Source organism: Cervus canadensis, chromosome 10 (assembly GCF_019320065.1).
Source record: "Cervus canadensis isolate Bull #8, Minnesota chromosome 10, ASM1932006v1, whole genome shotgun sequence".
Classification (NCBI taxonomy): domain Eukaryota; kingdom Metazoa; phylum Chordata; class Mammalia; order Artiodactyla; family Cervidae; genus Cervus; species Cervus canadensis.
In genome coordinates, this window is record NC_057395.1 from 42860142 (window position 1) to 43004320 (window position 144179).

A 144179-nucleotide genomic window follows, 5' to 3' on the forward strand; every position below is an offset into this window, starting at 1 on the left:
GAAAAAAAGCTAGGAATATAAAAGTAAGACAATGTTAGCATAGAGGAAATGACACATTTATGACATTTTATGTGAAGCAAGATGTTCTAATACACCAATCCCCAAGCCCAAATCCACTGCAGCCACCAAGATCCATTATAGCTCTCTTTATTACTAAGCCTACTCTCTTTGGGCCTTCCCTGGTGGCCCACATGGTAAATAATACACCTACAATGCAAGAGATGCAGGTTTCATCCCTGGGTTGGGATGATCCCCTGGAAATGGCAACCCACTCTGGTATTCTTGCCTGGAAAATCCCATGGACAGAAGAGCCTGGCAACCTATAGCCCACGGGGTCGCAGAGTCTGACACGACTGAGCGTCTGAGCACCCACATCGACTCTCTTTGTTACTAATGAAATGGCCCTAGGCAACTGCTACCAAAGAATCACAGTTGCTTGAAAACTGAAACCTCTTGTCTATACCTCGCCTCTCCATAGTTTGTTAAGGTTACCAGCAGAGGAGGCGATTCCAACAGGCAGAAGCTGCTAATTGTTTGTCAAAATGCATTTGCTCCTTCCTTAGTCAAAGGTGCAGATAGGACTCCAGCCTCCCTTGAAGGTTCTGTGGCCACACAACTAAACTCTGTCCAATGGGTTGTGAGCAGAAAGAATGCTGCTGTTCTCTTGGAGAAGCAAGAGGGGAGCCCTTTTCCTCCTTCACACTGGCTGAGATGGACTCACGCAGCTACACTGCACCCAGAGGCAAAAGGCAGGCTTGGAGGATGGATCCTCTGAATTGTTGAGTTCAGGGGGAATAAGCTTTCATCTGGACCAGCCACAGTATTTGCGACCTCCTCACTGTAGTCCTTGGCCTGCACCTCCATCCACTAGTGCATGGAGGAGGCAGGAGAATTCCTTTCTCTGCTCTTCCTACACTGTAGGCACTTTGCCACTCTCCATCAACCCTCAGTGAGTCCAAAGCTTAAGAAAATAAAACACGTTTTTTTTGTATGGAAATATCTAGGATTTACTGTTTTGGAATGAAACACTGAAAAGAAGTGAGTGCAAGCAAGAAATAAATCCAGACAAGAGGAAAATGCTGACCCCAGTCCTGCCTTTGACTTGAGTCGTCCAGAAGTTTGAAGAAAGTACAGCCCCCACTGACAGAAGAATAAGGAGCCCAAACTCCCTGAGTTCCTGCATGAGGTTTTGTCCTTCCCAGAGAGCTTTCAGATGATTTATTCTTCTGATTAAATGGAGTCTAACCAGAAGACACTTTTTAATGCAAGCCTGTGTCATATGAACTGTTTTCATTCCTGCTCAGGCAGTTTTGTTTACAAACCCTCAATTCAAATTTCTATGCTATCGGACAGTATTAGTGTCTCTAAGTTTTCATTCTGATAGAATAAAGATGAGTTAGGGCTGAATTCATTGCTCATTAAAAAATGAACATTAAAAAAAAAAAAAAGATCCACTTATATCCTGCCTATGTTTGCCGGTATTGTTTTTTCTAAGGGAAGGAAGCCCAGCATGTCTAGACTAGGGTGAAGATGTCTTGCCCTTCACAGGAGATGGAGGAGGAGGAAAAATGCGCCTTTTCTAAGTGTGAAAGTTTTCCCTTTGTCATGAGCAGTTTCTTGGAGACAGAGGCAACAATCTGTACAAATTTGCCATTTTTCCTAACACCTGCTCTTCGGACAGCAAACAATTGCCCACATTTTTTAAAGTCCAGGTGGGAGGAAAACCAGGGAGTGACTCTGAGATCATCTATCACACTGCCCACATCCCCTCTGCATCTGGCAGCCCCTCACCCTCCTGTCCAGAGGGTCCCACTGTTTGCTGCTCCTTCCTGCCGATGATCTGATGGTGACTCAGGTGGGAGAAAGCATTGCCATCCATCTGATCAAGCACCATCTTTGTTGAATGAGAGAAGAAGTCGTTGGTTGGAGACCCCCAAAGGCCCTTTGGGCTGAATAAGTGAGAAGTTCCAAAATCTTGCCCAGAGTTTGACACCTGAGTAGAGAGCTCAGAAAGTCAATAAAGTGACCAAAGCCCCAACCTTCACAAATAGTTCCCAAAGCCCAGCTGAGAAGAAAGGGTAGGTGTGGTATTTGATGGTGATTCTCTTTGCCACAAAAGATCCTGCTTGTTTCAAGTTACACTGTTTGAAGTGTACTTTTCCTGTAGTTTTAATTTGCGTGTGAGTGCAAACCTCCCTCCAACAAGGACTCCTGTGACTTGCTCTGTGCCTGTAGCCTCTCCCTCCTCCATCCTCATTCCTAACCCAGGCTTCCTGGGATTATCTCCCAGGTCAGTTATTGCACGCATATCCTCCTCAAAGGCACACTTCTGGGGCAACCTGAACTAAGATCTCTCTCTCTCTCTCTCTCTCTCTCACACACACACACACACACACACACACACATTTTAACCAAAGTCAGGGCACAAGTCCATATAGTCAAAGCTGTAGTTTTTCCAGTAGTTATGTATGGATGCGACAACTGGACCATAAAGAAGGCTGAGCACTGAAGAATTAATGCTTTTGAACAGTGGTGTTGGAGAAGACTCTTAAAACTCTCTTGGACAGCAAAGAGATCAACCCAGTCAATCCTAAAGGAAATAAACTCTGAATATTCATTGGAAAGGCTGGTGCTGAAGCTGAAGCTCCAATACCTTGGCCACTTGGTATGAAGACCCAACTCACTGGAAAAGACCCTGATGCTGGGAAAGATTGAAGACAGGAGGAAAAGGGGACTACAGAGGATGAGATGGTTGGATGGCATCACTGATTCAATGGACTTGAGTTTGAGCAAACTCAGGGAGATGGTGAAGGACAGGGAAGCCTGGTATGCTGCAGGCCATGGGGTCACAAAAAGTTGGACATGACTTACCGCCTAAACAACAACTACAAGGGCGTAAGAGAAGATGTGTGAAAACATAATTTTCTTTAGTTTTCATGATAACTTAATTATTATTTACCCCCATTCCATTTGGAATCTAAAGGAAATTGGAGGGAACCCAGCCTCCTCGCCCATGCTCTCCCGTGCTTTGGGAGCTTCCAACACAGAGTCAGCAGTGGTGCCTCGGAGATGCTCAGTCGCACAGTCATCTCTACCACCTGTTGAAACTTCCTTCCTCCCTGGGTCCCCAGGGCTTCATCCTGGGGCGTTTTCAGATCCGCTGTCTCAGTGTACCATGTCAGTGCTGCTCTTAGGTTTCTGGGGTACAGTCTTCTGTTTCCAGACCACATCATGAGGAAGTTCACAGTGATAGGTATTTGGGGTTCCCTGAAGGTGAAAGTGTGAAGTGTGAGTCATTCAGTCTTGTCCTACTCTTTGCAACTCCAGGGACTGTAGCCTACTGGGTTCCTCTGTCCATGGGATTCTCCAGGCAAGAATACTGGAGTGGGTTGCATTTTCCTCCTACAGGGGATCTTCCTGACCCAGGGATTGAACCCTGGTCTCCTTCATTGCAGGTGGATTCTTTACCATCTGAGCCATCAGGGAAGCCCTCCCTGAAGGTGAGTGCATCAGAATTTAAGAATTGTGACTGTTGAACATATAATCCTGAGAGTTTGTTTCAAGGGTCACAAACTGTTTTTTTTTCCTCAGTGCATGTGATTTACCCCTCCGAAAAACTAAAATTAAGATGATTTCTTAACATTGATCAAACAATACCAACCCTGGTAGGGTTTTCTGTGCTTGTGTTGAACAGTTTGGGGAGCAGGCAAAACCATCAACTTGCTCCAGAAAATTTCTGCTCCTGTAACATAAGTACCTGAACCTACAAAACAGTTTACTAACTCTTACTCTTCAAGGCCCTCACTTTGCTGGGCCCAGGGATCCTAAACTGTTATGTCATCAACCTTCCAGACCCTAAAACCCTTTAGGAAACCTCTCCCCTACCTCATACTTACCCATTGTGTGGCCTTGCTGAAGCTCTCAAGGCAATGCTCTCTCTGTGGCCACCTAGAATAAACTTCACTTTGCTTAGATGACAGCTTGTTTCAGATGCTCTGCAGAAATCCATGATGAAAGAAGTGGGAGGTTATCACGTGGCAGCTACCAGAGACAGCTTCCTTTAGAAGTAGACTCATTTCAGCTCAGTTCAGTTCAGTTGTTCAGTCATGTCTGAATCTTTGTGACCCCATGGACTGCAGCACGCCAGGCTTCCCTGTCCATCACCAACTCCCACAGCTTGCTCAAACTCATGTCTATCGAGTCGGTGATGTCATCTTACCATCTCATACTCTGCCACCTCCTTCTCTTCTTGTCCTCAGTCTTCCCCAGCATTAGGGTCTTTTCCAGTGAGTTGGCTCTTCACATCAGGTGGCCAAAGTGTTGGAGTTTCAGCTTCAGCATCAGTCCTTCCAGTGAATATTCAGGACTGATTTCCTTTAGGACTGACTGGTTGGATCTCCTCGCAGTCCAAGGGACTCTCAAGAGTCTTTTCCAACTTCACAGTTCAAAAGCATCAATTCTTTGGCATTCAGCTTTCTTTATGGTCCAACTCTCACATCCATACGTGACTACTGGAAAAACCGTAGCTTTGACTAGACAGACTTTGTCAGCATAGTAAAGTTTCTGCTTTTTAATATGCTGTCTAGGTTTGTCATAGTTTTTCTTCCAAAGAGCAAGCATCTTTTAATTTCATGGCAGCAGTCACCATCTGCAGTGATTTTGGAGCCCAAGAAAATTAAGTCTCTCACTGTTTCCTTTGTTTCCCCATTTATTTGCCATGAAGTGATGGGACCAGATGCCATGACCTTAGTTTTTTGAATGTTGAGTTTTAAGCCAGCCTTTTTACTCTCCTCTTTCACTTTCATCAAAAGACTCTTTAGTTCCTCTTCAGTATACATACTACCCCCCCGCTCCAATTCTTAACTGTTTGTGGGCAGAAAAATCACATGACGTTTCCAGCCTTCAACGGTGGAGATCTGATCAGTGTGTCTGGAATGGGGCCCAGGAATCTGTTTGTATAACAGGCCAGGGAGTTCCAGGGGAGGAAGATGCTGGAAGATTAAGGACCACGTTTCTCGTCACATCGACCTTGTGTCCCAGCTCTGACCCTGGCTGGCTGTATGACTCAGGACCAGTAACATAACTGTGACGCTTCCTCTTCATGAGCAAAGTGGAGACCATAATGCTTGCTTCTCACATTATTTTGAGACTTCAATGAGCTTGTAATAGAGCAGCACTGGGGCATCCGTGCATTCATCCTGTGTGTTATCCATCATTCAGAGCACTGGGGCAAATTCTGAGACGGGCTGGGGCTACAAGGAGGAGAGAGAGCCCTGATGTCCCAGCAGATGCAGATAGCAAGTCCCATGGCTTTGGGAGGAGAATTAAAATCCTCTGGCCTTGAGGGTCAGCCCTGCATCTCAGGAAAGGTGTCCAGCATTGTGAAGTTACTGCTGAACCATCAACATTAGAAATTGGGCTGGGATCTTTTCCTTGACCAACACCTCACAGGTGCAGTCTTTGTTCAGATTCTTGAGCAGCAGCCCCTAAGCTAAGGGTGCTGGTGGGAGGGACTGAACAAGAATAGCTGGTATGGGGTCGGGGGGAGCAGACAGGGAAGGGAAGAATGCCCAGTAGGGTGTGCCTTCTGGTGAAGTCCCAGCCTCAGCCTGCAGCACCCCGGAGCTCTGCATTGTAAATTATACTTCAGAGGTTTTCGGCCAAGGTGGGTGGAGAGTCATCTCTCTATGTGTACCTTCAAGGACATTGCAGTGCTGGTAAAAAGGATCCAAGGGGCTCTGGCCAGGTGCCAGGACTGGCCATCCACTGTAGATGTCAGCCCAGTTCTCAGACACACCCAGGCCTTCTGCTCCATCACCAGCCTTGGGCTCTGACTTCCAGAGTGGACACATAGCTTAAAGCCTTTGAAATGGGGTCTATGATGGGGACCCTACCTCGTAGGCGCATGTAAACAATAAAAAACACTTGCAATGTAAAAATTGCTATGAATCATCAGTTTGTGATACTGTAACCATTTTTGAGTCAGTGCAATTCACCTGCCCAAGGGTGCACACGGCATGATCAAGGGAGCAACCCCACTCACCAGGGGGCTGCTGCGTGCCAGACCGCTTTCCAGTTGCATTACATTAGTTGACACATATAATCTTCAGACAAACTATGACCTAGTAGTATCATTAGTAGGTATCATATGATGCCTAGTAGTATCATAATGTCTCCTGCTGAGGGGACATTAACAATGATAATGAAAACTTGCCCAAGGTCATAAAACCAGTAAGTACAGAGTTGGAATTTGAACCCAAGTCTGTCTATTGAACTTGGTTAAGGTTACTACTTAATGTCTGGTTATTTATGGGACTCTGGGACCCCCAAGAAAGGCAATCTTTCCTCATTCACCCCATTGTCTTAACCTCTGGCAAAGAAATTAGATGTTTATATATATTTGCAGAAGGAAAAGAATAATTATCAAACACACTTTAAATAGTTTGGTCTAGAGTTTAACTTGTGCTAGAAGGAGCTCATGGACTTCCCTGGTAGCTTAGCTGGCAAAGAACCTGTCTGCAATGCAGGAGACCTGGGTTCAATTCCTGGGTTGGGAAGATCCCCTGAAGGAGGGCATGGCAATCCACTCTGGTATTATTGCCTGGAGAATCCCCATGAACGGAGGAGCCTGGTGGGCTACAGTCCATGGGGTCACGAAGAGTCAGACACGACTGAGTGGCTAAGCACAGCACAGCCCAGGAGGAGCCCAACAACAGAAACTGTGAAAATTCAGCCTTATTAGCTCAGGCAGTAAAAATGAACCGGGTGCCTATTACATGTCTGGTATCCTGCTAGGTACCAGGGGAACAATGGTGAAATCAGAAACTTTCTCTCCAGCCCAGATTAGGCTTGACAAACTGAGCCAGGCTGACCACTCCTAAGCCCACCCTCCACCCCCGCCTCCGTGTGGTATCCAGCCCGTGGTCTGCAGGGGTTCTCATGTTGCAGGATCACACTTCCTCTTCCAGCTGTTAACCATGCAAATCCATTCCTCTGTCCTTCCCCCTCCCTTCCCCTGCCCTGTAACAGGTAAAGGTCTTTAAGAGTTATGGCGAGAAGAAATTGAGCTGAGGGGATAAAGTTTCAGAACGAACTCTGAGTCACCAGATCAGGTTTCTAAATGTTGAAAATATTCTCCTACCACAGGGAATTAGTATCACTTCCTGCAACTCCTATGTAATTCTGCAACCCGTAACTCTTCACTATGTCTAGGGGAGAGGGTTTCTTTGTTTCCCTTTCTCTCCATCCGCATTTTCCAGTGTATCGGGAAAACCTTACATTGTTTTTTAAAAAATATTTTTACATTTTCTCAATATTTTTTATTGAAGGATAATTGACTTACAGCATTGTGTTAATTTCTTTTAAACAGCAAAATGATTCAGTTATACACACACACACATATATATATTCTTTTTATAATATATACTCTTTCATTATGGTTTATCATAGGATATTGACTATAGTTCCTTGTGCTATACAGTAGGACCTTGATGCTTATTCATCCTATATATAAAAGCTTGGGGACTTTCCTGGGGGTTCAGTGGTTGGGACTTCACCTTCCAGTGCAGAGGGTAAGGGTTTGACCCCTGGTCAGGGAGCTAGGGGGCTTCCCTGCTAGCTTAGCTGCAATGCAGGAGAACCCTGTTCAATTCCTGGGTCAGGAAGATCCCCTGGAGAAGGGATAGGCTTCCCACTCCAGTATTCTTGGGCTTCTCTGGTGACTCAGCTGGTAAAGAATCCGCCTGCAGTGCATGAGACCTTGGTTCCATCTCTGGGTTGGAAAGATCCCCTGGAGGACAGCATAGCAACTCACTCCAGTATTGTTGCCTAGAGAATCCCCATGGACAGAGGAGCCTGATGGGCTACAGTCCACAGGGTTGCAAAGAGTCAGAAACAACTAAGCCACTAAGTACAGCACAGCAGGAAGCTAGGGTCCCACATACCTCTCAGCCAAAACAACCAAAACATAAGACAAAACCAATAAGTAACAAACCTCAATAAAGACTTTAAAAATGGTCCACATCAAAAAAAAAAAAATCTTAAAAAAAAAAAAAAAAGCTTTCATCTGCTAACCCCAACCTCCCACTCCATCCCTCCCCTAACCTTGGTGTTGCTTTTTAATTAAAGAAGAAATTATGTACAAAATGTTCTCTTCCTTCTTCTTCTCAGGTTTGGTGAGTAATTGCAATGATGAGTAAGTCTCATGCAATGATGAGGATATAAAGGATATTCACCTTGCCTTTCCCACCTTCTGCTCCCACAGTGGGGGGCAGTGGCAAGCGAGGGATTGCAGGAGTCCCAGGAGCAGATAGCAGGTCTCTGCTGCTGAGTCTAGGGCAGAGGGAATCGACCCTCCAACTCCATCTCCCAAATGGAGGTATTTCTGTGAGTGAAAAGTGATATGTATATTCAACAGAATATTATTCAGCCATGAAAAGGAATAAAATTGAATCAGCTGTAGTGATGTGGATGAATCTAGAGCCTACCATACAGTGTGAAGTAAGTCAGAAAGAGAAAAATAAATATGGTATATGAACACAGATATATGGAATCTAGAAAAATGGTACTGATGAACCTATTTGTAGGACAGGAATAGAGACACAGATGTAGAGAACAGACTTGTGGATGTGGGTGGGAGAGAGGGGAGGGTAGGATGAACTGGGAAAGAAGCATTGACTTATATGCACTACCAAGTGTAAAATAGATAGCAAGGTGGAAGCTGCTATATAGCACAGGGGGCTCAGCTCGGTGCTCTGTGATGACTTAGAGGGGTGGGATGGAGGGTGGGAGGGTGGGAGGGAGGCTTATGAGGGAGGGGATTTATGCATACATGGAGCTGGTTCACTTTGTTTCACAGCAGAAACTATCACAACATTGTAAAGCAGTTATATCTAAATTTTTAAAGAAAGGGCACTGCTAGAATTACCTAGGAATAGCTAGAAGCTGGATTGTCTTAGGTAAACCTTTCTGTGGTATCACCATAGTCCTAGGGGACTATAGATATCTCCTTGCTGAAACATCTTAAATTATGGAAATTTGGGTCCTATCCTGTATCCCTCAAAAGCCTGACTCTACTGCCTGAACCATCACAAGCCACCAGCCTTCAGTTGCAAAAGACAAGTGAACTCTGCAGGGGACATATCCAATTCTGATTTAAATTTAATCTATGTGGTCAATTATTTGTATAATAGTGGAGGAAAATAAAGACTATTTCACCAAAGTCAACTCAGTAATTTTACAGCCTTTAAGACATTTGAAAATGCCTTGTGCAATTATGTGGCGCTTAATACTCAGATAATAGAACAATGAAAGATGTATGTTTGCATTTTGTAAAATTAAACTGTATGCAGTTATTTATCTTTTACCTTAATTGTTTGAGCTTGTTTCTAATGTAAACTGTTGTAATTTTAAATAAATATAATAGAAAAAACTTTCCTAGGTATCAAGAATCCAGAGTAAATTTACTTTGCAAATAGGCTTTGTAGGTATGTTTTATGCTGAGGATCTTAAACTGACACTTTCATTCAAAAATATTTTGAATTACTCAGTGTTTGCCTCTCTGAGGTCAGAGGGATTTCGAATAGACTCAATTTCACAATGGAGTCTGGGTGACTTCATCTTATTTCAAATTATGAGATGTGGGAAATATATAAAATCAATATGCCAGAAGGTGGGAAGTACATTTTGAGCTAACTTTTGTTAAGAATGTTGAACTTTGTTCTCTCGTTTTTATGTCCTTCCTTCATTCCTGGTTCCACTGTACTTACCTAATTTCTTCTTCCTTCTAGTTATACTTCTCCTCTACTCAAAATCTGTTAGCTTGATATATAATAAGACGTTTCAGATATTGGGGGGGGGGGATAAAGCAAGTAAGGGTATATGAATGTATTTCAGTTCAGTTCAGTTCAGTTGCTCAGTCATGTCCAACTCTTTGTGACTTCATGGACTGCAGCGTGCCAGGCTTCCCTGTCCATCACCAACTCCCGGAGCTTACTCAAACTCATGTCCATGGAGTCAGTGATGCCATCCAACCATCTCATCTTCTGTTGTCCCCTTCTCCTCTTGCCTTCAATCTTTCTCAACATCAGGGTCTTTTCTAATGAGTCAGTTCTTCACATCAGGTGGCCAAAGTACTGGAGCTTCAGCTTCAGCATCAGTCCTTCCAATGAATATTTAGGACTGATTTCCTTTAGGATTGACTTGTTGGATCTCCTTTCAGTCTAAGGGACTCTCAAGAGTATGCATGTATTTGCTAATATTTAAATCCTCAAGACAAGCCAAACTATTGTTAAATTCCAAAGGTGTGGGTTTTTCTGAAGTTATCCTCATACACTGCAGATACTTCCAGGGTGAATAAAATGCAAGGGGAAAGGAAAAATAATTCCTCCTGGATTTTAAGGCATTGTAGGATTGTGCTCCATCACATTCACGTTTGTTGGCTGGCTTAATTCTTATTTCATTCCTTCATGTTAATTGGGTCACTATGGCACAGGAATCCCTCTATTATTTTAATTATTCTCCTCTGTTTCTAAGCAATTCCTTGCCTACGACAGATCCAGACTTGCAAACCAGATGATATTAGAAATGAAGACTTTCTCTTCAAAGTTATACTTAAAGGGGGTACATGCAAACTGCACACAGATTTGGAGAAGGGTCTCCTTCCCATTGATCCCTGTATCCATGAAGGTTGGGGGACCCATCTGACCATCTTCTTTCTTGAAGTCTAATTGGAATCACCCAGGGAGCTTAGAAAAAACACATGTCTTGTCAAAACCCCAGAGATTCTGAGGGTCAGAATCACATGGGTCTGCGTAGAACCCAGGAAGCTACACTTTTCAAAAGCTTGCAGGCCCTGGACCATTGACAGTCTACAAGATTTGAGCCAATGCTGCTTGAATTCTCTACCAATCAGGGCTAACCTCAGTGTTATGCAGCTGAAACAGCTCCCCGTTCATCTGAAATCTGCCAGAGAATGATGTCCAGGTGGGGCTGTGACAAGCCCAGACCATCAGCATGGTGACCAACATTTGGCATTGTGTATTCTCAGTGTGGGCTTCCCTGGTAGCTCAGCTGGTAAAGAATCTGCCTACAATGAAGGAGACCCCTGTTTGATTCCTGGGTTGGGAAGATCTTCTGGAGAAGGGATAGGCTATCCAATCCAGTATTCTTGGGCTTTCCTGGTGGCTCACCCAGTAAAGAATCCACCTGCAATGCGGGAGACCTGGATTCCATCCCTGGATTGGGAAGATACCCTGGAGTATGACAACCCACTCTGGTATTGTTGCCTGGAGAATCCCCATGGCCAGAGGAGCCTGATGGGCTACAGTCCATGGTGTCGCAAAGAATCAGACACGACTGAGCGATTAAGCACAGCACAGAGACTTGGATCGGTTTAGAGAATTAACTCTGACCCACACCCTAGCAGAACTGACAACTAAAAGGTGAGCACCTCTGTAGCGTCCAAGGTTCCCAATGATGTCTTCTCATCCCACCAAGACAGAAAGAGGTAGTTGACCCTTGGAGGCAATGAAGGTTACAAAGAAACGATGGCATCTTGATCCCACACACAGCCAGAAGAGTTTTATGGGCACTGATGGAGAGGGGGAGGGGACACAAGTGGGTTGTGTGATACAAAACCAACGACTCTATTAACCGTGTGCAATTCAAGGAGTGTTTGGCTTTTGGGTCTGTGTGAAGGTGGGCAAGCCTCTTTCAACAGAGAAGAAATATGGCTTATAAAAATGGGTATAGGTATGGCATGTAAACTATGCTATCTATTTTGTAAGAAAGGGAGAAATAAAATTCTGCATTTTAATGTGCTTTTGTGTGTACTGAGGAAAGCACTTGGAAATTTACATAAGAAACAAAGAAAAAAGATCATCTAGTCAACGGTGCAGGGCAGGGTCTTGGCAGATGGGTGGACGAGGATGAGAGGGCGATGTCTTTCTTTATCTTTTGACATTTTCTGGGTTTTGAACCATGTGATTTTCTTGCTTATTGGAAAATTTAGAAAGTTTGAGGACCTACACATAATGCCAGCTTGTCTTATCCATTTATTGAGAAAACACCCAAAGAGGTTTCTGTGAATTCAGCAAAATGTTCATATCAACTGTATTGTATCAGTCACAGTAGTATTTATGGGTGTTTGAAGCAGAGGCATGAGCATTACCGCAAGATGGGTTATTTACCTGGGCTGTGGCTGATGCTTGGGGCATAGATGGATGCGGGGATGACTCCTTCACAGGCCACACCATGGGAAGCCCAGACATTCCTGGACCACTGTTTTCTCCATAAAGCTAAGCACTGAATAACTTTATATCTTACTGTCCCTGATGTTTATACCTTAGAACAGTTTTGAAAGAGCTACTGTGATGCTCAAAAAGAGCTCCAAACATTGGGCCCTGCTTTCTCCCCAGGGCATGGCAGCCAGGGGGCTGCCCTTTGCTGTACCACCCATGCTGGGAGAAGATGCTTGACATCCTTCACTTGTGTCGCTGTGTCCCCTGCTTTCTGCTGTACTGTTAATATTTCCACAGAAAGCACTTTGTGGTTAGCATTTGGGGGGCCTGTAGCCCCATCAGCAGCTCCTCAGGCCCCTGTAGAGCCACGACAGTCCCTCCTCCTCTGGCCTTACGAAGATCCGCCGCAGCAGCAGGTGAGCCAGACCTGAAGGCAGCCTGTCCCCATCTGGAATGTCACAGACACTGGAGAGGATGAAAGACTCTAAAAAGTCCTGCAGTAAAGTCATCTCTTGAGCTTTGCATAAACCAGCATCTCTCAAATTCACTGACCTACTAAACTCTTTTCTCAAAGCACACCTGTAAGTACTCTGAAAATTCTGTCCTGAATCTCTCCAGCCTTCTGGAGGGAAGCTGGGTCTCCCGATCTTACCTGACCCCTCAGATCTCAGGCTTTCTCTTTGATGAGAAGCGTATCTCCAACTCTGTAATTGTTCTCTCCCCATCTCCTTTCTGATTCATTTTACAGCACGTAGTTGATCATACTTGAGTGACATGGATGGAGACAAACTTTAAAGACAAAGCTTCCCCTGAAAAAAGTTAGGGGAAGAAATAAAAATCTCACTCCAGTTGTCTGTAATTTAAAGACATATGCACCCAAATGTTCAATAGCCAAGACATGGGAGCAACCTAAGTGTCCATCACCAGATGAATGGAAAAAGAAGATGTGGTGTATTTATACGATGGGATGCTACACAGCCATAAAAAAGAATGAAATATTACCATTTGCAGCAACTTGGATGGACTTGGAGATTGTCATATTAAGTGAAGTAAGTCAGACCTAGAAAGATAAATATCATATAATATTGCTTATATGTGGACTCTAAAAATTGATACTAGTGAACATAAGTTACAAAACAGAAATAGACTCACAAACATAAGAAACAAGCATATGGTTACCAAAGGGGAGAGAGGGAGAGATAAATTAGGAGTTTAGGATCAAAATATACATACTCCTATATACAAAATAAGTAACCAACCTACTGTTTAGCACAGGTAACTATACTCAGTATCTTGTAATAACCTATAATAGAAAAAAATTCTAAAAAAGAATATGCATATGTGTGTATATCTGAATCACTTTGCTGTACATCTGAAACTAACACATTGTGAATCAACTATATTTGATTAAAACTTTAAGAAAATAAAGCAAAAGTCTCCAAACAACTTTTTTTTTTCTCCTTGAAGAAAAAACTCAGGCTTTGTGAAGAGTCTATTTCAGGTTAATAGATATTTTCAAAGCAGACCACTTTGCTTTTGCCTCAAATCACTGCCATCCTAGACCTGTAAGAAGGGGATGCTATACGCCTTCCTTCCTTGGGCTAAACTGATGGGAGACATTCCAGTCGAGTGGCTTGCCTGGACCTCCGATCAGGCAGGCAGTGCTGTCCTTGTCGCTGCAGGAGGACGATGGTGAGAGCCCCAGATTGCCGTGTCCAGATGGCACCAGGGAGCCGGAGAGCCAGCAAGTCAGCATTGTAGACCATCTCCGCCAAGAAGGAGAGGCTTCCTCCACGTGAGCGTCTGCGGTGTGGCAATTCAGCCCTTAAATGACTGAAATTATTCACGGCCCCTGTTCCGGTCATACAAAATGCCCTCCATTCAGGGCACTGCGCTCTGCGGTGTACCACCTGGGGCGCCTGGGCACTTTGGAGATGCTATACTTAGCCTCACACCCCACATCCATTCAGCTCTGTTAACCAGGTCTCCAGGGTGTGGGTGGCCGCTCAAGGCAGCGTCTTTTCACATCTATTAATACCCCTTGGTCACCAAGTGGCATTTGTTTTCCATATATTTCCATGAAACAGGACAGCAGGGGCCAAGTTTTCTCTGGCTCATGAGAAGGGGCTCATTCTGCTGAGACCGTTTGTCAAAGTTAAAGTGAAAAGCCCAACGGGTTTCTCAGCCCTGCTGTCTTCGCATGAATTTTTGATGTGCCAGGAAATCACATTTTAAAGGCAGGAAGGTAGGTGAAGTGAGGATTTTAACTGGACCTCGTTTACGTGTGTGTGTGTTTCTCCATGTCTGTTTAATGGGTAGGTTTACATGGGAAGGAGAAAGATGCTATTAAATCTTCTAGGTGATTCTGATTTAAGCCTGATAAGCACTTCTTCTGGGAATAGACGTCACATTATCCCGCTCCCAACCTCCTGCTTGTAGAGACACTGCGTCCGGGGAGCACACAGACCTGCTCTGTCCCTTGCCAAGTGTACCATTTTGGGGCAATTTATTTTACCTTTCTATTTCACTCTCCTCATATGTCCAAGTGAGCCTGCTGGTGGACACTGAACTTCGCATTGCACATCTGAAAGCTGAATACTTGGCCCAGAGGAAGCTTGGCACACCTCTTCTCCCTCCTGGTTTTCTTTCTTCATCGCCACCTGTCCCCCACCCACCCCATACCCCACTCACCTCTTGCCTCCTACCCTCCCCTTCCCCTCCCTCCCCATTCATCCCCTCTGGGGCACTTCTCTGTAGCCTGTCCCATGAGAACTACATCCTAGGGAAGAGAGTTTCAGGGACAGTGGTCACCTGCCCCTCCCCTTATCTCTACTGGATAGCCTGCTATATCAGTAACAGCAGAATTCAATTCTGTCTTTTGAGTTAAAAATCCAAGTGCAGAAACCCTGCTCTGCAGGGTCTAAAAGGGGCTGCCCGGCTTGTCCCCTCTCCTGATGCCACTCGTGTGGCTTTGCCGTCCTCCTTTAGGTGGCACCCTTTGACTGCCGTGCAGCCGCACGAGGTCTCTTGTCTCCCTCTTCAATTAGTATTCATTGTGCAAAAATAAGAAAATTCCTTCATTATGCCGCTGCCCAGCGGCGAGCTGATAATTAAGACTGTGCCTCAGCATTTCCATTAAAAAACCCCATTTCTCACTCCAGGCTGTTGCTTAGCAATAAAAACTTGCTGGTGAGGTCTTAACCTTAGGACATTTTAAAATAAACATTGCATTTAGCTTTTTAGAGGGTCTATCTTCTTCCTAATTATATACGTCGAGCCTAGTCCAAGAATTTGTTTTTTTTCTTGTGACCAAAAAGGAATTGGGACTTTATCTAGGTTTCGGGTCATCGCAGCAAGGTAATCAATTTGCATGGAAATACAATGCAAGATGTCAAAGATATTTCAAGACCCAGTTGAAAGGAATGTAATCTTTTGAATTTTGAGATCTGTTTTCCCCGCACGTGTGTGCACTTTGTTTTTCTGTCAGTCATCTTTTTTTCTTTTTCTTTTCAATTCTCTCATTTTTCTTTTTGTGTGTGTGCGTGTGTCTTTTGTCAAATCTCCCACAATGAGGCAAAACTAACTTCAGAGACGGTCACTCAGAAGAACTTCATCCAAAGTGCATTCCTTGGGGAATTACCTAAATAATCAGTTCATTTCGTTACCCCACATTTTCAGGAGAAACTTGATCATGGAATGCATTCAGAGGCAGAGACTTCACCTTACCAAGGCTCCCAGCCCTCCAAGCCGGTCGCAGGTCTCTGGGACAGATACTTGATAGGTACATCCTTGTATTCCACAGTGGTCTGTGTTGTAAACAATCCATTCTTTTATCAAGCATAGTAGCAAATCTTGCATCCTGTAATGGCCTATTGGGGAAAAGAATCTAAAAAAGAGTGGATGTATGTATATGTATAACTGATTCACTTTGCTCTATGCCTGACACTAACACAAAATTGTAAAGCAACTATCCACCAATAAAAAATGTCAAAAATATATCTGGTCATAAAAATCTCTGATCAGAGTGGGGTTTCTAGTCTGTTATACAATACCTGTATATTTTCACACTCTGCCTCTGTGTGAACCACCCAAAACAACATCCCAAACCAATGCTGGCTTTCTATCATCTGTACAGAAGCTCCTTCCTTTAAAATCAAGACGATGGACTGTTACTTAAATATTTTCTATTTAACTCTGGGGGAGAACACCATTACAGTTGGCTTTTGTGAATTAACATAACATAGTGAAATCAGAGGATTTAATCACCGACCAGATTTCTCTGCTCTGTATGTGCTCTGGATGATCAGAATAAGACGTCCCAGGCATACATGTGAACTGATTTGCAAACAGTGATGCATAGATGGTCATCACCAGCCTCCCCAGTGTTGCGACTTGTGTTAAAAGGCAATACTTTACTTCATTGAAGAGACTGAGATTTAGGTGAGAACACAAGCCGGTCATAGTTATAAGAAGATGTGTTTTAGAATTTGTGCCTCGGAAGAGCCTTGATGGGTTCAGAGAGGTCATGCATCCCAAAGTTGGAACAAGACCGGAAGAAATTGTGCGGGGTCCTGGGGCTTGTCTCAAGGCGTTGGGACCGAGATGCCCTGGTGGAAGGGACAGAGCTGATGCATCTCACCTGTCACAATGGGCTGTCCCTGAGTTTCACCTGTTACATTTTCACATCTTGGCAAAGAACACATTTGGATGTGCTTTTTTTTAAAATGTTTTTAGTCTCAAAGTATGGCCTGGATTTGAATGGCAGATGACTCATAGAGAAAGCTGTGGGTGGTGTGGGGGTGTGGAGAGCACCCCATGAATGTCAGGAGGACCCCACATCCTACAAGGGAAGCCAAAGGGTTAGAGACCCTCAGTTGAGCAAGGACATTGTCTGTGACTCCACGGCATTTATTTGAGGGAAGGGCTAGGATCTTACACACTCTGCTGCAATCTTAGAACATACCATTGCCCACAAGACCCCCAATCCCAGACTCTCAGTTTTTCATGATAAGCAGATGCTGGGCTCTCTCAGAGACTTCAGCTCCCAGAGAGAATAAATGATTTGAACGTGAACATTCTGGTAGCATTGATCCTGCTGCCCGCCAGAGCTCAGTGATGGCCCTGCCCATCTGGGCACCTTCCTCTGGATGCAGGAATGAGCAGAGCCAGGGGTGGAAGGAGGGGGTGAAGGACAAGAAAGGCTTGCACACGCCTTGTCATCGCTGCCACTCCCTGTAATTGTGATGCCGCTAAAATGGGTGCAAAGGTGAGTCACAGAAGGAGAGGGGAATTACTTTTGTGTAACTGATACAGATGTGGAAAAACACCGCCTTTCTCCCTCTGGTGTTGGCTGCAGACCACAAGCTTCATTTTCCAATGCTGAAAAAAAAAATAAAAAAGCTAGAATTTGAAATGGTAATTTAATTGAAAGTCAAGATGGGTGACTAGGAAGGTTCATCTGAGTTAAGACTCACCCACAGGGAGTTGGCAATAGAAAGATAGAACAAGAGCAGTGTTGTGACGAAAGCTGTCCAGAGGAAGCGAGGGTCCCTTGGGTACATACAGGCAGCCCTCCGAGATACTGAGGGTTTGGTTCCAGAACACCACAATAAAGCAAGAATCAACATAAAACAAGTCTCACCAACTTTCTGGTTTCCCAGTGCATGTAGAACTTATGTTTACATTCTAATATAGTCTAGCAAGTGTGAAATAGCATTATGTTTGAAAAATCACTGTACCTACCTTAATTTTAAAATGCTCTTTTGCTAAAAAGTGCTAACAATCATCTGAGCCTTCGACAAGCTGCAGCCTTTTTGCAATAGTAACGTCAAAGCTCACTGATCACAGATCACCATCACAAAACTAATAACAATGAAAATGTTTGCAGTCTTGCAATAATTACCACAATGTGTCATAGAGACAGTCCAATTCAGTCCAGTCCCTCAGTTGTGTCCCATTCTTTTCGACTCCATGGACTGCAGTACGTCAGGCTGCATCCATCACCAACTCCCGGAGCTTACTCAAACTCATGCCCATCAAGTTGGTTATGCCATCCAACCATCTCATCCTCTGTTGCCCCCTTCTCCTCCTGCCTTCAATCTTTCCCAGCATCAGGGTCTTTTCCAGTGAGTCAGTTCTTCACATCAGGTGGCCAAAGTTTTAGAGTTTCAGCTTCAGCATCAGTCCTTCCATTGAATATTCAGGACTGATTTCTTTTAGGATTGACTTGTTGGATCTCCTTGCAGTCCAAGGGACTTTCAAGAGCCTTCTCCAACTCTATAGTTCAAAAACATAAATTCTTCAGTGCTCAGCTTTCTTTATGGTCCAACTCTCATATTCATACATGACTACTGGTAAAACCATAGCTTTGACTAGATGGACATTTGTTGGCAAAGTAATGTCTCTGCTTTTTAATATGTTGTCTAGGTTGGTCATAGCTTTTCTTCCAAAGAGCAAGCGTCTTTTAATTTCATGGCTGCAGTCACCATCTTCATCTTGGGCTTCATTGTGGAGTCCAAGAAAATAAAGTTTGTCACCATTTCCATTGTTTCCTAATCTATTTGCCATGAAGCGATGGGACCGAACGCCATGATCTTCATTTTTTGAATGTTGAATTTTAAGCCAGATTTTTCCACTCTCCTCTTTCACTTTCTTCAAGAGACTCTTCAGTTCCTCTTCACTTTCTGCCATAAGGGTGTTGTCATCTCTATATCTGAGGTTACTGATATTTCTCCCAGCAGTCTTGATTCCAGCTTGTGCTTCATCCAGCTCAGCATTTTGCATGATGTACTCTGCATGTAAGTTAAATCACAGAGACAGGAAGTGAGCAAATGGGAGTTGGGAAAATGCCAATAGACTTGATTGTACAGGGTTGTCTCAAACCTTTAATTTGTGAATACACAATCTCTGTGAAGGACATTAAAGTGAAATACAGTAAAATGTGATATGACTATGAAAAAGACATTGGGTCCAGGTTGTTTCACTGCAGTGAATGGCTCGGAGGAGCAGCCTCACTGATGGATCAGTTAGAGAAGTCCAGAGAGAGAGAGAGAGAGAGAGAGAGAGAGAGAAACAGAGAGAGAGAGAGAGAGAGAGAGAGAAACAACTGTATCTCTAAGAAGAAGGTTGGGGCAAACTCTTATTCAATGAAGTGAGTGGGAGCAGAAACTAGGAAACTAACTGACATTTCAAAGTTTATGTATCTGTGGGAGGGGTTCTTTTCACTTGGAAACGTTAATGTGAAAAAGTGGAACTGCTGTTGAAAATTGTATCATGGTGATTTCATAACAAAACAATGTCTATAACTGAATTTACCTATACCCTTAAATTGAGTAAAGATGAAAAAAATGAATTGTGTTCAACTTCACAGTACAGGATGGATACCAAACTGTGGTAACAAAAAGCATGTAGTTCTCTAAGCCAAAAATGGATCTGCTCCCCTTCTCTGCAAGACAAACTCCTATTCATCCTTTAAGACCCAACTCTACATGTCCCACTCCCTTTGGGCAAGCTTAGTCAATTCTTCCCTCATATTGAACCGCTCTTTCACGGTCTTTTGTTCATATCCTTTCTTGTGAATTTACTACCATGGGACACTTACTAGATTAGAAAGCTGATCTTCCTGCCAGACTGAGGTCTTCTGGATCAGATTTTATTCATCTTTATATCCTCAGTTCCAGGCCCAAGTGCTGGCTAACAGATGGATGTGTATAGGCTCGGATGCTGGCAAGGTCTTGCTCTCTGGTTGGTCCTTTACACTTGAGTGGGTATGAAGAAATCACCAGTGGCCAAAAGCCAGAAAGTTTGCACTGTGGTTGCCACAGACACTTCTGGCCTGTGTCCACACAGTAACCTAGTTTGAACATAATGCCCAGAAACCAACCTGTGTCCCAGCATGAATGCCTAAAATGCCTTAGAGCCGAGGGGTGGGGGGGGATCAGCCTGGTTGCGGTTTTCATTCCATCATTAGCCCCAGGGGGCACGCTGACCCTGCTGCTCTTGGAGGAAGATGACTGCTCATTTATGGGAAGTGCTCGGTGGCTGAAGATGCGGTCAGTCGGCAGTGAGTGGTTCAGATGCCTGGCATCCGTTTCCTAGGAAACCACACGTCAAGTACCTGCTGAATCATGAGCTTCCGTTGGATAACAACAAGCTTTTCTCTGACAAGACGTAGGAGGGCTGATCTGGAACAGGTACCTGGCACACACCTGAGCTGCCTGATCTGAGACCGAAAGAAGGAAAGGGGAAAATGTGTGGCTTGACTTGCCCCCGAGGATGGCCTTTCATGGGTGTGGCTTCCAAGGGAAGAATGTGTTCTCAGGGCAGAAAGAACCATCAGACCTTTCACTTCATTCATTTTTCATGGGTGTTCTCCCACTCTTTTTATATTCTTTCTTGTTACCATATGAGATCAACTCCCCTTTAGTTCCTGCTGCTCAGACACCACTGGCCTTCTTATGAGTGGACAGCAAAGGGAACACCACCTCTTCTAAATGAGGGGCTGCTTTCTAACCCTCTACCTTCAAAGAATAAGCTAAATGGTAATGGAAGACAAAGAATAAATCATGAACTAGTTTCATTAAAACTCTAGGAAAATGTTCAACATTGCAGAGAAAATGGATTGGGAGACTGGCAAGGATAAAATTTTCTGGTTGAAGTTTAGATATAAACTCAGATTCTGTTTTCTAAGTCCTCTTCATTCTCCTCTTGAAACAGAGCAGGACTCGATGGTCCTTCTCAGTCATGCCCTCTGCCTGTATTTTTTCTGTGGAAACAATTTTAGCCAAGAATCAGTTTAATCAGAGAACTGAGAAAATGCATAAATAAAGGAAAACAGAGAAAGGAAATTAAATACTAATAGTTTAGTCCTGAAACAAGGTCAAGGACCTTAGGTCCTTCTCAAGGGCTAAGGATCATACTCTGAGCTGTCTTATAGATATTGAAACTTCCACCAGTTCCAAGACTTGGTCTCAAGGAAGTGGGAACAAACTGACTTTGGAATTAAAGACTAACTGTACTGAAAGCAATCAAGATGGCACTGATCAGGCCACCAGTGACCCCTTTCAAGTCTGTTTCTGCATGTAAGCCCTTCTCCCAGCCTACAAAAGCTGTCCTCTGCTTGTCAGATGGGGAAGTTGGCCTTTGTACAGGCATCTGCCCTCCCCAACACCCCAACCCAGTCATGGACCTCCAAATCAAAGCAAACTTTCCTTCCACCAACCTTGCCTCTATATTGGCTTTTGAACAGCAAGTAGGTAGACCACAGTTTCAGTTACACTCTTAAATATCCATGATAATTTTCTGTGAAGCGTGAATAATTTTCATTAAAGCTCCAAGCAAAGCATTTGAATAAGTAGCAGCAAGGATTCTGAGCCTCCTATTAGAATTTGACCTATTAAGTAACGCTTAAGAACTGTACAAAAAAGATCTTCACGACCCAGATAATCACAATGGTGTGATCATTCACCTAGAGCCAGACATCATGGAATGTGAAGTCAAGTGGGCCTTAGAAAGCATCACTACGAACAAAGCTAGTGGATGTGATGGAATTCCAGTTGAGCTATTTCAAATCCTGAAAGATGATGCTGTGAAAGTGCTGCACTCAATATACCAGCAAATTTGGAAAACTCAGCAGTGGCCACAGGACTGGAAAAGGTCAGTTTTCATTCCAATCCCTAAGAAAGACAATCCCAAAGAATGCTCAAACTACCGTACAATCGCACTCATCTCACACGCTAGTAAGGTAATGCTCAAAATGCTCCAAGCCAGGCTTCAGCAATACGTGAACCATGAACTTCCAGATGTTCAAGCTGGTTTTAGAAAAGGCAGAGGAACCAGAGATCAAATTGCCAATATCTGCTGGATCATTGAAAAAGCAAGAGAGTTCCAGAAAAACATCTATTTCTGCTTTATTGACTATGCCAAAGCCTTCGACTGTGTGGATCACAATAAACTGTGGAAAATTCTGAAAGAGATGGGAATACCAGACCACCTGACCTGCCTCTTGAGAAACCTGTATGCAGGTCATGAAACAACAGTTAGAACTGGACATGGAACAACAGACTGGTTCCAAATGGGAAAAGGAGTCCGTCAAGGCTGTATATTGTCACCCTGTTTATTTAACTTATATGCAGAATGCATCATGAGAAACGCTGGGCTGGAAGAAGCACAAGCTGGAATCAAGGTTGCTGGGGGAAATATCAATAACCTCAGATATGCAGATGACACCACCCTTATGGCAGAAAGTGAAGAGGAACTAAAAAGCCTCTTGATGAAAGTGAAAGAGGAGAGTGAAAAAGTTGGCTTAAAGCTCAACATTCAGAAAACTAAGATGATGGCATCTGGTCCCATCACCTCATGGGAAATAGATGGGGAGACAGTGGAAACAGTGTCAGACTTTATTTTTTCGGGCTCCAAAATCACTGCAGATGGTGACTGCAGCCATGAAATTAAAAAACGCTTACTCCTTGGAAGGAAAGTTATGACCAACCTAGATAGCATATTAAAAAGCAGAGACATTACTTTGCCAACAAAGGTCCATCTAGTCAAGGCTATGGTTTTTCCAGTGGTCATGTATGGATGTGAGAGTTGGACTGTGAAGAAAGCTGAGCGCCGAAAAATTGATGCTTTTGAACTATGGTGTTGGAGAAGACTCTTGAGAGTCCCTTGGACTGCTAGGAGATCCAACCAGTCCATCCTGAAGGAGGTAAGTCCTGGGTGTCCATTGGAAGGATGATGCTGAAGCTGAAACTCCAATACTTTGGCCACCTCATGGGAATAGTTGACTCATTGGAAAAGACCCTGATGCTGGGAGGGATTGGGGGCAGGAGGAGAAGGGGACGACAGAGGATGAGATGGCTGGATGGCATCACCAACTCGATGGGCATGAATTTGAGCAAACTCCGGTAGTTTGTGTTGGACAGGGAGGTCTGGCATGCTGTGATTAATGGGGTCGCAAAGAGTCAGACACGACTGAGCGACTGAACTGAACTGAAGCACTTACCTGAAATTCCACGTTTTTTACATCCTAAAGTTGGTTGGAGGTGTTTGAAAGGTGGAAGAAACCAGTTGGCCAATGCAAAGGAGGAAAATCATGGAAGACTCAACTATAACTTTGATTGCTGGTAGAACTATACCTGGTACGGACAACTAGATTGAGATGAAATCACTTAGAGTAAAGCTAGTTAGAAACTATAACACAGTGGCTTTTTCAGAAATAGATCTTTATCCACCTGTCCCACTTAGGGGCTGTTTGTCTTTCATCTTGACTGTTTCTGCTTCTCAGACCCAAAATGGCAGACCTTACATGAGGTTCATAGAAAATCCAGAGATCAGAGTGCTCCAGAGCATAGCCCTCCCATCCCTTCTTCTCAGTTCTCTGACTCTTAACATGATTGCAGCGATCCATTGATTCCTCGTGGGCAGGGCATCTAGACATGCTACAAATGCATAGGACAGCAGCAGTTGAGAAGCCAAACTCTTTTGATCAAATTACATAGTTCTTAATTCAATATCATTCTAAATATACATTGTTTTTTCCATGAAATTGGCTGATGGTATGACATTGACCTTTGTTTTCCCAGCAAAGTGATTAGCCCCTGTTGCCTGTTGTGACATATTAAGATATAACATGTATAACAATAGAAATAATTCACAAATATTAAGTATTAAAGGTCATGTCTTCAAAAGTTATTTAATACTGGTGAAAGATGCTTACAATGTATCATTCGGGGAACAAAGGAGAAAACAAAAATCTGCATAAAATATGATCCTAAACCTGCAGAATGATATATTTATATTTCAGAATGCTAGCAGTCTGTCATCTCAACTATATTTGTAAATTATCATATATTACTTGTATAAACTGGAAAAATCAAGATAAACAATTTTCCCTAATTATAAGAAGCTATATAGAAAATTATGACAGAGAAGGTTTTGAAGCTTGGCTTATACTAAAGGATCTTAATGGCTCATAACTTAGTAATGTCCAATTATGAATATTCAACTTACTGAGGTATATTGCAGTTTTGTCAGTGTTTAAAAATAATAATAATGATTTGTTTCAACACATATGGATGTAAGACGAGATCACCTACATAAAAAGATAGAGGAATAAAATAGAAAGAATGTTATACATTTTGGGAAATTTTAAAAATACGATCCGTATTTTTAATCCCAAGATTCATGCAGAATGTGAAATTTCAGAAAAGATTTGTTTCTCAAGGAAGAAAAACATCAACAAAAGTCCAACCTATTAGCTTTCTTAAATCAAATGCCTATCAGTCTATAAGTTCCCAAATGCAGTCTAGCCGTAAAATGAATCACACTATGATATTTAAAAGTTGAAATGTTTCTTGAGAGCATTCCAGTTTTCCTATGAATGAGAAGTAGGAATTATTTCTTTTTTAATAAGTCTTCCAGGAGCCATGACCTCTGTGACCCCATTTCTGTGGAAGATGGTTTCATCTTCCTCCGCCACTGAGTCCTCTGTATGAAAATGTGACCTTCCTCTTGGCGAATAAAACCTCATTCGAATGGGTGTTCACTCACGCTCACATTTTGAAATATGTTTGCATAAGAATTTATTTATGGCTGAAAAGGTTCATGAGATTTTTCCCCCCACTGTACTCTCTCTGGGATTTGTGCTATGGTTCCTGCATTGATTCTATCAAATGAGCTCATATTCCTGCCTGGGCCTGAGTTTCTTGAGTTTACTTCCCCACATGCAAAGTGGTCATCCTGACCCTCTCTCCCTCCCCAGAGAAATGGCAACAACACGCCAAGAAGCCCAAGCTGTACGGAAACATTATTCACTTGGCCTGGTATTTGCGGGTTTAACATTTCCAAGTGGCTATGCATTCATTGTTCATTTTGCAGAGGGACACATTTGAATAGGAAGAATTCAGAGGGCTGGTGTGTAGAAGCAAACACCCAAACTACTGACAAATCTGGCCATGCACCGAACACCCCCACCTGCCTGGCCTCTGGACAACCTGGGTGCACATTCCAAAACTCCCTGGAGGTAGAACATTGACCTGATCAAAATAGACAAGGAAATAGGGTCTCTGGTTACAGAGTTATTAATGAATGACTGGGAATTACTGTATCTTTTGAGTTAGATGGTTCTAGATTGTAAAGAATTGGGAGACATTATTTGCTATGGTGGGATTTTCAAGTCTAGGGATATGTGACTACCTCAGGACATGTATCTAAAAGAGGTAAAGGGCTCAGGTCCCATCACTTCATGGCAAATAGATGTGGAAGTCGTGACAGTCTCTACTTTCTTGGGCTCCAAAATCACTGCCTATGGTGACCGCTGCCATGAAATTAAAAGACGCTTGCTCCTTGATAGAAAAGCTATGACCAACCTAGACAACATATTAAAAAGCAGAGGGATTACTTTGCCAACAAATGTCCATACAGTCCAAGCTATGGTTTTTCCAGTAGTCATGTATGGCTGTGAGGAAGTTGGACCATAAAGAAAGCTGAGCACTGAAGAATTGATGATTTTGAACTGTGGTGCTGGAGAAGACTCTTGAGAGTCCCTTGGACTGCAAGGAGATCAAACCAGTCAATCCTAAAGGAAATCAACCCTGAATATTCATTGGAAGGACTGATGCTGAAGCTGAAGCTCCAATACTTTGGCCACCTGATGCGAAGAGCTGACTCACTAGAAAAGACCCTCATGCTGGGAAAGATTGAAGGTGGGAGAAGTGGACAACAGAGGATGAGATGGTTCAGTGGCATCACCATCTCAATGGACGTGAGTTTGAGCAAACTCCAGGCGATGGTGAAGGACAGGGAAGTCTGGCATACTGCAATCTATGGGGTCTCAAAGAGTTGGACACAACAGAGCAACTGAACGACAACAGAGGGCCAGGATAAATGACTGCATGATATGGAAAGGAAATACATGGGCTTTCTTCCCTGAAGACTGCTGCCTATGCAGAGTTCTATCTTGGGAAGCCTGGCATGTGCCAGTCCGTGGGGTCGCAGAGTCAGACAGGACTGAATGACTGAACAGCAACAACATAGTGGCCCTATCTTTTGTGAGCTCCCAAGACGTCTGCCAGTTTAGGCTGTTCAGCTTTGCAGAGCTCATGCAGTTGGATGCCAGGGCGAGCCTGACTTCTCCCAGCCTTCCTGCAGCTCATCCATCCTGGGAAAGCTAACTTGAAAGAGAGTGGGGAGCATTGGTCCCTTTAACACGAGATACACGGGACCATCAGGGCAGCAATGGGGTCATCACTAGAAACCAACCATAGTGTCACTTCCTGAGGGTCTTGCCAGTTTTGGATTTCCCTGGTGAAGGGGCTTCCTGGGCACAAGTCTGGAAGTCTATGTTGGTCTTGGGGATGTTTGATCAGTGTATCCTAATCCTGCTCTTCCATTTCTGGACAAAAGCAGAATAATTCTACTCCCTGGGCTTCCCTTATAGCTCAGTTGATAAAGAATCCACTTGCAATGCAGGAGACCCTGGTTCAATTCCTGGGTTGGGAAGATCCCCTAGAGAAGGGAAAGGCTACCCAATCCAGTATTTTGGCCTGGAGAATTCCATGGACTGTATAGTCCATGGGGCCACAAAGAGGTGGACCCGACTGAGCAACTTTCACTTCACTTCAAAAAGGGAGGTGGGTGGGAAGAATTGGGAGACTGGGATTGACACATAACACTACTGATACTATGCATAAAATATATAACTAATGAGAACATACTGTATAGCTCAGGGAACTTAATACACTGAATGGGAAGGAAATCCAAAAGGGAAGGGGTATATGTACACGTGTAGCTGACTCACTTTGCTGTACAACAGTAGCTAACACAACATTGTAAGACAACTCTACTCCAATAAGATTAATTTTAAAAAGGCAACTCTAATGAATGTGGTCCTCTTCCTCTGCCTCCCTGCCCCCCATCCTGGGCAGAACTCAGCCACAGGGAGGACAGAGCTCAAAGCCCAAGGAAATTTGTGACGCTGGGTAGGATGCTCAGCCACCTGTCTAAATGGAATGTTTCCACCAGGCCTCTCCGCCCACTTCTGAGGTGGGAACCCCACCCTGGGTCAAGGGACAGGGCTCACTGGTATTGGGGGTGGAGAGAGGCTGCCCATCAGTTCAAGGATGGCCCCTGGAGAGATGCTGGCCTTGAAGTGCTGCCTCCTGGGGGCATCCCCTACAGGCAGAATAAACAAGGAGGGGTTTGTGTGTGTGGACAGATATGGGCCAGCAAGAGGGGGGCATGTGGGAGGAGCGAGCTCCCTTTCATCCTGGGTGGGATGGAAGACTGGAATCTGAGAGAAAAGGAGTAAGATTCTCATGCTTCTCCAAAGAGTAAACACCTTTCAGGCTCCTCCCCTGAGGGCAGACCACCTGTGTACTTTCTCATCTAGTCAACCCCATCCATTCATTCTTTCCACCCATGTTCCCTGGGCACCTGGGGAACAGTGCTAGATGCTATGGAAGAAGATGACACAGCCGGCCTCAGGGAGCTGTTACCTGCCTCCCCAAATTTAGCAAATCGTGCCCACCCTACCCGGTTTTCTGTTCATAGGCTATGATTCCCAAGACCTTCCATGGTGGCTCAGATGGTAAAGAAACTGCCTGCAATGCAGGAGACCCAGGTTCAATCCCTGGGTTGGGAAGATGCCTTGGAGCAAGGAATGGCAACCCACTCCAGTGTCCTGGCCTGGAGAATCCCATGGACAGAGGAGCCTGGTGGGCTGCAGTCCATGGGATCGCAAAGAGTAAGACAAATCTGAGCAACTAACATTTACACTAATTGGATGATTCCCAAACTCTGGGCCAACAGGGGAGATTGGACGTTGTTACCAAGTCACAGGAAGCTAGGATGGCAAAGACCTAGGAAACAATCTGGCCCCAAACCAGGATCTCAAAAGGGGACCCTGAAGCCAAGGCACATAGGCGGTTCACGAGGTCAGACGTTATAGCCTCTGATGTCCCTTCACTCTTCTCTCCTCATCCCACGTGGCTGAAGGTTTTATCCAGATATGAACACAGGGGAGTCACTTAGCAACTTTCTGTTGCTACTACTACTTGTAAAGTGGTTTTGGAAGACACAGCCCATCCCCTCAAACAGCCCAGCAACTAGTGAACTGCTGAATCAATATTAGCTGAGTCTGCTTTATCACGATCCCACGTGCCCTGCACACTGCCAGTATGAAGATTCGTCTTGAAATAGGTTTTTCCTCCTGAGACCAAAAAATAAATATGCTTCGACTTTTTTTTTTCTGAAGTCTTTCTTTCTTTAAGAAGCAGGTCCTCTGGTTACATGGCACATTCTAATGAGGATTCTTCTACATTATTAATTAGTTGTTTAGTCGCTAAGTCATGTCTGACTCTTTTGTGACTCCCTTGGCTGTAGCCCATCAGGCTCCTCTGTTCATGGGATTTTCCAGACAAGCATATGAGAGTGGGTTGCCATTAGTTAGGGCTGAAAACTAAACCTAGAACTCTTTCTCTTGGATACTCATTCTTTAAAACATTGCTGCAAAATCTGAGGTCTTCCTTACTGTGTCATGGTGGTGGTTTAGTCGTGTAAGTCATGTCCACTCTTGTGACTCCATGGACTTAGCCTGCCAGGCTCCTCTGCCCAGGGAATTCTCCAGGCAAGAATGCTGGAGAGGGTTGCCATTCCCTTCCCCGAGAGATCTTCCCAACCCAGGAGTCAAACCCGGGTCTCCTGCACTGCAGGCAGATTCTTTACCGACTGAGCTATGAGGGAAGCCCCACTCTGTCATAGGAAGGACAATTTCCTCAACCACAACATTTGGGATGGAACTTTAAGTGCTTTGATATGATTTCACGCATGAACCTGGAGCACGGCTATCAGTTCAGTTCAGTTCAGTCACTCAGTCCTGTCCAACTCTTTGCGACCCCATGAACTGCAGCACACCGGGCCTCCCCGTCCATCACCAACTCCCGGAGTTTACTCAAACTCATGTCCATCGAGTCAATGATGCCATCCAGCCATCTCATCCTCTGTCGTCCCCTTCTCCTCCTGCCCCCAATCCCTCCCAGCATCAGGGTCTTTTCCAATGAGTCAACTCTAGACTGGCCAAAGATGTGTTATAACCTCAATTTTAGGTAAGCAACATAAAAATTGTTAAGTGAATAAATATTTTTAAAATTTTAGGGTACTCTATATCAGCCATTAAACAGGTGGCAATGCCTACCTTAGGACAAGAAACTTCTGATTTTCAGTTTCAAGCTTTGCTGCCAGACCACACTAGAGGTACTATTATCATCCTGTTATTCTTCTTCTCCTTTGAAGGTTACTCCTGTGTGAAGCTGATATATCTTTATACCAGTATAACCCCAAAGTAAGAGTAGACAGGTTAATGGAACAAAACAGAAACTCAGGGAGTGCAGTCTGTATAGAAATCCAGGATGTGATAAGAGTAGCTTTCAAAATAATAGGAAAGGGAGAGAGTGAAAGCTAGTGAGGGAACTGGTTAAATCTCTGGGGGGGGAAAAAAAATTAGAACCCTATATAGTATCATACATACACTCACATACATTCCAGATGAATTTCCAGAGATTGGAGAAAAGATATTTACTGTAGCATTGGTTGCTGCTGTTGCTGCTGTTTAGTCACTAAGTCATGTCTGACTCCTTTGCAACCCCATGGACTGCACCCCACCAGGCTCCTCTGTCCATGGGATTCTCCAGGCAAGAATACTGAAGTGGGCTGCCATTTTCTTCTCCAGGAGATCTTCTTGATCCGGGGATCGAACCCACGTCTCCTGCATTGGTAGGCGGATTCTTTACCACTGAGCCACCTGGGAAGCCCTGGTTACAACTGCATGAAAAAGGAAACAATCTAATTATTCAATAGTAAAAAAAAGAAAAGGTCTAACCCAATCGAGGTATTTGTGCACAGGATCAGAATAATATGAAGATAATAAAAATCATGTAGACAAACACTTATAATTATGGAAGTAATTTGCAATGGATGGTTAAGGGGACAGTTATAAAGCGTGTATACATTCATTTATCCAGAATGTTGAGTGATAGGCTTAATTACATAAGTAATAATAACTTATGTGTATATGTTAAAAAAGATGTAAATATAATAGCAGTAGTTACTTTTAAGGGTTGGGTATTGTAAAGAAGATAATGAATATCATTCATAATCCCACCATTGTTCACTTCAATAAACATGTGGAGCTCTGGAAATCGGAGAGTAATAATGAAGTTATTAGGTGTCCTGCTCTCACACGCCATGTTCTTTTCATACGGAAGCTTTAATGTCATGCCTTTTTTCCCCTAAGTTAAAACATGTCAAGGCTTTTTATTTTGCAAAACTCCTCTGAAGAACTTAATGATAGAAAGAGATGATAAAATAGTTTCAGCTGATTTTTTAAAAATACTTGCCCCAAGCTAGTTTAAGAGCTCTGATGCCTGGCCAGCACTTTCAACCATTGCTTCCTGGGTGCTGCAGGGGTGGTAAGGAGGACTTGCCTTGGCCTCCTGGTCTCCAAGCCCCCCGAACCCTCTGTCCCCAGACTCTCCCATGTTTCTCTGCCACAGGGTGCATTTGGGACCCAAGAGAGAAAAGCTACACCATGTAGCCAGCTGGTTCCATGACTCTGAGATGCTTGGAAACTGTTTTCCCCCTTTTCCTTGTAAAAAGACATTCTGAAGTGTGTGTTTTCCATACTACAAGAGTAGGGCCATCCTTTCAAGCCAGTCAAGACCAGAAATAAAGATTTTTCCCCCAAAGAGATGTCATGTTCTGAGAAATTCATGGACAAAGAATTGTAGGACATGGTTGTGTGCATGCTTGCATGCTCAGTCGCTCAGTCGCTCAGTCGTGTCCACTTTGCAACCTCGTGGACTGCAGTCTGCCAGGCTCCTCTGTCCATGGAATTTTCCAGGCAAGAATATGGGAGTGGGTTGCCATTTCTAGTGATTCCAGCTCTATTCCACACTAGATTTGCATTAGATATTACAAGGATACATAAGGTGGGGTTCCTGCGAACAAAGGGTTTATCACCTTGTGCGTCAGTATCTCTTCCCAACACACATCAGAAACTCCCATGACCTCCTGCCTGCTCAACTATGACTTCACAAGGTTCCTTTTCAAGCCCCACCACCACTAACTCACTCTCTCTACTGTATCTCTTTTCTTTCTTTCTTTTTTTTTAAGTCATGTGCCTTGTGGGATCTCAGTTTCTTGACCAGGGATTGAACCTGCGCCTTTGGCAGTGAAAGCGTGGAGTCTTAACCACAGGACCATTGAGGAATTTCTACTGCCTCTTACTTTCTGACCAGCCAGTCCAGGTTCCACCCCATTTTCCATGCATAATCCTCTGAAAGAGATCTCCCAAAGCCAGCTCCCACTGACAGCTATGAGGCTTCCTGTCTGTCTCCATCTTCTCTGAAAGACCCCCTCTGCTGTCCCCAGCCAGCTGTGGAATCCTGTTTCCACTTCCTTTCCAGCCTCTAAGATTTTTCAAAACTACTTGCGGTTCTGCTGCCAACCAAGCCTGTTTTGTTTTGCTGCTTGGTCTTGCTCATGTAAAAACACATAGTTCTCTTCTCTCCAGCTACCTCCTCAATACGTGTCTCTGAAATCTGGGTCTCTAGCTCACCTTTCTCCTGAATGAGCACAAATTGAAACAGGTCCTCAGCCCCCACTGAGTCCAAATACTCCATCCCCGAGCCCACTGCCTTTACACTGGAGTCCTTGCCGTCACCTCCTAACTTGTCTCCCTGTCTCTGGCTTCATGTCCCCTACCTCCTTTTTTGCAATTACCCTTCTAAATCAGGTAAGGTCACTAAATAGAAACTTGGGACACATGAGGAATAGCTCCTAGCCCTTGAACTCTATTGACATCTTCAGGGAAGTTTTCCTGGTAAATATTCCAACCCATGATGTGTGTGGATGTGAAGTGTGCCCTGCTCTGGACTTGTGCAGTGCACAGCCTGCACAACCGAACAAAGGGGCTCCTGTTCCCTTGGTAGGACCCCATAGTCACCACTTCAGAATTACAAAGTTGAAAGAACACATAAAGGTCATTTGATCTGAATAATTTAGACCATCCATGTTTCCAACAAATGGTCTTTTGGCCCCTGTGTGAACATGTCCCATAACTGGGAGCTATTTCTGAAAGTCTCACACTGTTCTTCTTTATTGACTACAAAAAATAAACTTGGTGCCATCAAAGCTTCTGAAGTTTGACATACTTTGTGACTATTCAGAACAAGAAAGTAGAATAGGGTAGTGGTTAAAGGCATAAGAGCTATGTCAGGGATTTTGTTATTTATTGACTGACTTTAGACGAATACCTTCATTTCTTCATCCCCTGGTTTCCTCATCTTCCTGGGGGTGACATCATTGCTTATCACCTTGTTCTTAGGGCTCTGAGGTTTACATGGAGTAGTACCCAGAGCAAGGGTGATGCTGCACATTAGCTATCAGGCACCCTCTTCTCCTGCCCACCTGAACATTTCAAGTTTTCTTCAACCTCTCATGATTGGCAGCTCCTCCCATGCCTTGACCACATTCTTCCAAATGTGCTCCTTCTGCCCAGAGGTGTCTGGGCTTGAACACTGTCCTTTGGATGCCTTCCACTCCTCAGGTTGGTAAACTCACCTGCATTGTGTTCAAGACTCACCATTATTCATGCAATCAAGAATCTTGATGGGAGGGAGGTTCAAGAGGGAGGGGACATATGTATACCTGTGGCTGATTCATGCTGATGCTTGACAGAAAACAACAAAATTCTGTAAAGCAATTATCCTTCAATCAAAAAATAAACAAATTTTTAAAAAAAGAATCTTGCTAAGTGCTTGGCTATGGTTTAAATTTTCCTCTTTCATTCTGGGCTATGGGTTCAAGACACCTCTTCTCTCTCTGTGGTCCACCAGGCTGGAACATCACAGATTAACCATGGTGACTTATCATGTATATTTTCAACTCTGATTTTAGCGCTCATTCCCTTCGTGGAGCAGAAACAGTCTGAGGAGGGAACGATGACTTTTAGATCCACATGGTTCTCTTCGGAAGCTCATTTTGGCTCTATCAGTTTTTACTTTATTATTATTTTTAATATATAGAAGGGGTCATTGCTGCCTTATTTTTTAAAGCAACTTTATGGAGATATAATTCACATACCATAAAGTTCACCCATCCCAAAGGCACAGTTTAACGGCTTTAGTATATTCATAGATCTGTGCCACCACCACAGTCTCATTTTAGAACATTTTAATCACCCCAGAAAGAAACTTCACACCATTTCAAGTCATTCCTTCCTCATTCCTGTCTCCCACCCCAAACCCCTGGCAACCAGTAGTGTTGCCTATTGTGGACATTTCATAGACCTGGAATCATATATCACGTAACATTTTGTGACTGACTTCTCTTAACATCCTGTTTTCAAGATTCATGGTTTGTCAGTTCTTCATTCCTTTTTTTTTCCCTGCCAAGTAATACTCCTTGCGTGGCTAGGCCATATTTTGTTTATCTGTTAAGCAGCTGGTGAGCATTTGGGTGGATTCTTCTGTCTAGTGATTGCTTTCGGTATTGTGTGGATCTTGTTTAAGGAGATCCTGGGGGAGACAGATAAAGAGTGGCTTCCAATGCCATCCTGGTGCATCTTGGGCGGAGGTGGCCTGTGGCTGGCAGGAGGTCTCCAGTGCCTCGAGCCATCACCCACACCCTCATCTGAGTTATTCAGATCCCTATGTTTTGCTGATCATTCTTTCCTTTCTCAGTTATTTGGTCTTAGAATCACCAAGTTCCAATAGTCTGTGGGCTGCAGGCAGACTTTGCTTTCTGGAAGCCCTGCAGCTCAGATCTAAGTATCCCGGGGCCGGGAAAGGATGGGCCTGCCCAGTTCCTGGGACCCTTCCAGCCTGGAGTCTCTGTTCTATGTGTTTTATAACCTCTTCAGAATCGATACCGTGTGCAACACTCGAGCGTGCAGAGTGTAAAGTGAGGCATCAGAGGAGAGCTTCTAAACCCTCTCACTTCCTCAAACATATACAACCACCCTGCCCCAACACACACAAATGCTCTTTCCAGTGTAGATAACCTGTCGGTTCCTTTCAAACACCATTTGAAAAACTCAGCCATGGTCTTGTTAGTAACAAGGAGACTTTTCCTTACTTACATTCATTCCTTAAATTCCTACCCATTTAAAAAAAAAAATCCTACCCCTCTAAGCCTCAAAAATCTGAGCTTTGACTGAAGGAATTGCTAACTATGCTTAGTTATTTGTAAATAAGATGCAGACTATACTCAGATATGAAGCTCTTGCAGGTCTTCTGTTAAAGTTCTGTTATTCTGTGCTGATTATATATTGTTCATTTGAAAAATAATTATTTTGTGAACTGCAAAGTAAATGCATATATGTGTTGAAGAATATTCTTTGATTTTCTAATTAAAACTAGTTATAGCTGGATATATTTTTTCACTTTTCTTTATTTAGGATATTTCTCTATAGTGGGCAACTTTTCAGGAATAGCTCAAGTTAAAAATATCTACCAACAGATACATACATGCATATATACATAATCCCCTATTTCCTTACTATAAATTATGCCACAACTTTCCTCCGGAAAGAGAACATAAGCTCATTTTGCTCCTTCATTTCCTGCAACAAATGTATGGGTGTGAGAAAGTGGAGGGAAAATCCAGAGACCTGCAAACATCTGAATATTTTTCTGCACACTCAAAAGCCTTCGTTTGGAACAAAAGTCTGATGTTCCTTCACATACTGATGAATGTTGACTTAGCTTCAGAATAAAACTAATTAAAAGTGTAGAAAATGCAAGCGTGTTGCTTCAGCCAGCTTTCAGAAGGAGACATCCTCCTGTAGTATAAACTGGCTATGGAGTGCTAAAAGTTCCTTGAAACAATTTTATTTTCTTGAAACCAAACAGATGATGGTCTTACTCTTGCCTCCAAGTGATCAAACAAAGGTTTGATGAAAGCTCTCTCTACCTTAAAGGGTTAATGCTGGTTTTTAAGCTTTGATGCTTTTTCGTTTTTAGATGAATGAAGATGAAAACTACCAGCTAAAAAGGAGGTTTTAATTCATGGTGATTGACAAAGATTCATGAAGTGGGGTGTTTTTTTTTTTTATCCTCTTTTATTCACCAACCCCTCATTCCAGAATTCCATTTGGAGTTTATCAGAACAAAATGCTTTCAGTTCTGTTCTCTCTGGTCTTGTTTGTTGAGTTCCGCAGGGTTTGCCCACAAGTTCTACTCGAGTAAATCGTATTTAGACAACCTCATATTTCATCTGGGCCTTTTGCAATGACTGGGCCAAGGTCAGTTTTATATTCTCCTGAAATCATAAAGTGACACTTGAGATAAACAGAATGTTTACTCTCTCCATGTGAGCTGAGGCTGATATGTAAATTTATCCTTATTCTTTCATCAAATTTGCATTTACCCTCTTAGCCAAACACTACAGGGTTCCAAATCAAACAGTTTTAATGATGGTCAACTCTTTATGACCGATGGCCATATCAGAGAAAAAGAAACAGCAATTTAGATTAAAATGAAAAGCACAGCCCTGACAGCACCTCCTCTCCAGGTTAGTGGTAATTGGATGAACTTTCCATACAAGAGGTGTTTTGATGCTTCGCTGCTTAACTGTAATTACTACGGGCTTCCGGCTTTGTGTGGCCTGCTCTGCCCCTGTTATCTGCCACAAACACACCACACTCACCTAGCATCACTATTTTTTTTTTCCTGGGGTCAAATAAACCAAGTACCTTCAAACAGAGTCTTTCTATTAAAAAAACAGAAATAGGAAAAGAGGGCATAAGGGAAGACTTGGTCCTCTTTGCAAATTGAATACTTCCAGGCTATCACTGACAAAAAAAAAAAAAGTTAAAAAATCAAAAACAAAGCAAAACAACCCTATCCCCACAATAAACATGGAGCCTATTCAAAGTGGAATAAAAGTCAAACGTCAAGATCTGCGAGCCCATGTTGTCTTCCTGGGAGAAGATTCTGTTTCCTGCGTGCAATTCTGCAAAGGTGAGGGGGCCCCGGGCAGGAGGCTGTGTTCCTTCCTACCTCCCAGGAGAGCAGGAATCACACAGGTAAGAAGTACTGGGTGCCCAGTAGCCTCCAGGTCCATGACAAGCTGTTGCTCAAGGCTTAAATCTCTCTCCACAGAGAACATGAGGCATAAAATTAGTACCTGTGTTTGCTCTCCATTCTTTCTGAACAAAGGGAGCTATTTCTGTGTTATGAGTTTGTGGAACCCAGAGGGGATTAAGCAGAGGGACCACACACTCGTGGCTTGGGGGCTGGGGGCTGGGGGCTGGGGGGCAGGTGAAAGACTCCGCCCAGCCCCCCAGAGGAGGCTGATTTCTGCCCCCTCTGCTGGGTTGTCACTCCCTCCTGCAACCTGGCCAGGGTGGGCCTCACTCAACGCGGAATCGGGGCTCCACGCCCGCCCCGCTGCAAAGGCCTTCTTGGGTCCTGTTTTGTTTCAGCACCAGATGCAATGCCAGCAAGTTCAAAGCACGGGGGCTCTGAGACGGCTTGCACAAAGAAGAAAAAAGTGACATTCTTTCGGGGGCTCCTGGATTCTGCTTCCTGTGAGGAATAAAAAGTGCAGCCTGTTGGCCCTGGGCCTCGCTAGGTTACCGAAGAGGCTCCACTCGGAATGTAGAACACATCAGTTCAACGGCTTGATGCAGCCCCAGAAGTGACATAATTCAGCCATCGACACACCACGGCGAGTGTCTCTGCCCAACTTCAGTGCGTGAAGAAGACGACGAAGAAAAGAAAAGAAAGGACCAGATAAAGCCGAGGGGGTGTCGGGGGAGGCGGGGGACACAGTTTCCTTTTCAGTGTGGCTGTCAAATGGCGATCTAATTGTGGCCGGGCTGCCGGAGAGCAGATAGGTTTTCTGAAGCCCGCAAGTATTTCTGCCATTCACGGGGCCCAAGGATGCCACACACAGTCTGTTTGTTCAACATAAGCAAACAGATTGTAAACTGGCTGATAATTTTTGTACTGACAATGTCATTTACAGCTGTCAGCCCTTCGTCTGTCTTGTTTGCTTTATTCAAATATGAACCAAGTGGACCTCCCTTCCAGAGCTTTCTTCTGCATTAAAATCACATCCATTCCCTTCCAAGCTGTCTTATCTAAAATTCATTGGAGGCCAGTCAGTGGGCTGAATGCTTTGTTGTTTCCATGGAGGCAAGAAGTCTAGTGTGGACTTTCGGGGATTAGGAAGTTTCAGATTTACAGCCTTGAAGTGCACATTTCTTTCAGCTGGCTTCTTTTGATTGCACAGAGGCAGGAAATTTAAATATAATTTTATGTCGGAGCTGTGAAGCAGTGCTTAAAAATGTCATCGTTCTAGTTTGTAACTGCATAGTGACGGCGCTTGGGCTCTCTACTCCTGGGTTAGTCCTTGGAATGAGCCTCTGGGGCAGGGTTCATATTGGCGTGTGCCCCTCGGCCTGGGTCACCACAGCTGCCTGGAACCGCCACATCGCACCTTTCCTCCACCGAGCCTGGTTTGGGTAACTGCCTGCCTGGGGGCTGTGGGCAAATCTAGGATCATCCTCTATTGTTGGTGAAGGTCATAGTGCTTTCCATTAATAATTCACATCAGACAGACTGTCTGGTGATAGACAGGCAGCTGTGGACAGTACCACTGTGCTCAGCAGATACAGAGCATCCTTAAAAAAATGTTAGGCAACAGCTTGGTTCCCTGCTTCTCTGCATCTGGTACCAGCAGTTGGCTGTTGAATGCTCTCCATTCCAAGAAGCGTTCACCTTTTTGAGCTATGCCGTTTTGTTTTAAGAACAACATTGGGATCTCCCTGGCAGTCCAGTGGTTAAGACGTCGCCTTCCAGTTCAGGGGATTTGGGTTCAATCCCTGGTCAGGGAGCTAAGATTCCACATGCCTTGTGGTCAAAATGTCAAAAGCATAAAACAATATTTGTAACAATTTCAATAAAGACTTTAAAAAATGATTCAAACAAACAAAATATCTCAACCAGGACATCAAAAAAAGAACAGCATCAACCCAGGGACAGTTTTCCCAGCAGACATGAGGTTGCTACCTTCTTTGGGAAGGAGCGATCCTTTGGAAAACCTGTGACTCCTTGTCTCTCTGTCCATGAGTCAGATCACAAATACCATCGCCATGGACTGTGCAGTACACTGCTGATGCTGGAAACTTTAAAACATAGCATCACTGGTTGATGTAGCTATGATGTGAGTTATGACTGTGGCAATTTGTTCAAACTTTCACTTTCTCAGTCCTTAAAAATGGGCACATTGTGTTAATCAACTCTAGTAAATGAATCCCTAGAATAAAGGATCAGTAACAAGAAATTCATTATGAAAACTTTTCTATATCTAGGATAAGTATTAAAGTCCATCCCAACTCAACTTTGCAATTTTTCATTCAAATCAATTGCAACTAGCCTGAAATACTTTCTTGGTACTGACTCAGCTTAAGAAACAAAAATTCCAACAGATGTACTAAATACACATGAAGTCGTTTGAGGAGAGCTCTAGATAGTATTCAGTCCACACTGGATGGAACCTTGTCGAAAGTACAACAAAAATAAAATTTCCTAGAAAAGAGGTCTCAGTAGTGGCTGCTAAATAGGGATTATTCATTCTCTCTATGTAGAAAATATAAGAAGCCTATAGTGCATTTAAAGTGATAACCAGTGAGCTATCCTGAAATAGGTTTGGTTATTTACTGTTGCATGAAATAACTTGTTGTAAGGGCTGTGGTCTGGAACACAGACCTGTCTATTCCTTTACACAATGTTATTACCAGTCTGGGGTCTGGATGGCTTTTAAGTATCCTGCTATTTTAGAAAGACAACTATCTTCATTATAACTGAGTTCCTAATTCCCCGTGACTTCAAAAAGACCCTTCTTGTGGAGAAAGAAACTACCAGTCTTTTTTTTTAAAGAGAAGAACTTTTGATTTTATATCAGAGTACAGCCAGTTAACAATGCTGTGACAGTTTCAAGTGGACAGCAAAGGGACTCAGCCATACAAGTACATGTATCCATTCTCCCCCAAACTCCCCTCCCAGCCAAGCTGCCATATAACGCTGAGCAGACGTCCTTGTGCTGTACAGTAGGTCCTTGTCTATCATCCATTTTAAATACAGTGGTGTGGACAAGTTGATCCCCAACACTCTAACTATGCCTTATCCCTCATTCTTCCCCCCTGCAACCATAAAGAAAAAGCTAGTCTTGCTTCATCTTTAAGATGTGTGTGGTGTGTGTGGTGCGGGATAGTACAGTTCAGTTCAGTCGCTCAGTTGAGTCCGACTCTTTGCGACCCCATGGACTACAGACTCCAGGCCTCCCTGTCCATCGCCAACTCCCAGAGTTTACTCAAACTCATGTCTATTGAGTCGGTGATGCTGTCCAGCCATCTCATCTTCTGTCGTCCCCTTCTCCTCCCGCCTTCAATCTTTCCCAGCATCAGGGTCTTTTCCAATGAGTCAGTTCTTTACATCAGGTGGCCAAAGTATTGGAGTTTCAGCTTCAACATCAGTCTCTCCAGTGAATACTCAGGACTGATTTCATTTAGGATGGACTGGTTGGATCTCCTTGCAGTCCAAGGAACTCTCAAGAGTCTTCTCCAACACCACAGTTTGAAGGCATCAATTCTTCCATGTTCAACTTTCTTTATAGTTCAACTCTCACATCCATACATGACTGCTGGAAAAACCATAGCTTTGACTAGATGGACACTTGTTGGCAAAGTAATGTCTGCTTTTTAATATGCTGTCTAGGTTGGTCATAACTTTTCTTCCAAGGAGCAAGCGTCTTTTAATTTCATGATTGCAGTCACCATCTGCAGTGATTTTGGAGCCCTCCAAAGTAAAATCTGTCACTGTTTCCACTGTCTCTCCATCTATTTGCCATGAAGTGATGGGACGGGATGCCATGATCTTAGTTTTCTGAATGTTGAGTTTTAAGCCAACTCACCCTCCTCTTTCACTTTCATCAAGAGACTTTTTAGTTCTTCTTCACTTTCTGCCATAAGGGTGATGTCATCTGCATATCTGAGGTTATTGATATTTCTCCTGGCCATCTTGATTCCAGCTTGTGCTTCATCCAGCCCAGCGTTTCTCATGGTGTACTCTGCATAACAGGATATTTTCAATATCCTGATATTTAGGTACTGCAGAGATTATTAGAATTTTTAATACTGTTCATTAAAACAAAACTGATCTGTTTGCTAAAATCTCCATGCTACACAGAGGCCATACAGTCAGTGCATCACTAAAGCATCCATCTAGCACCTATTTTGTCCATATTAAAATATATATATTTATCCCCACACCCTTCACGAGCAATTCCAAAAAGCAAGAAGCTCTGAATACTAAAATTTTGACCCCAAATCGCAACTGGTGACTGAGAGTGTCATGACCTCACCAGAGAATATGTTGAGTCCTTGCTCACTCTGTGAGCACTGGCTACAGAAATGTTTGGGTTTGGTTCTGGGATTGCTCCCCAAGACTTCACTGGGGATGCTATTAAGTGGGGTAATATTCTGCATCTTACCTTTTAAAAATCCTGGAATTGCAGATACAGAAACACATTTGGACCCAAGGAGTTGGGATAGCACTGTGTGTACCTGCCTAAGATGTGTTCCATGTGTTTCTGTGGGAGGTGAGGTGACACTTATGCAGCCAACAAAACATGGGGCTGACAGGGCTGTGCTTGGAATGGACCAGACAGGAAAGCATAATTAGAAAAGGAAGCTGTTCCTCCACTCACATACAAGGCTGTGGGGAGGTGTCGAGGGCCCGAGTTGTGGCTGCAGTGTCCATTTGGCCAGGTGATGGCACCAACCTGATGTCTGGTACAGCTAGGTGGAGAGAAGAGAAGAGAAAAGGTAATAAACTAAGTGGAGTGAAATAGACACAGAGTGGAGACTTCCTTGGCCATCCAGTGGTTAAGACTTCTCTTGGTTGGAGAGCCAAGATCCCACATGCCTCCTGGTCCAAAAAACCAAAATGTAAAACAGAAACAATATTGTAACTAATTCAGCAAAGACTTAAAAAAAGAAAGAATTAGACACAGGGTGAAGTGAAGAAAGGGTGCTTGATATTTCTTTTTCTTTCATTTGCATATAAATTTATAATTATCTCTAAAAATTTGCATTAAAGACAAGACAGAGAGATAATATTTGTAATTGTTTTTGACAATTTCAATATAGCCATATTTTTAGGGCATCCTACAATTAAATAATTGTAAGATTTATTACTAGTTTTTACTAATTTACTATTTACTATTTAGTAAATTTACTATTTAGTAAAATAATTACCAATTACTAATTTCCAGCAAAGTGAAAGAAAACTATTCCACAACTCTGTATACAGTTTCCTAGTACTGTATGAGTGTGTATACGGCTGTCCCTTGGTCTATGACAGGGCTTGGTTTCAGGAGTCCCAGCAGATACCAAAATCCAAGGATGCTCAAGTCCCTTGTATAAAATGGCATCATACATTGAGCTCTCCATACCCATGGGTTCCAAATCCTAGGATTTAACTAACTCTGGATTGAAATTCAAACTGTTGGTGGATGAATCTATGGATGCAAAACCTGTGGATGAGTAGGGCCAAATATTGCTTTTTATAATATATGTAATTTTATTTTTCTTTTTGCTATTTCTTTGTTCTATTACAGCAATGCTTCTGTAAGTTTAAAGTTAAATGCAAATAAGGCTTTAAAAAGCCGATGAAGCCTCAAAAAAAAAAAAAAAAAAAGAGTGGCAAAGTAAGAAGAAAAAGAAGAATCTTGGTTGATATTTCCTCCTCTCTCTTCTTTTCTGGTGGCTGAAGTCAAAGTGAGAAAACAGAAGCACAACCAAAAGGGAGAATAAAAGAGTTTGGAAGAGCAAAGGCAGACCCTTGGTTGAAAGAAGAGAGAGAATCATATCGGAAAGTCACAAGAGCAGCCTGCTCAATCCTGCAACCGGGAGGCCCAGGCAGCTTTCTTTGTTTTTATTTTTATTGAACTATGGATATACAGTATTATCTAAGTTACAGGTGTACAATACAGTGATTCAAAAATTTTAAAGATTACATTCCATTTACAGTTATTATAAAATATTGGCTACATTCCCTGTGTTGTACAATAAATCCTTGTAGCTAGAAAAAGTGTTAGTCACTGAGCTGTGTCCGACTCCTTGTGACCCATGGACTGTAACCCGCCAGGCTCCTCTCTCCATGGGATTCTCCAGGCAAGAATAGTGGAGTGGGTTGCCATTTCCTTCTAAAAGTGAAAGTGAAAGTCGCTCAGTCATGTCCAACTCTTTGCGACCCCATGGTCTATACAGTCCATGGAATTCTCCAGGCCAGAATATTGGAGTGGGTGACCTTTCCCTTCTCCAGGGGATCTTTCCAACCCAGGGTTCAAACCCAGGTCTCCCACATTGCAGGCGGATTCTTTACCATCTGAGCCACAAGGAAAGCCCAAGAATCCTGGAGTGGGTAGCCTATCCCTTCTTCAGTGGATCTTCTCGACCCAGGAATCGAACCAGGGTCTCCTGAATTGCAGGTGGATTCTTTACCAACTGAGCTATCAGGGAAGTCCTCATCCTAAGTTACATGTGTACAATATAATGATTCACAATTTTTAAAGATTACATTCCGTTTATAGTTATTATAAAATACTGGCTATATTCCCCATGTTGTACAACATACCCTTGTAGCTTATCTTACACCTAATAATTTGTACCCCTTTCTCCCTCCCCTCTCTACTGCCTCTGGTAACCACTAGTTCATTCCCTGTATCTGTGAGTTTGCTTGTTTGTTTTGTTATATTTCTTACTTTGTTGTATTGTTTCTCGATTGCACACATAGAAGTGATACCATACAGTATTTGCCAGACAGATTTCTTAATCTATGTTCTGCCTCTGTTTCATCTGTAACTTGGGTGTGACAGAGAGCCCATGAATGAGACTGTCGTGAAGACTAAACACGAAGTTCAGAACATACCTGATACGTAGTATGCTTTCAGCAGATATCCTCCATATTCATTAATGTGAGGCTACTGCTGTGCCAGGGCTCAAGCTGAGATGTACACCTGTTACCCACTTGCTTCTTACAGCAGCTCTGCGGGAAGCCAGCTTGTGGGGTGGCGAGCAGGTGACCTAGTGGATCCTCCTTCCATCCTGCCACCCCAGGTACTGATGTTCTGATAAATGTCTCACAACCGGCTCTCTGGAAAAAAGTATGTGTGTGTGTATGTGTATATTTCTTTGCTTATTATAAATTTTACTGATATAAAGAAAGAATAGCACATGATATGTCAATAATAATAAAATACAATTAGTTTCAATTCCATGCAGTCAGTTTGTTCTAACAGAATACTTTCACTGGATTTTGCTGTGTGTTTGTATTTATAGCCAACTGATGGTTGTGATTCAACTCTGATTTTTGAAAACTGGAGCACAAATCTTACCATCACATTCACAAAGACATTGCTCATCTCATTAATGAACAGGTGTAGTTCCAATATGGATGTTGACTGACCTTTTTGCAGATGTTACGAAGGAGCAGCTATGAAAACCTGTTGAAACTCCATGGGCTCATCAACGGTGTGAGAGGCTTCTTTGCTGAAATGGAGAATAATTTTCAAGTACTGGAGAATATTTCTTCAAATCCATGAGCTTTCAGAGTATAATAGCTCTAAGCCCAGCACACTTTTTTACTTTAATCGGCTATCTTAATATCTTTTCTACCACTTTCTTAAACCTGGTCAACAAAATGATAAATCAAGCTCTGATTAGTGGGATTTGTCAATTTCCGTGGTGTCAACACTCTCATCGGGCTGATTTCAAGCCATCAACATGATGTCACTGAACATAGATGTGGGGAGAGAGGCCAGAGTTACCTACAAGACTCATGGGGGAGGGGACATCTGATCTTGAGGTTTGAAGAATGGGTACATTTTCATAGGCGGAGGTGGAGGAAAGGGCTCTCCAGGTAAAAGATATATCTTAGATCAAAGCAAAATAGAGAAACCATTTTGACACAGAGACACAGAAAGGTGTAGGGAGGACACTGACACAACACATTCTCCTGAGAAGGAAATCTGGAGTCAGACTTGGAAGCAAATATCTTTCTTATCTTAAGGACTGGCCCTCTTTGTGATCAGAGGTTTTGTTTTCTTTTGTTTTTGTTTGGTTGGAGATAATTTGCATGTTTGTATTGCTTGGGTTTATCACTCCAGGGGATAGAGGCCAAAAAGGAAATATGTAGTAGCATCTAAAATCATTAGACTTGATCTTTAAGGACATCACCCTGATAGCCAGGGTCCTGGAAAGGTGGGAGATGGCTGACAGGAGGTGGGAGAGTTGGGGGAATTTACAAAAGCCAGTGTGAGATTCTGCCCCAGGACAGAGCAATGAGGGGTCAGTTCCCAGCAGCCTGTATCAGGCCTGACCCACCGCTGTCTGGGTCCCCAGCAAGCAAGTCAGGGCCTGGCTCCTAGAAGGACCTCAACAACTTTGCTGAGTTAACCAGCATCTGAAACAGAAAGCAAGGGTGAGATGGGGAGAGAGCCCGGGTCTGTTCGTAGCTGCAAAACAGCTCCAGGATTCAGCAAGTGCTGTACAAAAGCTGCTCCTTCATCAGAGCAGGTAAGCAAAGATGTCTGTTTAAGCCAACTCTGATGAGAAGTTGAAAGCACGGATTGCAATCCATAATTTTTTTAGGAGCCACATATGGTGTTATTGAAGAAATTGGTTAACAAAGAGTTTTTTGGTTGTTTTTTTTTTGTTAATATGGGTTACATTTTTTCTGGAAACCTATATTTTGTACTGCCATTCCAACCTGGCCATCATTCTTGGTCACTGCTCCCTTTTTAAGGTGTTAATAATCTATTAAATTCATTTTTGGAAACTGCATTAAGAAATGCTCTTTAGGAATCCATCTGGGAGTAACTGGGGGCTTTTTCCAAATTTAATCCAAAGTTTTGTTTTCCCTCCAGATGGGGGAAACTGAGAAGAATGATGCTGAACTATAGGAATTAACACTGACTCCAGAATTTGAAGCATATTAACAGCTATACATTTCCTTGTCTGAACCTTGGGTGTGACTAAGTACTAAATACTGAGCCACTGGATGATAAGTCTGTGTCTGTGTCCATTGTATGTACAAGGCCGGTTAATCATTACAGGTTTCTGTGCTAATCACCCACCACAGTGGGGCTGACCACCAGGGCTGGCCAGGAATGATGGATTTCTCTCCAAGACTTGGCAGGAACCGAGCTGCGCTGGTTTCATTCTGACGCTGCTAAGAGATAGCTCCCCTGTTCCGGCCCTTATCAATTTTTATTTGTCTGCTTCCTTCAAATCAATGAGACAATGGCTGGGTTGTTTGCCTCTAGGTGTTACTAGTGGTGACTGTTTCCAAGCTTGTGGGTTTTGCTATGACATTCTAAGCCTTGGGCTACAGGGGGTGGAGGGAGCAGCCCAGAGATGTCAGTTTTCACTACCTGATATGACGGCTTCATTTGCTGATTCATAGCTCCTCATTTCCCTGGAATCCAGGCAACTTGACCTTGTTTACCCCACTTTTATTCAGATTCAAGAGCTCTTAGACAATCTTCCCCCTGAAATGATGGTCTCTGAAATAAGGTGTGCTATTTAAAGAAAGCTTTTTATCAAAGTTTAACATGAGGAAATGTGAACATATAAATATATGTTCAGTGAGTTTTATACACTAAGCCCATCTTGTAAGCAGCACCCAAATCAAGGAAGAGAATATCACCAGTCCCTTGGGGGCCCCTCTGTGCTCTTTCCAGTCACCTTCCCTCCCTGAGGGTCTCTGCTTCTACCCAGCATCAGAGATTAGCTTTTGAACTCTAGATGAACAGACTGACTGTATTTGCTCCCTGGTACTGGCTGCTTTTGGCTTCCCTGATAGTTCAGTTGGTAAAGAATCTGCCTGCAACGCAGGAGACCCCGATTCGATTCCTGGGTTGGGAAGATCTCCTGGAGAAGAGATAGGCTATCCACTCCAGGATTCTTGGGCTTCCCTTGTGGCTCAGCTGGTAAAGAATCTGCCTGTAATGCGGGAGACCTGGGTTTGATCTCTGGGTTTGGAAGATCCCCTGGAGAAGGGAAAGGCTACCCACTCCAAAATTCTGGCCTGGGTGGGAGAGAGTTAGACACGACTGAGTGATGTTTACTTTCACTGGCTGCTTTTACTCAGCCTTGTAAGAGTCAGCCACACTTCTGTGCTGACATGTAGCTCACTGCTACAAACATTCCTTGATACTTTGTCACCGTTGCATGTATTCCTTGGTGTGACTACATCACCACTCATTCATGCTGAATGTGCCATCTTTTATCTTCAAAATATCTGAGACAAGAATTCTCACTAGATCCAATCACTATTTTCTGAATTCTCTTTTTATTACCTTCTCCTTCTCCAAATCCAATTATTCCAACAAGCTTCTAATAATTTTGTGGCTTCCTCCTTCTCCCCATTAGATTCATCTTGCAAACATCCCCCAAAACACAGATCTGATGACATCTTCTTCCTCAAAACCTCTCCTATGGTACAGAAGATCCTATTTGTAAAACAGAAGTAGAGACACAGATGTATAGAACAAACATATGGACACCAAGCAGGGAGGGGGAGGTGGGAGGAATTGGGAGATTGGAGTTGACATACATACCCTGCTGATGCTGTGTATAAAATAGATAACTAATGAGACCCTACTGTGTAGTTCAGGGAACTCTACTCAATACTCTGTATTGTCCCGTACTATGCTTAGTCGCTCAGTCGTGTATGACTCTTTGCGACCCCATGAACTGTACCCCACCAGGCTCCTCTTTCCATGGGGATTCTCCAGGCAAGAATACTGGAGTGAGTTGCCATGCCCTCTTCCAGGGGATCTTCCCAACCCAGGGATCAAACCCAGGTCTCCCGAATTGCAGGTGCATTCCTTACTGTCTGAGCCAGCAGGGAAGCCCAAGAATACTGGAGTGAGTAGCCGATCCCTTCTCCAGGGGAGCCTCTGGACCCAGGAATTGAACTGGGGTCTCCTGCAGTGCAGGTGGGTTCTTTAGCAGCTGAGCTACCAGGAAAGCCCACTCAATACTCTAAACGGAAAAAAAGTCCACCAAAACGAGGGGATATATGTATACATAAGGTTGATTCACTCTGCTGTACAGTAGAAATTAACACACCATTGTAAAGCAACTATACTCTAATAAATTAATTAAAAAAAAAATTCTTCTGCCCCTCCTCCTCAGCCCTTCCAGGCACCTGTACCCCCCTAACTTGGTCTTTTTTTAAAAGCACGTGATCTACTTTTTCTTTCTAGGATTTATGAAATCTAATATTTCCTGCCATATCAGTAAAGAAGGATGTCACATCATTAGGGATTGCAGCCCTCTGGTGAGAGCCAGTGCACCCTAAGGGAATTAAGAAAGGAGAAGAATACCTGCTATCTAACAGCCATCAGAATGTAGTCGCTCCTTAAGGTGAGCCCTTAGGAAAGGAAACTCAGGATGTGAAAATAGGGCACTGGTCCCAGATGGGTGAAGTGTACATGAAAAATGATTTCAGTAAGTCCAGATGCTTGCATCTTCCCATACATAGAAAAGCACTAAATACCTTGAGACATTAGTATCTGTGTTGCTTGTGTGTTCAGTTCAGTTCAGTCTCTCAGTCATGCCCAACTCTTTCTGTCCCCATGGACTGCAGCACACCAGACTTCCTTGTCTATCGCCGACTCCCAGATTCTGCTCAAACTCATGTCCATTGGTCGGTGATGCCATCCAACCATCTCATCCTCTGTCATCCTCTTCTCCTGCCTTCAATCTTTCCCAGCATCAGGGTCTTTTCTAATGAGTCAGCTCTTCCCATCAGGTGGCCAAAGTACTGGAGTTTCAGCTTCAGCATCAGTCCTTCTAATGAACATTCAGGATTGATTTCCTTTAGGATTGACTGGTTTGATCTCCTGGCAGTCCAAGGAACTCTCAAGAGCCTTCTCCAACTCTACACTTCAAAAGCATAAATTCTACAGTGCTCAGCTTTCTTTATGGTCCAACTCTCACATCCATACATATCTACTGGAAAAACCATAGCTTTGACTAGACGGACCTTTGTCAGCAAAGTAATGTCTCTGCTTACACGCTAAGTTGTTCATAGCTTTTCTTTCAAGGAGCAAGCATCTTTTAATTTCATGGCTGCAGTCACCTTCCACAGTGATTCTGGAGTGCAAGAAAACAAAGTTTGTCACTGTTTCCACTGTTTCCCCATCTATTTGCCATGAAGTGATGGGACCTGCTGCCATGATCATAGTTGATGATCATAGTTTTTTGAATGTTGAGTTTTAAGCCAGCTTATTCACTCTCCTCTTTCACTTTCATCAGGAGGCTCTTTAGTTTCTCTTCACTTTCTGCCATAACGGTGCTGTCATCTGCCTATCTGAAGTTATTGATATTTCTCCTGGCAGTCTTGATTCCAGCTTGCACTTCATCCAGCCTGGCATTTCGCATGATGTACTCTGTATGCAAGTTAAATAAGCAAGGTAACAATATACAGCCTTGATGTACTCCTTTCCCAATTTGGAACCAGTCTGTTGTTCCATCTCCAGTTCTAACTGTTGCTTCCTGACCTGCATACAGATTTCTCAGGAGGCAGGTCAGGTGGCCTAGTATCTCTTGAAGAGTTTTCCACAGTTTGTTGTGATCTACACAGTTAAAGGCTTTGGTATTGTCAATAAAGCAGAAGCAGATGTTTTTCTGGAACCATCTTGCTTTTTTGATGATCCAACTGATGCTGGCAATTTGATTTCTGGTTCCTCTGCCTTTTCTAAATCCAGCCTAAACATCTGGAAGTTCACAGTTCATGTACTATTGAAGGCTGGCTTGGAGAATTTTGAGTGTTACTGTCCTAGTGTGTGACATGAGTGCAACTGTGTGGTAGTTTGAAGATTCTTTGGCATTGCCCTTCTTTGGGATTGGAATGAAAACTGACTTTTTCCAGTCCTGTGGCCACTGCTGAGTTTTCCAAATTTGCTGCATATTGAGTGCAGCACTTTCACAGCGTCATCTTTTAGGATTTGAAAGAGCTCAACTGGAATTCTATCACCTCCACTAGCTTTGTTGGTAGTGACACTTTCTAATGCCCACTTGACTTCACATTCCAGGATGTCTGGCTCTAGGTGAGTGATCACACCACCGTGGTTATCTGGGTCATGAAGATCTTTTTTGTATAGTTCTGTGTATTCTTGCCACCTCTTCTTAATATCTTCTGCTTCTGTTAGGTCCATACCATTTCTGTCCTTTATTGTGCCCATCTTTGCATGAAATGTTCCCTCTGTATCTGTAATTTTCTTAAAGAGATCTCTAGTCTTTCACATTCTATTGTTTTCCTCTATTTCTTTGCACTGATCACTGAGGAAGGCTTTCTTATCTCTCTTTGTTATTCTCTGGAACTCTGCATTCAAGTGAGTATATCTTTCCTTTTCTCCTTTGCCTTTAGGTTCTCTTCTTTTCTCAGCTATTTGTAAGGCCTCCTCAGACAACCATTTTACCTTTTTGCATTTCATTTCCTTGGGGATGGCCTTGATCACTGCCTCCTGTACAATGTCACGAACTTACGTCCATAGTGCTTCAGGCACTCTGTCTATCAGATCTAATCCTTTGAATTTATTTGTCACTTCCACTGTCTGGGGATTCTATAATGATTCACACTGAAATATCATGGTTACCTTATTTCTTGGACTTATTGGTGTCTCAGATGGTAAAGAATCTGCCTGCAATGTGGGAGACCCAGGTTTGATTCCTGAGTCAGGAGGAACCCATGAAGAAGGGAGTGGCTACTCACTCCACTATTCTAGCCTAGAGAATTCCCTGGACAGAGGCTACAGTCCATGCGGTTGTAAAGAATTTGACACGACTGAGTGACTAACACTTTTTCACTCACCATATTTCTTATCTAACACTCCTAGCACTCAGGGCATTTCTGACTTGGGAATATAAGTGAAAAGTCTTGTAACAGTAGAAAATTTAAATTCTATGTAGTTATATATTTAATGAATTATCTTTTCTGAAATTAGTATGATCATGTAAAATCAGGATGGCCCAGAGAAATTTACTCTTGGGCATGTGTTACTCATTACAGAGCCCACCCCATAGCTATTAACTGGACTTTTTCTGTGATCCTGGAGACAAATTTTAACAAGAGGCTCTCAAGCTGGGTTCAGAAGAAAGCGGAGTGAATGCTCTCAAATCCAAGAGATTTGCTGATGGGAAAAATTAAGTAATAAATCTAAGTTTGAAAGTTCAGGAGTTCTATCAATAAGTCTTCAGTCCTCAACACAGCTCTTCTCCTAGCATGTGACCTCAATTGCCACCTTAAAAAGTAAGTTCCTATGAAAATAAAAATAATCAAAAGTGATCTGCAGGGTTACCCTGATGGTCCAGTGGTTGAAAATTTGTCTGCCAGTACAGGGGACATGGGTTCAATTCCTGGCCAAGGGAGATTCCACACGCTGTGGAACAACTAAGCCCATGTACCACAATTGCTGAAGCTTGTGCCCCAGAGCTCATTCTCTGCAACAAGAGAAGTCACTGAAATGAGAAGCCCAATTGTCAAGACTAGAGAAAGTCTTCTTTTAGCAGCAAAGACCCAGCACAGCCAAAAATAAAATAAATAAATAAAAATTAAAGTAACATATTTGAAAAAAAAGAAGAATGAGTTGGAATTTCTCTTGCTCTTTAAATAGCTCATTCAAGTTCTCCTTGTGCCCTGAAAGACCAGCTCAAAAGCAGTGAGGAGCATAAAGCAAGAGGCAGCTGGGGAAAAAAAAAACAACAAATCTTGAAATGATAAATGCAATTTTCATGTCAGCAACTGGAATTTTTTTGCAGTGTTACTGTCTTGGCCTGCTGACAGCATGATTTAATGGCCTGGTTTTTCCATGGGTTGACATGGCAACGACGGAAAATACCATAAATATCTCCGTTGTGGACATGAATGGTCTGTTTACACTGTGTGTGGTGTATTGTGTGACATGTGTGCCTGTGGTCCCATCCAGTTGGAAACGTCTGGAATTGACAGCCATTTTTTAGAGTCATTTGGGTTAAAATGAGTCTCATGATGGATACTTTACTGCAAGTCCAGAGCTGCACATTTTCTGTGTATATTTGACAAATTAAACTCTATGTTTAATGGGCCATGGAGCTCTAACACATTTGGCCATGAACCTTAAGCCACTCTGCTTCAGAATTGAGACAATGTTAGATTTCTTCTGCATTCACACAGTAGCAAGCGATTGGGACATTTATGCAAACTAGCATCTAGTGACAACTTCCTTGGGCTTCCCTGGTAGCTCAGTGGTAAAGAATCCGTCTGTAGTGCAGGAATTGCAAGAAACTCGAGAGACTCAGGTTCAGTCCCTGGGTTGGAAAGGTTCCCTGAAGGAGGGCATGGCAACCCACTCCAGTATTCTTGCCTGGAGAATCCCATAGACAAAGGAGCCTGGTGGATACAGTCCATAGGGTCACAAAGAGTAGGATATGATTGAGCGACCGAGTTCGCACACAGGAGCACTTCCTTAGACTCACTGAAATCCAAATCCTGAGTTGGAAAAAAATTTAAAATAACTTCTAGTCCGGTTATTTTATTTCTTGGACAAAGTTAAACACACACACACACACACACACGACTTCTTTACTTTGTACTTCAAGTTCTCTGAGGAAAGCAATACGATTCTACTCTGTGCTTAGTAGATCTTTGTACATTCAAAGAAATGAGAGTTTTATTTTTTTAAAAAAAGAAAAAAGAAACGAACCTAAAACCAGTTGTGTCGTACTGACTGTCACTCTCCCAAAGGCCACCAGAAAAACAGACTTATCAAGCAAAACTATATTGCGCTTTGTCAAAGTCTGCACTTGGTTTTCTAGAAGTAAAATGTTGTCAGTGGAGAATCAACAAATTTATCACATCTCAGTAAAGGATAGCATCACCTTGATGGGTATTAGTGACTTAAAGTGAAAGGTACGGTAGGCCTTTAGGTCTAGACTGGGAAGTTTTTAAGGTGGTTCTCATTGGATAGAGAACTGGCTTGAAGTGAACAGAGTTAGTGATATTATAGTTTCCGTGTAAGGGGCACTGCAATGGCAAGGCTCTTGAAGACAGTTTGGTTGGTTGTGGTCTTATCTTCCAGGATCAAGCAGCTATGCTACTTTAGCTTGGTGTCAGTGTGATCTAATATCAGAACAGAAAAGAATGAATCATTTTAATGCTGTTTCACACATTGTCAAGAAATCCTGTTGGTTCTGTTCCCAGGAAACATCTTAGTCTTGATCTTTGCAGGTCTTGTTATGACATTCATTCTTTTATTCACACATTCGCTCTTTCACTAATCATATAGTAAACATTGACTGAAGGTGCCCCTTAGGATATAAAGGTAAGACTTGTTATCTTCCCTCAAGGAATGCACGATATGCACTTCTGGGTCCTTTTAATATGTGACTACTCTGTTAGACTCTTTTAAGGCACCTGAAGCAAAGACATGTTCAGGTAACCACCAAAAAGCAATTTTTATTTTCTTAAGAGCCCTCCAGGAAATTAGAAAGCATGAGATGCTATTGCAGTACCCACAAAACCGGACCACATGGAGGCCAGAGACATGTTGGAGCACAGCTCAGGTTATTATAGAAGTTCTGGTGATTCTGCAGCCACTCAGGGGAGAAGGACATCTTATCTTCTGGAGGAGAGGATTCATTAATTGGTTATTCACAATTTAGGACAGAGTGCCACCACTTTCCCAGCCTTTCATACCCAGCCAACATATAAACAAGCTTACAGACCATGGTATTCCAGTGTCAGAGTCAGGATCCAGCTGTGTGTCTTTGGATCATGGCTGACTCCCAACCCATCAGTGGGTCAAGAATCAGGTTACATGACAGTGTGTGTAAGGAATTACTGGGGGTGCCTTTGCTCTCGAAGACCCCGGGTGAACATACGCATTGATAGAATCACAAAACTGTAGAACTTAATACCACAGGGATTTAATTGCATCCATTTATTTTTATTTTTTAATTTTTTGGAGGGCTTCCCTGGAGACTCAGACAGTAAAGAAGCTGCCTGAAGTGCAGGAGACCCAGGTTTTATCCCTGGGTTGGGAAGATCCCCCGGGGAAGGAAATGGCTCACCCACTCCAGTTTTCTTGTCTGGAGAATTCCATGGACAGAAGAGCTCGGTGGGCTGCAGTCCATGGGGTCACAAGGAGTCAGAGATGACTGAGCGACTAATACTTTCACTTCACCCTTTCATTTCTTTGGCCCTGTTCTGAAGCATGTGGGATCTTAGTTCCCTGACTTGGGATTGAACCCATGCCTCGGATTGAACCCATGCCTCCTGCATTGGAAGCATGGAATCTTAACCACTGGACTGCCAGGGAAGTCCCTCTTTCATTTTTTTAAAAATTATTTTTATAGATAATGTGTCCTCAAGCCCTACTTCCTTTAGTTAAAACTCAAATCTTCATGGGGGTCAAATTTAGCTCTTTGCAAAATAATTTTGTTGCTCTGGTTTGGTTTTTCAAGTTTTCATGGCACTGTATCTTACTAGCTTTAAAACCACTATGGAGAACATCTCAGTGAACAAACAGAAACAACCAGAGAGTTGAAACAGAAAATCTTTAAAATCTTAGTCTTTTCTTTTAATCTTAGTTTTGCAGAAGAAGCAAAATATTGTCAGTGAAGAATAGACAAATTCGTCACATCTTAATTTGATGGTAAAGAATTACTTCAATCATTGACGTTTATTTCTTTGTCTTGGGATCAAACCATAATCATGGAGCCAGTTTCTACCTGCTGACTGAGAGAAGGGATTTAACCTCATTGAAGGTAACTGTGTCGTCCGTCAGGTATTGATGTGTTTGGTTTACAGACTCATTCATCACCATGTCTTGAAGAGTCATCTGTCATGGCAAGATGGGCCTTTGTCTCTTGGACTTCTAAATTACCTTGTTCAAAGCTCAGGATGAGCACTGAAAAAGTGAAAACTCTTCTGTGATTTTCCATGTATAATGCCAGAGTTGGAGAGCCCAGAAGATTCCTCTGGTTAACTCTTCATTGTGAGAGACCAAGCTGTCAGATCACTCTTCCTTAGAATTCTCAAGTGACTCCTGTGGGAAAGCTGGAAGAAGATTTTCAGGTACAAAGGGTCACAAATGTGGAACTCAGACATGAAGAAGAAATGCCACTAAAAGCAACGATACCCTAGAAGCAATGAACACACTAAGCACCCATCGTAGGATAAATAAGACCAGGGATCCTTGAGGAAATGGCTGATTTTCAGACTGGGGCAGAGAAACACAAGATGAGCCTGGTACAACTTGTAGTGCCTGGAAGCAAGGAAGTACTTTAGAGAAAGGACACAATGATGGAGGAATGTCAGAGAGACTCAGGAGCCAACTGAAAGAGCTCCAAAGGCAGAAGGTAAAAAAAAAAAAATGACAAAATAGCATTAGTGCATAGATGCTCAGTCCCTCAATCATGTCCGACTCTGTGTGACCCCATAGGTTGTAGTTCGCCAGGCTCCTCTATCCATGGGATTTTCCAGGCAAGAATACTGGAGTGGGTTTTCATTTCCTTCTCCAGGGGATCTTCCTGACTCAGTGATGGAAACTGCATCTCCTAAGTCTCCTGCATTGACAGGCAGATTCTTTTACCAAAGAGTCATCTGGGAAGCCCAAAATTATACCAGAGCACCTGACCTGCCTCCTGAGAAATCTGTATGCAGGTCAGAAAGCAACAGTTAGAACTGGACATGGAACAACAGACTGGTTACAAATCAGGAAAGGAGTACATCAAGGCTCTATATTGTAACCCTGCTTATTTAACTTATATGCAGAGTACATCATGAGAAATGCTGGGCTGGATGAAGCACAATCTGGAATCAAGATTGCCAGGAGAAATATCAATAATCTCAGATATGTGTAGATGACACCACCCTTATGGCAGAAAGCAAAGAACTAAAGACTCTTGATGAAAGTTGAGCTTAAAGCTCAACATTTAGAAAACTAAGATCATGGCATCCAGTCCCATCACTTCATGCAAATATATGGGAAAACAATGGAAACAGTGACAGACTATTTTGGGGGGGCTCCAAAATCACTGTAGATGGTGACTGCAGCCATGAAATTAGAAGATGCTTGCTCCTTGAAAGAAAAGTTACAACCAACCTAGACAGCATATTAAAAAGCAGAGACATTATTTTGTCAACAAAGGTCTGTCTAATCAAGGCTATGGTTTTTCCAGTAGTCATGTATGGATGTGAGAGTTGGACTATAAAGAAAGCTGAGTGCTGAAGAATTGATGCTTTTGAAATGTGGTATTGATGAAGAATCTTGAGAGTCCCTTGGACTGCAAGGAGATCCAACCAGTCCATCCTAAAGGAAATCAGTCCTTAATAGTCATTGGAAGGACTGTTGTTGAAGCTGAAACTCCAATACTTTGGCCACCTGATGCGAAGAACTGACTCATTGGAAAAGACCCTGATGCTGGGAAAGATTGAAGGCGGGAGGAGAAGGAGATGACAGAAGATGATTTGGTTGGATGGCATCACCAATTCAATAGACATGAGTTTGAGTAAACTCTGGGAGTTGGTGACAGACAGAGAGGCCTGGCATGCTGCAATCCTAGGGGTCACAAAGAGTTGGACATGACTGAGTGACTGAACTAAATTGATAACCCTAAATACACAATAAATATCTATGAGACTATATTAATATAAACATACTTAACATAGTACTGGGAGTTCTAGCCACAGCCATTCCAAAATTAAATAAATGAATAAAAAGCTTCCAGATTGGAAGGGAAGAAGTAAAGCTATCAACTATTTGCAGCTGGCATAATATTATACTTTACACAGAAAGCCCTAAAGTTTCCACCCCAAAACTATTAGAATTCAGCAAGGTTACAGGTTACAAGATTAATATACAGAAATCTGTTGTGTTCTATACACTAATAATGAACTATTGGAAAGAGAAAGTAAAGAATCAATCCCACTTGAAGTCACATCCAAGGACTTCCCTGGTGGTCCAGTTGTCAAGACTCTGCACTGCTATTGCAGGGGGCATGGGTTTGATCCCTGACCGGGGAATTTTGGTGTAGCCAAAAAAAATTTAAATTGAATAAAAAGAATAAAATCACATCTGAAAGAATAAAATACCTAAGAATAAACTTAACCAAGGATGTGAAAGACCAATACTCTGAAAACTGTAAAACACTGATGAAATTGAGGATGATACAAAAAAATGGAAAGAAAACCCATGCCTTTGGACAGGAAGAATTAATACTGTTAAAGTGATCATACAACTCAAAGCAAACTACAGATTTAATGTAATCCTCTTCAAAATATCCAAGACATTCTTAAATAGAATTAAAAAAAATTATCCTAAAACACATAGAGACAAACCAATGTATTCAACAAAACAGAAACAGGCTCACAGATATGGAAGACAGACCAATGGCTACCAGTGGGGAGAGGGAAGAAGTGAGGGGCAAATTAGGGGTATGGGATTACTATGCATAAAACAGATAAGGAACAAGGATAAAACGTATAGCACAGGAAAATATAGCCATTATCTTGCGATAACTGTTAATGGAATATTATGGGTAAAAATACTGAATCACTAGGCTGTTCACCTGAAACGTGTAATATTGTAAATCAGCTATACTTCAATATAAATAAATTTTAAAATATACATATTTAAACAAGTCAGTAACTGGGGTAGCATAGAGAAATCTCCCATGCAGAAAAATTGCAAATAGTTTATGTAGATATTCTGCTTTCAGGGAAGTAGGACATAACCCTCACTCTTTATGTGTGAGCTGCACCCAGTGATTGCCTTTCAAAGAATACAGGGTGGAAAGAGAAGAGAAGAGTAACTTTTTAGTGGAGGAAAATGTCTGTTATCTCTCTTGGGCTATACCCATAGGTCCATAAGACTTATGCTTGCCCAGCTTCAAGACAGAAGAAAGAGCCTGGAATCAGCAGAGAGCCATCAGTGGTGTAATGGGTGGGGGCACTTACATGTCTGAAACAGGGTCCTGGAGTGATGTCCTACTGTGTGCAGCAGACAGTGGGCAGGACCTGGTGGCAGTCTTCATTCCCAGGTTGGAGGTGGGGAGAGTACCAGTTATGAGGCACTGATGTCAGGTAAGCTCATTAGTTACCAGGGATGTCCCTCACTGCCCCTTTGGTAAGAACCATCACTAGCTGGAACCTGGGGCAAGTACATAGGAAAGTCAGTCCTGCTCATAGGGTGCAGATGAATCAGGTGCTGGTCAGGCAGGGGATGGACAGACAGCAAGACCACAACCATCTTGAGTGGCCTGATCATACACCATGGCATCCAGGTGATCAAAGTTAACAAGGACAGTGATGGCCTCTGGATGTTTTGTGTCCTTGATACAATGGGATTGCACTTGATGTCTGAGGTCTTCTTCCCTGAAACTCAGATCCCCAATCTCACTTTAAGTAAAGCATTAGACAAATCCCAGTGAGGGACATTCTCTAAAATGTCTAAGGAACACTTCTCAAAGGGTCAAGATATCCGAAACTAGGAACATCTGAGAAACTGTCACAGTTAAGAGGAGGCTGAGAAGACAAGAGCGAATGTGATGTACAGTCCTGGGTGGAAAGGACATGGGGTAAAATAACCCAATGAAGTATGAACTTCAGTTAGTACTAATACTGCGTCAAGTATTAAAAATTACTCAAAATGCAAAAGGAAATGTGTCTTTATTTTCCTATTTACAAGTTCCTTCTCACAACGCTCCACCTCTTTGGGTAGGAAGAATCAAAGCCAGTGTAGTTGCCAGCTAGAATCTTAGGGCAGCATCAGTTCCCATTTCCCCACCTGAGTTAAGGACTAGGCAAAAATAACTTACCCCACTTCCTCCAAGAAAACCTAATCCTCAGAAATGTGAATCAACTGAAAGGGTTTACTTATCGAAACTGCAATTCACTCACCGAGATTTACTTCAAAATTAGCCGTCTCACGGGGCTCACCGATCCAAAGCTCTTCCATCATAACCTCCACCCAGTCCTCCAGAACCTCTCAGTAGACACTGAGAGGTCAGTAGACAGTAGTTAGTAGACACTGACTTCTGCATCCTGAGAAGCTACTGACAGTCAGGGTGGGGTTCTCTCACTCCACAGTGCATCTACGTCTTAGATTTGTTTCTTCAAAAGGTTGTTCTGGGGTCTTCTAGGAAGTTGACAATCTACAGTCCTATGGAGAGGACAAGGGAATTTAATCTTATCTGTAAGAGGGTATTAGTATTTTCCCCTGGAACACAATCGCGTTTCAGGTAGATATTCAGTTGAATCGGAGATTGCCTCCTATCAGAGCATTCCTGGTCCTCCCCATGGCATTGGCTGGGGGTGGTCTGGGCTTTGGATGCTTTGCAGGGAAGGACAGAGCTCTGACCCTCTGCATCCTGGCTGGCCCGAGGGCTGTGTCACTGACCAAGTCTGCAGTTCAGGGGCCCATGCTCGGCCTCAGTTTACTCGGTCTGACTGTGCACCCTCTCCAGCATCGCCATGGCTCTGAGTTCTGGTTTTAACGGATAGTTTGGTCTCCAGTCAAGTTATCTACCTCACCTGGCAGGATTTTATCCCTACCACAGTGGTACGGTAAATAACCCACCTGCCAATGCAGGAGATTTAAGAGATGTGGGTTTGATCCCTGAGTTGGGAAGATCCCCTGGAGGAGGCCATAGCAACCCACTCCAGTATTCTTGCCTGGAGAATCCCATGGACAGAGGAGCCTGATGGGCTACAGTCCATGGGGTTGCAAAGAGTTGAACACGACTTCGCGACTTCGCACACGCACGCAGTGGTACTGCCCCGAGAACTGACGGCTGCCCTGCATGTCCGCTGTGAAGCAGATGAGGACTTCTGCATTCTTCCCTCATGCTACAGCCCCTCTGGTGGGCCCTGGAGGCTACTTCAGGCCTTATGTCTGCCCACTGGCACTCACCTGTGGTCATGCATTGTGGACTCGGGGTGTCCTCTGCTCATTCTCCAGCCAGGGTTTCCAATCTGGGGTTTTCTCAGCACCTCGGCCCACCCACCACTTCAGTATAGACGGGAGGAGCCTGTACCAGTCACTGACCTCTTGTTTGCTCCTGCCTGGACTCTCTTCTCTCTGTGCCAACCTTCCCGTTCCTGTCCATCCAGAATGTCCCGTGTCATGGCCTCCTTCTCCTCCTGAGGTGACAGTCTGTGTCTGGGGCAGATGTAGAGACCCGCCACTCAGAGCCCCCTCCAGAAAGGACTGATCATGCTGCCTTGAGGAATGCAGTTGACTGATGTCCTCCAGGGTTCCCTCCTTCTCCATCCATCCCAGGGTGGGCTGGGGGAGGCAGAGAGTGACCAAGCAATGGGTCAGGGCTGGGCCATTTCCTCCCAGCAGGGACCACTCTGTGGGGAACCTTTGTGCCAGAGTTCCTGTGTGGACTGAGAGAGACAATCTCAGCCTCTTTTTTCCCACCCCTCCCAATTCACAGGTGTCAGATCTGCATTCCTGTCTGAAGGCTCTAGCTGTTCGCTCCTGCTTCTTCTCTTTGCTGTTCATAAGGTTGTGTGTGTGTGTGTGTGTGTTAAACACTCGGTCTTATCTGATTGAGACTCCATGAACTGTAGCCAGCCAGGATCCTTGGTCCATGGAATTCTCCAGGCAAAAACACTGGACTGGGTAGCCATTCCCTTCTACAGGGGGTCTTCCCAACCCAGGGATCAAACCCTCCTGTATTGCAGGTGGATCTTTTACTCTCTGAGACACCAGGGAAGCCCCATTCATAGGTATTCCTCACAATAAATCACTTGTTCCTTTAATTTCTTGGTATCTGCTATCCAGAGCACCCAACAGCTTGGTCCCCAGTCAGCAGTGCCATGATGGTGAACACTACTTACAAGAAAAGAAGAAAGTGTTAATCGCTCAGTTCAGTTCAGTCGTGTCCGAGTCTTTGCGGCCCCATGGACTGCAGCTCAGTGATCCCGTGAACTGTAGCCTGCCAGGCACCCCTGTCCATGAAATTCTCCAGGCAAGAATCCTGGAATGAGTTGTCATTTCTTACTCCAGGGTATCTTCCCTACCCCAGGGAGTGAACCCGGGTCTCCTGCATTGCAGGCAGATTCTTTACCTTCTGAGCCACCAGGCAGGCCCCAACTTATGAGAGATTGGGTGAAATGTCTACAGGGCTTGTATTTGCACATGATATTCACACCCAAGTACATGCAATCAGCTCTTTTAAGAAATAAAGTTAGGCTGTACATTTTATTTTGCTTCTACATGCAATACCCACCTTACTCCATCCTGCTCAGTTTGGGAGTCCGGTCTTTGTCAACTATGCTGTCTGCTCTCTTTCCTCTTTCCTCTGACTTTTAGCTGGCCTCAGTCTATGGGAATCACCAGGAAGAGATTGGAGGGTGGGAGAAGGTCAGATTTGGGAGGTGATCTGCCCGGTCCTGCCTGTACCCACTGTGTTGCCATGGGAAGTCTGTGTCCCTCTACTGAGGGCTTCAGCACCCATCAGTGGGTGATACACACTTGGGGTTCTGGTAATGGCTTCCTCCCTGTCCCCTGGGCCCAGGGTCTGTGACAGTTCCCATTGTACCCCGCCCTGTGGTACCAGCACCTTCCCACACTTTGTACATAGTAGGGTGTGCCTGCCTGGACCCTGACTTCCTAGAGCAAAGGTCAAGCACAATTTGACTGAAATGAATCTAAATTCACTTGGCACATGGTATTAATTTTATTGAGCAGATTCTAAATCTTTAGGTTTGAAGATCCTACTATTTTTCAAACACTAAGAAGGAAAAATGTGTGAAAACAGATTCTGTTGTACAACTGTATTGAGATCACAATTGAAATAAAGTCTGTTTTGACCTTATTCTAGAGCTACTTCTACCTTTTGCCAAAATAATTGACATAGAATCTATCAGAAGCAATAATCAGTCATACTTGTCAATAAATATGAACAAATCATGAAGTTTGAACAAGTCATAAAATTCCACATACCTTGTGAAATAAAAGGTCCTGTCAGGATAGAGAATCTTCAGGGTTGACTGATGGGGGTCCTTCTGGTTAATTTAATAGTTTTCTGTCCTTGAACAAGTGTCTTCACCCCAAAACAGGACTGATTTCTCCCCTACATCAAAGGGTGGATTGAGCGAAAGGATTGAAGTCAGTGTTTCCAAAACTCTATTTCTTTTTTTACATCTTTCTTTGTTTTTCAACTTTTCTTTTCAATTTTCAATGTGTGTATGTGTCTGGGTGCACACACACACACACCCAGATGTCATTTTAAGTGAATGTTTCCCCCAAATCTGTTCTTATTCCACAGGTTTTACAATCAGTAAAATTCAGCACCTGGTTTTCTAAGAAATCTTTGGCCACTTCTGATGTTTACCCAGTTCACAGAGAAGATGTCAGCACATTTGAGTGTTTCCCGAAGAACAGTCTAGGCCTCTGAAGGTCAAATGTGTGAATGAAACTAACTCCTGCTCTTCACCCCTGCCTGACGTCCCCACAATCTCTGCCCAGTGTTACCTTCCTCAGTTTTTGCATTGGGCACAAATTGCCCAGGTTGGACTCTTTCCTCATCAACAAATCCCAAACATCACATCTCAGAAGCATCTCAGGGGCCCTACATCCCTCCCCTCCAGGTTGAGTCCAGCATCGCCCCACCCCAGGTCCCTGTGAGGCTATCCATGTCCTCACTTCCACTCCATGTCCCTGCTACACCACCATGGTTGTCTTTCTGAAATACATACCAGGTCCTCTTCACTAGCTCCAGGAGGAACATCTAAGCTCTTCATCTGTCACGGCTGGACTCCAAGAGCAGCAACTCAGGGCCCTTCCTTAGCACCGGCTGAATTCCTCAGCCAGTGGGTCTTTCTGACCTTGACTTCTTGTGTCTTTGATCTTCATCTCCTTGGATGGGGCTTCTCATCCCTAGTGTCTCAACTGAGACACTATGTCTTCATGGCCCTTCCTGACCATCCTAGGCTAACCGATAACTCTCTCCCTCCTGCCCTGGGACACACCTGGCTTCTAGGAGAGCATCTGTCAAGGTGGGGTAGCTGTTTATTTACACCCCTCTGTTCTCCAGAACAAGGTGTGATCCTGGAGGTGGGGCCAGATACTCAACTAATTCAACTGCTTTCCTGCTCCACGACATATGGTCAGCACCCCAAAGGCATTTACGGACCGAATAAGTGAATGCATTTCCACATCTCCTTAGGAGGAGTGTCAACTCATTAATTATTCTCACATGCCCCTTAAGGCAAAAGATGATGTGATCTGAATGAGTTACTTTTTGTACATTTTCAGGATCTCAGTGCATTACAGGGTACAAACGTCCTGTCTCAGCCAGAGGCACATTAAGAAGTGATGAGAGGTCTGTCCCTCTGCATCTCTAAGGCTCTCTTCAACCTCAGATCCATGCCAGCCTGAGTTCTGGTACCTCCTCTGGCAGGTGAGGCTGGTCATTGAGGTGTGTGTAGGTGAAGGTCAAGAGCTCGCTGCTCAATCTCAGGGGCCTGAGGGGCAAATCCCACTAGCACCACCGGACTCGTTTTGTTTGGGTGGCTTAAGAACTAGTCTGCTGTGCTCAGTCCCTTAGCCATGGCTGACTCTGCGACCACATGGCCTGCAGCCCACCAGGCTCCTCTGTCCATGGAATTTTCCAGGCAAGAATAGTGGAGTGCATTCCCATTTTACCTCCTTCTAAATGACTGATATTTATCAGTTTGGTATCTGTGTTATGAATGAAGGAGAGGCTCTGCAATATGATTTCTCATTCACCCAGAGTCTTTTACTACAGAAAGTCCTCTGCATACAGACTTTCAAGTTGCGAATTTTCAAAGATGTGAATGTGTGTTCACATGTCCAATCACATAAATTAGTTCACGTGTCTGGCATACGCTGTCACAGGCACGCATGCCCTACAGGTGGCTGTGTATTTGTGTCCTTTCCGGTACGGTACTGTATAAAGCACAGTAGTGCATTAGCTTTATTGCAAGTCCAGGACGTTTGAAGGTGAGCACAAAAGCAGTGGTGCGGTCAGTAACTCTTCTTGCTTGTTCACTCAGTGCCAGCTCCTGTATACCAGCTGTTGTGCTGCACTACTGTCCTTTTCAAGGTTCTGTGCTATAATACTAAAAATGTTTTCTTTGTTTTTTTGTGCTTTTTTATGTATTATTTGTGTGAAAAGTATCATAAACCTATTACAGTACAGTGCTATGTAATCGATTGTGTTAGCTGGGTAGCAAGGCTAACTTTGTTGAACTTACTAGTGAATTGGACTTATGAATGTGCTCTCAGAACAGAATTTGTTTCTATGTAGAGAACTTACTATATTTAAGCTATGACCAACCTAGACAGCATATTAAAAAGCAGAGACATTACTTTGCCAACAAAGGTCCGTCTAGTCAAAGCTATGGTTTTTCCAGTAGTCATGTATGGATGTGAGACTTGGACTATAAAGAAAGCTGAGAACTGAAGAATGGATGCTTTTGAACTGTGGTGTTGAAGAAGACTCTTAAGAATCCCTTGGACTGCAAGGAGATCCAACCAGTCAATCCTAAAAGAAATCAGTCCTAAATATTCATTGGAAGGACTGCTGCTGAAGCTGAAACTCTAATACTTTGGCCACTTGATGCAAAGAACTGACTCATCTGAAAAGACCCTGATGCTGGGAAAGATTGAAGGTGGGAGGAGAAGGGGACGACAGAGTATGAGATGCTTGGATGGTATCATTGACTCGATGGACATGTGTTTGAGCAAGCTCTGGGAGTTGGTGATGGACAGGGAAGCCTGGCGTGCTGCAGTCCATGGGGTCACAAACAGTTGGACATGACTAAGCAACTGAACTGACTGACTGTGTAGCAACGACGCTAAAACTTCCTATAACATTGCATAGTTCTGCAGGCTGATGGCTCAGCTGGATGGTTCTCACTGGAGTCTTCCCTGTGGGAACAATCGGATAGAGGCTGGGGCTAGAGTCGGCCCATGGGAAGATCTGTGACACTGTGGTCCCAGGACTCTGCCTCTGGTTCAGCATGGTCTCCCCTTATGTCTCTTCCCTGGGAGGTGGGGGGATGGCTCAAGACTTCAGGTGGAAGATGACCCACCTTTTCTGATGACTTTAGACAGTGCACAGCAACCCTTCTGCCCCATCCTGCTCACTAGAAATGAGATGCTAAGTCCCACCCAGTGCAAAGAGAGGTTTCCACTCTCCAGCTGATGGAAGGGAGGAGTTTCAGAGAACATGGGGACAAGTGTAAGCCATCTTAGAGTCAAGATCTGGCCTCTGAACAAGCCCTTCCTTCTCATTCACCCTTATTCCTCCGGTCTGTGGGCTACTCTGGGTGAAGTCAGGAAAATTCTAGGAGATCCCTGTTCCTCCTCCAAGTCTTCAAAATCCCTGCTATCATGCCCGCGTTTTCATAGAGAAAAACTGAGGCCACATACAAGCAGATCTCCGCCATACTGTAGGTTTGCTTCCAGACCCACCTTGCAGTGAAGCCAGTCACACAGGGCACAGGTTTATATACACACTCTTTGTTACAGATTATGGTCACACTAGACTGTCATCTATTAAGTGTGCAACACATTATGTCTGAAAAACAATGCACATGCCTGAATTTAAAAATACTTGATTACTAAAAAGTATTCCCATCTGACAATGCAGCATTACCACAAGACTTCCACTTGTTAAAAACTCAGAATCTGTGAAGTGCCAGAAAGCCAAGCTCAATAACACAAGGTATGCCTGTGGACTGAATCCTGCCACCCATCTTTAATAGCACAACCAGTAGTAGGACCCCAGAAGGCTTCAATTGTCTATGGAAAGCAAGAGAATTAAGTGACTTAAAGTGCCATCTCTGGGGCTGTTCAGAGGGCCCGGGCCAAGACCTGAGGGGTTCCCCATCTCTAGCATGACCACATTGAGGCTGAGACTGAATGCCCACGTCTTGGCCATGCTGGGGAGAGTGTTTTGTTGGGATGAGTTTTGGGGAATAGTGGTCTCCAGACTGTCATTCCCCAAGCCTTGTAGACAGATCCCTTCCCTGAGTTGGAAATCAGTGTATGGGATGTTTCTTGAGGACAGGCTTTGGGTCAGGACCTGAGGAAGTGTGTCCCAGTGGGCCCTGCAGGACATTCTGTAGTACAGAGCCTCCTTGAGTAGTCCTGTGGGCCACCTAGGTGCCTGGCCTTAGAAGAGGAGCATCAGTGGCCATTGGATGCTGTATCCAAAAGGGACATGAGCTGGGCTCTTGATGGCTTTGTGCAGTTGACCCATGCTCGACAGGACTTACGCGAAGACCATCAGCAAAGCACACTTCCATGACCTGGGAGTCTTTCCTTTAAGGGGGGTGGGGCATTGGCACAAATCTTCAATTTGTGTTGTGAACCACAAATGACAAGGCCCCTGTCCCCGAGATTCTGATCCTATAGGTCTGAAGTGGGCCTGGAAATCTATGTTTATAAAAGGTTTCCTGGTGATTCTTATTCAGGGCCAGGTTTCCCCGGCACTGGCCGATGGCTCTGAGGCCTCCCGAGGCCGACAGAGAAACGAGGATGCTGTGTCTATAGGCGTCCCTGGGCTGAACGGGCTGTGAAATTGACCAGCGGCAAAGGTGAACATCAGCGCCTTGAATTTCCAAATTCCCCCTGTTCTTCAGCCAATTGTCTGAGCCTGGATGAGCGCTCCTCCCACAAAACAGACGGCTGATGGCGTCAGAGGGTAGGAGTTGGAGGGGGGGCAGTGGTCCTGATTCTGGCCCCTTACAGCTGGCACGCTCTGGCCGGCCTCATCACTCCCGACAGCAGGCTCTCAAGGAGAGCCCGCTGAACTGAACTTTCAGCTCACTGACTTGGCTGCCTCCCCAGCCAGAGAAAACAGCCCTATTATAAACATGCAGAACTGGAGCTGGGAGCGGACAGGAGGAGTCCAAGCTCTTGCCTGAGTGCATCCTGCAAAAGGGACTTTTCTGTCAATGAGAACACAGCCCGGCTTTGACTTCTCCTGTGTGCTTTGGCAGTTTCGGCATGGTAGTAAAATTTATCCAGGGAAAACTGGCATTTATCTTGGGCTCACTTGCGCCCGGCAAAACTGATAAACAGATGGGGGCTCGCCAGGCCACGGTTAATTTGGTTAGCACTTTACAAAACACAAATGTCACCCTTTATTCCTGCTGGGGTTATTTACTGCTAACTGGGAAGTTATTGGTCTGTGATAGTCTAACAGGACCATTCACACCATTTAAAGGGTCCACTCTCCAAATTTTGTGAGGCACTGTTCATCGGGAGGAGGGGCTGGGGGTGGGGAGAGGGATATCTAGGGTGGAAAGAGACTTCCTGGCTCTCTTGACCATAAAGGACTGAAATAGCCCTGCTGGGTTTGCGTGTGCACACAGGACACTTGTCTGTAGGGTCGTGGAGGGGAAAAAAAGAGAGAAGGAAAGAAAGAAAGCAGCGAGCTCTGATGGGGAAGCTTTCAACGGAGATCAAAATTCAGACCAAATGTCCCACCCCGGTGTCTCAGAGCTTTCTTCCTTTTGTGTCCCAGCTAAAGGCGCTGGGGGGGATCAGAGACCTCAGCGTGCTCTGTTTACTTTGGGAACAATCGCTGGTGTATGAATACTAATGCCTCCCTCGGACCACGACTAATTGAATTGCAGCGGGCAGGCTGCGGAGGGGCTCTGCCGGCCAGTCCATCACGGCAGCTTCTCGAAGAGCCGTGGACAGTGATCGATGCCATCCGCGTCCCCGAGAGCACCCTTGAACACCTAAGAGCAGGGGTATGAACCTGCATTCTGAGTTTCTATTAACCAGGCCCCTCAGAGAGGCGGCTAACGTCAGGCATGGGCTTGGCAATTGGAAGGATGGGGAGAGAGCCCGCCCCATCCCACCCCCCGATTCTCCTCCCCCTCTCCTGACTTCAAGCAAGTCCAGGTCCTGGGGGTGAACCAGGAAACATCTTCCAGGGACCCCGCAGGAGGGGCAGGGCCACGTCTGCTGAGGCCAAACCCAAGGAAGGCACTTAGCTTGTTTGGGCTGTGATGGGAGGCCCTGCTTGGGAAGCAAAAAGGTAAAACAGCCAAAGGTTTGTGCTGCTGGAGGATGTTCTGACACTGGAACAGGAGAGAGAAGGGAGAAGGCTACAGGGAGCTGTGGAAAACAGTCTGTGGCCTTGTCTCCGTCCTAACAAAGCCCCACACGGGGACCCTAACGTTTGGCCGTCCCGGTTGTCTGCGCTGTGTTTACACAGCGGTATCCTGCAGCTGGGACCCTGGGCTCTGGGACTTTGTTCTCCTAGCGAGAAGCTGACCCCTGCTGAACTGCCATCGGGGAAGCAAGCCGAGGCTGCCCACCAGCCTGGAGGTCTGGACACTGTGGAAGTCGTCCAACTCCAGCGCCACGGGTTCCCACCTCCAGAGTTGTCAGCCCGGGCCGAGCCCCAGACTGGCCGCTTTCACGAGAGCTGTGCAGTCACCCTGGCCGTTCCTGGAGGCGGAGGCGGGCACTCGGCTTGGCCCAGGCGCAGGCAGACGGAAGAGGGAGCTTGCACGGATACAGGCCTGGGGCGGCCCTGGGAACCACGGCTGCCTGGTACTGAGAATCTCCAAACTTTGAATTCACTCCATGCATTTGCTTCATTTTCTCATCAGCTTCCTACACTTTAAAAAATTAGCCCTGTGTGTCATTACCAATAGTTACTTTTCTGTACATGGGTTTCCCAGCTGCATTTTCCCTTTTAAGTATGAAATACCCTCTGCCCATTCTGAACTTTGCAAAAATAAAGGATATCTTGTTCTTGTATATAAAGATTAAAAAAAAAAAAAACTTTAAAATGTTTCTGCTTTATCTCTTTGTCTGTCAACCCATTTATCCGTCTACCTTTCTGTCTATCTACGTATCTATCTATCTATATACTGGCCTATGTGTGTATGTATATATGTATGTATTTATCTGCCTATCTATTTATTGATCTACCTACCCATTTATCTGTCTATCTATCTACCTGTCTACCTATCTGTCCATTTATCTATGTATAGAATATGTATGTATGTATGTATCTAAATCTTGGTAAATAAAACCCAGAAGGGACAGCAGGTCTAAGGGAATAGCCCCACCTCTGGCAGAAAGAGGGGACAGGACACTGTGTCATGCAGCCAGGCAGGTCGTGAGTAATTCTGAATCTATGCAGGAAAGCAATATTTCCCTATATCCTGCTTCCTAAACCCACTTGACCAAACGGACAAGAAGATGTTGAGGAAAATGGTCATTTTTCCGTGCTTGTACCAAATGTGAAATATTTTCAACCCCTCTAATCTGGGCTGTTTAAGCCCTCACTTTCCAATCCCCAGCCCAACCCAGTAAGCAAACAGCCTGACCACCCGGCGTGAGCCACGTCCTGGGGTTAAGATATTCCACTGAGAATCCAGGCGCTCTTCTTAGCTGATATTCACGGCCACTATTCTTGTGCTTTGAATACCAAACAAAGGAGACAGAGCTGGCTTAGCGGCTGCACAAGTGAGAGGAGGATGGTCAAGAGAAGCATTCGTCCCTGCAATTTGTATTTAGGAAATAAATATTCCAGACCCTCACCCGGAAGCCAGGTTTTCCCCTCTGTTATTAAGCAGTAGAGTTTATTATGAAAGCCATTGAATTTCTAGAAAGACTGTAGGAGACAATCTGTCTGGGCCTAAGACTGTCCACATCCTTGTAACCGGCCACCTTTGGTTGGGAGGCCTGATCGAGGGGCTGCAACTGGAACCACTGTACAGAACCTTCCTCACCCCAGCACTGCGCTATTGCAGCTTCACGCTCTGGATCTAGGGCTCGTGTACACACTCGTCCTCCACCCTGGGAAATGCAGCTTGAAGGGAAGTTTAAGGAGAAAGTGATCAGGGTGTAGTGATGAGCTGCAGGGCAGAGGGCAGTGTTGCCAAGAGGAGAGAGAAGAGTGATTCCAGGCAAGAGAAAGTAGAAATCAAAGATGCATTTGATCATGGCACGAAGTCATTGGGATGGCCAAATCCTCAAAGCCGATCTCCCAGCATGAATGGTGTGGGAGATGGAACCAAGTTATAAACAGAAGTATTTTTTGTTGTTGTTGTTTTTCTGTGAACATCAGCCCGCAAAAGTTAGTGGAGACTATGGAGAAGTGATGACAGTTTATTCAGTTACTACGCTTCCGATGTTCTATGCTCTGAGTACTTCCAATATTCCAGGCTCATTTTCATCCTCATGATAACCAAGCAGGAGATGGGATTACCAACCCCATCTTCTAGATGCAGGAACTGAGGTGAAGAGAGAGTAGGTCAATGCCAGGTAGCCTGACCCGGTTTGTCCTCTAACCATGTCTGATGGGCCTGCAGGAGCCCTGGACTCAGGCCTGTGAGGAATGTTCTGCACCCTGACCCCTGGACTGGGTGTTTGGAGTTTCTGAGAACGTTTATCACCCAGACTTGGACAACACTCATGACTGAGGAAACTTAACGGAATTAGAAATGGGCTGATTACAAGACACACACAGCTTGTCTGGAAGGCCACCTGTTCCCCAAGCGTCAAGTCACGTATAACTAAGAAAAGACTTGGGCCTCCAGAGGACCAGTCACCTTCCTAAACTTCATCTAAAGTGACTGTTTTTCTAGTAGCCTCGAGTACAGCTGGCTAAACGATAAAAGTTGGTGCAACCTTTTTGAGACATTAACCACTAAAATTTAAATGAGTGGATCCTTTTACTTAGTAAGTCTATTTCTGTGTGTTCACTCCATAGAAAAACATACAATTTTGCAAAGACCCATTCAGGGATGGTCACTGTGGCTTTATCTGAAATAGCAAAGTTCCAAACACCAGAAATGTCTTTCCAAGGAGGACTGTTGAAATAAACTATCTTTAATATGCTAGATGTGTGCTAAAAGCAAAATGGTGCATCTGAATAACCTAAAATGGGAAACTACACTAGATATTTCATGAAATGAATAAATAACTCTATAGACAGAAACATCCCCTTTTATTAAATAATTGTTTTATGAAATAATTGTCATACAGAGATATTGTGGAAAACATTATGGGAGCAAACACTCGGCTCAGGGTGGTGATCTCCAGGGTTAAGCTCAGAGAGAGGATCTGCTATTAATACATTATGTTGACCTTCATTCTTTAAATTTTGAGGTCTTCATGAGCATGTATATTTTAACAGAAGAGAAGATACTCCAAAGCAATTGTGCTTCTCAGAAAATCCTTAGGGATAACCACTGACACCTAGAGTCCTGTTTTAAAACATCTGGGCTGTCAGGCCATCCAAGTTAGTTCCTTGTTAGAACATTTTTATGACTCAAGAGGTAATTATGTCTGTTACCATTTCTTTTCCCTATTTCTCCTAAGTCCCCTCGCCCACACTGGTCTGATGTCTGAAATTAGTTTTAATAGAGTTTGTTGTTGTTTAGTTTCTAAGTTGTGTCTGACTCTTTTGCGATCCCATGAACTGTAGCCTGCTAGGCTTCTCTGCCCATGGGATTCTCCAGGGAAGAATACTAGTGTAGGTTGCCATTTCCTTCTCCAGGGGATCCTCCCGACCCAGGCATTGAACCTGCAGCATCTTCTGCATTGGCAGGTAGACTTTTTTTTTTTTTTTACCAAAAAGCCATCAGGGAAGACCCTTGATAGAGATCCCATAGCTATGAATTGGCTGACTATCTAAAATGTATTTCTTTCTTCTCTGGTCTCTGTTCCAAGGAAAATCCAGCCTCTTCATAAAAATCCCAACTGTTAGCTCTCACTCTAGCTCTGTCTCAGGCTCCATCAGATCAGGTTGTGATGTGGGAACGTCTGCGGGGTGCTATGAGATGCTCTCCTCAGCCTCCATCACAGTGGGGCTTGTGGCTCTAGCTGCTGGAAGGGCTCCACTGGATGCAACAGAGGCCCAGAGTGCCTCAGGTTAAGCCCTGCCCACATCTCGTGACTGGGGGCAGCCCCAAACTGGAGGATCTCTGACATCCAGGATGATCTTAAAATGCCCTTCCAGCTGCACCTGGCTTTGTCAGTCTTTGCCCATCTTCATATTCTTCAATTATTTCCCTTGCCCCACTATTTGCAAAATAGACAAACTATTTAAATATTTAAATCCTTTGAAAGTAATGAAGAAATTGAGTTGAAGCGACTTTTCCCCACTTCTTGGAGTTAGTTGTGAGTGATGCCTTTCTGGCAGGGTCGTCCCTGCCATGCTGACTTTTGAAACGACCGTAATTATTCCTGAGATCAGACACTTCCAACAAGAGTGGAGTATTCCTTTGTTAGATATCTGGATCCTGTAGCCAGCACTTCATTTGGCAGAAAGTACATTTGCTTAAATCTTTCTCCTCTGATTTTTCTGAAATTCATCAGCTTCTCTGACAGGAAATAGAAGAAAAATGTGCATATGCCCTGCTCTACAGGTAAAGGACCTGGGCTAGAACTGGCCCAAAACAGTAACTCTGATGCCTTTTCCTGCCTTCCTGATATTTTATTTTCTTCCAAACTTGATTCAATAATTGAATCATTGTCTTTAATTTCCACCCATCTGATAGTGTTCATTTTTTTCTGACTCTTATAATTTTTAAATGATTTTTTTCATATCTTGGAATAAACTTGATGATAGTTTAACATTTTATCTTGGAATTTTTAACATTTTGAAATAATGTCTAAGCTTACATTTCACCAAATTTCAAAATCGATTTCCACTGAATAAGTTTTCAATAACAGCATATACAGTTTTTATAATACATCCATGCAATACTTACTTTATAGATTACTAATAATGATAGATATTTATTGTTAAATGATTCATGTTGTAATGAAGGTGATTCAATTTAAACTGGGGACCCAGCAATTTCATCTTAGCACTTTAAAAAACAACAGATGATTTGAATGTCAATAAAGTATATTATATATTGGCACCATGCCATTCACAGTAAGAATTTAAAAAAAAAATTTGCATGTGAAAGTCCTCACCCATGAGTTCACTACTTGCCTAATCTTTGTTTAGAGTCACTGGCTAAGTCAGAATGGCTGCTATCCAAAAGTCTACAAGCAATAAATGCTGGAGAGGGTGTGGAGAAAAGGGAACCCTCTTATACTGTTGGTGGGAATGCAAACTAGTACAGCCTCTATGGAGAACAGTGTGGAGATTCCTTAAAAAACTGGAAACAGAACTGCCATATGACCCAGCAATCCCACTGCTGGACATACACACCGAGGAATCCAGAATTGAAAGAGACACGTGTACCCCAATGTTCATCGCAGCACTGTTTATAATAACCAGGACATGGAAGCGACCTAGATGTCCATCAGCTGATGAATGGATCAGAAAGCTGTGGTACATATACACAATGGAATATTACCCAGCCATTAAAAAGAATACATTTGAATCAGTTCTAATGAGGTGGATGAAACTGGAGCCTATTATACAGAGTGAAGTAAGCCAGAAAGAAAACAGCAATACAGTACACTAACGCATATATACGGAATTTAGAAAGATGGTGATGATAACCCTGTATGCGAGACAGCAAAAGAGACACAGATGTATTGAACAGTCTTTTGGACTGTGGGAGAGGGTGAGGGAGGGATGATATGGGAGAATGGCATTGAAACACGTAAATTATCATATGTGAAATGAATCGCCAGTCCAGGTTCTATGCATGAGACAGGGTGCTCAGGGCTGGTGCACTGGGATGACCCAGAGGAATGGGATGGGGAGGGAGCTGGGAGGGGGGTTCAAGATGGGCAACACATGTATACCCATGGAGGATTCAAGTCAATGTATGGCAAAACCAATACAATATTGTAAAGTAAAATAAATAAATAAATAAATAGAGTCACTGGCTATTTTAGGTGCTAGATTGACACTGTCATTTGATTATGATAATTCCTTAAGTTAAAAACAATTTATTTACTTCCATTGTCAAAATTGTTGTAATATTTTAATTTTGTTAGATCACGAAGTCTTATTGCCATTTACTGGAAAATTCTCATAACAAACAAGTAAATCATTCCTGGGAGTCAACAATGTTATGGCAAAAACAGTAAAAAAAAAAAAAAGGAAAAGAAAAAAATCACAATGGCAAGATGTCAGGGATGTGAAGTGGTGTCCCACAGATGGTATGTTTAGGTCATGGGTTCACATGATGCCAGGAACCTGGCAGCCCCTGAATAGCAGTAACAGTGTCACTGATCAGATCATGACAGCATGTTCTTTTCTCACTTGGAAAATGTTGCAACTTTTGGTACAGAGTAAACACTCAACAAAGGTGAGTTTCTTTTTTAACTTTTCATTCAAGGGGGAAAACCCTCATCAAAAATTGCAAAAGTTTTTAAAAGAGGGCTTTATATGTAGAACAATACTTGTTTGAAGTTTCTTAATATGTGGGTTGAAAGTCAGCTGTTGATGGGCAAGATTTGAGTTTCATTTTTTGTTCAGTTGCTCAGTCTTGTCTGACTCTTTGTGATCCCATGGACTGCAGCACTCCAGGTTTCTCTGTCCTTCACCATCTCCTGGAGCTTGCTTAAACTCATGTCCATTGAGTCGGTGATGCCATCCAACCATCTGGTCTTCTGTCATCCCCTTCTTCTGTCTTCAACCTTTCCCAACATTGGGGTCTTTTCTAATGAGTCAGCTCTTCGCATCAGGTGGCCAAAGTACTGGAGCTTCAGCTTCAGCATCAGTCCTTCCAATGAATATTCAGGATTGATTTCCTTTAGGATTGACTGGTTTAATCTCCCGGCAGTCCAAGGAAGTCTTCTTCATTCATTTAAAAACATGCATTTTAATCCAAGTCTTCATCACTGGGTAAACAAACAAATAAAAAGTGATGTATTAAATACAATAGAATATTATTCAGCCTTAAAGAGGAAGGAGTTTCCCTTGTGGCTCAGCTGGTAAAGAATCTGCCTGCATTGCAGAGACCTGGGTTCTATCCCTGGGTTGGGAAGATCCCCTGGAGAAGGGAAAGGCTACCCACTCTAGTACTCTGGCCTGGAGAATTCCATGGACTGTACAGTCCATGTTGTCATGAAGAGTTGGACATGACTAAGTGACTTTCTCTTTTAAAAAGGAAGAAAGTTCTGATACACAGCCTAAGATGAATGGCCATGATGCTTAATAAAAGAAGACAGACATAAAACGACAAATGCTGTATGATTTCACTTATATGCTGCTGCTGCTGCTGCTGCTAAGTCACTTCAGTCGTGTCCGACTTATATGGGGTACCTAGAATTATCCAACTCACAGAAACAGTGAGTGCCAGTTGCCAGAAGCTGGGGTAAGTGGGTGGTGGGGAGCTGTAGTTTACTGGGTGCAAAGTACCAGTTTTGTAAGACAAAACATTCTGCAGATGGGTTGCACAACAAAGTCAATGTCTAACACTACTGAACTGTGCACTTAAAAATGGTTAAGAAAGGGACTTTCCTGATGGTCCGGTTGTTAAGACCTCACCTTCCAATGGAGAGGATTCAGGTTCTATCCCTGATAAGGTAGCTAAGATCCTATATGTCTTGGGGCCACAAAACCAAAACATAACAGAAGCAATACTGTAACAAATTCAATAAAGAATTTAGAAACAATCCACATGAAAAAAAAATCTTTTAAAAAATGGTTAACATGGTAAATTTTATGTTATGTGAATTTTCTTATGATTTAAAAAAAATTTAAGTGATCAGAAAGTTATGCAATCTGCCCAGATGTTATTAAGAAAATGAGAAGGGCCACAAGGCAGAGCACAGTTGGAATCAGGGATTAAAGATAAATAAAACATGTTCTAAAGTGAAAGTCGCTCAGTTGTGTCTGACTCTTTGCAACCCCATGGACTATATAGTCCATGGAATTCTCCAGGCCAGAATACTGGGGAAGGGTCCCTTTCCCTTCTCCAAGGGATCTTCCCAACCCAGGGATCGAACCCAGGTCTCCTGCATTGCAGACAGATACTTTACCAGCTGAGCCACAAGGAAAGCCCCAACATGTTCTGAAAATGTTTCTTAAAGCTTAAGTAAAAACAAGCATTTACTGAGCAACACTGTATACTAGATGAGGAGGACATGGTCCACTGCCAAGAGGGTGAGACATGTGTGGATGGACCATTAGATATGGAGGGACAACAGCTAACACCCCAATATCACCATAGGGGTAAGCTTCAAATGCAGGAGAATTATGCAGAGGCCTTGCTTGAATTCTGATCAATAATCTTCTGCATGCAGCCTCTGCATAACCTGAGTGCCCAATGCACCATCTTAGGGCAGAACTTACAGACAGAGCTGGAAGATGGCTAGAGAGTGTCCAGGCATGCAGCGCTGCCTACGCGTTACAGTTGAGGAGACCAAGGCTGGATGGGGCATTCGCAGGCCCCCGCTCCCCCGCCAGAACACTTCCTGCTACATCCAACACCTCCCTGCTTCCTGCATGCCCCTACATTCACACCTCCTCTTCTTTCTTCTTCCTGGAGAAGTTTATTTTCTCAGAGACTTTTCTCTACAGTCATGGCGTTTACTGAAGGAGTGGCTGGATGATTTGAAGAGCTGATACAGGTGACTATTTCTCTGTTTTTTATGAAAAGTTGAGCATAAAATTTTCATCATTCATGGATTTCATGACTGATGGAACACTGGGAGGTTGTTTTTCCCCCTGTGAAACCATGAAAGTGTTAGTTGTTCAGTCATGTCTGACTCTATGCGACCCCATGGACCGTAGCCCTCCAGGCTCTTCTGTCCATGGGTTTTCCAGGCAAGAATCCTGGAGTGGGTAGCCATTACCTTCTCCAGAAGATCTTCCCAACCCAGGAATCAACCCAGGTCTCCCACATTGCAGGCAAATTCTTTTCCATCTGAGCTACCAGGGAAGCTCCTAGCATTTTCCAAATGATAAAAATTAGTCTAAAGGGGAAAATCCACATGTTGTTACAGTCGCTTCCACAATCCTGGGTTATTAAACTGGCCTGACTTTGGAGAGCACCCCCATGTCGCTTTACTTCCCTTCTGGAGGCCCTGGAGCCCACTCACCCAGAGTGCACAGCCTACTAGACTTCCTGGGACCTGACACCCCCTGGGAGCAGCCCACAGTTAATAATGGACAGGTGCGGGTGGATAAATACCCCAACTCCCTCACTCCTATGCAAGAGGGGGCATAACCCAGAAATGCATGTTCCATGCTGTCCCCAGTGGAATGAGGCTCCGGTGGCTTGCCTGTTAACTCTCCTGCACTGGTTGCCTTTCCCTCCCACTCAGCTCAGGGCTTCCTGGAACCATCTCCTAAATGAACTACTTGCCTGGAATTCTCATTCAAGACATTCTCTCCTCAATCAGATTTAGACACCTGTAGCCATCACTTTCATAGCAGCTTGTGAATCTCTCCTGTTTAAAGCAAAAGTCACCACAAGTGATGGATGCATATGGATACAGTGACGGGAGAACATCTCAGCTCTCTAAATTTCCAGCTGCTTTCATTCAAATATCCAGCTCAAATCCCAGGGTCTCTTTATTTGAACTGGTTTACCCAACCCACGTATAGTCACTGAAATCCCCGCCAACCCAGTTTGCATGGCAATTTCAGGTCTGTGTACACTCCATAACTTAACTCCCCTGTAAAATTTCCACAGGGAAATCAACGTCTGCCTGTATATTTATTTGTTTGTTTTTTGAAGTCACGTGGGCTGTCTGTGTTTATCAACTCTGTCTAGCTTGCATATATATTGCAGATAAGGACAAATCAGGAGACTACTCAGAATGCTTTCTCTTTAGATGCAGTCTTACTTCTTAATATCTCCATGATTGGGAGGGGAAGCAGAGAGGGGAGACAAAGGTAGAGAGGAATAAGTTATTTAAACTTTCAGCAGATATTTTCACCCTTAAAAGGAAACTGACTCTTGTGTAAGGGGAACAATGCTTTTCTTAAGGAGAGTAAAGCATTCCTAGTCCTTTATTTTGGGCTTCCCAGGTGGCACTAGTGGTAAAGAACCTACCTGCCAATGCAGAGATGTAAGAGACATGGGTTTGATCCCTGGGTCAGGAAGATCCTCTGGAGGAGGGTATGACAACCCACTCGAGTATTCTTGCCTGGAGAATCCCATGGACAGAGGAGCCTTGTGGGCTACAGTCCATGAGGTCGCACAGAGTCAAACATGACTGAAGTGACTTAGCACACCGCACACACACACACCCTTTATTTCAAGTCATAGCAATGGGATGGAACTGTGGTGAGAGGGTTTAGGGTTGGACTGCACACTCAGAATAGTGTGAAACAAATTCCCACGATGCCAAACTATTCAACAGTCTCAGGGAGGACCACTCAGGTCACTTGGCAAATGCCTACTGCTACTTATTTCAGACTGAGAGAAGGGCAGAGAGTGTCAAATCTTCCAGATTCAGTGTCAGTAAATTCTTACTGCGTATCCTCTCTGGGCTGGTCCTGTGTTAGAATGAAGAAAACAAAGATATTTAGGCTATTCTGTTTTACTCAGGAAACACGCAACCTGGTAGTGAAAACAAATCTAACAGATGGGCAAATACATGTATTCAAGTAGGATGGGATGAGTTACAAGAAATAAAGAAATAAAAGCAGAGACATATGTATGTTCCTTGCAGGCAGCAGAGCCAAGAGGTTGAATCCACCTGGAGAAATTGGGAAAGATTTTCTAGACTGTGTCTCCCTAGATGGGTGTTGGAGGAAGAGACAAAGGCAAAGGGAAGAAGTGGGGAAGGGTATTTCAGGCCCAGGGAACAGCATGGGTGCGTGCATGAAGGGACTAGAGATGGCTGGAAATCCAGATGCCCTAGCCCCCAGGTATGGCCCCCATATCTAGACAGAGAATCCATCACAGTGTTGGAAAGCAAGAGGTGAGTCTCAGTGGATCTGAAATGTTGAGGAACCCTAATGGAAGAGCCATAAATCTGGATGGAACAGGGATATTGCCCCAGGCGAGGACAGAAGGGGCTGCTATAAAACAGACAGCAAGCTCTTTTTAGGGTTCCAAGCTCTGAGGCAGCTGGCTCCTGGGATCAAGGAAGCCCCGGGGCTGCCAAGGGTGATGATTTGGGAGACTGAAGAAGGGCTGCCCCACCCTCACAGACCAGCTGTGTTGCATAGCGGCAGCACCGGGGTCGCTCAGAGCCCTGCCAGAGACACAGGCCAGACACAGGCAAGGCCTGGGGGGCTATCGGTGCCAAGGGGAGCCAAATGCTCCCACCCATCCTCTGGCAAACAGAATGGCCCCCACCTCCCTCTTCAGCAATGAAGGAGGATGGGGAGGGGGCTCATTAAAATATGGGTTAATAAGGAGATTCCAATGTGAGAAAAACACACCACAAAGAATCATCTAATATTTAGAGCTATTATGAAGCCTCCACAAAAAGACTTCCAGGGAAATACGCTGACCCTACAATACTTGTGTCACATTAAACAGCAACATTTCTCAATATTGCCTGAAATGGTAGAACTAAGGAAAGAAATTTCTGGGGGGCTTGGGGACTGGCAGTAGCCATGGGATGGACTAGGCAGAGATTGGTAAGAATGTGTAGAGCAGGTGAGTAGCAAAGAGGAAGTGGAGTTACCTATGGAACACGTGAGCCCCGAGCGTGCTATGAATGCACAGGACCGGCCCAGGGCCCCAAGTGGAGCGTTCACACTGGAACAAGCTGGTGAAGCTGTGTGAGGGTTTGTGCTCTGGGTCATGATGTGCAAAGAACAACGTCTTGACAGTCATGGTGGTTTCCATCTCTTTTCTCAAAAGACACTCAACTCAGCAGAAAGAAAATGTAACTAAAACTTGGTTCATTTATAAGAGTCAGTCCAGTTCAGTCTCTCAGTTGTGTCTGACTCTTTGCAACCCCATGGACTGCAGCATGCCAGGCCTCCCTGTCCATTACCCAACTCTCAGAGTTTACTCAGACTCATGTCCATTGAATTGATGATGCCATCCAACCAAATCATCTTCTGTCATCTCCTTCTCCTCCTGCCTTCAATCTTTTCCAGTGTCAGGGTCTTTTCCAATGAGTCAGTTCTTTGCATCAGGTGGCTAAAGTATTGGAGTTTCAGCTTCAACATCAGTCTTTCAAAGGAATATTCAAGACTGATTTCCTTTAGGATGGACTGGTTGGATCTCCTTGCAGTCCAAGGGACTCTCAAGAGTCTTCTCCAACACCACAGTTCAAAAGCATTAATTCTTCAGCACTCAGCTTTCTTTATAGTCCAACTCTCACATCCATACATGACTACTGGACAAACTGTAACTTTGACTAGAAGGACTTTTGTTGGCAGTTTTTCTTCCAAGGAGTAAGTGTCTTTTAATTTCGTGGCTGCAGTCTCCTTCGCAAGAAGGAGAATGAAAATCCTCACAGGACATGTAAGGAGATATCTTCTGTGACACAAGAGTGTGCTGGGATGGAAAAGGATCAGACAGACCTTGGACATGAGAATCCAGTTCTCTACAGTGTGTCCACTGAATAGAGAAACAGATGCACACACAAAAAAAGAAACAACCTGAAAAACTCACAAATCAATGACTTACACACAAGAATGAAGAGAAGAAGGCATAAAGGAAAGTTTAAAGGTGGAAAACAGATCTGAAAGATACAAATCCCTTTCAGGAGATATGAATTAAAGAATAGACATTGCTTTACAGAAGGCACAAGAATGGAAGAGAAATAGTGCAAGAAGTTTTTCCCGAGCCTAAAAGACACATACACACACACTGTGTTTCAGAGTTTCCTGAGAATGAAATGCAAGGCATGGAAACCCTTCTACCTTTTGTGAAACCAGGGTGCACAGAGTGAAGAATCATTCCTAAATTCTTCTAGAAGAAGAACAACAACAAAAATAGCCTGTCTACAAATGGAGCCAGGAATTGAAGACAATACAGCAATTGAGCTTTAAAACTGAGTTTGAGTTCTAGAATTCTATACCCACTAGACACTATAATTCAAGGGCTGGGCAGTGAATCAATGAATCAGAAAGAAGAGACAAAAGGGGAAAAAATAAGGAGAAAAACTGGTTTACTGTTGAAAAATTATAATTCAGCACTAAATCCTATAACAACAATGCCCAATAGAAATCTAGTGGAAAAATAACATGGGCCACATCTGTAATTTTGAATTTTCTAGTAGTCACATTCAGAAAGGGCAAAATGTAGAATGGATTTGACAATATATTTATGTATCTAAAGCAGTATATCTAAAATATTGTCATTTCAAGATGTAATTAATATTAAGATATTGTTGATGAATTCTTTTGGCCAACATCTTTGAAATGTGCTGTGTATCTGACACCTACAGTACTTCTCCATCCAGGTAAGGTGTGTTTCCAGGGCTTAGTAGCCACCAGTGGCCTGTGGTGACTGCCCTGGTCAGAAATTCTAGATGACTTAGACATGGTGAGAGGAATAAGGGAGGAAAATAAAATCTTATCTGGGAGTGAAATTAATCCTAGATGTTGATAAAGATCAAATTGTAGTACATTTAATCACAGGGTAAGTGATCATACAAAGAATCTCTGAAGAACAGAAATAAAAGCATAATTTCCAAAACATTGCAAAAAAAAATAAAACAATGTTGATAAATCCAATCAAAGCCTGCATGCACAAGTGAATGAGCATTATAAAGGAAATTTAGAAGTTGAAAATTTGGCATAAGCATGTCCAAACAAATCGGTGATCACAACTAATATGAAGGGTGGGATTCACATGTTTGGAGACAAGAGATACTCAGATTGAATCTAAAAAAAGAAAAAGGATCTGGTCAAGTCCTAAGACACACACACTTGAAACAAAAAGAAAAGATGTTGAAAATAAAGAGAGAAAATATGCAAAACAGATACTAACCAAAATACAGGTAGAGCTAAATGCGCAGACAAGCAGAATGTAAGCAAAAGTCTTATAAAGCAATTATTATTTCATATGGATGAAATGAACAATAAATCAAGAAGCTGTATTTACTATTCATGAAAACTTATAGGTTCAAATAATATAAAATGAAAACTATGAAGAATAAAAAGAAATTTATACTTCTAAAAATATAGGTAAGAAATGTTAACACAATTTTCTTGGAAGTCAGCATATTAAATATGCAGAAATAAGTAAAAATAAAGAAGATTTGAATAATGCAGTTAATACATTCTAAAAATTGTGTATTAATCTTTCTTTCACCAAAGCAGAAAAGGCACATCTCTTTCTTAATCAAATGATTAATTATAAAAGTCTCCAAACGTACACAAAAGAGTGATGTACAGGCCTCCTAGGCCCCCCTACCCCAGATGTCTGTTCCTCCAGAATGAATCTCCACTCTCTGAGGGGGACCTTCAGGGCCCCCCACCTTCTGGATTGATCTGCTTACAAAAGAGGTGTGGGAGGACAGGGGGAGAGAGGGACCCAGCTCTGGACCAAAGGCTGGGGTCTTATGTCTTATGTTCACCCCTGGATGGTCAGGCTGCCTCTTCACAGAGCTCTCCACCTCTTCTCTCCCCTTCAAATCATCTCTCTTGAGCAAATGCCATCAGCATGCTTCTCTTCTTAATTTATCTGTTCCCAACTCCAACACATATGTCCTTTTATTTGGGGGAGAAGGGCTATTTTAAAGAAAATCTCAGGCACTTTCACTCCTAAATACCTAATAAATATCTCAAAGGAAAAAAAAAGGAATTCTTCCGACATAATTGGCATATGACCCTAGCAAAATAAGAGAGAATTATTTAAATTATTAAAATAAAAATATTTCCTTGATAACATTGAATATCTAGACCACTTTCAAGTTTCCTTAGTTATCCAAATATGCCATCTTACAGTCTACTGAATCATGATTTTTAAAAGCTTATTAATTATATGTACTTGTTATATATCTCAAGTTTCTTTTTATCTGAAACAATCCCCTTTTCTCCCATGTGGCTGTCTTGTTAAAGTCACTGGGGTTGTAAATGCCACGTGCTGGATTCGCCTGGCTGTGCCCTCCTGATGTTCTGTAACCTGCAACTCCACCCTCCCTATGGACCTAGATTGGAGATTGAATGCAAAGACCTCAATAAATGTGTGTTACTTTTCTTCTGTATGAAAACTTCACAGATTGTGCTGTGTGCTTCACATTACATCATGCCAGAACTTATATAATATACATTTTCTATGAAAGAGAAATGAAATATGAAATATCTATGAAACTTTCCTAGATCCTAATATTGACCAGTGTGGTCCAGTGAGAGTTCATATTCGGAGCTGCCTTTGTTGCTTTTTTATTATGTATTGTTAAGAAAAAAAATTCTTAAATTTTAAGAGAGATGCATTTTACTACATCAACATTTGACCATGTAGCAACATATATCTCCCTAAGTAAATGACATAATAGGAGAAAATATTTTTAAAATATAGAACAAACATCTAAGACATTCAGTTCAGTTTAGTCACTCTGTTGGGTCCAACTCTTTGCGACCCCATGGACTGCAATATGCTGGGCTTCCCTGTCCTTCACCAACTCCCAGAGCTTGGCCAAACTCACATGCGTCAAGTCAGTGAAGCCATCTGACCATTTCATCCTCTATCATCCCCTATATAAGACATAAATAACTGCAAACAAAGAAGGAAACACAATAATGAGTAACAACTGAAAAGAAGAAAAAAACAATAGAAAAATAAGGAAAGGATGCCAACAAGATATTCATAGAAAAAGAAAAAATGATTTTCACTAAAAACATGAAAAGGACTCAATTTCAGTAATAACCAGGGTCAAATTAAAATCTTAGGATACTATTTTCACTCTGTTATATTGGTAAATGTTAATAGTTTGATAATAATCATTCATTCATTTATTCAATAATTATTTCCACTTTCTAAACCTATGGCAAGCCTAGTTGTTGTCATTACTGGGAACAAAATAGGTGTCCTATCCTTCAGAAGCTCACATTGTGGAGCAGGTAATAGTTAATAAAACAGATAAAAAAGTACAAGAACTTAATTTTAGATGATGACATCCTTGCCAATAAATAAATAGCATTATTTACTAGACTAGGTAAGGGTGTTAGAGGAGCTACAAGGAAGACCTCAGAGAATAAAAGAAGGGTAACCAAGATGTTGCTGGTTGGCTGAGTATCTGGAGTTGGAGTTGATGTTGGGGTAGGGTGGACAGAGCTTTCCTGAGTGAAGAGCCAGACAAAGATCCAAGGGCTGGATGAGTCTGCCATTTTGGAGGAGTAAGAGGCCAGTGTGTCCAGTGCATAGTGGATGGTGGGGTGTGCGCCCCATGATAAATGGTGTAGGATTTAAACAACACACCCATTCATCATCAGCAGGGAATAAGGGACATTCTAAGGGTAGGACAGTACAAGATCAGGTCAGGATCGAGAGAACCACTTTGAGAAGATTGGATCTGATTAGAAACACTGTGAGAACCTTGAGATCTTTGAGAAAAGAGTGATGCAGTTTGATTTTTTCAAGCATATTCTGGAATTGTTTGCTGAAGGTACTGAAGAAGAAGAAAGCAAGCAATGAGACCAGTCAGGATCTGGAGAGGAGCCCCATGGCACAGGTAGAGCTTTAGGACTGGACAAATAAGAGGAAAAAGGAGGAGATGGAGATGACATCCAGTTTTGGCTAGAGTCTCGAGGTGGATCTTTGGTGCCATTGACTGTGATAAGGGAAAGACGGGCAGGGAGAGAAGGCAGAGCTCCTGGGAGGGATTTGACAAGGGCTGCAGGCTGATAGGAGGCTGTGAAGCTGTGAGAGGGGAAGAAGCAATCAGCCTGGCATTTTCAAAGGATGATGTGGAGGAGGGTAATCCAAAGCTGGGCTTGGGAGTGAATGTACGGGGTTCCTGCAACATTTAAGAGACTCAAAAGTGAGGCTCAAAACCAAGGTGAAGTGCAAGGTGCAAAATAGAAATTTCCAGAGAAAGGACTAAGGTAGAACACAGAAAGGTGTGGGATGGCTGGGAGGCTTGGGAAGAGGAGAAGGAGCAGATAGTGTTCATGAGGAATCCCAGATTTTAGACCTTACAGAAGGTATGAAAAGGATGCCCTCCCATGAGTAAAAACATTAAAGACACCAGAGAACAGATATCTTTCTCTCATTGAATCTGTTTCTCATCCAGGTCTCCACAATGTCCAGGATGTGACCCATGGCTAGTCCCATGGATGGTGAGTTGAAATAACAGATTACATCAGTGGTGGTGGTCATGATGAGAACATTATAACCACGAGACAACTTCCTGATAATAAACTTTATGAACTTGGGACAATATTCCTCCTTCTCCTTGAGAAACCCGAAGAAAGAAATACAGTTTACTGAGGGTGAAGTGCAGTTTGAGACGATGAGCAGGGTGGACAAGTTGTCTTATTTCTGTCTTAAGAAAAGGATGTAAAAATAAGAACAGATTTGCATAGAACTGTTTGGGGGGTGTGCAGGCTGATGAATATGGAGTTAGGCAAGCTGCTGGGTGGGAAAGTACCAGAAGGCCCCTCCAAAACAGTCCATCCTTGGTGCTGGCTAAACCACACAGGTGTCTCAAGCAAATTAGTCTTGTCATTTATTGTTGCTGAGTCGCTAAGTCATGTCTGGCTGATTGCAACCGTATGGACTGCAGAGTGACAGACTCCCCTGTCCTCCGCTGTTTCCTGGAGTTTGTAAAATTCATCTCTATTGAGTTGATGATTCTATCCAACCATCTCATCCTCTGCAGCTCCCTTCTCATTTTGCCTTCAATCTTTCCCAGCATCAAGGTCTCATCCAATGGGTTGGCTCTTCACATCAGGTGTCCAAGTACTGGAGCTTCAGCTTCAGCATCAGTCCTTCCAATGAATATTCAGGGTTGATTTCCTTTAGGATTGACTGGTTTGATCTTTCAGTCCAAGGGACTCTCAAGAGTCTTCTCCAACAGCACAATTTGAAAGCACCGATTCTCAGGCCCCTAGACTTCTTTCTGGTCCAACTCTCACATCCATACATGACTGCTGGAAAAACCATAATTTTGACTATGTGGACCTTTGCCAGCAAAGTGATGTCTCTGCTTTTTAGTATGCTGTCTAGGTTTGTTATAGCTTTCCTTGCAAGAAGTAAGCATCATTTAATTTCATGGCTGCAGTCATCATCTGCAGTGAGCCCAAGAAAATCTGTCACTGCTTCCACTTTCCCCCCTTCTATTTGCTATTAAATTCCACCCTTTACAAAGAATACACATTGGGGATGTTCCTGCATAGAGGTGTTCAGTCCATTATTTAATATAAGTTTACATTAATTTCCATTATTCTATTAGCATTACTAAAATGAGATTTTTAACAGACAGCTGTATTCTGTTTTTTACAATTCTTATCCAAAACTTCTATCTGGAGAACTTACTTAATTTTCTTTTACTCTAATATGTGGATGAATGAAACTCAGATCAACTGTCATTTCCCTCTAGTAATTATTCATTACAGATGGCTGAGAACTACTTTAAAAAGTCATGCTTACACAATGTTGAATACCAACTTTAGAAATTATTAATTCAACAAATCCAAACAAGCTTCCAATCAAGAAAAACTGAAGTGATTTCATAATGTGTCTAAATATTGACCTTTGTTCTTCAACTTTTGGGTGTTTCAACATTAAGATAAGGAAATACCAACCAGGGATTAAAATCCCAACCTTGCGAACATTATACATGCTGACTTGTGTAATGGTACAGACAGACATGGAAATAGTGGGCACCAGGTAATCTGACCTGTAATTTCCTCTTCTCCCTTGCATCTGAGCTGGAGGAATTTATTGTACTATGCATCATTAATGAGCATTCTTACCTTCTTTGTGCTCAAGAAACATTAATTGCAAGATACTCTGTTTTCACTCTCATTTGTACTGTCAGTACACTGAAAATCAGATATTACAATTTTTAGTGACAGACTGCATAATTCAGAGGGTCATCTGGTCCCAGAGAGAAAGTCAACCAGATGCCCAAACACTGCTAGCGTTGCTTTCTTTTCTGTCCAGGGATGCTTAAAGATGCTATATTCCAAGGGCGGGTATGTCATTTATGTGGACATACAAATAGATTCCTCACTTATTTTTAAAAATTTTTTATTAATTTTTTTTATCTCACCACACAGTATATTGGAACTTAGTTCCCCAACCAAGGATTAAACCCATGCCCCTTGCATGGGAAGCATAGGGTCTTAACCACTGGCTCTCCGGGGAAGTTGTGTTCCTCATTTATTGATATGGGAAGAGTCGGGAAATGCACACTTCTGGCTATACAAAACTTTAGTTGTAGCTTTAGATCTGCTTCAGTGCCAGGGAGGGAATCAAAAGGATTTGAGGATGAATATGATGGTTAAGTCAAAGGAAGTTCTTTGATGGTATATAATGAGCAGTATGATAGCATGTACCTCCAGGTAACATATATGAACCATGTAAAAGCTGAAAAGAGAAGTCACAGAAGAACCAGAGATCTAACAGAGCTTGATTTGGACCAGATTAAGACAGCATGCTGCCCATCTGCCTAGATCCTTATCCACCCAGCGAAGGCCTGTCCACTCCCACCTGGCCATCCCTGCATCCCTCTGCTTAAGGACTTTGGTTGCTAGAGTCTTTTCTCCTAAAGGCACTTCTGGCTGGAATTTCTGGGGGCACTAATAGCCCTGAAGAAGCCCTTGACTAGTCACTGGGAGAGTTAGTGGGCCAATGCCCCAGCCCTCCAGCCCTTGGTTGGGATGACCCTGAGGTGGGCTTTCTACACTGGTGCCTAGTGCAGTCCCAGCAGGAGTAAGTTAATTGTTCCCAGCAGGGACTGTCTTGATGACAAGCCCTTCACTCCCTGCCTTCCTGCCTCATTTCCCCCACTCCTTGATCTATGTTTCCTGGGACTACCTCCTAAGTAAACTACTTGCACCTTGATTTTGGTCTGCTTCTAGGGGAGCACAAATCAGAAAGCATGACTTGACCCCCATGTCTCTGGGGATTAGTTCTGAGTGGGATTGGTAGCCAGGCCTGTGGTGCACCCTGAGGGTCTGAGTTCTCGCCAGGGGCTCTCTCACTAATGAGTTTTCTGAGCTGCAGTTGGGTGAAGGCGACCCACTTCTGCATCCCTTCCAACTCGGTGTAGCCGCTGCCAGGAGCCGGGAGCATTGGGGTAAACATGACATTTCCCTCATGCTCAGCAAGACAGGAAGTTCATTAAATTTGGTATAAATCTTTGCCTTTAAAGTGCCAGTTGGTGATTTATTTTCCCCTTCTGTTTAGATTTTTTAGAGCGTAGGTGCCAACCTCTGGAATCCAATCCAAAACCCCAAGCGAAGTCCTGTTGATAAATCAACAAAAGCCATGTTTGCACAACGCAAGCCAAATGCAAATCCCTCATCCTTGCGAGGGAGCCTAATGATCACTTTTCAGTGTTATAAAAGGTGCCGTGTTGAAGCATCTTGCTAGTTCTCACCTTGGCCTCTAAAGAACATCCTCTGACTGCCTTTCTTCAGAGAAAATCCACAGATAAATAAAACTTCTCAGGGAACAGCAGGGCCACAAACACATCTGAGGGGAAAGAAAATTGCATCAGGATGTAGTTGGTGGGCCTGCTTATCTCTCCATCGTGTTGGGTAGCACAGTTCCTAAGTGTGTGCTTCTCCATCTACTAAGGGGTCTCAATGTGGCCCCCACATGGGACCTTAGAGAAACCTGTATAGCATTGCTGAAACGTGGGTCACTTCTACACGTTATCTGCTGAGGCTCAGGCATGGATCTGAAACCAGATGACACTCTATTTCCTCATCTTGGGAGGATGATTGAAAGGATTAAATGCATTCACTTGCCTGTTCTTCCAGCCAAGAATATTTATCGAGTACCTATTCTGTGCCAAAAGTGGGCGAGGCTTTGGGATATATAAGTGAACCAAACAATTACGGCCAACAGAAAGAAGATCAGGTACAATTGAAGAACCAAAAACAAAGAGATGAAGAAAAAAATCAGGCCGACCCCACTGGCAAGAGCCAAACCATGCCAGGTCTCAAAACTGATTATCAGGAATTAGGTATTTATGCAAAGAGTGACTGGAAACCATTAAAGTGTATTGAGCAAGGTAATGGGTGGCATGAGAATAAATTAGGGGCAAGAAGAGAATGGATGAGATGAGAGTAATAGCAGAAAGCATCCAGACCAGTGTCTGGCCCAGTACAGGACTCAGCAAATGCTCGTTCTTCCCCTCCTCTGTATGTCTTTCCCCTCAGACACAGGAGTTGCTACCCAGCCCTTAAACACCTCCCCCAAAGCAATCTCCCCTGGTAACGGTTAGGCTCTCACCTACCTTCATGATCCAATTATCCACAGGAGGGCAAAGATCATTTATTCTTTGGGAAGAGGAAATGGGGAATTAAGTTTTATGAGCTAACGTAGAAAAGGCTTCTGTTTAACAAGAATCATCATAAAATTGTTACACATATTGATGTGTAAAATTGTTTCATATTGATGCATGTAGTGAAGCACTAAAGAGGTTATAGGATTCTAGAAATCGTATCCTAGGATCAAAGACGGCTCGAATGGTTGGGCAAAGTCGAAGGGATCTGGCTTCATAATATAAGCACACACTTGTCCTTGAAAAATTCTTGGCACGTTGGTTAAGTACATTTTTCATAAATAGAGTAAGTATATGAAAGTACAAGGGCAGTTCATTAGGAACGGCTACTGTTCATGAAATTTTGCTATTAGGTAAGATGTGAGTTGTAGGTTATGAGACTTAGCTTGGAAAGTGTCAGCCTACATAGATGTGTAAAGAAAGATAAAGGCATCTAAGCCATTGAATGTGGCTGAACAAAGAGATTTTTGTTGAGCTTTTATCTTTAAGGGCTTCCCTTGTGGCTCAGCCGGTAAAGAGTTCACCTGCAATGCGGGAGACCTGGGTTCTATCCCTGGGTTGAGAAGATCTCCTGGAGAAAGGAAAGGATACCCACTCCAGTATTCTGGCCTGGAGAATTCCATGGACTGCATAGTCTATGGGGTCACAAAGAGTTGGACTCAACTTGCACTTCACTTCACTTGGGTTTCCCTTCTGACCCAGCTGGTAAAGAATCCACCTGCAATGTGGGAGACCTTGGTTCGATCCCTGGGTTGGGAAGACACCCTGGAAAAGGGAAAGGCTTCTCACTCCAGTATTCTGGCCTGGTGAATTCCATGGACTGTATAGTCCATAGGTTCGCAAAGAGTTGGACACGACAGAGAGACTTTCACTTTACCTTTAAAACAAGCACGAGATGGACAGAGACAAACACAGAATGATGTCACCATCAGTGAGGTTCAAGAAAGCCAGAAAACTAGATGTTGATGATGCTTTCTAAAACAAAATTTCCCAGAAATTCCAGAAAGCTTTATTTTGCTACTTTTAGATCAAGAAGAACAGGGAAGTGAGGACTCATTACTGGTGGTAGGTTTTAATAATCTATTAAGAAGAAGGATTTGCAATTGGAAACTTGAAAGAGAGAATGAAGATCTGGAACTGGTGAATTGCTAAGAAAAATAATCTGAACTTTAGAAAGGGAAATGAATGAATTGGTAGATGAAATACAGAGCTAGCCTTGTAACTAAAAATAATTCATGGGATAAAAATGACTGGTATCATCTTCATGTATGTTATTTTATAAGATTCTATTCTTAAATTCTTCCCCAAGATATGAAGCTATATGGGCTCCCCCCGCCCTGGGGAAATACAATAAATAATAGTAAATCTCTAAGTTTCTAGCAGAATTGGAATAACAAAACACTTTTAAAAAATCATGAGAATTATCAGAAGGCTAGAGAGAAAGAATAGTTGCTTTCTTTTTTCAATGACTTACTAGACTGCATTCTGGAAATAATAAATGAGGGAACTTCTGGTTAATTCCTAGGAAAATTCCCAAGTGAAAATTTAAACAGGATTTCTGAGCTCTTAAAAAGGAGTGTGCATAGGAACCACAGTAAGGTCACTACACAGAAGTCCTTTCACAAGCCTGCTGATTTCATTTCCCTCTGTGTTTCTGAAGAGGAAGATCAAGACCAGAGTAGGTGGCCTCTGGGTTTATTTCTGACAGACACCACAGTCACCTATTGGGAGGAAATTGTGTTCTTGCTGCTTGTCATACAATGAAGGTGAATTCCTCATCCTGTTCCATCACATTCAGGTACTCCATCTGCTTGGGACTCAGGTTTTCATCCTGGATTTTCTCTAAGTGTGAGTAGACAAATCCACATATCAAGTCCTATCCATAAATTTGATAAAGCACAGGAAGGGGTTGCTTACCTATGAATTGTTGGGCAAATGCCATTTCATATCATCCCATTCAATACTGGGATATTTAATGCTGTTCTTCCTAGCAGAAGGACAATATGGTACTATCACTTTCTCGATAAAGGTAAAGCTTTAGTGAATTGTAGAAAAGCAATTGTGTTGGGGATTACCTGGGTGATAACCACGCTGCTGGGGCAACAAAGTGAGCTACGTGATGAGCACTGAGGACCGCGCCCATCTCTTTTGGAAGAGTTTTGGCTTGGTGGGGAGACTGGCAAGCCTTGCTGTAACACGGATGGGACGCCTGCATTCTTCCCAGGGAGCTCCATTCCAACATGGCCCTGGAGAAGCTCTGCGCGGCACAGCCCTTACATCATCTGTACTATATGTACACTTGGTCAGGCTGTGTAAACTTTGACATGTGGGTGTCAATCTTTCTCATATTTGCAGATGGCTTTATCAGAGCGTGATTAGTTTCCAGAACAAATTTGAGCAAAAGAAAACATTACCTACAGTATGTAAGCCAACAGACCAGCTAGTTTTCAGATTTGTCTATTTACATGGGCACTGGATGTTTTGCTAAGGCTCTTTAAAACTGATGGTAATTGAACAGTGCCAGTGTGTTAGTGGAAGCTGATGAGTTGTAAAGGTTTTATAAACAACCAGGGTGGATTTGGCCACAGCCTTGCTGGTAATGTTTGTTAATCTCCCTGTGCAAGTGTGCACCTAACACAATGTAAATACTCTAGAATTTGGAGGTGTCAATAGTGTAACTTTTACTGTTTGTAAAATCATTCTTTGATATCATCAGTAAGTTGACTGAATGTCCCATGGCCAAATATAATAAAACCTTAAGTAAGCGCTTGCAGAGAAATAAGGGGAAACATGTGTTTTATTTTTACCCCACTGCATGTTTGTTAAAGGATCACCACAGACTGATAAATACAGCCATGACTGCCTGTGTGTAGATTTCTGCCTGGCTTCCAGTGAAGGCTCGTTTTATTCAGTTCTGAGAAGGAAGAGAATCTGTTTAAAATTATTCGATGGCTTAGTTTACATGTTTTGCTGAGAAAGACTACATAATTAGAACTTCGAGGGAAAATCTTGGCCCCACATTATCAGCAAATAAGACAGTTTCTTCAAGATTTATGCCCAGCAGAATTGTCAGGGTGGTTGTAGCCCATAATTGCTAGGCTCAGACAGGTGTTGAAATTCCTGTGTATACACCTGTTTATGGGTGTGGCTGGACTTTCAAGTGATGTCAAAAGATGTCCTCTGAGTCCTCTCCATATTTCTAAGCAGGACTGTGAACCACTAGAGGGCCTATCCATTTGCTAGGCTTCTCTGGATAGGGAGGGAAAATCCTTCTGGATGTCAGAGAAAAAATTTTGCAAGGTTATTGGAGTTTTTTTTGTTTAGCATCTCACTAACCGCTCCTCTAACCCACTTCCTCCCACTGCTGATGTCTGTGACAATTCAGGGGTGTGCAGTGCCCCAGGGTCCACAGACCAGATGACAGCCCTGGGGGTTTCTGACCAGCCCCTCCAGCCACAGTATTGATGGATCCAGGAGGAAATGAAGCAGTGGTGACATTTTAAAGGGGAATTTGTGAACGGCAGATATGAGCATGACTGGCTCAGCGTGGCAGCACATAAAATCAATACAAATAACCCAAACCTTAATACCTTGATCCGGGGAGGAGGCTGGCTTTATCAGAGACTCGGAAGGGAGCGGCCTGAGGCCACCTGCGGTGGGCCTGCTATTGACCTACTCTGGAGAAGCATTAAGCCAACCACAATTAGAGGTTTTTTTTTTTTTTTTAAGTCATTTCTTTCCTCAGAAATAATTTTCCAGGGAAATGTGTGCTGGAATAAAGAAAAAAAACCAAAAACTTTGAAACCAGCACCCTTGATCCTGCCATGTTGTTACTGCAAAAAACAAAGATGCAATGTGTAGCTCTCCTCATTGTATTGGTTGTCTCTGTTTTGAATCTGTGAAAATAATCTGAGGGTGCCCACTGCCTTTCTCCTGGGTGGTTTCTAAAGGCTGGGGATGAGCCTTCCATTTTGTGATCTCACTGCTCATTGCCGGAAGCAAATCATGTTCACGTCTTCATGGCGTCAAATCCTCAGGTGCATCACTAAAGTTTGTGCAGCCAGCCCCAAAATCAATGGGCGCTAAGACCTGGTATTAGAAAAGGACAGGACTCTATCGATTACGATATTAAATGTTCCCTCTTTGCATAATTGCATTTAAAGGAACAGGCTAAAAGGAACCTTGTGGCCAATTTAGTTTGGAGATGTTTTCCAGGACTATCCTTGTTATTACTCATTTTAATTCTTGAAATGTTCTGGCAGAGTGACTTCAAAAGGTAAAACTCAGAGTTAACACTCCCTTAGATTTTATAAGATGTGTTGGATGAGTACATGAGTGGGGGGAGGCACACTTGTTTTCATGCACCTCTTTTCAGCCATTTTTCTTCTGTGTAGCCCTTGTTCAGGTCTATTGGGAGGAATCAAGAGTCTCAGAAAGCAATAGACTCTGCAGTGTGCAACAGCTCCTAACTGTGGGGTGAAAACAAGACCCCCCACCCCCGGAATCATTCAACCTTTTGTTTCTAGTTAGATGTCTGAGTGACCGAGGAGCCTCATTTTTCACCAGCAAAGGCTAAAAGAGGGCAGTCTTTAGATAGCAGAGCACAAAATCTCTCACAAAAATAGAAAAAAAGAAAAGAAAATGGGAGAATTTATTTTCTATTTCAATCATATTATTCAATGCTTGGAAGGAAAGCAAATAACCGACATGTCTAGGCCCGTGTGAGTAGAAGCCTAAGATGCTAGATTCCTCTCCCGTTATTAATTATTTACTTTTTTAAAGGGTAACCCTCTGCCTTTTAATTATGTGGGATGTGGGATGTCTGGGCACCAGAGGCATCTGTCTGTAATGCTGTCTGCTGAGCTGAGAGGAGATGGAACAGAGATGGTCCACACACTCGGTACGGCTTGGTCTTCAGGTCAAGGGCACCTCAGTCCCGGCCTGAATCAGATTTTCTCTCTGTCCCTCTCTAACCCCCAGACAAGCCAGGTGTGAAAGTGCTATGATTGCAAGCTCTGGGGATTCAAAGACCCCGGCCCCCCAAACCTGCAGTCCTGCGCCTGCACGTGTGGGAGCTGGGCCCTGTGAGGTCAAAGTCACGGCAGCAGGGCACTGCATCGCTTAATGTGTGTACAGAGTAACTCTGTTTGTTTGTAGGTCCTTAGTAGAAGGGTGTCTGATGTTGACTTTTTGAGGCTAAAATTGTTTGAATTTTCTCTCCTGACTCTAAGCCACCTTCCAGAGGCCTCTTTTTTTTCATGCTGTTTGTACATTCATTACCTTTTTAAATGTCATGAAGCAGTAAACAGTCCAACACTTCTCTTCGTCCACCCATTGTCAAGAAGAATGGGGCCAGACAGCCACGGGCCACGTCAGTCGCTGGCTTCCCCGCTGGCCCGGGTGATAAATATTTGGAGCTTTGGGGCAATTATTCCTACACATTGTGCAGCCCTGCAAACCCTTAGTTAAAGCCAAATCAGATATTTGGAGAAAAACATGTGGCCCAAGACATGTTTATAAGAGTGCATTTCTAGTAATACAATTAGCACCAGGCTCTGACTGGGGGCTGGCCAATGGTTAAGAAAGAAAGGGATAAACCTAAGAAACAGAGCCTCTCTAGCTGCATGAGTGTGTGTGCACACGTGTGTTTACTGTAACTTGAACAAAACTCCCAAAAGCTACACTGCATTTTTCTTTAGTTTAAGCTACAATGAGGGAACTTGAAATTGTCTTCTCAGCCGAAAAAAGAAAAATTTCATTCCAGCCAACTTATTCCCAGTCTTTGCACCTGAAGGAATGGACCCACAGCTGGACTCCTCTGACTTGTGTTAGGGGTGGGGAAAGCACGGGGACCAGGCTATGTCCACTTGGCTCCTGCACATCCTGGAGGGGAGCATTCACCTTTGTCCTGCAGGCAGACAGGTCAGAGGAGGCGGGCGATGAGCACCCGGCCAGCTTCAAGGAAACCAGCTCTGCCCTCCTGGTGGCCTGTCGGCCTCAGGGCACGCCTGCCTTTCATGGCCGTCTCTGGTTGGGTCAGTTCCTAGGCCCCTTGAGTTTCAGCCTCCCCATGTGGAGATGCTCTGGACAAGGTCCACAGTGCTCTTCGACCCTGGTTCTGGGCATCCCATGTGTGTCTCTGGAGGGTATCAGTTTGAACGTAGTCTGGCTTGATCATCTCTAGACCAGGACAGTGTCAGCTGAGGCCAGCTGCTCTGAGGAAGCTGCAGCCCTCACCGTGAGCAGAGCAGAGCCCCCCGGGTGAGAATCATGGGCCAGGAGTAAAGCAGTGAGGTCACCCGGGAAGCGACCAGCGCCGACTCCAGGAAGAGGGTGGACTCGCAGCATCCTTGGTTCCTTTTCCTTCATGAGAACAGCCTCCCTCCAGGCCCCAAGTGCGTCTTGCCAGAGGGAGGGGGTGTGAGTGTGAGCCATGCCCTCTAACCAGGGGCCACATGGGGTCACTCCTGTCAGGCCTTGACCGGAGTTGACAGAGATCACAGTAGGATCCACTCTACCCACCCAGACGGGGACTTGGGGTTGGAAGAATGAGGTTCATGTCCCTGCCTTCTGATGATCTGACCAAGGGCTTGGACCAGGCAGTGCTCGGGGACTCTCCTCTGGAGCCCTGGGGGCTGGTTTCCCACCTCGTCAGGCTGCAGGGACTGTCAGGGAGCTAGTGGGGTGAAAGCAGATGACCCAGGGCCAGGGCCAGGGAGAAACCCCAAGACTTGAGACTCAGGAAAGAAGACAGGTTAGGACATGCCTTCCCTGTGGCTAGAAGGGGTTAACAAGAAATGCTGGGTTCTAGGAAGGAACGGGATGAAAGGCCAAGCCATCTTCCCGGGAGTTTTATGGAGTCTCATTAGGGAGCCTGTAACTTAGAAGGGGTCCCTCTGACCAGAAGACACAGCTGCCACTTAACTGAGTTTATAAATAGGCGAGTCTCTAAAACCCCTTTAGCGTCACGTTCCTCGTGATGACGTTAGGAATTAGTGGCACTCTTGCGGGAGAGGGCAGAACCCGAGGGCAGTTAGAAGGGTAAACCGTTTCCTAATAGCAGCAGTGTGGAAGGAAAAATGGGGAAGCGAGGGGGGACATCAGACCCCCATGAGCATGGGGGTGCCTGTGCCCATGGAGGAGCAGAAGCTGCTGGGCCTCCGGACCCCGTTCTGCTCTGACCTGGGCAGAAGCCGCCCAGGAGAGGGGCTCAAAGGCTGGGATGAGTCTGAGGGTTATGGGCCAATGTCAACCCCCAGAGCTGGACAGAGAGCCTTCCCCAGAAAGGGAATCTGAGCGCTGGGCCTCTGGGTCTGCTGCTCCAACATAACCTTCCATTCTGTCCTCACCCCGAGACTCCCAGAGATCAAGGCCCTGGAGGGGAATGGTCATTATTACCTGATTCTCTTTTACTGTATATAATCCCCCTGTGCAAGGTTTTGCTTTTCACATTGGCCGCCAGGAGTCTGAGAGCTACAGGGAACTGTTGCCTAGTTATCTTGTTTTGTTTTTAAACTTTTTATTTTACATTGGAGTATAGTTGATTAACAATACTGTGTTAGTTTCAGATGCACAGTGAAGGGATTCAGTTATACATACACAGGTGTCTGTTCTTTTTCCAATTCTTTTCCCATTTAGGTTGTTACATGATATTGAGCAGGGTGTCCCCATATGCTCTACAGTATAGGTCCTTGTTGGTGTTGCCCAGTTTTCAATAAAGAGCATCTGTGACCTGTTTTTTCTGTATGATTTTTGAAAGTGAATTTGACTTTTTATTCCTTAGCTTTTATGCTTAGTCTCAAATGTTTTCTTGGAACTGTAGAGAAATAAAATCCAGATACAAAATGGATGTAGAGACAGATAATCTGTTGTTCTAGTGAGCCTTCCAGGTCTTTCTGCATTCATTTGAACACATTCTCTGGTCTGGTCAATTCTGCGTTTTCTGTGGCTTTCTTGGTGTCAGTCTTTCCACACTTTGTGCACATGCTCACCATCCCATTAGGGCTTCCCTCATAGCTTAGTTGGTAAATCATCTGCCTGCGATGCAGGAGACCTGGGTTTGATCTCTGGGTCGGGAAGATCCCCTGGAGGAGGGCATGGCAACCCACTCCAGTATTCTTGCCTGGAGAATCCCATGGACAGAGTAGCCTGGCAGGCTACAGTCCACAAGATCACAAGAGTCGGACACGACTAAGTGACTAAACCACCACCCCCATCACCATCTCATTAAGCTGACCTACTCTGTGAAGTTGAGTTCAATTCCCAGATGTACCAACACACACAGAAACCAAAGCCCTTCTTGGCACATATCACCGGCAGTGTCTCTCTGTCTTGGGCTTCGTTGCTAAGACAGACGTGCTCATTTCAGTCCCACCGCATGTGAGCTGGCCCGCAGGGGAGTCACTGAATTGTCGATTTCTCATCTGTGAACAGCGATGGAGAAGGCCTTCCTTTTGGTATGATTCTGAGAATGAAATAGGATGTGCTTGATACCCAAGATGTTTCTTTTCTCATCTTGGGAGCTCCCAGTGATTGTGGCCACGTTACAATAGAAGGCATTGGACCACAGTCTTCCTGGGTGTTCTGAATGTGATCGGGCATGCAAGCGGGTATCGTTTCCTACTGATGGACTCCTTGAATGATGGGCTTTGTTTTTATTTTCACCTTCTTACATGCCCCTCGGTACCTGGCAGTGCTTAAGAGCATCACACTTTATCGATTATAGGATGACTAAACCCCATAAAGAAAGCTGAGTGCCAAGGAATTGATGCTTTTGAACTGTGGTGTTAGAAGACTCTTGAGAGTCCCTTGGATTGCAAGGACATCCAACCAGTCCATCCTAAAGGAGATCAGTCCTGGGTGTTCATTGGAAGGACTGATGTTGAAGCTGAAACTCCCATATTTTGGCCACCTGATGCGAAGAGCTGACTCATTTGAAAAGACCCTGATGCTGGGAAAGTTGAGGGCAGGAAGAGAAGGGAATGACAGAGAATGAGATGGTTGGATGACATCACTGACTCAATGGGCATGGGTTTGGGTGGACTTCGGGAGTTGGTGATGGACAGGGAGGCCTGGCGTGCTGCGGTTCATGGGGTCGCAAAGAGTCGGACACGACTGAGCAACTGAACTGAACTGAACTGAAACCCCATGAGGGCTGTCATTTCATTCAAGCCTTTGGTTAAGCAGGAGGGGTACCTCATTGCTCTTAGCCCTCATGTGTCAACCCAGAGAGATGTTTTAGGGAAACAAGAATAACAGTTACCAATATTACCTCTTATCTTCCTAGAAGCAAAGGTAAAGTCAATATAGCCCACACTGTGGGGGAGCTTCCTTTTGTAAACATTTGGGCAGTGTGCAGTGGGGCCACATCATGGCACCTGGAGCTGGGTGGCTGGAAGCATCCCAAACTCCTTTACTAACAGAAGAGGATGGAGGATGGTACCCTGGCTCCCTACCCACCAGAGGAGTCACCCATCTCCACCTCTAGCCTGGTGAAATAGCAAATACTCAACCAGAAAACTCACTTCTTGAGAAAAAATACCTCATATTTACAGCACAATAGATACACATGTCTCAAGATGCTTTACAGAAACATTAAAGGACAGCATGTGGATGGCACCAGAGAGAAATCCCCAACTCTCTGGCATTCGCCTATCTCTCAAAACTCTGCCTCCTTCTGGCTCAGCCCTAATATCCCCTGCCAAAGACAGACCCTGAGGGCCTTAGATTAGAGAATCCATGTGATGCTTCAACTCCAGGCAGCACAAACGCAGATGCATCGGGGTATGGGAAGAAAATGCTAAAACATATAATCTTGGCAGTCTAGTGGCTAGGATTCTGGGCTTTCACTGCCGGGGGCCAGGATTCGATCCCTTGTCAGGGTACTAAGATCCTGCAAGTTGCATGGTATGGCCAAAGAAAACCAAAAAAAGAGCATGTGTGTGTGTGTGTGTGTGTGTGTGTGTGTGTGTATCATCTGAAGAATCACATTTGTAAATGTTTTATAATAGTCATAATATGATAATATACATATATACACACACACACACACACATATATATATAGTATTGTACCAGGTAAATATATTCATTTTACACATGTTAGGTTACATGTTCTTCTGGTAGTTTGTGGGATACTTGGCCAAAAACCATTTGAACATCTCCACACGGAAGACCTCCCCCCAGACACAAATTTCCATCACTCGCTCATGCATAAATTCAGTAGTTCTTAAATTTGAACTCTGGAAAGAGGCAAATAGTGCTGCTGCTTTGCAAAGTGTAAGGCTAATCTTAACTTGCTGGCTTGATATAATCAGAGCTGACTTTCGCTTGATTCTGTGTGCATTCAGGTTTCTCTCCATCTCCGCTCTGCCTGCACAAATATCATCCATCTGGATGAGGCATGGGTTTGGCACTGAGATTGAGAAGGACTGCATTTCACTTTTAGCCAACGTCCTGATTCTAGAGTGTATGTCAGGCCTTGAGCTTCAGCAACTGCACAGCCGAAGGTCAGGTGGTATTTTCCAGACTCGTGAATACAAGTCAAATCACATCCGGTCTCCATCTCACACTCTGGAAGAGTCTAAGTCCTCCTGCTATTTCCTCCTCATATTCCTGATGGCTCATGTCCTCAGGGGGACTCTGCCTCCAATCACCAGTTCTGATTCCTGGTGTGTATTTCCAAGTCTCATCCAAACAGGATGATATGTCCCCTTTGTCCATGTCCACTTTCTAAAACCCACTGATGCAAAGCACCTGATGATGAATCAGATTTCAGTGAAGGTTTGGGCACCTAAGGGGGAGAGGGCCGCCATAGTACAGTGGTATTTTAGCCATCCATCTTCCAATGTCACTGACCTCTCAAGGTCCTGTCCCCCGTGTGGTGGCCGGGTTTTTGCCATCTTGTTTGTTTCTTCTGCTTTTGTCGGTTGGCCTGCAAGTTCATATTCTCCTCATCTACTGTAGAAAGAAATTCAATATTCTCCAGCCTGAACTTGCACGCATTATCACAGTTGGCAAAACAGAACCAGTAGAATCTCCATTTAGTCCCAGGAATTTAACAGACAGTGGTTGCGGGATAAAAGGCAGTTTTTCCTATTATGTGGGGATATGATGTAGACAATCACAGCACCTGACTTAAAGGCCCTTCCTGCCCAGAAATCTACCCTTTCCTACCTTAGCCCCAAGCTGAGTTAGCTAGCACGCAAATTCCGTGTATGCTTAGGCACTAGCAATGGATGAAACCGGCATTTTAAAAGCAATTTGACATTGCTAGTTTAAAAGTGCCTGTGGTCACTCTCTGGCCCCAGGGTTGCAGTTGGTCACTTCTGTGCTGTTACACAAGGGGCCCTTTGGATCTGCAAACACTCCCTGCTGCGTGCTCAGGGCCAAAGGAAACCCAGTGGAGTTCACAGGGACAGAATGCCCGTGAGCAGGCCTCCAGCAGCCCCCTTCTCCCCAATGACACTGCCCATCCATGCCCTGTCCCAGCCCCATCCACACATGGGGCTCCTTCACCTGCTCTCTCTCTTTACTTCTCTATTTAAAAATAATTTTATTTATTTTTATTCTTTTTGGCTATGCTGTGTCTTCATTGCTGCACAGACTTTCCCTAAGTTGCAGAGAGCGGGGGCTACTCTCTAGTTGCAATGCAGGGGATTCCCATTGCAGTGGCTTCTTTAGTTGCAGAGCATGGGATGTGGGACACGTGGGCTTCAGTAGCTGTGGTTCCCGGGATCTAGAGCACAAACTCAGTAGCTGTGGTGCCTGGGCTTAGTTGATCTGTGGCATGTGTGATCTTCCCGGCCCAGGGATTGAACCCACGTTTTCTGCATTGACAGGTGGACTCTTTACTTACCAGTGAGCTCCCTTCTGAAGCCTGCCTCCTTCTGGCCCCCCTCAACACTGCCATCCCCTCTCCGCATAGCGTCTTCTGCAGACATGAGAGGAAATTGTGTCTCTGTGCCCAGTAGATGCTTTCTACTGGCCCCCAGCAAGGATCCTCAAAGGGAGGGCACCTCGACACATCAGTGTCAGATGGCAGCCTGTGACCATGAGATGTTTACAGTGGTTTTCCCCGAAGGGGAGTAGTTTAAATTCTACTTTTGTCTCTTTGTATTATCTATAAGACCAGTTTTCTCCAGGAACTCATCTTTTTCTTGGTGAGAAAGAGAGTGAAACAATCATTTATATTTAATGTGAACCTGACAGGTCACAGGCAGGCTTTCCACGGTCAGAGCTGGAGGCCTGCTGCCCTGTCTTTCAGACTGTGGGTGATTTTTAGAAACTGAATTGGTCATCAGTGCTGAGCCATCAAGATGTTTTGCACGTGCAGCTGACATACCTGCTTCTTTTGAAAACTCCCGGAAGGTCTGTCTACACAGCCCAGGGATCTAATCCGTACTGGCTTGACCTCTCGTCACTGTCTGAGGTCATTTAATAAAGGTAGTTGTTGTCAATTTGGTCATATAACTCCTTAGAAGAGGGGAGCATGTCTCCCCTGCAGCCTGCCCCTGACAGTGGGAAGCAGTTGGGGGACCTGGCAGGAGGCTGTTTGCAGAAAGAGGTCGCTAGGCCATTGGGAGGTGAACAGATGCTAAAAGAGTTTCACCAGATTGGTTAAAAGAGAAAGCAGCCGCCAGGTGGGTGGGCCCAGCCGCTTCAGTAAGAATCCAAGGTCTCAGTACCTATCCAAAGCAAATCAAGCCTCAGGGCTGGGTGGGGGGCTCCAGCCTGCGTCCAGGACCGCCCCTCAGGATTAAATGAAACTTAAACCTGCTAACTAAACACCAGCACAAAAACATCAGCGGGAACTGTTCACCTGGCATCAATCAGGACTGACAGTCCACTGCAGGGAGGGAGCTCCGTGCGCTGGGGAACAAAGGCCAGGAGAGAAAGAAGGGAAAACTGTGAAAGGAAAGAAAATCTTCACCTCACAGGCTCGGGGAAGACCCAAAATGAAGGGAAACAGTTCCCAACAGGAAGGTGAACCCCAAATCAGGCTGAGGTTTTGTGGCAGACCTTGCACAGACCACCTCTGAATCTGATGTCAAGAAATGCTCCACCCATGGGGCCCTCCTGGCAGCAGGTGCTGGGCTCTATATCCCATTCATTCACTCATCCCTTCCCTGCTTAGTCCATTCATTCATCCCACAGTGCATCCCAAGCGGAGCATACAGTGTGGCCAAGGCCACACCTCTGCTAAGAGAGGAGACAGATGAGCGGGTGAGCGAGCACATGGATATAGCATTGAACATGGAGAGATGCTGTCAGAGAAACAGAACCCAGCAAGGGGCTGAAGGCACGTCCAGCTCAGCAGATCAGAGGAGCCTCCCAAACAGCAGGTCCTGCAGCTAAGACCAGGAAGCAGGAGCATTGTCAAGTAACCAGGAACAACAGGGACTTGACTGTGTTTGGTTTGAAGCAAAACAGCACTCTGGTTCCGGGTAAGGGCTGGCATCTTGACCACTAGGTGCCCCCACCCACTGAGTTTCCATGGGGAGAATCCCTGTGCTGGTTGGCCCACTGGCCTCCTACCTGCCCTTCAAATGCACCAGGTGGATGTCTACCACAGGGCCTTTGCACCTGTCATTCCTGGTTCAGTATCTGCCTTCAGGAAAACTGATCCCAGGCACCACGTATAGTGCTAACCAACTTTCACCTTTTGGGACTCAACCTAGAGGTTCCAGCTTTCCAGAATCTTTCCTTGGTTTCCTGGGTCCCTACCCCTTCCCTCAAGATGCAGGTTTGGGTCAAGAATCTTAAATAGTCTCTCTTAACAAATAGAAGATGCTCAATGGGGCTCCTTAAATTAAAATGCTTCATCTCTAGATAATCAGTAAATGCAAGAGGTGAAACCCAAGACCAACCCGCATGCTCCAAAGGGCTCCTGCAGATACCCTTCTCCAGCCCCCATCTGCCCCAGCCTCACCTCCTGAGGGGGACCATCCCCCCACTTTGGAGGACGTATTGATCAGTGCCCTCTGAGGGCAGTCCTATTGACAATTTGTCTCTTCTCAGAAAAGCACAGCAAAAACAATTTTTCGAATTTAGACTAGCCTCCGTTGCTCAATAATAGCTGTTTTTCCTGGAAATATCTTTTGGGGAGGGATGTTAATTACCAATAGGGATCCTTTCCCAAACACAGGGATACGGAGGCCGGAGCACACACTGACCCGTGAACTCCAACCTTTAAGGCTCAGGCCTTGAGTTTCAGTGTCTGGCCCTTTCCCTTGGGAATATCTGCTGGCAAAATGGCCTCCTCAAGTTCAAAAAGTACCCAAGCAAAGAACACTAAGTCACTTCTCTACATTTCAAAGACAAAAGGACTTAAAATAGACCTTTATTGGTCTGAACTTGAAGTTATTTTACCTGCAAATAAGTCAGATTAATTTTTTGGCCTGAACCCAAAGTAAACAGACTTGTGTTCACTGCATTTTAAGGTGAATGTGTCTCTCACAAATCTGCACAAGTTCAGGGGTAGCAAAGAGCTGATAAGCCATTCAGGGGTGCATTAGTCATTTTCAGAAGGCATCTCTACCAGGAGGGTCATCTACCGACCTGTGCAAGCATGTCCCCTGGGAACTAAAACCATATGAACGGAGAGATCTACTTCCTGGAAACAAATCAGAGCGAGGTAAAAATATTCTGGATGAAAAAAGATTATGCAATCTTTGGATAAAGAAAGATGGTATGATTGCCATATTGTTCAAGACCACTGGAAAGAGGGCTTTGCTGAATGTTGAAGGAAATTCTGACCTTCAGAATTTCCTCAGAAATTCTGGGGAAGACAGTTGGAAAAGCCATTTGCCAAATCCTCTCAACGAGCAGTGACTTTATACAGGCTTTGCTTGTTGATGAAGAAGCGAGGCCAAGTCAACAGGAGCCTGAGAGCACCCAGGTTTGCTATCTCCTGTGGCACAAGGCAGGAGACAAAAGAGATGCGGGGTCAATCCCTGGATCAGGAAGATCTCCTGGAGGAAGGCACGGCAACCCTCTCCAGGATTCTTGCCTGGAGAATCCCCATGGACAGAGGAACTTGGTGGGCCACTGTCCATGGGGTCGCCAAGAGTCAGACACAACTGAAACAACTTAGCATGCACACACGCACGCGGCACAAGGAGGCATGAAATGTTCTGAGACGGGATGGCTGGCTGCTCATGAATTTCTTTTCCTTGGGCTTCATGATGCTGCTTTGCCACATCTCAAAGGCAGGGTTGGAAATGGAGCTCACAGCCCCATTATCACACACATCTGCACGCAGTCACCAAGGTAGTCTACAGATAGGAGTGGGAGGGGATGGGGAGGAGGGGAATGGAGCACAGTCCCCACCTCCGTCGTGTGCAGCTGGGCCCAGGAAGGGGCTGGAGGACGCAGTATATGCGAGTCCCAGGCAGGTGCTCGAGAACAGCTGTCTCCCGCACAAAGAGCACATGTGAAGGCCACTGTGCTCATTGTACAATTATATTTACCTTCATTGTCTTCTGGGCATCACTCACATGCTCCGTTACTGCCCAGAGAACATTTCAGTTCATGTTAAAAAAGGGGTTGGTTTTTCATGTTCTCCTCATGGAGCAGCAATAAGCTCTTTCAGAATTAAAGAAACCAGCACTTTCCAGGTAAAGTTCTGAAAGGCTCTGCCGCTAAAGTAGTTGTAATTTATAAACTATTGGGGAAATGAGATGAGAGACTGATGAAATGGACTCTTCCCAACTGATTTCACATCTCAATTTGATCAATAAAGCATTTAACACAATCTGAGTTTGGCATGGCAAAGGGAGATACTGAGCAAAGCAGCAACAGAGAAGATCTTCACAATACATACCTCCAGACGCCCAGCCTCACACTTTTAGCATCATCACAATGGAATGACTCCCACTCTTATTTAATAGGGAAATTTTATGAACATAAAAATATGCCAAGTTTCCTGGAAATCACATTGCAACTTACCTCTAAGAAACTATATTTTTGGGGGCTTTGTCATGGTGTCAAAAAAGAATATCCACAAAGATTTATAAATGCTCTTAAAACACTCCTTCCTTTCCCAACAACGATCTGTGTAAGAACAGCTTTTCTTCACATACTGCCACTGAAATAACATAACACAACAGAATGAATGCAGAAGCAGAGATGAGAAACCGTGTGTCTTCATGAAGCCAGATGTTAAGGGGATATGCAAAAATGCAACAACAACAAAAAGCCACTCTTATCCTTAAATGTTTCTGTTTAGGAAAATATAGTCATTTTTTGTTTAAAAAATAGATTTTTGAGTTAACATTTCTTGGGTTTATTATTATTTCGAGATGGATTAATAAATATTTTTATAGCTTGTGTTTCAAGCTCTAATAGAGCTCTAATATGCTAAATATTGCTATCAATAAATGTTGCCCACATAAACAAAAGCTCTTTGGGGTGTTCAGGAATTTTTAAGAAGGTAAAGCGGCTCCAACATCAACGTTTGAGAACAGCTGATATCTAAGTTCTTGTCCAACTTTTTATAATGAGAATTGGCAATGCTGGTCTACAAAGATCTTTTTGTCAGTTCCAATTACAGAAAAGTCAAGATCTTTAAGGAATCTTTGAGGAGTCCTGGAAGGGTTTCCACACCAGCTTATTAGTCAAGTTCCAAGTTTAGTCCCTGGACTGAAAGCTCTTCCATGGTCTCAGCCAAGTCTGTACAATGGGGCAAGGGCTTAGTCTTACTAACCCTTCTCCCAAGCAGCCGCTTTTCCTTTTAAGGAAGGGATCCCTATGCCTAGGTGATTGCATCAGGGAGGGGCAGGCACACTTCATGTCCCAAGGACACACTTCCTGTGAGGTCCATCTTTTCACACAGGTTTTCCCTAACACCACCTTCAGATAAGGGCTATTCCAAGAGCAGACACAAAGCAAGCCCCAGCCCCCAGCCCTATTGTCAGGAACTAGTGAAGAAATGAAACTATAGAGGGATTTGCCTCTGAGAAACACTCTGCATCTCTGTGGATTCCTTGAGGTGGGGAGCTGGGGCTGGAGGACGTGCTAGCAGGAGGCCCCATGCACCCTATTGTCAGACCCTGCAGGGTCCACCCCATCTGTTTGCCCATGTATACCTATATATGATACATATACACCTATATTTGAAAATGTGTCCTCCAGAGGGATGTTTAATGAATATCAGTTTCTTTTCAGATCCTGATCATCTTCCACCAAATTTTTTTTTTCTTCTGTCCTGGGTAGTCGTGTAGACTTGAAGACCCATTCGCTGATGTGGTCACAGAGAAAAAAAGACAATGAAGGTTCCTGCCTCTGAGTGAGGGCAGGTGACAGATGAATGGAGCTCCTGGGGATTGTGTGTAAAGGGATACACCTGCCGAAGGTGGTTAACAAGAGATGTATTTCTATACAGGGAACTGCCATAAATCAGAAAGAGATAAAAGCATTTAAAAACAACAAAGCAGGCCATATTTTTTTGAGTAATTGAGCCCAGTTTTAGAAAACAAGAAATGTCTGTGTCTGTCCTTGTCTTTCAACCATTACTCTCTGTTTGGTTAAGCTATACAAACATCAGGACTCTGATGTAAAAGACTTTTCTTTTGTGCATTGCACATAAATGTCTTTAATCTTTTGAATTAGGAATTTATTGGTTGGATCTTCTAGGGTAAATTCAGTGAAGTTCTGAAATGTTTTCCTCTGAAAAGAAAGAGAGGGAGGAGGCAGAGAAGGGTCAGGGAGGCTCAGACCTTAGCCCTCACCCCCCAAGAAACATGTTTTGCTGGCACAAGAGAGTAGGGGAGAGTCCAGCTGGGTCTTTAGCCAGCTGAAATCTGGGACCCAGAGGCATGTGCCTTGGGTCAGGCCAGGTAAAGGGACTGCAGTGCAGGTGACCAGTTAAAAATCTTTCCTTGGGATTTCAACAGCAATAAGCAAACAAGCTCATGAGACAAGGGTTAAGCCTCATGGCTATGCTCTGCCCATTGGCTCTGGTCCTTCTTTCTTCTGACCCTTTCTACGATGCCTCGGTCAAGGCCACATCACAGTCTGGCAGTTCCCCATGGTTGGCCCATGACCTGGGGTTCAGCCAACTCCCCTCCCTTCCACGGGCTCCTGAGGACAGACAGGAGGAGCCCCATGAGCAGCTGGGAGACAGAGTGAGCAGAGGCTGCTGTTTCTGTGTTCTTTTCTGTCCCCCTCCTGCCATGCCCACTCCCTGCCCGATCCCAGCATCAGCCTTTCTAGCTCCACGAAAAGATTTCATGTGGAATGAAGGTCTCTAGAAGGCAGCTGAACCCATTACAGGCTTGCTTGGCTGTTTTCACAAGAGGGGTAAAATTATAATGAAACGTAACTGAATTAAACTGAATGAAATGTTAATACCTGAAAAGGTTTTATCTCAATACTCAAGACTCTCAGAACTTGCGTTTTTTTCCCCTGGGAGTTTTCAAAACATAACTCTGTGAGATGTCACATAAAGGACTGCTGGGAACTGGGTGTATGGGTTTGCCAGAGCTGCTGTAAGAAGCACCACAGACTGGCCAGCTTAAACAATAGAAATGTGAGGTCTCTCATTTTTGGTGGCCCAAACTGAGAAGTCTGAGATCAAGGTGTGGGCACAGTTACTTCCCTCCAAGTCTGTGAATCTGTGTGTCCTCCCTCCCAGCACCTGGTGGTTTGCTGGCCTTGTCTGGGGCTCCTTGACTTGTTGACACATCACCCCCATCTCTGCCCTCCTGTTCACATGGCATTCCCCCTCCTGCCAAGATGGATTGGGGGCCCATCTGCTCCAAAGTGACCTCATCTTAAACTAAATGTATCTGCAATTACCCTATTTCATCAAAAAATCACATTCTGAGGATCAGGGTGTTGGAAATTCAAAGCATAAATTTGGTGGGAACCCAGTTCAATCCTTCAGCCCATGACATGTGGTGGGGAGTCAGTGTGTGTGTGCTCAAACTCCCTCCCCATACAACTGCAGGCACAGGTTGATCATATAGTATGTTGTGATGGTGGACGGCGTTTTGGAGAGAAGTGGGGGTGACCAGCTATCCTGGTTTGCCAAGACTGAGAGGGTTCCTGGGAGGTGGAACTTTTGGTCCTAAAACCACAAAAGTCCAGGGCAAACAAGGATGAGTTGATCACTCAAGGGAAATTGTAACAAAAACACACACAGAAAAGCATCAATTCATGCCAAGTTCACAATTTTGCTATCAAATTGAGACTTTCAACTGAAGAAAGAGTCATAGGTTGTTAGGATTTGGAGTCATCTTAGGGATCTCTCTGAGGGGTTTGGAGGGATGGAATGCCTGTTTGTGACCCCACCCCACATACACAGAACACTGCCCAGGCCTGACCTTCAGCAGCTTCTTAAGGAAACCAGTGGATGGAAATATTCTTTATAGAGAAGTTGAAGAAAGAGTGACAAATAGCTTTTTTCAAACACAAGAGTCGTAATTTAGAAAAAAATGGATTATATTGAAAGATAGTTAAAGATATAAATACAAATATGTATATAGATATAAAGAGGGATAAAGTGAAAGTGAAGTCACTCAGTCGTATCCAACTCTTTGCAATCCCATGGAATGTAGCCAGCAGGCTCCTTCACCCATGGAATTTTCCAGGCAAGAGTACTGGAGTGGATTGCCATTTCCTTCTCCAGGGGATCTTCCTGACCCAGGGATTGAACCTGGGTCTCCTGCATTGCAGACAGACACTTTACCATCTGAGCCACCTGGGAAGCCCTATGAAGCTATAAAAAATATTGTGGGGAGCATATATAGACATTGTTGTTGTTGTTTAGTTGCTAAGTCATGTCCAGCTCTTTGTAATCCCATAGACTGTAGCCCACTAGGCTCTTCTGTCCATGGGATTTCTGAGGCAAGCATACTGGAGCGGGTTTCTGTTTCCTTCTTCAGGGGGTCTTCCTGAACCAGGGATCGAACCCTTGTCTTCTGTGTCTCCTAAATTGGCAGGCAGATTCTTTACCACTGAGCCACCTGGGAAGCCCTCATATAGACAGAGACCCATTAAAAAAGTTATTTCAGGTTATATGTCAAGTTAGAGAATCATATAGGACTTGAAAGAGTTGTATGAAAAGAAACAGGCTTCCCAGGTGGTGCTAGTGGTAAAGAACCTGCCTGCCAACACAGGAGACCTAAGAGATGCAGGTTTGATTCCTGGAATGGGAAGATCCCATGGAGGAGAGTGGTAACCCACTCCAGTATTCTTGCCTGGAGAATCCTATGGACAGAGGAGGCTGGTGGGCTACAGTCCATAGGGTTGCAAAGAGTCAGACATGACTAAAGTGACTTAGCACGCGTGTCCCTGCATGTAAAGAAAACCTTTTTTAGTTATATGGAGAGGGGCATAAAAATCTATAGAGCAACATTTAGAAAATTATATCGAAAATGTTACAAATTGAATGTAGACAGTTATGGAAAGAGCTGTGTAGGGACAAGCATGCCTCAAAGCTAAAGGGATTCCCAGAAGAAAACTATAGAAGATGGTATAAATGTTGCATCAGAGGAAAAACGGAAAGAGTGAGTTTATTCCAAGCTTGTTCAGAATACTGGATCTCCTTTACCCTAGCTTGAACCCTACAGCCAGAAAATCTGGGTTTGAACCATCTGCAGTGATCTCCCTCCCCTGAGGCTCAGACCCCAGGGCCCCTCCAGTACTGAGGATGGATGGGTGTGGACCCCCCCTCCACTGGCCTTGAACCACTCCCCACCCAGGTGTAACTGTCACCTCCCACTTCCATCCAGGCTGAGCCTTCACGGGTGACCAGAAGTTTCCCGAAAGCTGAGCCTGTAATTCTAAGTCTTACAGCTTCGAGTTATTTGGCAGATGCTCTCTGGAAGCCGGAGTGTGGGGTGAGGACGGTTCAGTTCAGTCGCTCAGGTGTATCCAACTCTTTGCGACCCCATAAACTGCAGCAGGCCAGGCTTCGCTGTCCTTCACCAACTCCCGGAGCTTGTTGTAACTCCTGTCCATTACGTCAGTGATGCCATCTAACCACCTCATCCTCTGTCGTCCCCTTCTCCTGCCTTCCATCTTTCCCAGCAAAAGGGTCTTTTCTAAGGAGTCAGTTCTTCACATCAGGTGGCCAAAGTATTGGAGTTTCAGCTTTAGCATCAGTCCTTCCAATGAATATTCAGGACTGATTTCCTTTAGGATGGACTGGTTCAATCTCCTTGCTATCCAAGGGACTCTCAAGAGTCTTCTCCAACGCCACAGTTCAAAAGCACCAATTCTTCGGCACTCAGCTTTTTTCATGGTCCAACTCTCACATCCATACATGACTACTGGAAAAACCATAGCTTTGATTAGATGGACCTTTGTTGGCTAAGTAATGTGTCTGCTTTTTAATATGCTGTCTAGGTTGGTCATAGCTTTCCTTCCAAGGAGCAAGGGTCTTTTAATTTCATGGCTGCAGTTACCACCTGCAGTGATTTTGAAACCCAAGAAAACAAAGTCTGTCACTGTTTCCATTGTTTCTCCATCTATTTGCCATGAAGTGATGGAACCGGATGCCATGATCTTAGTTTTGGAAAAGGAGACAGAGGAGTAGGTATCAGTAAGCAGTGGCTTCTGGGGGCCACCAGGACCCTGGAGAGGAACCTGGGGTCTGCGTCTCACATCTTCCCTCCCAAAGCCTCACCCCCAGATCCTCTTCACTGTCAGGGGGCAGTCCCTGGGGCTTCCCAGCCCACAGATGAGGGAGAAAAGCCCACGGTGGAGGTGCAGGGAACAGCAAACTACATAGCCCTGGGGAGACAAGGCCATTCTGGGTGCCTCTCCCCACACCAGCAGCCCCCAGACTTAAGGATCTGGGGCCACCTTCTCATCTTTACAGCTCCCCTCACCCCCTCCTCCCCGTACCCAGCGTCACCTTCACCCCCCCACCCACAGCCTGAGCCCTCAACTCCTGCCTGTCAGCTGGAGTTCTCCCCCTGTGGGGCCCCTCACCTCCTGGCTCCCTTCTTCCCCCAGCCTCCTGGGTGCTGTGTGGTATCCACTCTTCTCTGAGAAATCCTAGTGCTTCTCAAATACCACCTCCTCCACGAAGCCTTCTGTGATCCCAGTCCTACCCCATGAACACACACACACTCCCCCACCATCACCACCGCAAACAACCTGTGCACGCATGTACCAGGCCACACACCTCACACATCCCACACACATACAACACATAACACTACACACACACACCTCATACCACCCTCCGTCACACAGACACATATACCCATTACATATCCTCACATACATATCACACACATACAGTACACACACCAACCACCACACACTCCCCACCAGCCACCTCCTTTTTCTTGTGGTATTTTGCTTAGAGGTCTGTCATTGGTCACCACATGTGACTTTGTGACAGTTAACTTCTCTGCCCTCCCAACTTTGCCTTACTCTGGCCTTGAACAAGTTCTTTGTCACATTAAATTTTCTTCCCCCTAAACAAATCAGGGTCACAGGCATGGTGGCCTCAGTGAACAAGAGGTGAATTCAACCTGATACAGTAACACTGGAGTTAATCTAACAGGTTGGAGAAATGCAGGGTGGTGGGAACCCCAGGCCGTAGGGAAGGCAAGCTGGGCATGAGGTCCACCTGAAGGACAGGGCACCCATGGGCCCACACCCCAACTTCAGGACCACCACACAGGAAGTCCATGTGGGTCTAGGGACACTAAGGCCCCTCTGATGGCTGCCTCCCTGGGTCTGAGGATGCAGGGCCCAGATACCAGGCTAGGGCTGAACCTGGAGTTGAGGGGCTTTGTGCTTCAGCCTGCAAGTTAATAATGGACCATCAGGTGTGTTTATGTGGAAAAACCGTCACATTCTGCAAATGAGCCAGGTACGTGCTGTCTCCCTCATCGGGAATTCTGCACACAGCTGGATGCACTCGCAAATTCACAATTCAGAATTAATTGGTTTTTAGGCCATGCATTTAGGTCAGATCACCCAGACACTCCATTTCCTGTGGTGAAAAGAAATTAAGTCAATTCCCACCCCCAACTCCCCCGCCAGACCCCTGGCACTCATCTCGCAGGCCTGGCGAGCCGGCCCTCCGAAAGCAGGGAGGAAGCCAACCTTTAAAGGCATTCTCATTATCTCTCCAGGAGATGTCATTAAGTACTGTAAACATGTCCTGAATGAGTCCATGTCACAAAGACTGCAAAGTGTTTAGAGAATAAAAACCTATAAGCGCCCAAGTGAGATAAAACAGGGAGGGGGAGAAAAGGGGAGAGGAGATACTCAAAAAAAAAAAAAAAAGGAAAGAAGGAAAAGTAAAAGAAAAGGACTTCTTGACCAACAAGTTGAGTGAAATATGGGGATGAAAAGGTAAATTTGGTCTGAGGAGCTCTTACCTGGGGGTTGAGTCGGAGAAGCAGAGACAGAACCGACCTGGTCTAAGGGCTTACTGTCCCTGGTCCCAGGCTCTTTGCAGACATCACCAATCGATCACATTGATGTTGCCCACTGAATTCACACCTGGCAGACATTGCTAATCAATCACATCCATCTTCCTTTCAAAATCCACCCTGGCAGACCTTGCTACTCAATCACTGGTGTACAAAGTGTACAATTTGATTCATTTACAAATTGCAAAATAAGTCCAACTATAGGATTAGTTACCACCTCTATCCCCTCACACAGTTACCACTTCTTTATCATGATAAGAACATTTTTGGCGGGACTTCCCTGGTGGTCCAGTGGTTAAGAACCTGCTTTGCAAAGCAGGGAAGGTGGGTTTGATCCCTAGTAGGGTAACTAAGATCCCTCATGCTGCAAAGCAACTAAGCGCACCTGCCGCAACTACTGAGCCCTCATGCTCCCCAGAGCTCTAGCTACAACTAGAGAATCCAGAGTCCGTGTGCCATGACACAAGATCCCGCATGATGCAATGAAGACTGACACAATCAAATAAATAAAATAAATAATTTTTAAAAATTTCAGATCTACTCTCTTAGCAACAGTCAAGTGATCACACCCATCTTGCCCTCTGAATTCACATCTGGCCTCCGGAATCTTGAAAACAAAGGATTCTGATCAATCTTTCTGATATTTCTGTCTCTGAGGATGTGGGCTGTCTCTCTTTCCAGTCTATGAGTCTGCACTGTAAGGAGGAGCATGATTAACTGAGATGAAATGAGCACATCTCTTTATTTGTTATTTCACTCAGCTTGTAGTTTACGATCAAGTTAGGGAAACAAGACACTTGAAGGTCTGCACTGATTTTCATCCCCGGGAGTGGATATCATGTGCTCACACAGGCCCGAAGACAGGGTCCAGAGTACATACTGCGTGGAATCAGAGGGTCAGGGTTTCCAGGGAGAAACGACAAAACCAAGTTTCTCCTTTGGACTCTGCCCTCTGCCACCAGAAATGCTTCCCCCACCCCTACAGACAGCAGGAAGTCCTGGAAGTTTACCACCACCACCATCCCCCACCCCCACCATCCCCCACCCCCACCCGCCTACGAGGCAGGCCTCGGCCACTGGCAGGCCGTGTTAAACCACAGCCACCTAGCTTGGGTTGGCGAACTTCTGAGGTGCACATTACGTCCCAGGGTCCTGGCAGGGAGGTGGGGGGCTCAGGCTGAAGCCACCTTCTGCTCAACTTTGAGGTCACAGTCCTGCTTGGCTTCCCCCCTTCTTGCCTCACTTCTTCCCTTCCTTAGGATCCCTGGAGATATATTCTTAATACTTCATCACTTGACATGAATTCTCATCTTGGGCACAGAAACCACAGCAGATGATGAGCTCTTGGAGGGCACGGCATAGACCTCACCTGTGCTCTGTCCCCCTCAGGTGGGCCACACTGCTCCTACTCAGGTGCGCTTCCAGGGCGTGTCTGGCCAGGTCTATACCCTGTAGAGTCAGGGGCTGAAACAGCTGGAACAGACCTGACAGCCTGCACATGTAACCTCCCTTGGTGAGGATGGACATGGTCTGCTCCACAGGCAAAGAGCCAAGTGGAGACTTCCTATGGGGGGCTCCTAGAACACTATTGTGGCCACACTGGCTGCCATGAAAACACTAAAGGGTATGCAAAACCCACCCAGGAGGAAGTATGAGAAGAAACCACACAGGGTCACCAATCTCTGACTGGGCTGCTGTGCCTGTGATGCCCTGGGACTCTATCTAAGCCTTCTCGGGACCCTCAAGTCTGATTTGACCTCCACCTGCCTGGTCTCTTGCTTTTGAATGGTGGTGTTGGAGAAGCCTCTTGAGAGTCCCTTGGACAGCAAGGAGATCAAACCAGTCTATCCTAAAGGAAATCAGTCCTGAATATTCATTAGAAGGCCCTGATGCTGAAGCTGAAACTCCAATACCCAGGCCACCTAATGCGAAGAACTGACTTATTTGAAAACTCCCTGAGAAAGATTGAAGGCAGGAGGAGAAGGGGATGACAGAGGATGAAATGGTTGGATGGCATCACCGACTCTATGGACATAAGTTAGAACAAGCTCCAGGAGTTGGTAATGGACAGGGTGGCCTGCCATGCTGCAGTCCATGGGGTTGCAAAGAGTCAGACATGACTGAGCGATTGAACTGAAGTGAACTGAACTCCCTGGTCAGGTCAGACCTCAGGGCCCCGGCCCTTCAGTCACCATCACAGCCAATGGAGCATTGCAAGAAAACCCTACCTTTTCCATCTTTGCCAGTCATCTGGTGCCCAGTGTGGTGTTTTTCTCAGGAGCTGAAATCTGAATTCTGAGTGGAAGGTCCTGCGTATGAGGGAAAGAGGAGCTTGAACAGTTGGTCCCTTCTCACTGGCCAGTCCTCAGATGTTGGACCAGGGCCTGTCAGTATCGCAAGCTGGCCATGGCCATTATTCCATCTCTGCTTTGTAACACCGCAGGTTACATGTAGTGATAGCATGTTCTGAGGCCAGGGAGGTGAATCTTGTTTTCCACCTGAAACAGAGCTGTCAGATTCTGAGTTGCCATCCTCTACCTGTACTCCGTTGTCTGGGACTCCGAAAACTGAATGCTTTTTTTTTTTTTTTACTTTGCAGGAAGTGTGAGTGACTCTTGCCGGATTCTGAAAAGAGTGTAGATTGATTTTCCACAGCTGCTGTGACAAATGACCATCCACTACGTGACTTAAAGAACAAACTTCTTTTTTGATGTGTCTGTAGGTGAATGGTCCAACCAATGTTGGTCACACGGGGCTAAAGTCAAGAAGTGGACAGAGTTGTCCTCCCTTCTGGAGGTGAGGCAGGGGTGGGGGTGGGGTGGGGGACATTTCCTCAGTAGACTTGCTCTCCTCAACTCTTCCACCTTGGCTGGCGGCCTCTTCGTCCATCATCAAAGCCACAGCGAAGGGGTGGGGGGCTTGAGACCTTCCTCTGTGCCCGTCTTTTTCTTTCACATCCATCCTTGTCTGTGTCCTGCTCCCACTTTTTTTTTCCTGCTCCCACTTTTAAGACTCTGGTGATTATATTGTGGGGGTCCCACAATACTGTGTTCCTGAAAACTGTCCAAAAAGCATGTCATGGGTGTTCACTGGTCAATAGCTCATCAGTACTCACTCATTAGGTGTTAGTGAGCATCTCTACTCTGCTGGTCAATGTGCTGAGATGGTGAGTATGTGCTAAGTCGCTTTAGTCATGTCAGACTCTTTGGGACCCCATGAACTGTAGCCTGCCAGGCTCCTCTGTCCATGGGATTCTCCAGGCAGGAATACTGGAGTGGGTTGCCATTTGAGACCCAATCATAAAAAAGAAGTGAGAGTGACAACCATCCTGATTTGCTCAAGACAGGGGTTTCCCAAGACACAGGACTTCCATCGTTGAGGCTGGAACAGTCCCAGGCAAACTGGGATCCTTGGTCACCCTAGGCGTGGTCTCTGCCATGAGAACTTTATAATCCGAGAGGGCCATGAGCAAAGGGCAGCAAAGCTGACTTTGCTAGTTGCTGTACATACTTTGAGACAAAGAGGGAAGGAACTGAGACAGAGATGGACAAAACAGTAGTCCCCCTTCTCTTGGGAGACCCCTTTTTTGGTAACACTGACCACACTCAAATTCAGGCTCAGTGCTACATATGCTGCTTTTTAAAATTTATTTTTAATTGAAGGATAATTGCTTTACAATATTGTGTTGGTTTCTGCCATACATCAGCATGAATCAGCCATAAGCATACTTATGTCCCCTCCCTCTTGAAACTCCCTCCCACCTCCCACCCCTTCCTATCCCTCTGGGTTGTTACAGAGCCCCAGTTTGAGGTCCCTGAGTCATAGAGCAAATTCCCATTGGCAATCTGTTTTACATATGGTAGTGTGTATGTTTTCATGCTACTGTTTACACCTCACAACAGCTGCACGAAATGAGGACAGTTATTGCCTGCAGTTTACAGGGGAGGAGACAGAAAGAGAACTCACTGGCCTAACATCACACAGCCATTGTTTTATTTAGGTCAAGTTCCCCAGAAACCAGTGTCCACTTCAGCCTTTAAGTGGTAAAGCGGAAGGTGGACTCAACCACGCAAGTCCCAAAGCAGGGTTACTAAATCTCTCTTCCATTCTGTCTGCTTTCACATTCTTACAAATTTTCCTAAAACATAAGATTTACTTTTATTTTTAAGAATTTTTCTTCTGCAAGAATACTCTTTATTCACCGGGACTAGGGTCACACAAATATTAAAGCTCAAAGTGTCCTTCCATTAGAATGGACAGAGAAGCAAGCATTGAGGCATGTTGGTCATTCGCTCTTGTTTCCTTCTGACACTCGCTAATAACAGAGGCTTACTTAGTATGTCACTGGTAAGATGATGAAGAGTCAGTGAAACTCTCTGGATCTCAGCGGTTTTTCTAATGGCTTTTAGGTGTCATAACTCATCATGGAATTTACACACACACACACACACACACACACACAGGTCGTAATTACACCCGTGCCTTTGTGTGAATGTGAAACTAGGAGGCAGTGTTGTGTCTTTTCAGAATTATCCCAGGAGTGGTAACTCCTAATTTCAAACATCAGAAGGACTCCTTATTCACTGCAAATGTGATGTTTTAGTGTGACCTTGGCTCTTTACTATCTCAGAGAACAGATTCTTTATGGGCTCCAGATGGAAAGTGGAAAGTTAATAACCCCTTGTAGACAAAACCCATATGTTTTCCACGCACTACAGGGATGCACTTTATTCAAAGTGTCATTTATGTAGAGTGAAATTAACAAATAGATGATGATAGATTGCTGTTTCCAAACTGTATTCTAGATGTAGCAAAAAAAAAAAAAAAGTATTTAATAATGCAGAAAACCTGGGTTCGATCCCTGGATTGGGAAGACTCCTTGGAGAAGAGAATGGCTACCCACTCCAGTGTTCTTGCCTGGAGAATTCCATGGACAGAGGAGGCTGGTGGGCTACAGTCTGTGGGGTCACAAAGAGTCAGACACGACTGAGCAACTAACACTTTTACTTTCACAGACATTTAAAAGTCTGAAAGAAGAAATGGGTCTTCCAAGTGGTAAATAGGAATCACCAATCTTTCTTGTAATTGTGTGTGTGTGTACATGTGTCCTATGTATGTTTGGGGGGAAGCCATTCTCATGCCCCCAAATAAACACAAAAAATCTTTATTCAAAAATTATTTATGTATTTAGGTAACGTTTGACTACAAGTAACAGGGATAGAAACAAGAAACATTCATTTCTCTCAGATGTAAAATCTAGATTCTACTCCACAAATTCCTTTTAGCCCATTGCAGCACAAGTCTACTGTGTCTAAACTTCAGCCTTGGTCTTCAGAGCAACACTGCATCCATTTCCAGGCAGGAAGATTCCACACAACAAGGCTGTTTTATCTTATTGGTCTGACCTTGGCCACATGACAACACCCAGCCCCAGGGGAAACTGGGAAATGTAGTCTTTTACATGAATAGCACCTTGCTAAAAACTGGAGTATGTGACTGTGAACAACAGGTGAATGGACGTCAAGGAATCAGAACAACCCTGACAAAAGCATCTAGGATAACGTCTAAAGATGTCAATAAGGCTAATTTCAATAAGGATTACTCATGTTTCCTCTTAAGTCAGAGGGAAATTCTTCTAACCCTTGGCTTGCCGATTCCTGGGCAAACTAAAACCTGAGGTCAACTCTAACTGTAATGTTTCATGAAGATTTTTTGGAACATGAAAAATCGATCTGGCAGCACCAGCTCCCTTCATCAGGACCAGATTCTATAATGCATCTTTCTTTAATTAAAAAATTCTTTATCAGAATGCATCCTCACTTTCTCTTCTTGGGCGCCCCACATCGAGTGACTTATCCATGTGGGGACATAAAGACCTTGTCTCCTTACCTATTCAAGGTCAGCACTGAAGGGTCATCCACCTTCAGAGTTCCCAGGGGTCAGATGAGGCTTTCTGGAGCCTTCATTTCAGCTCAGAACTATGCTGACCATGCCTCATCCTCTTCCTCCTCCAAGAGCACTTTGCAATAAACCTGCACTAGACCTCTATCTCTGAGGCCACTTCCCAGGGAGAAGAACCAGCCAAGTGGCCGTGCTGGGTCACTCTCTTGTCACATCCCTTATACTTGTCAGCTGTCTCCCTATAGTGTCTCCACACACCATGCCAGTCAGTGAGCATCTCTGCTTTCTGCTGAAGGCTGGCTCCACTCAGCTCTCCTCTTTCATGCTAAGGATCCCTCCAGATCCTTCATTATTTGTGAGAGTAGACACTTTCTGGAGGATCATAATCTTTAGGGACATTATGCCATCACAAAGTATGGAGGAGAGTGGGAATCTGGCTACCTGAATTCCCTCTCTGCTCTGCCATATCCATGCAGGGTGAAGCTGGTTGAGTAGATTTCCTCCTCATGTATGGATGTGAGAGTTGGACTATAAAGAAAGCTGAGCACCAAAGAATTGATGCTTTTGAACTGTGGTGTTGGAGAAGACTCTTGAGAGTCCCTTGGACTGCAAGGAGATCCAACCAGTCCATCCTAAAGGAGATCAGTCCTGGGTGTTCACTGGAAGGACAGATGTTGAAGCTAAAACTCCAATACTTTGCCCACATGATGCAAAGAGCTGACTCATTGGAAAAGACTCTGATGCTGGGAAAGATTGAGGGCAGGAGGATAAGGGGATGACAGAGGATGAGATGGTTGGATGGCGTCATCGACTCGATGGACATGGGTTTGGGTGGACTCTGGGAGTTGGTGATGGACAGGGAGGCCTGGCATGCTGCGGTTTATGGGGTCAGAAAGAGTCAGACACTTCTGAGCGACTGAACTGAACTGAATTTGAGGATAACAACCTTGCCTTAGAGGGCTGTGGATTAAATAAGCTAATATGGTTTCAACCAAAAGTTCGTTTTTTTATTTTGGTCACATTGTGCAGTTTGAGGGATCTTAGTTCCCTGACCAGGCACTGAACCTGTGGCCAAAACAGTGGAAGCACCAAGCCCTAACCATTGGACTGCCAGAGAATTTCCTGACTTTTCAATGCTGTCCTGCTCACTTCTTGTATACCCTAGGTTAAGGTAGAATTTACTTGCTGGAATGGCCAGGGGCCTGCATTGGCTTTCTTATTGAACCTTGCAAAGTCCAAAATCTCCTCAAAAGGGATATTCATTTTTCTGGTGGTGCCAGCCTTCCCCTGGGTCGATAGTCACTCTACTTCCAGTTCCTGTCTGTGCTCATTTTGTTTTTAACCTTGTGTGGCTGCCATGTGCTGGATCATCCCCCCATCCACCTGCCCAATCTTTTCCTCTGGTCGTAGAAATTCTCAGCTCAGTAAAACACAGAAATTTCATGTGCTCACTCTCAGAATATGAGACCCAACCACTGACACAAAGTCTGCTCATCCTGATAACCTGAAAACAGTGGGTTGCAGAGGTGGTTCTCAAAGTATGGGTCCCTTAACCAGCAGCATCATCAGCCACAAACGTCCAAAATGTGAATTCTTGGCCCCAAAATAGATTTACTGAATCATATGCTCTGAGGGCAGAACTGAACAATCTGTACTATAACCAGCTCTCTAGAGGGGTTTGAGAGTCATAGTTAAGAGGGGCCCCAAAAGATATAGACAGGTGAGCTTTCCTGGATAAACCTACATTAGCCTTCAATCCTTCCCCTCAAATGCATGTGAGTGTTCGGGTCTCTGTAAAGTTTGAGAGTCATAGTTAAGAGGGGCCCCAAAAGATATAGACAGGTGAGCTTTCCTGGATAAACCTACATTAGCCTTCAATCCTTCCCCTCAAATGCACATGAGTGTTCGGGTACTTACCTTAACCCAAACAGGTTTTCCAATATTAATCTTAACAACCTTTGGGAAAACAAATTCATTCATGAAATTTTTAGAGCAAATGAATACTAGACCTGGCAAATCTTTTCCTACCTGTCCTCAGCACTCCAGCAGCCAAAAAAAAGAAAAAAAAGAAAGAAAGAAAATGGTTGTTAAACTTTTAAGCCACCTGACCTGGAAAAGACTCCAGCTGCTGACGGTGGATCTGACCACACTGCAGGCAATAAACGGCTGGCTAACCTGTCTTTATTTGCTTTCTGCTCAAGATAAACATTTATCACTGGGCGTGTTGACTAACACCATATCACTTCCCACTTTACACTTTCACAAAGGGAGCAGGCTCCCCTTGGGAACTCAAACCTTTGTGGGGCTCAAGAGACCCCCAAGTGCTGCTGTGGTTACGAGGCACTGTGGGATTCAGCGGGGTGTGGGGTCCCCTCTGCCGAGGAGAGGTTACGGTCGGTGTGCTCCGGAGCAGGGTTGATGAGAAGCAGATACTCTGCCCAGGGGAGCTGATCAGGGAGCAAGATGGGTGCTACCCAGTGAGATGTGGGGGCCACAGGAGGCTGGCTGAGGTTCTAGGAAGTGGCATTGTCCAAGTGCAGGTCTCTACTCCAAATGCTTGCATTATTCTTGCCCTGGGAAACAAGTTGCAAATAAACCTTCTGTTTATTGAGGTTCTGCTTTTTTTTTTTTTTTTTAAATTTTTGCCAATGATCGGAAGTCAGGGCTAGAGAAAAACCAGCCATATTGGCTTGATTTGGAAGCTACAAAAAGCATATTAAAGATTCATTACTGTCCGTGAAAGTTTTCATCTTTGAGGCTGCCTCTTTTCTGATCTAGATGTCGAGGAAGGGTATAAATGAGAAATAGATGGATAAATAGGTATTGATTCACAACCAGCTCCTTCTCTGATTTGTCATTTGATTGGTAACCATTCCTGTAGCTATGATGTGATTTTTGAGTCTATACAACTGGGGGATTATATTATATTTTAAAACCATGCATCTTGAAAGAAGTAGTTTTTAAATTAAACATAGTTTAAAGGTCCATACATAAGGACTAACCCAACCTACTATTTTCCAAACAAATTTTTGTGACGTTAAATTTAACGTTTTCTTATTTGCCATCTATTTTCATTCTGGAGAGAACCTTGATTGTCTGTGCTTCAGGGGAACTGATGTGGAAGGATGGCTTTGAGGCTACACCTCTGAGTCCAGGGACAGCCCATGGCGACGTTGAGATCACTGGCTGCAGTTGTTTCTTCATGTTTTTCTGTATATATTTTCTGGCTTAAAAATTTTTAAGTCATCCTTTAAAAAAAAAAACTGAGCAAAAGCAATCTTTTCCAGTCTTTGATTTTGAGATATTATAGATTCATGTACAGTTGTAAGAAATAATACAAAGAGAGTCCATGTATATTTTAGCCAAAGGTAATGCTGAAGGCAAGTTTTTGGAGCATCTCCCAAAGAAGAGAGGGCTTTCCTGGTGGCTCAGTGGTAAAAGAATGCAAGAGAAGCAAGTTGCAACCCTGGATCAGAAAGATCCCCTGGGAGAAGGAAATGACAACCCACTCCAATATTCTTGCCTGGAAAATTCTGTGGACAGAGGACGCTGGTGGGCTACAGTCCATGGATTCACAAAAGTTGGACAGAACTTGGTGACTAAACCATTACCAATATCCTGTAAATTTATGAACTATTGCAACAAGATATTGACATGATGGAGTCAGGATGTAAAACATTTTCATCACCATGAGGATTCCTCAAGTTGTACTTTTCCAAACCCTCATCTTTTCCATCCTAGCCTCTCCACCCCTGGGAACCACAAATCTTCTCTTCACCTCTATAATTTTTTCATGTCAAGAATGTTATATAGGGCTTCCCTGGTGGCATAGTGGTAAAGAATCTGCCTGCCAATGCAGGGGACACAGGTTCGATCCCTGACCCAGCAAGATCCCATGTGCCACAGGGGAACTAAGCCCATGCACCACAAGTACTAAGCCAGTGCTTTATAGCCTGGGAGCCACAACTACTAAAGCCTGCAAGCTCTAGAGCCCGTGATCCACAGCAAGAGAAGCCACTGCAGTGAGAGCCTGTAAACTACAACTAAAGAGTAGCCTCTGCTCTCTGCAGCTAGAGAAAAGCCCAAGCAGCAGCGAAGACCCAGCACAGCCAAAAATAAATAAATAAAACTTAAAAAAGAAGAATATTATATAATTGGTATTACACAGTATGCAATCTTTGGAGATTGAATTTTTCCCCTTCAGCGTAATTCTCTAAAATATATGTGGAGCATTGCATGTATCCATATTTTCCTCCTTTTTATTGCTGTGTAGTCTGTCTTGGTACAAATGTACCTTCTTTTATTTAACACTTCACCTATTGAAGGACATCTGGGTTGGTTTTAGGTTGTTGTAAATAAAACTGCCATAGATATTTGTGCACAGATTTTTGTGAGAGCATGTCTTCATTCCTCTGAGATAGATGTACAGGAATACTATTTCTGAGTCACATGACAATAGCATATTCAGCTTTCAGAGAAACTGCTTTTCTTTTCCAGAGTGACTGTAGCTTATTATCTTTGCACCAGAAATCTAAAAGTGACTCAGGTTCTCTATCTTTGTCATTATTGGTATCATCACTATTTCACATTATGGTTTTAATTTGCATTTCTCTAATGACTACTGATTTCCCTAATCCCTAATTGATTTCCATGTGCTTATTTGTAATCTATATATCTTCTTCTGTCTTCTATGAAATGTCTCTTCATGCCCATTCTTAATGGGATTGCTTGTTTTTTCACTGTTGAGAGTTGAGAATGTTTACATGTTCTATATTACTAGTCCTCTTTGGGCAAGTGGCTTGCAAGTATTTTCTCCAGGTTATAGTTACTTGTATCACCCTCTTAAAGGAAACTTTCACACAATTTTGAATTCTGGCAAAGTTCTATTTATAAATTTTTTCTTTTATGGATCATGCTTTTGATGTCAAGCCTAAGAAGTCATTGCCTCATGCTAATTCCCTAAGATTTTATCTTATGTTTTCTTCTAAAAGTTTTATGTTTTACATATACATTTAAGCCCATAATCCATTTTGAGTTAATTTTTCTCTAAGGTTTGAGACTCAGGTCAAGGTTCATATGTTGCCTATGGATGTTCAGTTACTTTAGTACCATTTGTTGAAATGGTTCTCTTTCCTCTATCGGATGACTTTGCAGCTCTGTCCAAACTCTTTGGGGCATATTTCTGTGGGTTTATGTCACATTCTTTTTTCTGTTCTATTGATCTTTGTATCTATCCCTCTGTTAATTCCTCAGTGTCTGGATTATTATAGCTACAAGTAAGTCTTAACATATGATAAACTGATGTCTCTGTCCTTCTTTTTCAAAGTCATTTAAACCATTTCAATTGACTTGCCTTTTCATATACATTTTAAAATAATCTTGCTTATAGATATAAAAATCCCTACTGAAATTTTGGTAGGAATTTCATTAAACCGCTAAGTGAATTTGGGGAGAATTAATATCTTCACCATTTTTGGTCTTCCAATTCATGAACACAGTATGTATTCTCCATTTATTTAAATCTTATTGGCTTTTAAAATCAGTATTATGCAGTTGCCAGCACAGGAGTCTTCTATATATTTTGTTAGATTTATGTCTAAGAATTTCTCCATTTTTGGATAATTATGAGTGGTATTATATTTTAATTTTGGTATTCAGATGTTCATTGCTATTATATAGAAATACAATTAATTTTTGTGCATTTATCTTCATCCTGCAACTTGTTGAATTGACTTGTAAGTTCTAGGAGAATTTCTGTAAATTCCTTGGGATTTTCTATGTACCAATAGATAAATCATGTTGTCTGCAAATAGAGACAGTTCTATTTCTTCCTTTCTGATCCATATGCCTTTTGTTTACTTTTCTTGACTTACTGCACATGCTAGAAGTTTCAGCACTACGTTGAATAAGAGCAGTTAAAGTGAGCATTCTTATCTTATTCTCAATCTTAGGGGAAAGTTTTCTGTTTTAATATTAAGTATAATGATTGGTATAGATTTCTGTAAATGGTCTTTATCAAATGGAAAACATGTTATCTATGCCTATTTTTCTGTGAGTTTTTATATGAGTGAGTACTGAATTTTGTTAAGAACATTTTCTGTGTATGATCATGTGCTTTTTCTTCAGTGACCTGCCATTGTGGTAAATTACATTGATTTTCAAACCTTGAACCAGCCTTGCATTTCTAGAATAAATCCCATTTGGTTATGGTGTACAATTCTTTTTGTGTTTCACTATATTCTATTTGCTAACATTTTGTTCAGAATTTTTGGTCTATATTCATTAAGGATACTGGCTTGTAGTTTTCTTTCTGAAATGTATTTGTCTGGTTTTGGTATCATAAAATGAATAAGGGAATATGTTTCTTCTCTTCTGTTTTTCAGATGAGATTAAGTAGAATTGGTATTAATTTTTCTTTATATATTTGGTAGCATTCTCCAGTGAAACTATCTTGGACTGGAGATTTTTTTGAATGGGAGAGTTATTAAATTACAAATTCAATTTCCTTCATAGTTATAGGGCTTTTCAAAATATTTTACATTGAACGAATTGTGGTAGTTTGTGTTTTTCAAGAAATTTGTTCTTTTTGTTTAATCTGTCAAATTCATGGTTGTTTTTAGCATTTCCTTATTATTCTTCTGTTGCCTGCATGATCTATAGTGATATTGCCTGTTTCATTCCTGATATTAGTGATTTATGTTCTCTTTTTCTTTTATCAGTATTGCTAGAATTTATCAGTTTTATTAATCTTTTCAAAGAACACACTTTTTTTCATTGGTTTTCTCTATTTTCTACTTTCAGTTTCATTGATTTATCTTCATTATGTCTTTCTTTTGTTTGCATTGAATTTATTTTCTCTTCTTTCTCTAAGTCCTTGAGGTAAAAACTTGTTTTATTGATTTGAGACTAATTCTTTTCTAATGTGCACACTTAGTGCTATAAATTTCCCTCGCAGAACTGCATTAACTGTGTACCACGCATATTGATATGTCGTATTTCCTTTTTTATTCAATTCACTCTTTATGACTTGAGAATTCTTCTTTCAATAAATTTCTGTTTGTATGAAAGTGAAAGTGGAGTTGCTCAGTTGTGTCTGACTCTTTAGTGACCCCATGGACTGTAGCCTGCCAGGCTCCTCTGGCCATGGGACTATCCAGGCAAGAACACTGGAGTGGGTTGCCATTTCCTTCTCCATGGGACCTTCCCAACCCAAGGGTTGAATCTATGTCTCTTGCATTGCAGGCAGACTATTTACCATCTGAACTACGAGGAAATCCCTCTGTTTTTATAAGATATCAATTTTTATACAATTTTTGAGATTTGTTCCGTGGCACAGATATTGTTAAAATTAGCATATGTCTCATGAGCAGTTGAAAATAAGGTGTATCCTGCTGTTACTTGGTAGAGGGTTCTATAAATGTAGAAGATGTCCTATGGATTGATAGTGCTGTTCAGTCTCTCTTTTTTTCTCAATTAGTCTAGCTGAAGGTTTGTTGATCATTACATAGCACCAACTTTGGATTTTGTTTCTTTCCTCTACTGTTTCTCTATTTCATTTATCTTCACTGTAACAATAATTGCTGTCTTCTTTCTGATTGCTTTTGACCTAGTTTGCTATCCTATAAGTTATTGATTTAAGATCTTTCTCCTTTTATAATATAGAAAAACACTGACAATTTTCAATTTTTGCAAATATTTTAAGTAGAAAAAAAGGATTATATACAGATAGATTTCAGCCTTTGACCAGAAATTTCATATTTCCCTTATAGCCTGGTTTCTCTAAAAATGCTGGTCAAGAGTCCATTTTAACTGCTGAAGTAAGAAATAAATTATGTCCCTGCTTTTTAAAATGAATTATAAGTTTGAATAAGATTAGAGCAGTGAGAAGGAGAAGTTCCATTTCTGTTGAACACTCCTGAACTTTGCCCTCTGAATGTGGCCTCCCTCAAGGAGGGAAATTTCCTGAATGTAGGTGCCATCCCACCCAGTCTAGGATTTCTGTTCTGTTCATGTTTCTCTTGTCCTTTTCTTCCCTTACTGGTCCTCCATTGTTTACTTATTCACAGGAACATTCATTCATTCCTAAGTTCACTCACTTATTCACTGAACCAAACTTACAAAGTGCCTCTGCAAGCAGGTCCTGGGGATTGAGGACACATGAAACAACCTGAATCTTGACCTTGAGAAGCTCCATGAGAGTCCCACATGCTCCCTCGTCAGGAACCATCCCAGGAGCAGAAACATCCCGCCCTTGACAGTCTACTTATTCCTCAGCCACAAGTTCACATGCTTAAGCTTGCTGGACCACAGAACTTAACAATAAGGATCTTTTATTATATATATAATTTATTTTTTTTTTGCCACACCATGCAGCAAGGGGAACTTCTGCATCCAGGGGTTGAACACTCACCCTCCGCAGTGGAAGCATGGAATCTTAGTCACTGGACCATAAGGGAAGTCCTAAGAGTCGTTTATTTAAAAAAAAAAAAAAGAAAGAACCAAAGGACGTCTATTGAAGTGAGTATAGAATTCTTCAGAACAGTCACTTGGAAAGGCTAAACTCTGTCGATGTTTACAATGGTTTAGGAATTTGCAGCACACCCATCAGTACCTTGGCTCTCTCCCAGGGGTCACCTGCCAAACGATCTAGCATTCAGGAGGCTTCACCCTCCCTCTACCTGAAGGAATTCTCTGGTGCACTTGGGGCAGGCGGGACACGTGGAGGTGCCAACACTGTAGAAGCTGCCGCTAGTTGAACAGAGCAGGGCAGGGTGGATCTACACCCAGCTTCTCCCCCTTGGAAGGAGAATGGGGAGGCATGTTCTACACAATCTCAGGAACTCCCCAGTTGATCTGAACTCTAAATTTGCAAATATCTGAAAACACAACTGCTTTGTATTTTAGAATATTTACATACTTATACATGCCTATATTATGAGCTAGAAGGATATCCTGGTGAGCCCTCAGGGACTGGGTCACTGAGGTGGCAGGAAGAATAACTTTATCTTTTGGGGGCAACTTGATTGTTTGGATTTCAGTCTCAGTTCTGCAACTAGCTGTGTGATCTTGGACAAATTATTTAGTCTCTCTGTAAAGTGGGGATAATGACAGAACATACTGTAGGGTTTACTGGGAGCAAACACATGACAAGTGCTTAAAATAGTATTTGGGGCATGATCGCACATTCTAGAGGTGTTATCATTATTATTGTTGTTCCTATGTCTTTTTTTTTTTTGTCATTTTGAAATTTGTCCCATATTTACATATGAAATTATTCAAAAAAATATGTAACTTGAAAACTTCCATAGACATCAGACAGAGTAGTTTTCTGACAAAAAACAATTAGATTTTATTTGCATTTGATCTGTGCATGCTAGAGGATACCTTATCTGTACCTTTAACTTTGTAAAGAATTTAAAAATGCAATGATCATTAAATAACATAAAGAGAGGAAAAGCCTTTGGGAATAGGCCAATAGCTGGTTTTTCCATTCGGCTCCCATAAGAATCTGCCTCTGTGCCAGTTTTACAAAGTGCTCTTTATAGTCATTTCTTTCTGGTTTGGCAACTGGAGGGTTTTTGTTTGACTATGATTCCTGAGTCCTGAGTAATTCAGGCAACGGTGATATCAACTGCGTGCAAGCCTTTGCGAGGGAAAACCAATTATTTATCAGCTGAAAAAAAGGTGAATCATTTCCTAAAATTGTTTGCTGACTTTGAAACCCACGCTGGGTGCTTGCACCGAGTGGGGACCTGCAACGCTATCGTCCTCTGAAAAAAAAAAAATCAAGTTTAGGAACAATAGGGAAGTATACAGAATAAACACCTCCCTGCCTCCCAACAAACACCACCAACAAATGGCAGTAGTCTGGTGGGGCCATACGGGGGCTATAGGCTGCTCCCATTCATTCTGTGGAAAGTAGCACCCTACACCGCACCCACCCCACCCCACAGCCCAGCACAGCAGCTGTGTTTGAGCTGGCATTCACCAACTCTGAACAGCATTCAAGTAGAAAAACCCCACATGGCTTTTTTTTTTTTTCCCTCCCCTTAACTGGGAATCCAGCAGAGCGCTATATTGAAATATCAAACACTGGTAATCATTTTAGCGGTACTGTTAGTTTGGATAAAATGTCTTTCCTATGGTAGCTAATTGCTTAAATATCTGCAAACTGATATCCTCTTTGTAGACATTTATGCTGTTCTCTTTTTATAACTTTATTTCATTTTCTGTTCATTTCTGATGTTGACTCAAAGGGCCTTTATCACCTCGCGCTGATAATCTGTGCTTTATGGCTGCTAGTGTGATTGCGAGCAGTTGAAGCCGCGTGCAAAAATACACACATATAAATATTTGAACAGGAAAAAGAAAGTCTGATGTAGGCCAAGGAAGAAATGCATGCATTTCAACAAATAATGCCACTAGAGGGAACTTGACTCTAAACCAGGACCAAGCAAGGTCACCCTGTCCTTGTACCACCTGTCCAGTGGTTGCAAGTGCCAGGATCGATTCCAAAGAGCCGGGTCACTCCAGGTCCCGCGACCCAGGGTGCCCAGCCAGGGGCCACACTGGCTGCCCTAGGACATCACTGTGGTGCCCTCTCTTGGGTCAGGATCACTCACGTCATTCCCTCTGCGCAGAGCAAGTTCGCTCTTACAGGGAGCTAAAGACTGGGAGGTTGGAACGAGTTTTTCGGGCCATGCATCTGGGCACCAATTCTTATGGGGGTTCAAAGGACATGTTGCCGTGTGGCTGCCTTGCCCATTTTCGCGAGGGGAACTTCCCTGGTTTTTCATGCTTCTGAGCTGAAAATGAGTGCAAAGTGGCGTTCGACTTAGGGAGGAAGAGCACCCAGGAAGCAAACGTGCAAGCAAACAGAGCAGCTCGTTGGGCAGCATAGCTGCCGCTGGCCGCCGTTGTCCCTGACAGCCGGGCGACACGCCACCACCTGTGTTTGCACACCAGCTTTCCCCGATCTGCGAGAAAATGGCCCGGCCGGTCACATGGCAGCCAGATCGGCCGGCACCATGGGAATACAAAAGCGGAGCTTTTAGCAGAGTTAATCATTAATGCGCCTCTCTTTGTCCAGCCCGGAGTGCTGACAGGGCTTTGATAGCCGTGTTTGCCGTGGGGGGGCTGGGTCGCAGCCAGGTACTAAAGAGCCCAGCTCCCCTTGCCATGCCCGCAGGCTTGAGACCAACCTGCACGCTGCCCTCCACCCCAACCCCCCAGTGCACCCCTTGGGCTAGTTCCTGGACACCCACCACGAGGCCCATGGGAGCCCCAGGGTTGGGAGAGGTGTGATTAGAAAAGACCGTGATCCTCCCCTCCCCACGAGTCATCTCTCCCCCCAACCAGAAAAACACACATGCACAAAACTAAACTGAGGATGTTTTTTGCTTGCTTTAATGTGGGCCAGGGGTGGCCTATTTTGGTTTAACAGCAAGGGGCATGATAATCCCAAAACTTAGCTTATAGACTCACCTGTAAGTATATTCTGGTATTTCTGTCGCAGCAACTAAAATACAAGTGTCCTTGACAACCTTTTTTAAATGGAAAATCTCATCTTAACAACCGTGAAAGTAAGTAGCTGGTATGCCAAAGAACTGGACTGGAGTTAGGGTAAATGCAAACAAGGTTAAGACCCCCTGGCTACCTGTTTTTTTCCGACTCTGTGAAGCTGTCCCTTCCCAGGTATAGAAATATCCAAACCTCCTCAGATTCCTGCTTTTGCCTTCAGCTTGCCGAGAATGTCCTTTGGATTCATGCAGTCAAGTCACTTTGCCAAACCCCTTGAAAACATGATATAAACCATGAATGTCCCATTGTCTTTTAAGAACAATTGAAAACAAGCAAATCAAAAGTCCATCTTTGAAGTCTGGCTTACAAAGGAACAGATTTTTAAGGTTGGGGCCATTGAAAAACAGAACTTTTTTCAAGGAATTTGAGCATATGAAAATCTGCTGATGGCAGTTGATCGCGCCCGAAGACACGGTCAGTAAAGAAATTAACCTCAAAAAGTGGTCCTGCTGTGTGTACCTGTGTCTTCCCTTGGCAGAGTCAAAATACCTTTAAAGATTTTATCCAATTGATCTTTACAACATCTAGGGCATACTGGAGAATGACAAATTTTATTGCCATCTTTTTTTTTTTTCTTTTTAATAGATGAGGAAGTGAAAGTTGACTGGCTTTTGTTTCGTCACCTTGGAACTGTAACTACAGATGAATGATTGGGATGATTCAAATCCCAGAAGGATTAGATTGTGCAACCCATGTCTTAGGACAGACTAAGTCCTTGCTTTTTGTTGTTGTTTATTTGTTTGTTTTGCTTTTGCACTTTGCACTCTGCATTTTCAGCCTGGCTCTACTCAAGGAAATTGTTTAACCCTGCTCAAGCTTCTTGGTCACCTACTATGTACTACAAAGTTCTTGGCTCTAGAGGGAATACAAGTGGAGACAATGTGGTTCCAGCTGTCAAGAACCAACTCAAGAGGAGAGTCACACAGCACAGATAAATCCAGCACCAGAGAAAAAAGTGGGCAACGCTTAACTGCCACAGGATGAAATGCCCAAGTCCTGACATCTTGGTGGAGTTTTGCCCCAGATCTGAGAACTCTCTACACAGAGGAAAAGCAGGTGATTTCAGAACATGTGGATGTTAGAATGTGGAGCGCATCCAATTCAAATAGTGTTATCAGTTTTAACATAATGAGCAGAGACTGTGGTATTATTTAATCAGCCTTCACTTTTTCAAATGCTCTTTGTCCAGCGAGCTCGACCAAGCTTCACATCCTACCTTGTTCATTTCATCCCAGGCTCATCAGCCACCATCTTGTGGGTAAAGTTAGAGTTGACATTATTATAAAAATCCATCTTTGTTCCTCTACTATATACATGCGTGCATGCTAAGTTGCTTCATTTGTGTCCAACTCTTTGTGACCCCATGGACTGTAACCTGCCAGTCTCCTCTGTCCATTGAATTCTCCAAGAAAAAATACTGGAGTGGGTTTCTGTGCTCTGCTCCAGAGATCTTCCCAACCCAGGGATTGAACCCACGTCTCCTGCATTGTAGGCAGATTCTTTACCGCTGAGGCACAGGAGAAGCCCCTACTATATACAGTTGGTCTAGAATATAATCTTTGGCTTTTCAAGAGGCAAAGCTGTTACCTAGGCATGCATTAATTCAAATATATTTCAATGCATGCAAGGGGCATAAGAGAAAAATATGCTGTTATTTCAGAGCCAAAATTATCTGAATTAAGATGTTATCAGAAATTAAATGGTCATTTGGGGAAGATGGTGGAGGTCAAATGATGCCTTGATGTTGATATATTGATATTAACTGATAGTGACATTTTCCTGTCATTGTTGAAGTGGATTCAATCCAGAGAGAAGGATGGATCTGTAGTGTGTGTTGTCTTGTCTCCTGTGGGGGTGGAGACAGAAATCTTAGTTCACCCTAAATGCAATGTAAGAGTACAGATAGTGTATTTGGAATGTGATTCCAGGAAACAGGGTGAGGAGAAGAGAAGTGAAAGATAAGGGAGCATGTGTCAGTGATCAGGTTACCACCATGAAGCCTGAATCTTAACCCGAGAGGGTACCTGGTTATCTGCCCACCAACTCCTGCCTTTCATTGAATCCTAGGGGTGCAAACAACCTCTGAGAGGCCAAGAGGTGAGAGGCAGGAGTCTACAGCCAGGACAGACTTCACTGAAGCTGAAGTGGAGAGAAGAGAAGCGAGGCTGGCACTTGGAGCTGGCTGAGGTCAACACAGCTTATCAGCAGAGCCCTAGGCATAGACACCATTAAACATGGGGTAGACAGATGCCACTTCTTAGAGCAGCTACAGTTCTCTCTGGTGCCTTCTGTTTGTTATGCAAGCGTACTGAGTAGAGAGAGATAGTCTCCCAAAGACCCAGATGTCCAATCTTATAAGTCTTATAACTGAAAGTCACTTAGTTGTGGCCAAGCTTTTGTGATCCTGTGGACTGTAGCCCACCAGGCTCCTCCGTCCATGGGATTCTCTAGACAAGAATACTGGGGTGGGTAGCCACTCCCTTTTGGGGATCTTCCCAACCCAGGGATCAAACCCATGTCTCCTGTGACTGCTGCATTGCAGGCAGATTCTTTACCACTTGAGCCCCCAGGGAAGCCCAAGAAATTGATTTTAGAGATGCAGGAAAGCCATGGTCAGCTCTGGGAGGGTCCCCTGCCAAGGGTTTGCATGTGTCTATGTGGGTGGTGAGCTTCTCCAGTACAGTGATTTGCCCAGAATTTGGGGAGCTCTCCTGGCTTGGCTGCACTTGTTTTGGAATGAAGATTCAGGAAGTGGAGTAAATGCATTTATTTATGTGTGTTTGTAGCACGTTTAGAGTCCTGATGCTTCTCTTTGCAAGGTTACTTTTCTATGCTCTGCTCAATGAAGCCAAGCCTTTTGCAGCAACTCAAGCCTGCTCCCTGTCCTGCCCGACAAAGTTGGGGGATTTGGGGGGCATCATGGGGAGAAGTTGGTGCAGCCAGGAGGGCTGACTGAGTGTGTGAGGCAGAGAGTCTCAGAGTGTGGTCCCTGCACAGGCAGCAGCTGCAGCATCACCTAAAACTTCTCAGAAATACAGATTCCCAAAGTCCACCCAAGACCTACTCACTCAGAAATCCTTGCAGGAGCCCAGGCATCTGTGTATTAGCCGACCCACCAGGAGACCCTGAGAGTAAGAGAAGAACCATTGGTGGGGCTGCTCTGGGGGTTCCGCTATGATGACTTCTGTTCCTCCTCCCACCCCACTATGCTCAGTTTTATATACTTTCCCCCATATATTCCTCAGTTTTCAGTAATATTCAAAGTTACAATTGTTGTTCAGTCACTCAGTCGTGTCCGACTCTTTACGACCCCCATGGACTGCAGCATGTCAGGTTTCCCCATCCTTCACTATCTCCTGGCGTTTGCTCAAAGTCATGTCCATTGAGTCGGTGATGCCATCCGACCATCTCAACTTCTACTGTCCCCTTTTCCTCCTGCCTTCAATCTGTCCCAGAATCAGAGTCTTTTCCAATAAGTCAGCTTTTCTCATCAGGTGGCCAAAGGATTGGAGCTTCTGCATCAATAACACATTACTAACAGCTTTGCAGAAAGAGAAATTATCCTGGTCCTATACACATCCCCATTAAAAACTGAGTGAATCAAAACGCATGGAAAACACGAAATCATAGGAAACATAAAATCCTAGGAAACACAGGCATTTGGGTTGCCCTGCATCAGACTCTAACAGCCTGAAGGTGTTTGAAAGGCTGGCAGTCTGTTTGTCCCAGGAGAATATTTTCTTCCCTGTGTCCTCTCTGGACCGATCTTGAGCACAAGAAAAGAAGAGTAAAAAAAAAGTCCTTCTCCTCCTGGAGCAGCGTGGAATTAAGCAGATTCAGGTGTGTATTTAGGGCAGTAAGAAGGGAGACAATGTCAAGACTGCAGCACTGTCCCCCCTCCTTCTACCCCCGAGATCGCACTCTCTGCAAGTTGGGGGGGAACCTGCATTTTCCTGCCCCCACTCCCAAGTCTGTGTGCCTCTTGGGATGTACATATCTCACCCTGGGTTTTGGAAAGCCATCCTGAATACACAATGGCCTTGAAAAGCAAACCAATGTATCTCCCTGTGCTCCAGGTCAGCTGAAGACCGCTTATCTATCCCAAAGCCTGGCCCCTTGCAACCACCGAAAGAAACAATGTCAGTCTGCAGGGAGACCTCTTTTGATGGGATTGTCAGGGATAAATTTGGCTACAAAGACATCACAGGTTGGGTTCTCTGGGAAGCAGACAGCGAGCTGGAAACTAGCAGGATGTTCATTAAGCAGCAAGCTCCACACTTGGGCAAAGAGATCACCCCAAAACCTTAGCTGTCCCCACAGGTGGGCCTTCCAGGTAGTTCCTACTGGGTACGAGGAGCGGCCTGCTCCTCCATGCTGAGACGCTGAGTGGGAGATGCTTGGGCAGGGACGCAAGCTGCAGATAAGGTCTGCCCTAGAAGGACCCCCTGTGATGCCTCCCCGGACCTAGTACAGTGGAGTCTGCCTTATCTGTGGACTTAAGGATGGACCCCCACAGTAGAGGGACCTGGCAGCATTCAGATCTCCACTCATGATTTTGGAAAATCATCTGATATTGTATTTTTATTGCAAAAAAAAAAAAAAAAAACTGAGCTAGGGCTTCCCTGGTGGCTCAGAATCCTGCCAATGCAGGAGACATGAGTTCAGTCTCTAGTCTAGGAAGATCCCACATGCGGCAGAGCAACCAAGCCAGTGGACTGCAAATATTGAGCCCATGCTCTAGAACCCATGCTCTGTAATAAGAGAAGTCACTGCAATGAGAAGCCCATGCACTGCAACTAGAGTAGCCTCCGCTCTCCCCCACTAGAGAAAAGCCCATGTAGAAATGAAGAATCAGTACAGTGAAAAATAAATTAATAAAATTATTTAAGAAATCAGATAACAAGTAAGACCACATTTTCCCTAGGTTTTTTTTTTAAATAAAAAAAACCCAAGAAAGCATACTTTCGTGCCTTTTTCTGCAGGACTCCTTAGGGGCACTCATTTTCTCCCTCAATAGTCAAGTGGAGGATAATTTCTTATTCCTGATCTCACTTCATCCCCAGAGTAATGTTTCAAACACAAAACATACATTTTGAATCATTTCATGCCACAACAAGATTTGAAAGTTTAACTTGTGGTGGGGTTTGGTGGGTGTTTGTCAACCATTAGGACCTTATGTTGTTGTTCAGTCGCTAAGTCATGTCCAACTGTTTGCAACCCCAAGGACTACAGCATGCCAAGTCCTGTCCCTCACCATCTCCCAGAGTTTGCCCAAGTTCCTGTCCATTGAATCAATGACGCCATCCAACCACCTCATCCTCTGTCATCTCCTTTTCCTCCTGCCTTCAATTTTTCCCATAATCAGGGTCTTTTCCAATGAGCTGGCTCTTCACATCAGGTGGCCAAAATATTGGAACTTCATCTTCAGTATCAGTCCTTCCAATGAATATTCAGTGTTGATTTCCTTTAGGATTGGTTTGATCTCCTTTCTATCCAAAGGACTCTCAAGTCTTCTCCAGAGTCTTCTACTAGGATCCTTAAGATAAACCTAAAACCACTAACTTGTTCATAACAGCAGACTGGGATAGACTATGTTGTCCACCAGCAAATGAAGCAATAAACATGGTAAATCTAAGCCATGGGATACTATACAGCAATGAGAAAGAAGGGACCATTGACACATGTAAGAACATGAATGACCCACAGACATTAAACTGCATGAAAGAAATCTGGCTTGAAAGACTACATATTGTGTGATTCCAACTACATAAAGTTCTAAAGCAGAAAAAACTAAGCTCTGGTCAAAACTTAATAGTGGTAGCCTTGGGGAATGAGGCACAACAGGATAGACCAGGATGAGGCAGGAAAGAACTCTCTGGGTTGCTAGAACTGTTCCATCTTGTCAGGGACTTGGCTCACACAGATAACTGCATTTATCCAAATTCAGTGTATGGTAAATGCAAGGTTAGTGCCTCCCACCACAGGTTAAATTTTTATCTTAAAAAGCTTCAAACGAATAGTGAACTCTAGTCATAATAAAATGTGTGCTAATGTGTTTAGGGGTGAACTGTATGGATGTGTACAACTTATTTTGAAATGCATCAAGAACAATGTTGGATAGATAGAGGGGATGTGGGAAGAGAAAAGGGAATGTTAGTTGTTGTGGGATCTGGGTGGTGGGCATGTGGGTATTCACAGAAAAGCTTATCCAACTCTTTGCATTTGAATTTTTTTTTTTTCTCTTGGCTACAAAGGGTGGCACGTGGGATCTTAGTTCCCTGACCAGGGATCAAACCCACGCTCCCTGCAGTGGAAGCACGGAGCCTTAACCATTGGACTGCCAGGGAAGTCCCTTCTTTGCATTTGAAAATGTTCATTCTATAATCCTGGGGTGGGGGGGAAATCATTAAAAATAAGTTTACCCCTCTGCTATACAGATGGTGATTGCAGCCATGAAATTAAAAGACACTTACTCCTTGGAAGGAAAGTTATGACAAACCTAGACAGCATATTAAAAAGCAGAGACATTACTTTGTCAACAAAGATCTGTCTAGTCAAGGCTATGGTTTTACAAGTGGTCATGTATGGATATGAGAGTTGGACTATAAAGAAAGCTGAGCACCAAAGAATTGATGGTTTTGAACTGTGGTGTTGGAGAAGACTCTTGAGAATCCCTTGGACTGCAAGGAGATCCAACCAGTCCATCCTAAAGGAGATCAGTCCTGGGTGTACATTGGAAGGACTAATGTTGAAGCTGAAACTCCATACTTTGGCCACCTGATGCGAAGAGTTGACTCATTTGAAAAGACCCTGATGCTGGGAAAGATTGAGGGCAGGAGGAGAAGGGGATGACAGAGAATGAGATGGTTGGAATGCATCATCGACTCGATGGACATGGGTTTGGGTGGACTCCGGGAGTTGGTGTTGGACAGGGAGGCATGGCGTGTGGTGGTTTATAGGGTTGCAAAGAGTCGGACACGACTGAGTGACTGAACTGAACTGATTACTGAACCTACCCACCTGCTTGGTCATCACAGTCCCCAAGCCATGATGGAAAAACCCTTTGCTTCTGCATGAGACTCTTGGAGGCTTTTACATGAGTGAAGGGGAGAATGTCATGAACACTTCAGAAGTACATGATTACAGGCACTGCTTGGTGTGGACCAGAACCAAGTGATGCATCTGTTTAGAAGATGTTGGGTCACTCTCTCCAGCTAGGTCATTGAGAACCCAGCATGGACAGGGAGGGTCTTCCGTCATCTCTGCTTTCAGCCAGAGTGTGCATTTCCATCTCCAGTAATGAGAATACCTCATAGAGCAAACCCGTGGGCTATGTTATGTGTCTTAGATGAAGACAATTTTTACTTATGGACTGAGCATTCACGCTCTCCTAAAACTCACCAGTTGGTGACCTAATCCCCAAGATGATGGTATTTAGAGGGAGGGTTTTCCTGGGGGCTCAGATGGTAAAGAATCTGCCTACAATGCGGAAGACCTGGGTTTGATCCCAGGTTGGAAAGATCCTCTGGTGAAGGGAATGGCTACCCACTCCAGTATTCTGGCTTGGATAATTTTATGGAAGGAGAAGCCTGGTGGGCTACAGTCCATGGGGTCACAAGGAGTCAGGCATGACTGAGCGACTTTCACTTGGAGAGATAATTAGGTTTAGATGAGGTCATGAGGATGGGGTCCCCATGATGGGATTAGTGTCCCTGTAAGAAGGGATCAGAGACCTTGCTTTCTCTGTCTCCTTCTCTTTCTGCCTCTCTCCCACATGAGAATACTGAAAGCCAGGAAGATAGCATTCAGACACAGAATCTGCCAACACCTTGATCTTGCACTTCTGAGCCTCCAGAACTGTGAAAAATACCTGTCTGATGTTTGAACTATCAAGTCTCTGGCATTTTGTTATGGCAGCTCAAGCAAAGACATCATCGCTCTGAACCAATTGTGAGATTCAGGCTCATTCTAAAGACCAGGCTTTAGTAAATGGCCTTAAGATGTCTCATTGTTTTACCCACAAGGTGTTGGTGGGAACACATGTCCCAGAGTGCATTCACTATGGACAAGGGAGGATCCAGGAGAACAGGGATGGGAGGGACAAAGGATCCAGGTCTAGTGTCGTGAAGGAGATGCTGTTGGTTGTGGAAACCTCTAAACACTGCAGCACATGAAGCAGAGCTGCTATTGCCTTAGACACAGGTTTACAGAGGGGAGTAGGGGTGGTGGGCTCACAGTGGAGACCTTTGGAAAGCTTGACAGAGAAGGGCGAAAGAGACATGGACAGTAAAAATTGCTAATATTTACTGGGCTCTTACTGGTGCTAAGAACAACTCTACAAGCTTTACAATTAAGTCTTAGAGCTCACAAAAATCCAAGAAGTAGGTGATTATCACCTCCACCAGACAGCCCAGGAGACGGAGACTCACAGAGCTGAGTAGGATTCATAGTCCCGTAGACAGCACACTGGGGGATGGGAGTCTGCCAGGGGCCAGACCTCCTGGGCCCTCTCATGAGTTCACCTTACAGCTCTGACCCTTGGCTTCTCCCATGGTCAGTGGGGCTCATGACAGCTGCCCAAGAGAGGGGCTGGGGGGCTCCATGGAACGCGGTGAAAGCATGATTATGCTTAGGAAAATGAAAATCTCCCCAAACATCAGAAACTGTGATAGCTGTCCTTCCCATCTCTTCTACAGAAGAGAGGTCCCTCTGATCAGTCGAGGGAGCATCCCAGGCACCGGGTGACAGAAGCTTCTCTAAACTAGAGGGGATGAGCAGCTGCCAGGCACACAAGTGGAGCTGAAGCCTTAGATGCTCACTGGTGTGAGTCATGGTTTTGCAGGCAGGTGGCCTTGGTGGTGAAATGCTGGGAGTTTCTAGAGAACACCTGCCTTCCGGAGAGGCCCTGACCGCTCATCTTCCACAGGGGCCCTCAGCGGCCGGAAGGCCCAGGTGATACTTGACAGCCTCGTTCATCTTCAGCAAGAGGGCCTGGTGCTGCGCTGGCTCATTGACGGGCCCCTTGCCCTCTTGACGGTGGCAGCTGCCTTTCCTATGTGGCCTCTGTCCTCACTTGGAACGTGGGTAGTGAGGAGGGACCCCAAGTTCCCAGGCTGACTGGGGCCACCTGCTCCATCCTTGTTTGCAGACCTACTCAACCCCACCCAGGGGGCCCCCTGAGTGCTCAGCATATGTTTTCCTCATGCTGTTTTCACAGGCAAAGCTTTTTTCTTACCCTTTTTTAGTATCAAGGGCCCCCAAACAGCTGTCCAGTCAACCACATGCTGCTACGGACATGAACTATGAACACCTTTCTTCTGCAAATAACTGCTTCATCTGGAGCTGTCCTTGGATGCCATCATCCCCTCCTGGGTGCCCCATCCCTGGACTCTTCATTTGCCAAAAGTTTCCCCAGGAGGATGCCAGAGAAAGTCAAGCTGAAGATGTGTCTTTGGACCAAGTTCTGCAGCCTCCTGCAGCTCAACAGGGACTTGGTGAAGCCCCAGCTCACCCAGCTTGGGGTGGCCTCTGCCTTCCCCACTTCACAGTGGCCCTGGTACCTAAAAGGGTCATTCTTGCCACTGAAGAAACCAGAGGGAAATTTGAGGAAACTTGAATCACCTGAGTGTAACCTCTCTGTCCTATACCTACAGCTGTCTTTTCTACACACCCAAATTCTGCCTGTCTCTAAGACCTTGGTGTGAAAGTGTTTCCTCTGTGATCAGAGACATCAGTAAAGCAAGAGGGCCCAGGATACCCAGACAGGGAATATTTCAGGGAAGGAGGAGTGTAAAGAGGCCAGGAAGGTGTGTGGAGATGATGTTGAGAAGCCCAAAGCCATAGTTTTTATGTCAACTTTGAAATGGCCACCATTTTCACCTGCAGTGTGGACAAGCAAGGTACCTTGGGCCTTGACTCTCCCTTCTTAGGGTCAGTCAACCTTGGAGGCTGAGCTATAGGCTTGGACTTGATATCTCATTCAGCCCAAGGAAGCTTTCCTTTTCTCACAGGGATACTGTCATTGGCCTATTTGCAAAGGGCATAAAAATAAAATAATGGATAAAATCAGAATAATCCATTCTCAACACCAGAAAACCAGTTTTAAACCCAGCTGGAAAACTGGAGTGACTCTTCTGTTGCTTAGGGAAGCAGCAGACAGAACATGACAACTTCTGTCACCATTGCACCTGGCGAAATGGACAGAGCCCTGGACTTTGAATAAGGACCTGTGGATTTGAGTTCCAGTTTTGTCAGTGGACAGTGTCTTGGGAAAGTTATGGATCTGTCTCTTTAAGTGCCTCTAAAATAAGAGGTGTAATTATGACAGCCACCACTAACGCTACCTCTGCATCTTGATTAATCTTCCCAAGTTGGGAGGCAGGTGTCTAGGGTTCAGGTGTGAAAACCAAGGGCACAGAGTGGGGCAGGCGGGGATGGGATACTTAGGGGTCTGACATTCCCAGGGGGCTCCTCCTGGAGTCACCCCCCAGGAAAGCATTGATCTGTCTCACAATAGAAACCACTAGTAATCAACACATGACACTTGCCTTCCAGTTGTCAGCCTGAACCGTAGCCCTTCATGAGCTCCACTCACCAAAGGGGGAAACATGTCATGTCAAGACCCATGGTCTTGGCCTTTGCTCCGCTGCCTCAGACCAGCGAACCCCCGTCTCCATACTGACTTGCTGGTGCCCTTCTCCATGCTCTTGTCTTCTCCACTGGCTCCTGTCAGCAAAGGCCCTGTTCTCTGCCTGGGCTCCGCTATTCGGAAGTAAGTGAGCCACCGGGGGGGCTTCCGTGGGAGCTCAGATGGTAACGTAAGTGATCCTTCTGTGTCAACACACCTGTGGTGGATCATGCCGTGTCAGCTCGGTTTACCTGAGAATTATCTCCAGAATGCCCTCCCCTACATTGTTCTGGGTTAAAGTTGGCCAAACGGACATGCACACAAGGTTAGAGCCGCAGAAGCAAAAGCAATGGCCTTCACCAGGGGGTTGGATAAAACAGGCATGACTACGGACAGAACTGCCTGGTGAGGCTCAGCTTGTCTTGGTTCTGTGCCGTTGTCCAGTTCACCTTCCAGACACTCAGCCCTGCTGACCAAGAACCAGATTGGATGTCCAGAGTGGAGGTGACACAGAGAAACAGCTTCCCCTAGATCTTTTCCAGAACTCCTCCATCACAATCACTCTTCGGTGACAGGTTGTGCTTGTCTTTTCAGATTGACTGGTTAAATCATCTCTGATCATCCAAGCCCCCTTCCAAATCTTCACTCCTCCAGCGGCTCCCAGAAGCACAAAATGTCCAGTCTTCTTTAACATCCACTGTAGCCCTGCTTCCTGTCCACACAACATCCCCAAGGCTTCCCAGGACCACAAGCAGGACGAGTAAAGAACATCGTGAGATACCCTGGGTGAAAAAGAGAATTTATTCCACTCCACCATTTTTATAACAGAAAGCTCTATCATGGGTGATTCATCACTGCTTTTTTCAAAATACAGGAATCCCCTCACAAGACCAGCAGACACATTTTTCAGCGCCTTACTTTCTGAAAACTTTCGGGTGATCCATCAGAACAAAACAGAACCGAGGGCTAAAGCCTAAATCATGAACATTCCCAGAAGAGAGTAATGATTGCTGACACCTGCGGGGCTCCTTAAATGTCCAAAGATGTGGCAAAATTCTAAAATGATAGTTATTACCTAAATTCACTCCTAACATAAAGGCCTGGGAGAAGAGAGGGCCAATGGGAAATGAAGAAGGAGGAATTACAAAATCAAATGAGCCAGAGGACACCTCCCTACAAGACAAGGAGGTGGGTTATGAGAGGAGACAGTGGACCCTCTTGACGTGTTCTAGAAGCAATGCCCATGGTCTGGGTGGCTGGTCCCCAGCCTGTAGTGGCTGTAAAGAGAGTGTGTCAGGTGACAGATGGACTCCCAACACTCCTGGGTGACCTTACCTGGGGTACGGGGTGGGGCCTGAGCTGAGGGGCCTTGAGGAGAAAGATCAGCAAACAGGAAGGAATTAAAATGTCTCCTACCAGCCCTGGAGATAAGCCTTTTATAGGGCAGGCTGAGCAAGATTTTTTTTTTTTAAAGTTTGTCCCAGAAGAACAAAGAAGTCATTCTATTCCTTTGTTACATGGTGGATGGGGGTGGGGCAGAGTGAGGAAATCTACTCAGAGCTTTCAGGAAACTAAGGCAGCCTTTGAAATTTCCATTTTGAATTTAACCATTGACATTTTTATCTGCTAGGTGTGATACAGGGGACACAAAGAAACCCCAAAAGTGGCTGATGTGACCGGGCTGCAAGCCACCCCACATGACATGTGTGAGCAATGCTGAGTGCAGAGGCCAGGCGGGGCTCAAACAGGGCTCTGAACCAGGGGAGGGGGCCCAGCCTGGGGGTGACACCGGTGGAGGCACAGAAGTGAAGAGGGATATTTTGAGGCAACAAGAGTTTGGCTTGCCCAGTGCACTCAGGAGAGTGGAAGGAGATGAGATGGATTTAGAAGACGGGGGTCACTTGGTGACGGGTCCAATGAGGATGGCAGGCTTGTTCCTGGGAACGCGAGGCTCTGGACACCGACCATGAGCATCCTTTATGCGATTTGGCCTGCTTTGGGAGGCCAAATTTGCTCAAACATAATACCACCACTACTTCATCCTTGAGTTTTAAAGCATTAAATTGAGATACCTGAAAAGCATGAGGCTCCAAGCGTCATTCCTCTTTGGAATTAGCTTGTTGATAGAGGTCCAGACCTCACAAACTGATGGAGCTTCTCTCCCTGCGGGGGTCTGGCAGAGCAGAGGGACTGGGTGCCTCAGCTACAGAGAGAGGTTGCAGAGGTGAGGCAACACAGGAACACTGGCCTGAGTCAGAGTCCTCCGAGGGCCAGGGATGGTCCAGAACCCAGCTTGGATGAAGAGGGAGGAAATCTGAGTAATCGACGATATAAAAGCCCACTGCCAGGTCTCCGGAGGTCCAACTCCTTTGGCCGCACAGGACAGATGCAAATCATCTTTGCCAAGACAGGAGGACCTGCAGGACGAAATGGCCCTTTTCACTAACCTCTCACAGCATCACGAACAATAGGAAACATGTTTGATATCACCTCCCCACACCCCACATCGCCTGTTGTTTTTAATCAAGTAGGGAATTCTAGAAACATTCTGGTGCCTGGGGAGCCTTTTCTGATTGGCTGGTCTGATGTCTAGGAGTCCACTGTCCTTTTCTTACCTTGTCCATATAGGTGTGTTCACGGTCTATACATGTCTTCTGCGTGCGTGTCTATATGTGTGTGCTCACCCAGTAAAGCAGGGTTCACTTTCATGCTGCATTCTAGGCAGAACTAAACCACATCCTTTAAACAGGTTGAAAAGTTTCTCATAATTTCCAGTGAGGCAGTTGAACTTGCTCACTGCCTGGGCAACACTTAGCATTGAATACCCTGGCAATTCTTCTGAGGCCACTGCAGACCTTGTCTTGTTTCTGTTCTGAACACAGTAGTGTTGCGACTTGGGAATTCTTAAAGCAGGGGTGCAGGTCGCAGGTAGGGCTCAAAGTAACCCCTGGAAAATCTCTGAAATGACCCCAGAAGATAATGCTACATCGAGTCTGGCTATGTATACCCTTTCCTGTCCCTCCACCAGCACCAGAAAACGGTCAGCTTTTCACACAGCAGCTGGGGAAGGACGGGCTGAAGTCCAGGATCCATTTGTCCAAAGCACAAGAAGTTACTCGACAGTTGGTGAAGCAGCTCCCGCCTGGAGAAACAGGTAGGGGTCAGAACCAAGGGAGCAGTAGGCCTGCAGGCCAGCATCCAAGGCCAAGTGAGACCTCAGCCTAGAGGAGCTGAACTCAGGGAGGCTGAGGACACACAGGATGGTGCATCACCTGTTGCTGCCCTGCCAGCTGCCCAAGCAGAGCACAGTCACCCCCATGTCACACCCCCCACTTCTCAAAGCCAAACTCCGGCCAGGCCGTTGGGCTAGGTCTCCAGAGTCCGGGTCTCCAGGTGTCCATGTGGGTATCTTTGGCTCCACAGAGGTAATGTGCAAGCTAAGTCACTGCAGTTGTGTCCAACCCTTTGCGACCCTATAGACTGTAGCCCACCAGGTTCCTCTGTCCATGGGGATTCTCCAGGCAAGAATACTGCAGTGGGTTGCCGTCTCCTCCTCCAGGGGATCTTCCCTACTCAGGGATTTAATCTGGGTCTCTTGCATCTCCTGCATTGGCAGGCAGATTCTTTACTACTTGCACCACCTGGGGAACCCAATAAGACTTTTGTTTTAACCAACTGCTTCTCTCCCCTAAGAAGGTCAGAAATGAGCTGGGTTTTCAAATTCGCTTCTGAAATAAAAGTACACAGGGTGCTTTTCTGTAGCAGGCTAACCAAAAATACATAATACCTTAAGACAAAATAAAATAATTTTTTTAAATGGTAAAGGCTAACTGAGATACCAATCTTTCAAATGGCTTGTAGATGAGTGGCCAGGCCTCTACAGTATCCACAAGCTACTGTGGGGACAGGCACCCTGCTGGCTCAGAGCACACAGATCAGGAATCCTGGCCAGCAAGTGGGAGTCAGTGTCCTCACCTGCTCGTCACCTACCGAAGGCCACCCAAACACATTTTGACCTGGACAAAAAAAAAATAAAAGGAAAGGAAGAGAA